The sequence below is a fragment of the Miniopterus schreibersii genome, assembly GCF_964146895.1.
Source record: "Miniopterus schreibersii genome assembly, chromosome: 17".
NCBI classification, from domain to species: Eukaryota; Metazoa; Chordata; class Mammalia; order Chiroptera; family Miniopteridae; genus Miniopterus; species Miniopterus schreibersii.
Genome location: NC_138117.1, coordinates 6,323,059 through 6,466,266, shown reverse-complemented (window position 1 = coordinate 6,466,266; position 143,208 = coordinate 6,323,059). Strand labels below are relative to the sequence as shown.

General features: G+C 43.3%; 3 protein-coding genes and 1 pseudogene across 10 annotated transcripts; 3 read left to right on the top strand and 1 right to left on the bottom strand.

Moving 5' to 3' along the window:
* The first annotated feature begins 40,732 nt into the window (after positions 1 to 40,732).
* PABPC1 (poly(A) binding protein cytoplasmic 1) lies at positions 40,733 to 58,863 on the top strand. 2 transcript variants are annotated; one of them, XM_081116605.1, is made up of 15 exons: positions 40,733 to 41,426; positions 44,790 to 44,983; positions 45,510 to 45,625; positions 48,276 to 48,406; positions 49,998 to 50,092; positions 50,413 to 50,550; positions 50,749 to 50,844; positions 53,898 to 54,170; positions 54,390 to 54,480; positions 55,346 to 55,456; positions 55,546 to 55,700; positions 56,032 to 56,116; positions 56,659 to 56,789; positions 57,440 to 57,533; positions 58,400 to 58,863. In XM_081116605.1, exons 1-14 carry the CDS (start codon positions 41,234 to 41,236, stop codon positions 57,530 to 57,532), a joined length of 1,902 nt encoding a protein of 633 aa, XP_080972731.1. In that variant the 5' UTR covers positions 40,733 to 41,233; the 3' UTR covers position 57,533; positions 58,400 to 58,863. The 2 variants fall into 2 exon arrangements, with proteins under 2 accessions (XP_080972731.1, XP_080972730.1); XM_081116604.1 differs by having other exon boundaries at positions 48,276 to 48,415.
* A 6,963-nt stretch (positions 58,864 to 65,826) lies between these two features.
* LOC308546830 (malignant T-cell-amplified sequence 1 pseudogene) lies at positions 65,827 to 66,364 on the bottom strand (annotated as a pseudogene). The gene has a single exon. The product of its transcript is annotated as a malignant T-cell-amplified sequence 1 pseudogene (transcript).
* Positions 66,365 to 72,317: 5,953 nt separating this feature from the next.
* Positions 72,318 to 95,936, top strand: SNX31 (sorting nexin 31). Of its 3 annotated transcripts, XR_013997494.1 has the most exons (15): positions 72,318 to 72,391; positions 72,499 to 72,573; positions 76,309 to 76,423; positions 78,372 to 78,436; positions 80,016 to 80,126; positions 81,139 to 81,229; positions 81,674 to 81,761; positions 84,110 to 84,179; positions 85,344 to 85,436; positions 85,983 to 86,186; positions 88,064 to 88,177; positions 90,226 to 90,303; positions 91,170 to 91,885; positions 93,034 to 93,090; positions 94,784 to 95,927. XR_013997494.1 is itself a non-coding variant. In XM_081117362.1 (14 exons), the coding sequence occupies exons 1-14, from the start codon at positions 72,326 to 72,328 to the stop codon at positions 94,877 to 94,879; spliced, it is 1,323 nt and encodes a 440-aa protein (XP_080973488.1). In that variant the 5' UTR covers positions 72,318 to 72,325; the 3' UTR covers positions 94,880 to 95,936. The 3 variants fall into 3 exon arrangements, 2 of the variants coding, with proteins under 2 accessions (XP_080973488.1, XP_080973489.1); XM_081117362.1 differs by lacking the exon at positions 91,170 to 91,885 and having other exon boundaries at positions 94,784 to 95,936; XM_081117363.1 differs by lacking the exons at positions 72,318 to 72,391; positions 91,170 to 91,885 and having other exon boundaries at positions 72,444 to 72,573; positions 78,372 to 78,941; positions 94,784 to 95,936.
* Positions 95,937 to 97,762: 1,826 nt separating this feature from the next.
* Positions 97,763 to 116,485, top strand: ANKRD46 (ankyrin repeat domain 46). Of its 4 annotated transcripts, none has more exons than XM_081116329.1 (6): positions 97,781 to 97,891; positions 100,908 to 101,056; positions 108,639 to 108,737; positions 110,708 to 111,038; positions 112,169 to 112,327; positions 114,502 to 116,485. In XM_081116329.1, the coding sequence occupies exons 4-6, from the start codon at positions 110,728 to 110,730 to the stop codon at positions 114,716 to 114,718; spliced, it is 687 nt and encodes a 228-aa protein (XP_080972455.1). In that variant the 5' UTR covers positions 97,781 to 97,891; positions 100,908 to 101,056; positions 108,639 to 108,737; positions 110,708 to 110,727; the 3' UTR covers positions 114,719 to 116,485. The 4 variants fall into 4 exon arrangements, with proteins under 4 accessions (XP_080972458.1, XP_080972455.1, XP_080972457.1 ...); XM_081116331.1 differs by lacking the exon at positions 97,781 to 97,891 and adding an exon at positions 98,514 to 98,743; XM_081116330.1 differs by lacking the exon at positions 97,781 to 97,891 and adding an exon at positions 99,839 to 99,933.
* Positions 116,486 to 143,208: the final 26,723 nt, after the last annotated feature.

Here is a 143,208-nt window from a genome sequence, read left to right as displayed (position 1 = left end):
CAGAGAGAGCCCAGGTGGGAGGGATTCTGGTAGGTTGATTTCATTCTGGCTTAGCTGGTTTCTGTTTATTTAAACAGAGTAGGGCTAGAGTCCCAATTGATCTCCAAATGGCAGTGAATGCACGCTGTCATCCCAAAGTCATAGCAGATTTTAATACAGGATATTCCCACATCTTCTAAAGGCAATAACGATCAGGAAAAGCAGAGGTGGATGCTCAGGTACCTGGAACAGGGCAGGTGAAAGTGAACATCAGAGTTCAGCAGTGTGGTTTTCAAGGCTGAAGGATCCACACTGATCTGACCTATGTGGCTGCAGCACAGAGTGTTGGGTAAAGCACAACAACAAAGAAACAGGAATTTCTCAGATAATTGCAAACCCTGTGCCACTCAGGGCTATTAGGTTGCTAACAACAGAAATGAGCTCTAGATAACCGAAGACCAAAAAAAAGTATATTAGAATAACCTAGAGAATCACAGGAAAAGGCCTCAGCAGGGACTTGGCGGCTCCAGAGATCCAGGGAGCAGGAAGCGGTGGGCAGCTCTGTCCTTTGGGGTGAATTTGTTTTGCCATTTTGGGTCCTTGTGTCATGTGACTCAAGATCTAATTTCGACAGGGCAAAATTCCCATTTGCTTAGTTTGAATCATGTGGTGCCTTTAGTGACTACACCCAGCTTGCATGCAATGGATAGTAGGCAGTGTCTCGATGGAAAATGTGTGGAGAAGTGGGTGCTGTGCAAGGGATTCCACATGTAGATTTACTCACCTGAGCTTTCCCTAGAGAGAGACAGGTAGGCTCCCACTGGAGTGAATTTTATGCAGGATTGGTCATTAGAGTTGAGATTGAAAATATTAGAAACAGAAATTACTCAGGAGGCAAGGTCAGAAAGCAACCTGGAGGTATGTGTGAGAGAAGGGGAAGTTGCTTCTGTACCTAGTCACTGCCCTTCAGAGTTTTCATGTACAGTTTGGGAAAGATGCCCCAGTTAGCTATGCCCAATGGAAGGCACTGGTGCTAACCACAAATAAAAGATAAATACGGAAGAAATAAATGGAAAAAGTCAAACTTTGAGCCAGAGTGTAAGAGCTAGCTTATGTTTAGTTGTCTAAAGAAAAAAGAATTCTTCAATCATGTATAGCCCCTTTATTCCTATGCATATGTATATTTAAATATGTCTTTATTGACTTCAGAGAGAGGAAGGGAGAGGGAGAGAGAGAGAGAAACATCAATGATGAGAGAGTCATTGATTGGCTGCAGCCCGCAACCCGGGCATGTACCCTGACCAGGGATCGAACCCTGATCTCCTGGATCCTAGGTGGATGCTCAACCACTGAGCCACGCCCAGCTGGGCCTTATGCATATTTTTAAAGTACACAGTTCATGTAAGGAGAAAATAAAATCAAAGCTTCTAATAAAGACTTACTCAAAAAATAAGATCATATTACTGATAAAATATTTAGAAAAATCACACACACATATATATGATGAATTAATTAACAAGTCAGGAAGAAATTAATAACATATTCACAGGGGATGATTGCAGTGCTGAGGGACAGACCTATAGACATGTCTAGTCTAGAAGACTAAAAGGCTGAACTGAGAAAAAAAATATGAAATCAAGACCAAAGATCTACAGTGCAACAGAGGCAAATATGTCTTTGAATAGAAGAAGGCTGAGGGCCTCTCCTGATTCATTCACTCAACACATAGGTACTGAGCTCCAGCCCTGTTCAACATCTTGAACAGACATCTCGAGGAGGTATCACCACTGATTCAGGGGATCTGTATTGACTACCACTTTACCCTCTCATATTGAAATTCCTTAAAGACCTAGCAAAAAAATATGGCAGCGTAATGTTCACCAAGTTAAAATTTTTTTTTCTGTGTAGCTATTTGAATCCATCACGGGAAAAACACAAAAGTTGGAAATACAGTATGGAACTTCCAATTTCATATCAGTTTATTTATTTATTTTTAATCCTCACCCCAGGATGTTTTTTCCATTGCTTCATTGCTTTTCAGAGAGAGTAGAAGGGGGGGTGGAGAAACATCAATGTGAGAGAGACACAACGATTGGCTGCCTCCTGCACGTGCCCCGACTGGGCCGGGGATCAGGCCTGCTATTGAGGTAAGTGTCCTTGGCCAGAACCAAACAAACCCTTTAGTCCGCAGGTGCTCTAACCACTGAGCAAAAACGGCTAGGGCTCATACCAGTTTTTAAAAATTTTCTAGTTAAAAATCTCTTGAATCTTACCAACTCAGTTTTTTATTCTTTCAAAAGCAAATATAGAATCTGCATTTAAAAGGCCATGTTTCTATCATGGTAATAAAACAGTTTTTTAATAAATTATTTTACATATTACTCGGTAAAACAATAAAACATGAGGCAGGTTCAGAATTTAGAATGATCTAGGCTTAGTCTTGGGGGTTGCTTTTGGAGAGCAGGAATAGGGTAAGGAATTTTCTGGATTTTGTCCAGGTCAGATCCAGTTTAAACTTCAAAGAGAGAACAATATTGTTATTTGAGTTCAGTTTCAATTCAAATTAAAATATCAGTTTCCTACTTTGGGTTTAGTTCAACTCCCTGCTGAGAGCTGAGAATGTCATTTAGTGGGAGAAAAGATGCCAGAGCAATTATGTTTTACCTCATTTTGTGACTCCCTACCCCCCCTGTAAATTGAGTACAGCCGATGGTTTTCAGGTTCACAGAGCACTGAAACACTGTGGAAGTCCTCCAGGCCACCAAGTCCCTGGGGCCCCGAACTTGTGTGGCCAGAGAGCCATTGTAGCTTGTACCTACTTCTACAAGAGGCAGGAGGGACACGAGGGTCTTACGAGGCCCTTGTGTGTGAGTTGGCCAAGGGTGAGAAAGCTTAGGAAGTGGGAAGCTGACAGCATGGAGGACACCAGAGGCATGATGTGGACACAGTCCTACACCAGGAGAGAGATTGGCACAGGCATGAAGCTGCCTGTCTTCTCTTCACCCATTCCTAGAGACCCTGACAAAGAAACTCTGTCCGGAGGGCAACTGACTCATGGGGAAAGAGGATACAAAGAAGTGACACTCAAAGAGCAGACATGAGAAACACCTGTTTTTTTTCTCCTTCCCCTGCCCCACTCCTTAATGTATCCATTGCAACCTTGCTTAGAGGGGGGTGGCCTGGAGCTGCTGTCCACCTACCCACTCCCACGACTGTTTTTGCCATCAGCTCCCACACCTATCCCTGTCCTGCCCAGCTCTGGTCACCTTGCTTTTTTACAGAGGCAGCTCAAACACCACTCAAGATGACAACCACGTAAGCCCTTTCTCCACCCCCATCTCCACCTTTAAAGAAGCAATTTCAAAGACTTCTTGGCAGTCTTTAAACAAAAATGGTAAAGGGATTTACGTTAGCATACTAGATGCCACGGTTAAATCTATGCCCTGCTAAACCTGAGCATTTGCCATCGGTGCACTGTTTATGATCCTTTGCAGGATTAAGAAAAGACAAACAAACAAAAGTGTTGCTCAGGTGTTGAGAGGATTAAATGAGATGACATACAGAAAGGTGCCTTAAAACGGCAAAAATCACTGTGCAAATGCAAGACCACATTAAATATTCTGAGCCTGTTGCAGTCTTCCAACAGCCTAGAGTTATAAATACTATATAAATAATGTATCCCTTGTTTTTAAACTATTTTGTCTTTTACTGATAATTCTAATCACACCATTACTATTACTACCACTACTAGTAGCATTTCTTAAGTCAGACACTTTGCCTAACACTTTACACACACCAATCAGTCCTAAGAATCCTATGAAGTCACTACCCCCTATTTACACAGAGGAAACTGAGAAGCTCTATTTTTATTTAATAGTCCATCCTCTTACCCATTGATTTAAAATGCCACCTTGCCCTGGGCAGTTTTGTTCAGTGGTTAGAGCGTCTGCCCATGGACTGAAGGGTCTGTGGTTCTGTTCCTGCCAAGGGCGGATACCTTGGTCGCAGGCTCGATCCGTGTGGGAGGCAACCAGTCAGTCTGTCTGTCTCACATCGATGTCTCTCCCCCCACCCCACTCTCTCTGAAAAGCAATGGAAAAAATATCCTTGGGTGAGGATTAAAAAGAAATAAATAAAATGCCACCTTTATCACAGAGCAAACTGTCCTGTATACATGACTTTTTAACTGTCTATTCTGCCTTACTGACTCTGCTCAACTATTTCTATCTCAATACCAAAGCCTTTTATTATGGCTTTATTTATTGTATATTTTCCTATTTGATATCATTATACCTCCCGCCCCCCCAAAAAAATCTTGTGGGTTTTTTTAAAAAATAGATTTTTTTCACGTGAAGCCTATATTTTAATTTTAGTTTGTTGTCTAGGGAACACACATGATACTATATACGAAAGACACAGGAGGGTCAACAGTGAGTAAAGAAGTTGCCCTCCCCTATCATCCAACATTCCCTCAGAGGCAACTGATGATACCAGCTTCCTCCATTCTAGAAATAGTTCACACACATGAACTTTAAAATAAGTTTATAAAGTTCTCAAAAAATTCAATCAAAACTTTGATTAAGATTGAATTGAATTTATAGATTAATTTGAGGGAAAATTCACGTTTAAATTACAAACCTCATTTGGCAGCTAGGATGTCTCTCCACTTCTTTTGGTCTTCTTTTATGTCCTTCAATAAACTTTGAAAATTTTATTCATATCTTACATGTTTCTGATAATATTTATGCCTAAGTATTTTAGTATTTTTGAGTATGTGGCAGTAATGAATGGAATTTCAGTGTGTTGATTTTGTATCATTCTTTTGAGTCCAGTAATTTCTCATTTGACTTTCTTGAATTTTCTATCTGGATGATGATATTGTTTACAAATAATGATAATCCTTTCTTTCAATCCTTATACTACTTTTCTTGTACCAATCTTATTGACTTAGTAAGACTTTTAATAGACTCCAGATAATAGCAAAGGTAGAAGATAACACTGGCTTTTCCCTGTCTTTGTGGGAATACTACTTTATACCACTAATTATCATGTCTGCTGTGTGTTCCAGTAGCTAAGTTTCCGTCTCTTGCACTTACTAGGAGTTTTAATAGCAATGGCCGTTGAATTTAATCAAAAGCTTTTCAATATCTACTGAGATTCTCCAACAGTTTTCTTCCTTTAATCTATAAACATTGAATTATATTAATAGAGTTCCTGATGGTGAATCGCTTTTACCTCTCTGAAATTGAACTTACTTGGTCATAGTGCATTATTTAAAAAATATTTAGTATTTAGTTCATAAATGAGATTAGAATCTTAATTTTGAAGGCCCTTTATTGCCAGCTTAAGAAGTCTGACTTCTTTGTTGAGGAAGGCTGGGAACAAAGAAGGTTTGATTAATTGTTTTACGACGTTTGAAAATGTCATCACGGGCAGTCCAGTGATAGGAATTTATCTTCGGTCAGTTGTCTGGGTTTCTTCTCTGCTCTTTATCACGGAATGTTTTTGACTTTGTCTTATCCCAAACAGCGTTGTTTAATGACTATTGAGATATGTCTGCAAATGTTTTCCATTTCTCTCTGTATTGGAAAGGAAGCATTCTATATTGACTTGTAAAATTTTTAATTGGGAAGCAACTATTGTTTCTCTTGTGCTTTCATGCCCTGTGTTTTTGCACATGAGTAGCTTTTGAAGGAATGTGAAGCTACATGGATACTAACTCTATTGGGAAAGAAGATTCCCAAAGGCCCCTTCATTGGACTGTTACAGGAGTAGAACATGGGCAGGGTGACCATATGTGCAAGTTTTTTGGGGTATTCGCTTTTATTGTCAAACCACATGTCAGCATTGATATCCTTTGTTTTTCTAAAAACAAGGTCACTGCAGGCAGAGGAAAACCACCTGAAATTCATCAAGTGTTGCCGAAAGCCTAAGATATGCTAAGAATTTAAACCCTCAAACAACCTTGGTGAGAAACATGTTCGTTGGCCCTCGTGGACGCTGATACTAGCCCTCCAGAGGCCACAGTGTCAAAGGCCATGCAGTGCATTTAGGATGACGCTAGGCAAAGTGGTGGAGACAGCAGTAGATGTTCAGAGAACTCTCTGACTCCCAGCTATCACTTTGGGTTCCTGACTCCTGAACTTTGGGTTTTTAGTTCTGCTTGGGAATGGTTTCTTAATACCTGTGCCTGACTGTTAGTTGTCCCTCTATCCATTCTCCCCTTTTTTTCACAATAACAGGGTTTGTCTGAGTATGTAGCTGCCCAGGCAAAGACTACATTACCCAGTGTCCCATGCAGCTAAGTGGCCACATGACTAAATTCCTTCCATGAGCCCATGAACAGAAGTTATGTGTGCCACTTCCAGATGTCTCCCTTAAAACAATTCGGTACACACTCAATCGGTACATTTTCTACTTCCCTAAGAGTAGAATCTAGAGGGAAAGACCACAGGTCATTCCTCTGGCTCTCTCTCTCCTGCCATAAAGATACTAAATTATATATCTCTTCAGAGCTTGTCTAACTATAGGGGACAGTCATGCTTGGCAGGTGAAAACTGGGGACCAAGCACTTTAACCCCCACTATGTTTGGGGGCATACTCACTGTGTGAGCATTGGTGGGGGACAGGCCCCACTTCCCACCAGAGAAGCCCTAAAAACCTATTATTCCTCACAGATGCCCCTACTGGCTCTGAAGCAGGAGAAGCTGGGGCAGTTTAACATCATTTTGAGGAATGAATAATAATTGTCCAGTAGTTAAACATGTATTAGTTCAAAACAAAGAAAAGCCAAGAAATTAATTAGTATTGTATAGCAGATATAATCGAACATAATGAAATAAAGTTAAGGGGGGAAAAATCTAAATTATAAACACGAGGGCAAATTCTAATATCAAGCTGACTAGAGTATTACAAAACATTTTAAGAATTCCAGTGTTCCTGCTTCTCTGCAAGGCAGATTAAACAACACATTTTTAATGTTAATTATAGCAATGTTAGGTAAAGCTTAAAAGGTAGACTCCCTGAGTTGGCACGTTAACAAAAACTTCCGAGGAGAAATTACATTCAGATGCAAAAGTTGAAAAATGTAAATAAAATATAGTTACAAATCAATGAAACATAATTTTTTTAAAAGGTTCTAGAACAACTGGACATCCACATGAAAAAATGAATCTAGACACAGACTTTACACCCTTCACAAAATTAACTCAAAATGGATCATACTCTAAATATAAAATGCAAAACTATTACATTTCTAAAAGATAGCATAGGAAGAAACCTAGATGATCTTTGGTCTGGTGATGTGTTTATAGATACAACAACAAATGCATTATCCGTGAAAATATTTGATAAGTTGGACTTCATTAAAATTGAGAACTTCTGCTCTGTGAAAGACTCTGTCAAGAGACTAGTAATTAGAGCAGCCACAGACTGGGTGAAAATAACTACAAAAGAATAGTTGGTAAAGGACTTACCAAAATATGCAAAGAATTCTTAAAACTCAACAATAAGAAAACACAACCTGTATGAAAAAATTATTTATAAGATCATTTCCTTTTTTTGCACAAATCTTAGGTTTTTGGTGTATATTTTATGGTCATAAAATCAGTTGCACTAGCCACACTTCAGGTGCTCAGTAGCCACCAAGTGGCAGGTGGCTTCCTAATGGACAGTGCAGACTAGAGCAAGGAAGTAGAGGAAACACTTCCTCCAGTGATTAAAAATGTCATCTCCCACCCCCATGTTGGCATCTCCAGTATCTAACACTTGGCTCAGAAGATAGTAGTATGGCCCCGGGAAGGAGGCGGAAGGGTGGTGAGGGGATGAATGGCGCGGGTGGAGTGTGGAGGGAATTGGCCGTGCTTTGCACTTTAGCCTTTTGCTTTGACTCCATCTAAGATACTTGCCCCACACAGTGTCTGGCAGGCCCCTTGGAATCTGCCAGTTCCCTGGAAGGAGGAGCTTCCAGTTGACCCCTTGCAAGCTTCTTTGTCCATTGACTCCCCCTTCGAGGGAACTGGAGATGGGCTAGGAGTGCTGTGGAGGGTTAGGTGCGCAAAGTCCTCTCTCATTCCCATCTCTAGGTTTCCTGCAGGCTTCCCCTGTGCCTCTAGGTGCTGTAACATTACTGCTGAACACAAACACCTAGTGCTATGTTTTGTCTGTGTTCCCAAAAGGTGCCTTTGCAGCATTTTGGCACCAATCAGCCTAAAGCATAATTGCACTCTTATGAAGCTGGGCCTTGTTTAGAACCTGCCATCAAAGGTCTCCAAGGCTCCCTATGAGGCACTTGTGAGCTTCTTCCCCCTTTTTACTGGAGGGGAAGCGGCCAGAGAAGCCAGTGGTTGCCTGTAAACACACAGTGAGTCAGGGAGGAAGCCAGCGCCTTGCCCATGTCTTTAGCATGACAGGAAGGAGGTGAAGTAGCCCTCTTTTCCTTGTTGGGCAAGGTCACATTCCACTGTAGGGAATGTTTCAGATGTTTGAGCTCACCATTGGAAGCACCTTTTGATAGAAGACCTCAAAGGGATTACACATGGAGGAAGATGACCATACATGACCTAACTTTTTCTTAATGAATCATGCTGATGGTTATGGCTAATACGTCTTAAATTATGCTTTAACATAATTGTTTTATCTCTCCCTTAGCTATCGCTCCTAGCTGTCACTTCTGTTATCTGATCCCTGCTTGCTCCAATCTCCATTTTTCAAATGTTCCATTTCCAATTGGCTGAGGTCTGAAAAGCCAGATAACTGTGTCTTGTAGAGGTGTGTGTAAACGAAGAGTCAATAAGCCCCAAAGAATGATGGGAAAGCCTTTCTCTTAATTGGATGCTTAAATGCTTGGGCTTTGTCACAACTATTTTAGGTGCTCGGAGATTTTTCTGAATATGATTTTCTCTGAAGGTTCATTTATCTGCAGATAATTGAGTTGTCCCTTTATTTGTTTGTAAACATTACTTTTGTAGGTTATACCGAATTTTTCTATCTTTTATTTTCTGCACCTTAGGATCTAAGCTTAGGGAACTTCCGGGGGAACACACAAAGCTGGTTTTATTTGCTGTATCAAATGTTCTCATTTTTCACTAACCTCTGGGCACATTTACAAATATTTTTAAAGAAAGCATTCATAGCTTATTATCTACCAAAGGAAAAATGGAAACCAAACCTGCCTTCACTCACACCTACCTTTTAAAAACATATCCATACAGTTTCTTACTGTGAAGATGGAAAGGAATGATTGCCAGTTGGCAACAGGAGCTGTTGGTTTGGAGTCTAATGTAATGGTTACTGTGATGGAATCAGAAGTCCCTCTGTTTTTTTATCCTGGGGATCATTTCTCTTTTGCCCCTATCTCTATAAAACCCTTAATTCTGTGAGATCTGGACAAGTATTAGGTCTCATTCTTGGTAGAGGGAGGAGTGTCATTGCTTCAAATTCTCCCTTCATGCAAGGGCACAATGAGAGCCCCGCTGTGAGAAAGAATCAAGACGTGTAACTAGTGGCAGCATGGAAAGTGGAGGGGCAGGAAGTTTACCGAAGCTTATCTTCATGGAAATGGGATAATACGACAGCAGGTGAAACACATGACTCCACCATCCCAAATAGTTTTCTGCGACAAACTCGGGTAGGAGATGGGTGGGGAAAGGGATGTGACATTGCGGGGCTCTCTAAGCAACAATTCACCAGTGAACTATGTTGCAACAAGTCACAATAATAGAAAGAGGCTGGATTCTGAGGACTGCAAATTAACCTGTACAGGGAAACCAATGTTGACCAAGGGGCCCTTTGAATCCCCTTTGAATCGTACAAAGCTTAATTCCTTCTCAGAGATACAACCTCTTCCGACAGGGGGAAGCATTGAAAGCTCATAGCAATGTTTACTCAACAGATAAGCCATAAAGAAGCTATACCTTCCCAGGAAATCTGTGACGGCAGGGGTTCAGCCACAAGTGAGAAAGCAGGTCTAACCAAGTACAGCCCTGCTTCACTGCTGACTCACCTTCTGACTGTTCTTCAGGCTTAACTAAGCCTCAGCTTCTCCACCTGTCAAATGGGAGGAGGGGGTGGAGTTGTTTGTTAACATCCCTGAAATCTTTTGTTGAAAGGACCTTCAAAAGGGCAAGAGAGTTTAATTATCTCTTAGCTTTTAGACATGGGGTTGCTATAAATAGGATCTGAAATAGGGTCAAGATGTAATATACCTGTTTACAATAGTAAATGGGGCATATAATGATCCAAGGAAAGATTGTCAGAATTCTTTGGTAGAACATGCATTCAAGAAAGCTGAGACAGTCCTCCCAAGGACCAAATAGCCCCTGTGAATACACTTCCAGCACAGATAGTCCTTCATCCTAGAGCAGTTTCTCAAGGTGGCCTGCCATGGCAGCTGCGGATTAGGGTGTGTTCCGGGTGATCTAGGAGACTGGCTCCAAGTGTAATTCATACTGAAATGGCAAATACACGTGTGCATGTGAGGTGTGTGCATGTGCGGGCCCATTCCTGCAGAATCTAAATATGCCTTAAAAATACAAAAAGTAAGTCTAAAAATGTAGCCTAGTCAAACCTAATGATTTTGTAACCTTCAGATTGTTATTCCAGGACTTTATCTCAAGATTCATTAGCATCATAGAATTTCCAGCTGGAAGGCACCTGAGAGATTCTCTAGATGGTTCTGAATTTCACATGAGTGAACGAGGACTGTGTCAGCACTAAATTAGAAAAAAAATTCAAGAAGGAAAGGTTTAGGTTTATGCTTGTTCTCTAAAGACAGTCTGAGTATTGTTCATTCACTCAACTGAAATGTATTGAACACCTTCCATGTACAGGCATGTTGCTAGGTGTCAAAGGTATTAGGGAGAGACATGGCCCCTACCTTTAAGAAATTGAGTTTTTTAGGGGGGTACCATAATGTTTTCAGCATATTTAACCCTCACAGATATACCATAAGGTAGGTATTACTATGCCCATTTTGTACTTGAGGAAGTTGAGGCCTGAAGGAGGTAGTGCAGTGAGAAAGGAGGCCGCCCCACACGAAGACAGTGGGGTGGGGTGGAGAAGGAGAATGGCTCCCAAAGCTGAAGGGAAGCTGAGTTGACAGAACAGCATGGCTGACTACATACTAGAGATGGAGGCGTCATAGAGGATGACTTGAGGGTGCCTCTGGCTTAGAAGGTGGGTAAATGGTTGGCTCGTTGGTTGAGCTGGAAGAAGGAATGGGTTTGAGGAAGAGGAGGAGGGGTTGCAGTGATGGCAGAAAGATGGGTGACAAGTCCACTTGGGGCATCTTGAGTTTGAGGTGCCTGTGGAATATCCCAGCAGAATTCAAGAGCAGGCAGTCGAGTTCTTAGCTCTGGAGCTCAGCAGGACTGGATATACATCCGGGCCTCCAGCTCCTAGGTGAGCAGTCAAGTCATGACAATGGATAGCCACAGAGGGACAGTGTACAGAGTAAGAAAACAGGGAAACCGAGAAGAAAACGATGGGTCATCAAATCTGCAAAAATGTCAAGGGCAGACAACATGAGCTGGAATCAAAGGTGAGAGGAGAGGCTCTGAGGGAGGTGTGAGTATGGGGATACTAGTTCCCTCAGAACTTAAACGAAGAAGAAATAAGGGGCTGCCTCACTGTCAGGAGAAATCATGCCCACCAACACCCTTGTTGGATTTTACAGGCTCGAGCTGTAAAAAAGACAGGGAGGGCAAGACTCACCATACCACCTGTGACTTAAACATGAAGTTTAGTAAATGAGCTAGTAGGACAGATTGTCAGATCTCTTTGCTGGGTTAGGAAATGCCTGTTTTCACAGAGGTCTGTCCTTTTGAAGGAAAACAGAGCTTTGAGTTTAAATGCTTTATTGTCCGTTGGCCTCTGAGATTTGACTCAAATGTTCACCAGCCCTAATGGAAATCAGTAGCGTCCGTCACTTTCCGTGGTTTGTTTTCTCAGAACTTGAAGAACAAAAGAGTGTCTTTCATAAGAACCTCAGGGGTAACAGGATTTCACAAGGAGAGAGACCTCTGTGGAAAAACAAAATTTTAAAAGGGGACAGATCCACTTTCTATTCAGTTTTTGGGGCGTTTTCCCCCTCATGCTTGTACTCCACCAAATAACCTGAACAAATACCAGCAAATGTTCTGCTCTGCCAAAGTTTGGATATGCTTCAAATATATCCAAAGAAGGACAATATACTATATTGAAAAAATATAAAGACAGAGTTAACCAAGTGTGTGTCAATTTGTCACAATCTCACACTGCATCATCCAGAGCTGGTGGCCAGTGACAGTAATTTAATCATAGCCCAGCCCAGCTGAAATAGCAGAGATTCAAGTGCCAGAAGTCACTCTCTCCCTGTTTTTTGCTCAGATCCCTGGAATCTGGTATCTTGCTGAGCAGCTGGCCAGGTATGCACATTCTTGGTGACTTGGAGGAGGAAGGAGCCTTGGCAAAGCAGCAACAACACAGACAAATTTCTGAGTTCTAGAATGAGGCTGAAGATGTTTACATGAAATTATCCTGCTTCTCTGCTACTCAGTTAGCTGGTGGCTCTTGCACTGGGTTCAGTGCAGTCAGTGGGTGACAGAGGATTGGTGAGAACCTTGAACATGGGGCCAATGGCATGGTAAAGAGACAGGACTAAAGAGAGGAAGAGGCTGAAAAGAACAGCAGGCCTGGGAGAAGCCTACAGTGGGAACCGCCAGCAGCTCCGGGAGCCCATGTGAGCAGAAAGCAGAGGCCCTTAGTCCATTAGTCAAAGCAGAAGTGGAACAACAGAGGAAAGCACATGAGTTGGAAAGAATAGAAAAGTACAAGGTCTTTGCTTAGTGAGAATGAGGTCACACACCCTCATCTCCCTCCCCAACATGACTGGGGTTTTGTTAATCTCCTTGAGAAGGTGTCTCAATATGAAAAACTTCTCTAGCCTTCAGTTCATAAGAAAATCTATTAATCACTTTCAGTGTAAATGTATTTGACTGTCAACAGTAAATGGTTTTTCATGGAAATGAACTAGATCAATCTGAGTACTTTTACCTCCTGCCTGTGGTTTGGAGTGAAAGCAGAGGTTAAAATGTGTAATGGTATGAATACAATCAAATTGGCTCAAATCCTGGCCCCACCACTTACAGTCTGACTTTAGATAGGTTCTTAACCTCTCTAAACCTCAGTTTTCTCATCTGTACTATGGGAACAATAATATTCCAGATCCATAATCCTATACAGCAGTTCTGAAACCCAAAGAGCTCTGAAAAACGAATGTTTTTAAGCTTGCAGGAAATTCATCTGATGGCAAAACCTGACTTGAACTCATGTGAGACTTTATACAGTTTTATTTACCTCATTAAGCCTGATTACCCATATGTTTGCCTCAGAAATATCAATATGTTTGATGATGGACGCTGTCCCAGACCTTGCAGGGGGGGTTATGAATAATACATATGTGCACAGATTTGTCTCTCAGAGTGTGTGCAGTTCTGAAGTCTACCCAGGATCTGGATGACATCTGGACAAGGGATTGGAACTGTTCCTTTGGGGTGCTCAACAAGAGACAGGCAGACAGACACACATACGCACCATTATGCTGAGGGACTACCAATATAGTTCTGCCTTGCCCTAAATCGACCGGGGCTCCCCAGAGGGAAGGGTAAAGCTCATTCACACCCTGAATGCAGGTTTTGGCTGGATTTCTCAGTCCTGTTTTGACTCTAACCCTTATAAAAGGATTTTAAAGTACTTGGGAGGAGAGATGTTTGATGTCATTCAAAGTGAATCTTTTCATGAAGGAGACCTTTCACCCAATTATCATCTTGTCCTCATATGCCCAGATCAGTATTACAACGGAGAGTAAACAGGTATTCGTTACAGAGAGGGGGCTTGAGATTACCTCTCGTCAATGCCTGCTTTGTACAGTTGGAGACTGATCTACATAATCACATTTTCTTCAGACCAGAGTCATAAGACTTGAGAAATTGCCAGGTGTAAGACATTATCAACCTTCTGGCTTTCCTTAAGCACTGCTCCCTTCCGCTTCCTGCCCACTTTGACTGGAGGTGAGGCTCTTCCCCTTTACCACCCTCCTCTGGACCTCAGGAGTTCAGCCCCTCCTTCCAGGTGGGTCCCAGCAGCAGAGAACACACCTCCACAGTGCCTGACCCCAGTATGGAGAGGCTTCCAGGATCACCTTGGAATGGTGGTTCTCCATGAACTCACTCCCATCTCTTCAGAGCAGGATGGCTCAACAGTTAGACAAACCATGTGCTCAGGACACCAACAAAACTGGGGCAACAAAGAAGAGATGGAGAATGAACATGGGAGAGAGAAAGGGAATTTTTTAGATATAAGTTGACATTTGATTGATTTCTTAAAGCATCAATGTTTAAAATATCAATGAGTCTATCCTGATATAAATAAATAACTGAATAAATGAGTGTAAGAGAAAGGACAGTCCTTCCTTACAAAAAGAATCCCACTTAATAAATGTAGAAAGAATGAAGAAAATAGGAAATCGCCATTAGAACCCCACAGTAATAATCATTGCAGGCATGATCCACACATTAATGGATGCTAAAATTAGCAGGAAAAGTTTGAGGAGAAACAGTCTCAAAGTATTTCTCCTATCATACTAGTTCATTACAAAGAGAAAAATTGTAAACTTAGAGAAATCAAGCAGACACCACCTTAACCAAGTGATGAAGGTTCATATCACCAGTATTAAGACACATTGACATACGTACCCCTGATATTTTGCACTAAGGAGGGTAATCTTGCCAAAAATGTATAACTTCAACTTAACCATGAGGAAGCATTGAACAACCACAAATTAAGAAGCATCCTTGAGAACAGCTGACCTATACTCTTCAAGATGTCAAGGTTGTGATAGGCAAGGACAGACGGAGGGACTGTCATAGATTGGAATCAACTAATGAGACATGACAACTAAATGCAGCCTGGGATGCTGGATTGGATATGAGAACAGAAAAAGCAGTGAAAAAACTGGTGAAATATGAACATATTAACATGGTTTAGTTAATAGTATTGCACTTGTGTTAATTTCTGAATTTTGATTATCACTGTTGTTATGCTAGGTGTTAACATTAGGGAAAGCTGCATGAAGTGTCTAGGGGCAGTCTCTGTACTGTTTGTGCAACTTTTATGTAAGCTTAAAATTAGGTCAAAATAAAAATGTTTTTTAAAATCACAAAGTAATGGGATAACTGTAGGACCTCCTTGTGTTATTGAATGACTTGGTGTTGATTCTGTTGTGAATTCCATATTGGTGGTGGGGAAGGGAAGATATGGTGCTAGAATTATTTCAGCGCACAGGGCCTCTAAATGCTACTCTGGGCTCATCGACTTTGTTCCTGGAAAGTGTCCAGGCGGCTCTGTTCCTCACACAAGCCCATTCATTCCCTTCTTGGAGGTTAAAAGAACTTAGAAACACCTGCTGCTGTATCACCACACCCTCTTCCAGGATGGTGCTAAGGGCTTGGGCCCCTGACCCCCAGGATTTACGGCCATACTTTATGGTGTCAATAAGTCAATCCCACAAGAATAGAGCATTCAACCTTAATTCCAGAGACAGAGCATGTAATCCTTGGGGGCAGGATCATTTCCTTAGAGTAATAATAAAACCTACTTTGCAGGTGCTATATGCTACAACATGGGTGGACCTTGAATATATTATGCTACACGTAGCCAGATACAAAGGAGAAACAGTGTATGATCCCACTGGTACAAGGTGCCTAAAACAGGCAAATTCAAAGCTCAGAAAGTAGATAGAGGCTGCCAGGGGCTGGGAGGGAGGAAGGAGGAGGTACCGTTTAGTGGGTCCGGAGCTGCTCCTGGGGTGATGAGAAAGCTCTGGATCGATAGTGGTGGTGGCTGCACATTATGAATGTACTTAACGCCAATGAATTGTACCCTAAGAGGTTAAAGTAAATTTTAAATTACATATGTCATACCACATTTAAGCAATTACTAAAACTATGTGAAAGAATGAGATGAGGTGATAAAAAGCTGCTGTAAAGCCCCAGCCCACAGCGGACACTCAGATACCATTAGCTTCCTCCTTCACTGAGGTTTTAGGAAAGAGGATTATTATATGGTTGTTCAGTGTGATTTGGGGCCGTGGCAGCCACATATAATTTTATAATTAACCACATTCTTAACCACACCGTGGCCTAGTTTTCAGCACTTACGTTTTACACTATATCATAGTTAAGACTGAATGATGAATTTAAAAAAAATATATTAGGCTCAAATGTCCTCTCGGAGTATTTTTGTTTAAAATAACAGATAAAACTGAAACTGTCTACATGATTTACGGTACTGCTATGAGGAAATTTGGCCATGGCTCTAGATGCAACATTACAGATACGCTTGCAACTATACCCCAGTTCCATTGATTAATGGAATGTGTTCCTCCCCAATCACTTCTAACTTTTTCCCCACTGCCACAGCCACTGCCACTGCCATTGCCACCATCACTCCCACCACCTCCAACCCAGGACACCTAGCCATGTGGGGAGGTAATTTCACATCTAGACTCAGCCTGATTTTGGCATTGCTGTATGGCCACTGTAGCTGAACTTGAAAATTACTCTTAGGGTTAGTGTTGTTATGACATCTTACTGCCACTGATCATGTGGCCAAACTCTGCTTACATGCTGACACGGCTGGCATTTCATGGTCCTTATCACTCAGCCCTGGTTGTGTGATGAGTCTCCGCACTGCCTGGTGACACTTTAATGTTCAGTCTTTTTGTTAAATGAGACTTACATACAGGGCCATAGCCTTGGACATAAGGGTGAGACACTGTCTTGCGGAACGCTTCTGTTTCATGGTTTTCTGTAATGAAACATTGTATTGTTCTGCATTTTAGCTTTGGTTTTGTAATCACTGATTACATAATGAATTTTGATTCTGTGCCTGCAAAATCGGCCTGCACTTTAAAACCACAGGAGAGAGCACAGCTGCTTTAGAATACACAGTGATGTAGACTCCGTGTGCATACCTCCCACGCCCTTCACCACCATTCCTGCTGATTGTGTGGAAGACCAGTCTCCATCGTACCGCACTTTGTGGGGATGGCAGTGGCACAGCAGGATACCGCCTTTGCTTCTGCACGAAAGTAGCAGATCCTAGAATGACTAGCAAAAATTTTATTGAGCTAATATTGTCGTATAACATTATCTTAGTTTCAGGTATACAACATAATTCAGTGCATGTGCCCTGACCAAGAATTGAACCACAATCTCCGTGATCCTAGGTCGATGCTCAACCGCTGAGCCACACCCAGCGGGGCAAGAGGTGGCATTTTTAGATAGGTATTGTGCTAAGTGCCTTATCTCATTTACTTTCTATGACAACTTTATAGAAGAAGACACTACTATTAGCTCCATTTTCTAGATTAGGAAACCAAGAGTTTAAGTAACTTGCCCAAGTCCACATAGCAAATAAGCGGTAGAGCCCACACATGACTTTTGTTCCTCAGATTCTTTCCAGTCTCAATTATGTGGGGGTGTTAATGAGCAGAGAAGAGGTCAAATGTCAGGAGGCATTAGGCAGCACAGTAAGGAGCAGGGATATTCTACAGATTAGGTAATATGTTTCTCAGTTAGTGGACACTCATTCTAAGTAAGCATAGTTGCTTTTACACACTAATAATTTCAAAATCTGAAGTCTTTGGAGGTCTTTTTTCTGGTTCTCATTCTCAATGGTTTATGTCATTGTAGACTTCGGTTTTTTTACTGTATGCTGCTCACTGTTCTTTTTTTCAAACTATAAGAGAAAGGTTATTTAGAAAGTCACAGAGGTAGAAGAAGTGAGCTGTAGAAGAAATGGGCTCAGGAAACAAGTTACAGCGGCAAAAAACACAAGGGCCCTTGGAGTTTAGGAGAGAGAAGGGAAGGGTAATGGCCTGGGGGAAGAGAAGGGGGCGGGGCGGGGCGTGCTCCTGGGAGAGAGAGCACTGCTGCTGTGGTTCTTGAAATTTTATTTAGGGGAATCCTTTGAAGCCTAGGATGACACTAATTTCCTCCAGAAAGAACTTTCCTTTGCCCTTGCTAGGCTCACAGGGGCACTTCAAACTAAATTCACAACTTGAGAGGTTTTTATGGTTTTATAGTTTTGTTGTTATTTATTTGACCACCAAAGCAATATAGATTTGGAAGCTGTGAAAGTACCAATTCGCAGTTGTAACTTTGCAGAGCAGTCTCCTGCCATTACCACCTCTCCTGCTCTGCTCATTATAGGGGCAACTCTTTCCGTAGTCTCCTGGGGCTGAGGGTAGAGGCACATTTACTTAGTTTCACCCTTGCCCTGAGGGTTTGACCCACGTTGGTGATGAGAGAGGTGGGTCCTGAGAAGCCCTCAGAACCAAAAGCCAGGTTTGCCCAAATTGGCAAATGTCTTTAGTTCAAAAACAGCTTCAGGATGCCACTTACCTTTCAAAGATCCTGTTTTCCCTTTGATTTTGGACTTCCGTTTTTTACTATCCTGCCAGGTCTTTGATGCTTTTAAGAAGTTAAAAACTTTTTAGTGAGAGGTGGGTCGGATCCTTATCCTGCCTTATTCCTGGAAACGGAGGTTCTTCTCTGACCTTCCTGGGTTTGGTAAACTGCTCACTTAGAGACTAAAAACCCATCATGACCTGTTTGCTCTGAGCAGATTATATGGAAAAGCAAGCATATGTTTTTAAAGTCTCCAGGAAGAGGGTTATTGCAAGGTTCCCTGAAAATACTATAGAAATTGAATTGCAGAAAACTCTTCAGGAATATACCTGAATTTTCCTAGGAAATATTTTACAAAAAATTTTAATTTTCTAACTACTACTAAATTATTTTAAAATTGCAGCACATTATCCAGAAATTACTTTTCCAACAAACTCAGCTACCCAAGAATCCAAGAGTTAAGTATAAAATGACTCTACGTAATCTAATTAGATGGCAAAAGGTTCCTCACTTAATTTAATGTACTTTATCAGGAAGCCCCCAAAGCCTCATTCAGAGCTTATTTATATTATTTCATACACAATCCAAAGAAGCCTCATTCTGTAGAAACAATGCTGGAAAGAAGGGACGCATGTTGAGAGGCAGCTTCATTTTAACAGCCAGGAGTGGCGTCTGACAGCTCCACAAGGAGAGAATAGACAGGACTGTAAAAATCTCCTAAAAACTCCAGAAGAGGCACATTGGAGACATTTAGCACCACATACAACAGCTCGGGGGAGGCTCATGCTCTTCTCCACAGCGCAGTGAAAAAAGAGCTGTGCTCTTGGTGCTGCCCTTGATGCAGCTTCAGACCAGTGAGGCTGTAAGTTCCACTAGCAATGTCTGCCCAGCACAGGAGAGGGAGTGCCGCAGGCCGGTCAAATATTTGTTATCCTGGGCTAAGTGCAACAGATATTTATTGAAATCCTGTTACATGCCAGGTAGTGTGTAACATGCAGGCTTTATGCTTGTTTGTGATTTCTTAAAGGCATCCTAAAAAGTGGCCCATATAGCTCTACTCTGTCTTCCACAGCCTTCATCTCATTACCAATGAGTCTTGGCTGAATGCCACAGAGTATAGGTCACTGTCCTGTGGGCATCTGAAGGAGCCAAGGTAGGGCTGCACAGTGAGCACCCCATGGGCTCACACATACTGACAAGGACAGGAATGCCCATAACCAAGAGCAATTATTTTTAAAAGGCATAAGCTTTGTGAGTAGTGTCAGGAAGGTCAAAATCCAGAATTATCTGAGGTTTGTGGAATGCTCAACAAAAGGGTTTTTTACAAGCTATATTTGGACCAAAAAGACCAATGAAGTAGGACTAGGATACATTTCTTGGGAGAGACATGTAATACAAACAGATTATAAGAAAATAATAACCCTGGCTGGTTTGGCTCAGCGGTTAGAGTTTCGGCCCACAGACTGAAGGGCCCCAGGTTCAATTCTGGCCAAGAGCACGTGCTGTGGTTGCAGGCTCCATCCTGGCCCTGGTCAGGGTGTGTGCAGGAGGCAGCCAGTTGACGTGTCTCTCACACACTGATGTCTCTCTCTCTCTCTCCCCCCCACTCTCTCTGAAAAGCAATAGAAAACATACCCTCAGAAGAGGATTAAAAAGTAAGTAAATTAAAAAAAAAAAATTACCAAATTATTTCCCATTATTTTCCTCTATTTAAGGTGCTTCTCACAGGGCGGTACGTCAGAATCACCTAGAGTGTTTGTTAACATGTATATTCCCAGGCCCATCTCAAATTTACTGAGCCTAAATCTCTGAGAGAAGGCTGGGAATGTGCATTTTTCACAGGCTCTGCCTCCTGCAAGAGATACTAATAAATATTAAGGGGAAAAAATAAGTTAAAGTATTTCCCAAACTTCTTATTCAGAGTTCAGTCTTATAAATGTGTTTCACTTCAGAATTTGGTATACATGCTGTGTTTTTCCAAACGCAGTAATCCTCCAGGAATGTCAATTATGCAATTATTTCTTTAAACACTTCTCTCAACAATTTTCTTTCAAACCAGTGACTCCATTCCCCTCCTCCACCCACAAGTTCTAATGCAGGTCCCTTCCTACCTTTTCTGGTCTCAAAGAGGGTTTCAGAAAAACAACCAAGATTATATTACCTCCTGAAATGGTCCTTAGATTATTTGCTGAATGAAAAATTGATGGGTTGCCATTGTCCACCGTGCCATCAGAAATATAAAGCAAGTTGGCACATGTGCAGGCAGCCACTGCTACATCTTGTCTGTCAAATGGCCAATGGCAATTATAAGGCACCATTAATTAAAGCAAGCATCCTAATTTCAGAGATGTTAAATGTGAAAAGATACTTGTCTAAGGATCCAAAAATTCAGTAATTATGCTCTACTTGCATGTTGAATGGGATCTATGCTGTCCCATGATAAGGGAAGTTCAAAACACTGTTATAGTCAAGGATTTAATAGTCACAGCCCTGTCTACTCTGGTGTAACTTAATCTACACATCCAGAATTTTGCCAAGAGAAGAATTGGAATCCTCAGTTTTCAGGGCAGGGGTATGAGTCAGTTACTGAGCTGGAGAGTGGCTTTGGTTGACTGACATCCAGTGACTCCACCTCAATGCGTCATCCAGTTCTTCCCACCTCATGGTGTGGGTGGTAGTCATCATCCTCAACAGCCATCTTTCCTGAAATGTGTGGTCACCTAAGTTGGGGATTTCCAAACAACCCGGGCTGCACCTCTGCTAAATATTCCAGTGGAGAGCATGGGAACTGAACTCAGGCTGAAGGAGTTTCCATTATGACACTTACAGATGTACGATCTCGGCTGAGTTTGCCATGCTAAGCTTTGACGTCCTCATCAGTAAAATAGTGGTTGTCATAATTATTACTATTAAATAAGATAATCTATGTAAAATGCTGAACATCATGCCTGGCATATACAGTAAATGAGCAATACGTGGTACACCAGAATGAATTTCAGATGGACCAAAGCTTTAAATGTAAGAAGTGAAATAATAAAAATAGTTGAAGATGACATGGGAGGTTATTTTTATAATACCAGAATGGAGATGACTTTCCCAAATATGATACATATATGAAGGAGGAGGAGGGAAAAAGCTCAAAGCAAAAAGATTGATACATTTGACTACTTAAAAAATAAAATTTTTCTCCATAGAAAAAAAATAAACAGAATGGACAGGCAAGTGACAAACTTGGAAAAAAAGTAGTTGTATCATACAACACAAAGGGTTACTTTCCTTAATATATAAAGATTTTCTAGAAATCAACAAGGAAGAGAACCTGAAATGAATTGAAAGTTTTGCAAAGGATATGTAAAAGAAATATAAATTGCTCTTAAACATATGAAAAGATGTTTAACCTCTTCCGTAAGAAACAAAGTAAAGTAGACAAGTCAAAACTACACTCAGCTATTTGGCTTCTGTACCCTTTCTCAAACTGTGCCTGACCCACCTGCCAGTACCTCCGTCACTGACAAGTGCAGGATGTTTCTTGTGCTGCCTCTCCTTACCTTGGTCTCCCTCTGTTGCCTTCTAGAAACCCCCACTGAATGTAAGCACATAGAGGAAAGAAAAGCTTGCCCCTCCACTGACCCCAGGCCTTCCCCCTAGCTTCCAGGTTCTGAAGATTCTAGACTGGCTCCCTGCAGTGAGGACTGAGCTCTGATTAGGAAGAGTTTTAAAACATGTGGTTGGTTTTTTAAAATATATATATGATATTGAGTCCATATCTAGGGAGCAATAATCTGGAATATTCTGCACCAGTCAAGCCACTGTAGAGTAGAATGTTCTGTTCTTAGATAAAAGGCAGTGTACTGAAAGGAGGGCAGCCAGCAGGGTGACAGGTATTGAAACCATGTCATTCAGGAAACAACTGAAGGAACTCAGGATGTTAGGGTTTGGGGGAAACTTACTAGAAGGAAACATAGTTGTCCTCAAACAGGTGAAGGGCTGTTTGTTTTAGAAGAGTGGGTCAGGCTTGCTAGGGGCAGCCGCCGAAAGCAGAACTTGGGAGGAAAGACACAAATCACTGGGAGAAGATCTGATAAGCTTCAGAACAACTAGCTGGTTAAAAACGGAGTGAGTGCCTTTAAGGGAATGACTTTTCCATAGCTGGACATATTCAAGCAAACAGCAGATGATGGACTTTGAGGGAGAAATCCTTAGGGTCAACCTAAGGTATCCTCCCCCCCTCCCTCCTTCCCTCCCTCCCTCCCTCCCTCTCTCTCTTTTTCTCTCTCTTTCACACACCCCCCATATATCTACAGCTAACAGCCTATATATTTTACTTGTTTATTTTATTGTCAGCCTCCATCTACTGAATGGAACCCCGTAGAGATGGAAGACTGTGCCTGCTCTACCTGTTGCTATATCTGTGGCTTAGGACCTGCTTGCCACATAGCACACATTCACTGCTGAATGAATGAACGATCCAGGATCATTGTAGAAGGAAACCCTGCCTGGAGCAGTTAATGGGTCTGGTTATCCCTGGGTGCCTTCCAGCTCAAGATTTTAAGATTTTAAAAGCCCTACAAAGTGTGCCCCATGGTTCCTGACATTTGGAGCTACCCTTGGCTGGGGAGGCATGTGACTGAGAGGACCATCCAGACCGTGTGTGCTAATTCCTAAATTGGTGAGAATGCATGTGGCCAATGAAGAGCAGGGACTGATGGGTGGCTATTGGGGGAGGCAGGAAGAGGAAGACTTCAGTGAGGAGGAGGGATATGAGACATGAGCTACAGGGGAAGGCATAGGTTTGGGGTGGGAATCTCAGTCTGAGCAAGTTACTTAATGTCTCTGAGACTCAATTTCCTCACTTATAAAAACCTTGCATAATTGTTGTGAAAATGAAATGTGAATCACTATGCCCAGGGCCAGTCACAGAAGGTTGTTGTTCAGAAAGTACTTGCTCCCCTCCTGGTGACTGCTATTGTGCTATTTAACCTGAGTTTCTACTGAGTGAGATTTTACCAGTAGAGATATGTTAAAGGACTTGCAAAGCAGAGGGCAGGGCCTCTACAAAGGCTTACATGCAGGGAAACAAAAATTATACCAGAGCATAGAGCTCCAGAGCAGGGCATCTAGACTCAACTGCTTCCCTTCAGATCCTGGCTCTCGCTAACTGGGTGACCTCGGGCAAATTACTTAACGCCTCTGTGCCTCAATATTTTCATCTGTAAAATGGGGCTAATAATACCTATGTTATAGGTTGTTGTGAGGATTAAATGAGTTACCATTGTAAAGCACTTAGAACAGTGACCGGCACAATATGACACTCTGTGCACGTTAGCTATTAGGATTATTATTTATTCTCAAGAAAGTCTGCCACAGATCTATTTGGTTAAAGGGGAGGAGGGAGATGTGGGAAGGCAGTGTGAAACCAGATGTGTCATTACAGTGTGAGTTCTGCCAGACGTGGGCTTTTTATATGTGTAAGTCCAGCCCACGGTCAAGATCCAGCCCATCTCCCTCATCTGCCTCCCATAGAAAGCCTCTCCCAACTGCCCCGCCCTCTAGGTTCCCAGGTCACCCTGGATTGCTGCTTTAATATACTGCCTTATATTATCAGTTACAATTTTATACTGTGCTTCTTCAATTCAAGTGTGAACTCAATGAGGAAGCAAAGAGAATGCCTGTCATAGGCCACAGCGAATCCAGTCCCTTTCCACTTTGCTTACTGGGCTGTGAGTGTGAGGGGGACATGTAGGTGGATAAGAACAGCCTTGGAATCAGGTGGTCCTGTGTTTTAATCCCCTGTCTCCTACTTTCTGGGTATATGACCTGGGCAAGTTGCTTGACCTTACTAAATCTCATCATCTATAAAATGGGGACAACACTATCACCTACCCCACAGGGCTGTTGTAAAGATTGAGATAATGCATGAAACATATTTAGCACAGAGCCTGTGCTAATACTAAACATTTGGTAAGTAGTAGCTTTGATCATGCTCAATGCAAAAAAGAACACTGCTAAGGAGTAATCCTACCAGAAGCACAGTTTGTGGTTTTCGGCAGATCGGAGTAGGGAGAGCAGGGTGAGGCACTCGGTGCAATAGTCCCACACTGCAGTGGGAAGGACTTTTGACCTGCACTCTTTGCTCTTCCCACTCTCACCCAGGGTGGAAACACCAATCCCATGAAGAGGACAGTCCTAGTTTGGGGAAGAAAATACTGAGTACCAACTATGCATTGTATCATTATCAGTTTTCTGGCTGTGAGAATGCAAGATGTTACCATTGAGGGAAACGGGTGAAGGGCATATGGGATCTCTATATTATTTCTATATAATTTACAATTATCTCAAAAATAATTTAAAAGCAAGTACCTAAATTAATTCATGTTTAATGGAGCCTTTTTTATGACCTTCCTTCTCTCTAACTCCCTTTCCACAGGTCTTGCTTGCTCTGTGACCTGCACATAACAGCATTTACGTTAAATAATACCAATGGCTCACCCAAAATCTGGTAAGAATAATATACATATATGTATATGTAAAATAATTCCTTTAATCTTCACATGACCCTTAAGATTTTTATAATCTTCATTGTATAAATGAGAAAAATCAGGCTTTGAGAAATTAAATAACTTGTTCAAGTCACACAGCACAGCCAAGACTCCAAATTTGCAGGGCTCCAAAGTTCCTTGGCCACTATTGTTTGTAGAGCTCAAAATCTGAGAGCTCAATTATTAAAAACAGCATTTTAAGTGTATTTTTAATTTTTATTTTAGAGAGGGAGGAAGGGAGAAAGAGGGAGAGAGAAACATTGATGTGAGAGAGATATTGATCATTTGCCTCCCGCACACGCCCCCAACCGGGGATGGAACCCGCAACCTTCCGGTGCATAGGTCGACACTCCAACCAAGAGCCACACCGGCCAGGGCTTAAGTGTATTTTTTGATAACCACTGGGGATGAAAGCCTGATTAGACTGGGTGTAAAAGAGAAAGGGCTAAGTGCAATGTGGTGTCCTGGATTGGATTAAACAGAAAAGATACATGAGTAGAAAACTGGTGAAACCCTAATTAAGTCTGGTGTTCAATGAATGGTACTAATGTACCAATGTTAGTTTCTTGGTTTTGACAAATATGCCACAGTAACATAAAATGTTAACATTAAGAATAAACAGGTAGCCTGGCTGGGCGTGGCTCAGCGGTTGAGCATTGACCTAGGAACCAGGAGATCAGGGTTCGATTCCTGGTCAGGGCACATGCCCGGGTTGCAGGCTTGGAAGCCGATCAGTGACCCTCTCATCATTGATGTTTCTATCTCTCTCTCTCCCTCTCCTTTCCTCTCTCTGAAATCAATAAAGATATATTAAAAAAGAATAAACAGGTAAAGATATATGGGAGCTCTGTTTATCTTTGCAACTTTTCTGTAAATCTAAAATTATTCCAAAACAAAGAGGAGAGAGGGAGGGAGGCAGGAAGGGAAGGAGAGAGAGAATAGTTTGTCTGTGGATGACTTTTGGGCTCTGCTGAAATTCTACCAGTAAAACTTTCATCTCTTTGGAAAGATATTTTTTCCCTGCTCTAAAGCAAATACTCCTGTAGAAGATAATTCATTAATCCTTTTAGTCATTTATACCTTAGTACTATAAAAAAATTCATCAGCTACTTTTCTGAGAGCAAGCGGGGCAAGAAGGAAGTAAGTCAGGGTTGCTTTCTTCATAATGTAGTCTAGTACCAGACTTCTTGAGTGAGGTGCTTTATGCCTGTTTAGTTTTGCTTTCAGTCTTTACATTACACTGGTGTTAACTCATATCATTTGTAGGCCTCTTTCTGTCTGTCTGTCTCTCTCTCTCCCTCTCTCTCTTTTAATGATTGCTTACAAAATGAGCAAAAATTGGGGCAGAAACTTGTTTTTTCCCTTGATTACAAGTGCTTTTAGAAAGTTGCACTTTTACAACTACTCTGCTCCTGGCAGTAACCCAAGGGTAATCTGCTACAGAAAACCATATCAGAAGCCCCCAGGCAGCATTGCCTAGCCAGAGGATGGTGGTAGGAATGGCAGTAGCTCTGAGAATTACATGTTCTTGCCTTATCTTTGTCTTGCAGATTCTTGAACTTTTTGCTATTCCTGTTATTTAGAATGAGAGCATTGGATTCCTGGGAGTAGGAGAGAGACCCAAACCAGGGTGAGACCTTATATTTAAAGAAGCTGTTCTGTGCCTGTTTTTTTTCTGAGTCAAATACCTTATGTGGAACTTTATAACCCAATTTTTATAAATGTCTTATGAATGAAAGTAATAAATATATTTTGAACTAACTGTATTTTAAGTAAAAAACTCACAGTGTTACAACACAACAAAACTTTGACTTTTCAAGGATGAAATTATACTTAAATAATTTTGTTTTAGTTCATCAAAGCAGAAACTTTAACTTCCAAAGGCAGAGGGAAATATAAGCTAGCCAATTAGTAACTGCAATTTCTACTAAACTTTAAAATGCAATTGAGTTTAATATTACATATAAAATCCTTAGCTTCATAAAATGTACATTGTTGTTTTTATTATTTTAAAAAATCCAGCCATTATATTCTTTTCAAACTGATAATACTGTAATGGTTCCTTTTTGATCTTTACATACCAAAGTTCTTGGCTTACAAGGCCTGTCATTGCCTTCAAGGCCAATTTATTGAAAAATGAGAACCTGTCCAAGACCTCATTAAAAAGAAACACAAAACCTTCTATGTTGATTGGATGTTCAGCCTTAAAAACACAGTGCTAGTGGAACCAAGAATCCTTATTTCATCTGTAATTTCAAATGCCACAATTTTTCCTGGAAAGAAAAGTGAGTCCTTAGCTCGCCTTCACACACTGGTTTGGGTAGTTAGAAAACCCCTTTCTAGGAAAGTGACACTTAAGCTGAGCCTGAGGCCAGGGCCAACCAAGTTCATGGGGGTATGACCTGTGTGGTCAGACAGGGCCCCACACTCAGAAGGGCAGTTTAATACTCTTCTGTTGTCATCTTGAAATTCTTAATAATTTTTGAGTAAGAGGTCCTGATTTTCATTTTACCTGGAGTCCTACGAATTAGGCAGGCAGTTCTGCCTGGCCCGGAGTAGTGCTTTGTGAAATAGAGTAGTGCTTCTTGTGGATAACATGAAGCAGGTGTGCACAGAGCCCGCAGGTGGATGTACCAGGCAGAAGGATCAGCAAGTGGGGACGAGCCTGGCATGTGTGAGCTTGGCTGCCATGCTGCACAATTCTGGGGTCATCGTTCACCCCAAAGCCTACCGAATGCCCTTCCTGGAGAGATGCAGCACACAGCCTGCACACTTGCACATGGTGCCCTGCCTGCGAGAAACAGAAAGGCAGTGTGAACAGATCATTACAAGGGAAGGAGAGCCAGTGTAGACAGATTACGACAAGGCAAGCAGAGCAGAATGATGTGAAATGGGAGAGGCAGGCAGGGGCCAGGCCACATAGGGTCTCTATGACCATGAGGATGAGTTTGGATTTTATTGTGAAATGAGATAGACGCAGATGACTTAAGCAGATGAGTGACATGATCCAATTTACTTACAAGGTGACTTCAGCTTCCGTGTCAAAAATGGATGGAGGTGGTCAGAATGAGAGCAGGTATACTGGTTAGTAATCCAGGTTAGCGATAGTGTCATGATGGGTGGACTTTGGTGGGAGTGGCAGTAAGTGAAGTGGGAGCCTATTCCATATATATTTTAGAACAGTAGTAGTATTTATTAGTGGTATTTACATCTGTTTCTGCTGGCAATTACTAACTGGGTTTATTCTACGTCATAGGAAGTCTCTAAATTCTCAAGGTCATCCAGTGTGTCAGAGCTGACGGAGTCCTGTCTGACTCACCTGTTTTGAGTACACAGCTTCATAGCAGATCTGGGTTTATTCAATTTAGACTATGAAGTCATGCTCATATGTGAAACAGAGAACCTGGAATTTGTGGATATATTTATTTTTGGTTATCAAGAGTCTCTGTCATATCAATAGGAAATGAAACCATAAAAATAAAGCTATCAAAAGTACTTAAGACAAGAACTGCTGCATCATAATGACTGTGTTCCCATAGTGATCTCACAAGATATGCAAAAACCTGGGGTCACTTTGCAGTCAGCACTTGGCTGTGGATTTACAATGAGTTCGTTGATGGATGGTGGGAGTCTGCCTGTAGCTGGCGAGTCCTTCTAACAGGCAAAAACACTCACCAGTAGCAGGAGGCTGAAATCTGTCATAGAATTCAGCTACCTTAAAAGCACCCTGATGCAAACTGTCAAAGATTTAGGAATATAGAATAAAAATCAAATTGATCACTTCGAAGGTAAGCAACTTTGTATGATGCCAAGCCCAAGATGAACCTCCTGACCAGCAGGCAGCCTAGAGAATAAGGTCACATTAGTGGGATTTGTCCTTGACCCAGGTGCCCAGCATCTTCAGCAAATCAAGCTGTCTGCACTTCAAAAAGCGTAGAAGGTTGCATCAACAGTGCCATGTATTCGAACTTGAGTCACGCTTTTTATTCATCAGGCTCTTCTTTCTAGCACTGGCATGGTGGGTAGAGAGGTGTGACACCTACTTTGCATTGCTCTGAGGCTGGTATGAAGAGCAAGGCTCACCACAAGGACAAGAGGCAGTATGACTGCGGAATGCTTGGGAGGAAAGGGAAGCCCATAAACCAACCTGGTGTGTTCCAATTATACCCAGGGTGGGTCAGCTCAAGCACACAGGAGGCAGAAAGAACCACGATCATTTTGGAAAACAGTCCTACAGATGGGCAGAGAGCCACAAACCAGAAGACAGTTTTTATCCCCCAGCCTGGTGTGGGAGAGAATGCAAAGGCTTCCTGCACAGACATAGCATTAGGAGGAGAGAGACAGTGGCCGCCTGGAAGGCCAGAGCTAGACAACATGTTTGTTCTGGCTCTGCCGCTCACTAGCTGTAGAATATTGGGCATGTCCAGCAAGTTGTCTGAGTCTCAGTTTTTCTCATTTGTCACCAAAGACCAGTTCTGAGTATTTGTCATATGTGCCCCTGCTGCAGCATCTGACAGTGGTACCCACTCTGACCTGAAGGCGCCTTCCGTCTTCTGTTTACTTTCTTCACCACCTGTCTGGTGCGCTTCTTCCACTCTGGTCACTTTCATTGGTCCCTCTCCTAGTGCTCACCTCTTAAGTGCCTGCTCCCTGGTACTGATCCCTCTTCCAATATCACACTCTGTACAGTCCTGCTCACATCCAAGCCCTGACTACCACAGTGTTTTCCATCTCTCTGTCTCCAGTACCAGCCAATCTCAGGGTCTTGGACAAGTATTTTCAACTGCCTAGAGGATTGGCCATTTCTGCCTCGATATTCTTCAGTCAGCTCAAACTCATTATGGTCTTCTCTCCTTTCTCTTCCCCTAGAATCTCTACCACAGTTAATACCATCAGCATCCACTTACCTTTAGAAACCTAGGAGTTCTCCAATTCTCCTTCCTCTTTCATCATAACATCAAAACAGTCAGCAGATCTATTTCTCAAATACGTATTTTGCTCTCCAGTACATACCCACTACTTAAGCTCTGCCCCTCACTGTTGCCTTTCTTATTGTGTGAGGGAAAGAGGCTGTTAAGTTTCTGCCAGTATTCATTCCTTGAGTTTTCTTTTAGTATAGAACTCCAAGTTTTAGCTGGGTACAGCCCTGCCCAGGGTATGTACAGGAGGCGACTGATTGATGCATCTCTCTCACATCGGTGTTTCTCTATCTTCCCCCTTCCTTCCTCTCTAAAATCAATTTAAAAAAAAATTATACCTATTTTTTTTGCCATATCGGCAAAAAATATACTTTTTGGTGTGATGCAGAATTTTAGTAATTAGTTTATGTGTGCCATGAGATGAAAATGGTTGAAAACTGCTGAACTAGACAGAAGGCAAGAACTGAAGACCCAGAGGCCAAGAGACACTTTGGCCATAGGAAACCTCCTAGCTAAGAAGGTAAAAACCCAAGCATTTCCTGTTAAGGTGTTCCTAGATTTGCTTGGGATGACATAATTGTCTTCTTAGTGAGTATGCATCTCCTAATCCTGGGAAGATTTAGAATTAATAGAGATATAGTGGAGGAAATCCATCCTTATGGTATTATATTTTTATATTAAGGGATCTACATATTTGTGTGTTTTTTATATTTGGTATTTTAAATGCTTCTGTTTGATGTTTTAAATACTTCTAATGTTTAATAGAAGTATTAAACATTATTGCTTTACAGTATTTAACCTGGCAATGCTGCTTTACGGCATGTAACTGACTAATTGATTTAGACTTGATTTTAAGTTAAAAATCTTTTAAAAGTTTATACACTGTGTTGTAATTTTTTTTAATTTTTTTTTTAAAAAATATATCTTTATTGATTTCAGAGAGAGGAAGGGAGAGGGAGAGAGACAGAAACATCAATGATGAGAGAGTCATTGATCGGCTGCCTCCTGCATGCCTCCCACTGGGGGTCAAACCTGAAACTCAGGCATGTGCCCTGGCCCGGAATCGAACCTCCATCTCCTGGGTCATAGACCGATACTCAACCACTGAGCCATACTGCCCTGGCTGTATTGTAACTTTTAAGAGAACTTACCACTTAATTTTATGATAATTACTTAAGAATTTGGGAGGGTTTGTTAATCAGAAATTTGGTGTTTTAAAAAAATTTAAATTACTAAATAAATGCAGTTTAAAATGATTAACCAAGTGAATCAGACATCAATATGCTAGATTTATAAATGGAATTTAAAAATATATATATATTTAATATAAAAGCTTAAACACAAATTTTGAATTTGAAAGTAATATTAATTTTTAAAAACCAAAGTAGCTTCTAAATAATCATTTCAGGGTGAAAAGTCTTAATGCATTTTTAAATCATTTCCTGTTGTTTTTCTTTTTTTATACTTCCACAGAGAAACTTCACAAGGTAAATCCAAATCTATAGCTGTGAATTCTTCTCAGTAGTGAATTGCCACAAAAGAGCATCTGAGGCTATGTGAGTAGGCAGCGAATGTGCAGTTTGGGGAAGATTCAGAGGTTTAAAAAAAATGACACAATATAAACTGAGTTTTCACCTTCTCTCCAGACTTGTTCCTCTGGTGGCCCACTGGCCTGCAGCTGAACACCCTGTGCCACCTTCCCCTTGCCTTTCAGAAGCTCAGCTCTCACCTGTCCATCCCACCTCTATCCTGAGCCTCAGCCCAAAGGCTTCCCTTCAGAATTAACATGTCTATTGCGCCACGGCCAGCCCACTTGCACCCTCTTTCCTTTCTCCCCTACCCTAATCTGTCATCCAGTCCCGACAAGCCTTTTTCTGAAAAGCCCACTTTCCTTGGTCACCACAGTCTGTGACTGTCACCTTACACCAGGATTACTGCACAAGCCTTTGGTCAGGTTTTCCTGCTGTGATTCATTCTACATGTAGCTGCGTCAAACTTTGCTTTCATCTCTTTTATTTGCATAAGCTTTTAACAACTCCCTAATGTCGGTCCCATAAAATCCAACTCCCCTTGATAGCTAAGGTCTTCTACCAACTAGAAATACTTTAGCATCCTCAGCTTTCATTATTTCTTGATGAAGCCCCTTTAGTTTTGACAAGCTGATTTGCTGGCCATGTTCTCCCATGACACTGTGCCTACGTGCACATACTATATCTTTGCATACCCATTGCCTGTATGTGGAAGGCAGGACCCCTCATTTCTGACACCTTGAATCTGGTTTCTTCCTCTCCTTCCAAATCCTGTTAGCACTCACCTCTTCCCAGGCTTTATCCTAGATCTCCTTTGGCTATATACAATGCTATATACCATACACAGTCTCCTTAGCATCTGTGTGCATTTCCCTATTAATTTTCATATGTTTATATTACTCTGTAACGATGTCTTCAGTTTTGCATATGTATTGTTTCCTTAAAGAGACTATGGAAATTCTACAGGGGAGGAATTTTACCAGCCTTGTTAACCACAAGGGTAGTTTATGTGGAAGTACGTTGTAAACTACCAAGTTTTTATTCAAATACTGTGTTGGAATAGCTGTGGTGTGGTTGAAAAAGCCAAGGATTTGGACTTAGAAGTTTGACTTGGAAGAGTTAAGTTCCTTTACTAACTCCATCTTTTACCAGTTATGATTTTTGAAGCAAAACTTAATCTTTTCTGAGTTCCAGTAACCTCACCAGTAAAATGGCAGGGCCTTACAGGGTAGAGGGGGTTTTGAAGATCAAATAAATTGACATAAATAAAAAACTTTTTACAGACTTCAAAGCAGCATATAAGTGTATATTTTTCAGTCATGATGAGGTAAACACTTGGCTAATAAATGTTGACCAATACATACTGACCAATACATATTGACTTAGTGACTCAAAAAAATTATAAGGTGAAGAGCACATATCATTACGGCATAAGTAGCATCATTTCATAGATGGCATATCATAGCAATGCGAGCGGCCCTCGTGATTCAAATGAATGTCTCTTACTTACAGAAGTAAACAGGACTCTGGGTAGATGTGAATAAAGTAGAAAACCTCATATAAAAACAGCATTTCTTTTAGAGTAATTTACTATGCTTATTTAATTATGAGGGACTTTTTGAAAGGGCAAGCACTGGAGATACACTGGTAAAGGCAGTTCGAGTCCTTGTTGTTAGGGATCTTACATTCCAATGGTGGATAGCATATACATAAGCAAAATGACTATAGATTATAATAAATGCTATGAAAATAGTAGTGATGTGGACTGGGGTGAGCGAGCACTATAGACAGCACATTCAGGAAAGACATCAAGCAGATGAGGTTTGAGCTGAGGATGGAAGATGAAGTAGAGAGCCACAGAAAGAGCCCAGGAAAGAGGCTGCAGCCTGAGAGAGGCGTGAGGGCATAGGTCCTGAGGCAGGAAAGGGCTGCCTGTGATAGGAGGCCTGTGTGGTTGGAGCCTAGTGATTAAAGAAAAGTCTGGAGCCAGATCAAGCAAAGCCTGGCAGGCCTTGGTGAGAAGTTTGGATTTTATTCTATGTGCAATGGGGCTAAAGGGGCTTACATATTATTGAAATTACAATGATACTTTTTTAAAAATCACAGTGTTACCATAATATAATATCTTGGGTCACTTCACAAAGCTTAGCCTGATTTGGTTCAAAATATAAGTTTAAAAGAAGAGAACTGGGCATTTTTAAATCTGGGTGTCCTCCACATGGGTGGGGCGCATGAGCAGGAGCATGCATGGGTTCCACCTGCTGTTATCCTTACCTTGCTTGTGAAATTTGTGTTCACATTCCCAGTGCAAGCTCTCATCAGTTGTCAGGAGGGCAGACAGGCCACCTTCGGGTCTCCTTTAGAATAGATTCTCAACACGTAAGGAAGGAGACTACTGATGTACTGATATGAAGTGATCCCTAAAATAAGCTAAGAGGAAAACCGCACAATGGAGGCTTGCTATCATTACTTACATACGCATAAAGCATCTCTGGGACACATAAGAAACTTGTAACATGGGCCACACCTATGAGTAGCTGGGGAATAGAGAGGGAAAGAATTCTTACTATCTACTTTTTAATGGTTTTTTAAAATATTTTAAACAATGTAAGTGTATTACCTATTTTAAAAAATTAAAATCCTAATTTTTTTAGTGTCCTTATCTTAAAGAAAATAGACAATATTCCAGAATTGGTGAGAAGGAATTTGTATCGCTGGGTAAACCTGAAGTTATTGCATATAATTAAAAGGAGGTTTAAGATTAAGACCTATGCTGTTCAATACAGTAGTCATGAACCATGTGTCTATTTAACTTTAAATTAATTTATATAAATCAAATTTAAAATTCAGTTCTAGCCACATTTCAAGTGCTCAATAGCCATTAGCTGCATGTGACTAATGGCTGTCCTATTGGACAGTACAGATATAGAACATTTCCCCATCACGGAAGGTTCTCTCAGACAGCCTGCTATAGTCTTCTGCTGGACACACCAGGGTCATGAACTAGCTTTAAAACTTAGCTGATCAACCCAGCTCACATGGCTCAGCAGTTCGATTCCCAGTCAGGGCACAATCCCCAGTATGGGCTGTGCAGGAGGCAGCCGATCAGTGACTCTGTCATCATTGATGTTTCTATCTCTCTCCCTCTCTCTTCCCCGAAATCAATAAGACATATTTAAAAAAAAACACACACACAAAAACTTAGCTGATCAATACATGGAGACTTGGGAGTACAAAAATTCAAATATATTCCAAAACTAATTTTCCCAGGATGACTCACTAGAGTGGCACCAGGAGGCGCAATCAAAACTCCAAGCATTAGATTTCTAAGGCAGTTAAGGATGTGATTTTGTCACTACAAGAAAATCAGTTTGCACGAGTATAGACACTGGCAGTAATAGACTAAGAGTTAAGAATTCTTCTGAATGTAAACTTAGATTAAGTAAAACTAACATACTTGATATTTACTGAATTTGATATTCTGCACCAATTCAGTGAGTCAAATAGTATTTACATAAGTGTAAGTAATGAGATTCAGTTATATTCGACTTCTTTAGTACAATGTCAAGTTTTCTCATTTTTGCTGTCATTATGAACTCAGCTTTTTACAGATTAACACATTTCAACTAACCATAGTCATCATCATTCCTTTCCATACTTCAGTTGACAGAATTTAGCCAATGTGCCCCTTAACCCGGCCTCTGTGTCCTTCCGTGCAACACCATTTCTTTTGAAAACATCCTTGCTTTATGGCCTAGTTCCCGGATTCACCTGTACCTTCCTAGACCCAGACACGAGTCAGCCATTTTTCTACAGTATGTTGTTTCCTTTAAGTGAAAAATAGTATTCGGCCCCAGAATTTAGGCATTAGGAGTGCATCTCATCAGGCTCACGGTGACGGCGTAATATTGTTTCTTGGCCACTTCATTGAACAGGGCTAGAAAAGACATATCTTAATAAATGATATTAGTTTATATTATTTCCAACTTAGTTCTCACATTACAGTATGGTACTTCAATTTTTTAATTCTTTATCCAAATAATATTTCCCTTTTTTTATAATTCAATGAAACACTCAATTATCACACTAAATAAAAACATTGGATTCTTAACAAAGCTAGCATAATCTCTCATTTCTTTTATCTGATAATAAAAGGATAAAATACTAATACAAATACTAATACTAATAGTGAAATTGCTTTTTTCTCTTAGAATGCATCTCACTAAGGATGTCCAGCCAATTAATTTGCCACTCACAATAAGTCTTCATTTTGCTGGTTTGTCTAACACTTATAAGCATACGGTTCGATCCTCTTGTCTTCATCCATGTGAGGCATCAGCAGACAGACAACTGGCACTTCTGAGTTCTTAGATGTAGATCTTTCAGCTTCTCGCTTTTACCTTTTGAGAAACCAGGATTTTGTTTTTCAAATGCAAATTACCTCATAGATAGTTAAATGGCAGATAGGCTAACTTCACATTATCTTTTAAAAATAGATTTTTATATGGAAAGAAATGGACAATGTTCCAAGATTATTAGTGAAGAGAAAATGGTATCATAAAAAATTCCTTTCTTTGTTCTTGCAGTATGAGGAAAATATGTAATATGTATGGAAGAAAACATAAAATCTGAAAGGGACCCTTATTATAAGAAATCCTTCTGATCATGGGCATGACAATTTACAAACCTGTATCGGTGTTGTGTTCCTCACCAACCCTCAAATCTAATGAAGCAAAAAGCTAATCTTAAGCATTGTACAGTTTGGGTCTTATCATGGACACTGTTTAATATTTTTCTATGTTAAGGATCTACATAAAGTATATCCCTTCAGTTGGGAGGGGACTGCTCTTTGCTCTTTCTTTTCATCTCAAATATCTCTCTCAGTATTACCTAAAGATCTCATAAGCCCAGTCAACTTTGTCATCATTAAGTGAAACATTATAGTCTGGATATATTCTGAATATATCCTGAAAATTATTTATAAATCTCTAGTGAAGTTCAAGTGAACAAGTTCTCTAGAGAATTCTACCTTTTATTTGCCAAAACAAGGTAATTGAATGGTGTTGATGTCATTAGACATTCTTAGGCACCCACAGTGAGATGCTGCACATATAAAGACATTATTTAGAACGCCTACAGCTTGGCATTCTAAAATTAGATATACACAGGCAAGCCAGAGAAACATAGACAGCACATTTTTTAAGACCAAAAAGAAATGATGAGGGAGAAAAATGAGAGTAGTGAATCAAAAAGCCAAAGGGAATAGACAAATATTATATCTTCTGACTTTTATTTGTAGTCTTTTTAACTGCCTCTATCAGAAGCTATCATACTGCTAAAGTCAAAGAGGGAGGCTGTCTGATAGCCCCTGAAGGGTGACAGAACATTAATGGGATTGCCATTGTATAGTGTCCTCAGCTTTGGAGGTCACTCCCTTCATGCAGCAGTCCTTGTTTGTCCCTCCTTGCCTGACTCTGGGTACTAGAAGTCTACTACCTCCAAGCTTAGCACTGGAAATGAGCGCCCAGCCAGTATGTTAGGAAATACTCCCTCCAATGGCCTGTGGAGTTTAGGCTGCCATGCGGTCTGAACTTGAACCTGGCCCTATGTGCCCCTGTGAACTTCAGGTTGAGATCTCCCGATTAAGCCCTATCTATGTGTGGTCAGTCCACAAGCTTGACTGGCCTTCTCCCTGAGGTTAAATTTTAAAAACAAACAAACAAACTTCATGCTCCGTAGTAGGAATACTGATAAATAGAATATTGGTTCTATTTTAGAGGTTACAAGTTATTTTGGGAGACAGTTTATAAGTAGACTATTTTAAAATATTGTGGTAAATGTAGTGGCAGAGGAGTGGTCAGGGTAAAGCCTAAAGAAAGAGTACCCAGCCCAATCTAGTGGTCAGGCAGGGTGACAAGGAGGCTGGGAATAGTCTGAGAGCTGGGCAGGACCAGGAGACTTGCAGCCCAGAAGCCAAGACTGTGTATTAAAAAAAGAGAGAGAGAAAAACAGGGTCAGATTCTGCAGATGTTGAACAAAATTAACCTGAAGAAAGCCCATTGGATTTGTCAAACAGAAGGGGAATCATTGACAGCTATTGACAGGACACACTGAGTGGAGGTGGGAGAAATCATGTCATAGATGGCTTGAGGAATTAAGGGGAGACAAGACGTGGAAATCAAAAGTTTGGCTGTGAAAAAGAGTAAATTAGGGAAGAATATGTGATAAGGGAGAGTATATTTTATTTTGATTTTTGATCAGAAATGTTTCTGAGAGAAATGAGCTGGTTGGAGCTAAAGACAAAGGTGATTTGATTGATGGACCAAGGAAACGGGTTCTTGGTTCCAGATCCCACTTCAGATCCCCCTCTTATTTCCTCCTGAGATGGGCTCTGACTACCTCTCCCAATTCAACAAGGTCCCTCTCCTCAGGGATAGACTTTGCTGCTAAGTCTTCCTTGTACATACTCAACTGTACTTCCCTAAAATATGACAATGACATGTCCTGAATGTCAAGAACCACAGCTGTTGCCCGGCCAGGCGTGGCTCAGCGGTTGAGCGACGGCCTAGGATCCAGGAGATCGTGGTTCGATTCCCGGCCGGGGCACATGCCCAGGTTGCAGGCTCGATCCCCTGTCGGGGGTGTGCAGGAGGCAGCCGATCAATGACTCTCATCATTGATGTTTCTCTCTCTCCCTCCCCCTCTCCCTTCCTCTCTCTGAAACCAGTAAAGATATATTTTTTAAAAAAAGAAGAACCACAGCTGTATCTTCTGATGACCGGTTTCCTTCCCAAAGTGTTTATTAATCTACAAAGAACTGATATAACTTTACAGTGACTAGAACATCTGTCTACCATTCAGGACATCCATTTCCTGTATCAAGGTGCCCTGGAAGCTCAGCTATTAATTGGACTTATCAATTGGGAAGTTGCTTGTTCAAAATGGATTCAGAACAAAGAAGTCTTTTCAGAGTTATTTAATCCAAGCTCTAGTGAAACCTGACTAGTAAACCCTTTCTGGTGACTGGAGCTCTCGAACCAACCCTAGAAAGCGCTTGCCCAACTCTTGTTCTCTGATGGAATTTTCTAGACGCCAAGCAGACTTTTTTTCACCTTTGTTCTTTACAATCATATTTCAGTGAGGCCCACCAGAAACTGTACCTTCATCTTCCTCTATCAGAAGTATATGCAAAATCCCCTGCATAGATAATCCTAGTAATTATGCACGGTTTGGATAGTTTTAACTTGGTGTAATTTAACTTACAACTTATTGGGGGTGATCTCCCTTCACCCCTTTATTGAGCACAACTCTTCTTTTATCCCTGTTTGGTTTTATATATTGTCTCTGTTCAGTAATTTAATTAAAATACTAAAATGAAGTCATGTTTTATTTTAAAGTTACGATAACAATCTTTACCCTCTTATTTTTTTAAAGAAAACAAATTTAGAATCTAATAGAAAACTGTCATAGATAAAATGCTGGGATTGGGTGTTTATTGTGCTGATGTCAGTGCTTTTATTTATGACCAGCGGAGGAACTCATCACAAGCCTCTTGAGGACAGGAATTTGCTGTCCGTCATCCATCTTCTTTACTTATGAATACAGTACTCTCCACTTGATAGGCACTCTGTAAATATATTGATGGATTGATTTTATCCAGAGTTTCTAATAGATTGAATGACTTATCATTTAGTAATAGATGCGTCTTCTTACAGCACAGTCCTAAGTGTTTTGCTCTTTTGCCTAATAAAGCACATGAGGCAACATGTTTTTCAGAAATATCTTCTTCCTACCAAAATAGGGGTGAAAGAGCACTTACGTGGGACTCTGCTGGTTTAAATTTTAATTGAATGAGAATACAGTACCCGGTGCATACCTGCCAATATATTCGGCATGCACTGAAGTTTGCGGAAATGAAGAGTGCACCGGGCAATCACTTGAGACCATTCCCTTAACAGTAAAATAAAATTATTACTACTCCCTGCATGTCCCACACAGGATTTCTGTAGGGAGCATATGGTAGAATGTTTATGCAAGTCCTTTGCAAACTATTAAGTACATTATTACTTTAAAGTGGGAACTGGTATGTTGATATAGCCATTCCTATTAACTGGCATTTTCTATGGCTAATAACTCATAAAATTTACATTCCTAGTAAAGGCCACAACTAATGTACAAAATTGTTTTAAACACGGTAATGCTGCGTCTTAGACTAAATTCGCCTGGTTGCAGGTGTGGTGCCGTGAAACACTGATAGACTCGTACTTTAGGGAAAAACACTCCTTTTTCTCAAGTCCTGTTTTCTGCCTCAGGGGACTTCAGGCAGAAACAGCAGGGATCAGTGACTCCAGCCTCGCGTCTTAAACTGACAGTGACCCCCACGCTTTAAAAAGGGAAGCGGACAAGGACCCCAAAACAGCTTTCCCAAATTAAAGCCACTGACCAGCGACAGAGTCCAGTGAAGAGACTGAGTCTACGGCTCGGAAACCCAAGGACAAGGCGCCCAAGGGCCCCTCCCCCCTCCGCAGGACTCCCCGCGGGGTGGCGGCCGGGGTTCCCCGCCCGGACGGTTGGGGCCGCCGGGGCCCGCGGCCGGTTGGGGTCAGCGGGCGCCGCGGCCGTTGAGGACTCCAGCTCCCAGCAGGCACCGCTCCTGCGGCCGATGCGCGGGGCGGCGGTGCCCGCCGGGACTCGTAGTGCGGTCCGGTAGGAACGGGGAAGCCGGCTGCGGCTCCTTTCACGCACGTCTCATAAACTGGGTCTGGAAGGGACCACGCCGGGCCACTCGTGCCCGACGTCCCTCGGGGACCGGGGCGAACGAAGCTGGGCTGGCGGCGGCGGGAAGAGGCCGGGGCAGCCGCGCACGTGGGGGTGGTTAGTGCCGAGGAACCCGGAAGCCCCGCGCACCGCTCACCGCTGCGGCGACGGGTTAACGCTCCTCCGGGTGGAGGCGGGGGCGGGGAGTGTGGGAGGAGGGGCGGTGCCACCCGACGACTCCCGGAGCCGCCCAGGAGCCGGCCCTCCCCTCCCCCACGCGCCCTACGCAGCGCGGGCCCCGCCCCCGGCCGCGGGCGCCTGCGCAGAATCCCCGCCCCTGCCCCAGCCCCACCCCTATACCCGCAGCCGCCGCCGCCGCCGCCGCCTCCCTTCCTCTCTGCTCTCTCCTCCTCCTGTTTTCTCTGCCCTCCTCCCTCTCGCCCTCTCTTCTCCTCCTCCTCCTCCGGCGCCGACGCTCACGTAGGGTCCTGGCGTCAGGCGCGCTGGGGCGGGGCGAGTGCCCCGTGCGGTATAAGTAGAGGGTGCAGGAGGCGGTGCTTCCCCTTCTCCCCGGCGGTTAGTGCTGAGAGTGCGGAGTGTGTGCTCCGGCTCGGAACACACATTTATTATTAAAAAAACCCAAAAAAATCTTAAAAAATCTCTTAAAAAACCCAAAAAAAAATTTACAAAAAGTCCGCGTCTCCCCCGCCGGAGACTTTTATTTTTTTTCTTCCTTTTTATAAAATAACCCGGTGAAGCAGCCGAGACCGACCCGCCCGCGGCCCCGCAGCTGCTCCAAGAAGGAACCAAGAGACCGAGGCCTTCTCGCTGCCCGGACCCGACACCGCCACCCTCGCTCCCCAGCCGGCAGCCAGCGGCCAGCGGCAGCGGATCGACCCCGTTCCTGCGGCTGTTGAGTAGTTTTCGATTCCGGTTGATTTTTGTCCCTCTGCGCTTGCCCCCGCTCCCCTCCCCCCGGCGCCGGCCCCCGGCCCCAGCACTCGCTCTCCTCCTCTCACGGAAAGGTCGCGGCCTGTGGCCCTGCGGGCAGCCGTGCCGAGATGAACCCCAGCGCCCCCAGCTACCCTATGGCCTCGCTCTACGTGGGGGACCTACACCCCGACGTGACCGAGGCGATGCTCTACGAGAAGTTCAGCCCGGCCGGGCCCATCCTCTCCATCCGGGTCTGCAGGGACATGATCACCCGCCGCTCCCTGGGCTACGCGTATGTGAACTTCCAGCAGCCGGCGGACGGTGAGAGCCGGGCCGGGCGGGCGGGCGGGCGGCCATGAGGCTCAGGCGGCGGCGGGCGGGCGGGTAGGCCGGCGGGCCCGGGGCGGGGGCGGGAGGGCATGTCACACCCCTCCCTCCCTGAGGGCCGGCGGGGAGGCTCGGGCGCCGAGACCCCCGGCTGCCGGTGCCGGCGGGAACACGCGCCGCCGGCCGCCGCACGCCCCTCGCACGCCTGCTCACTTCCTCCTTTGCAACCATTTTCTCGGCCTCAGCCGCTCTCAAACTTTAGGGTGATGACGCGCGGGGAGGGTTGGTGAGATGGGGTTCTTCCGCGGCGCTTCCGGGATTGCGGGGCGCCGAGCCCCCTTTTACGGCAGTAGGTAGAGGCGCTCCTACCACGCGAGCCTGGCGGGCGCCGCGGCCGGGAGGAAGTGCGGCTCGGGGCTCGGGCACTACCACGTGTTGAACCCTGTTACCTCCCAGGCCCGAGGCCTGTGTCTGCCTCTGGCCCCATCTCCTGGGGGAGCTACAGGGTCTTAGGATAAAGTTAATGCGGCGATGTGGTGGTGGTCCTCAGGTTTCTAATTGCATTCCTAATAGCTTGTCAGTGACTGGTGGCTCTAGAAACGTGAATTAGCCACGAGCCATGCATTTGGGGTTTTTTCCCCTAGTTCAAGCACTTTTCACTCCTAACACTAACTGCAGGGTTGGAGGAGGGGATGTGAAGGATGACCCCTTTGAAGGCCATCGTTTTCTCAGGGCATTTAGATCATTTAAAACTTTAAATCAGGTTAATTTCGTAGTACTGGCAACTTGTTCAGAATGTTGTCTTTTCTGAAATAGCCCTTATGATTTTGAGGGGTTTTACTAAAAAAAGTGTATTCGCCAATTTTGGCTGTAAAGTGTTACTTGTGAACGAAGTGTGGGATGGATCATTATTACTTATGTGGCATTGAAGTAGTTCAAGTTTCTTTATTTTTTAAAAAGTGATCCAGAATAACTGGAAGTCATGAAGAATCATGAGTACTGAGTAACAGGCTCTCATTAGCTTGAAACTTATGGGGAAGTATATTGCTAATCTTGTATTTTTATTTTGACATTCACAAAAACAAAATTTGGTAGATATGTGGCCTGATGTGTATTGCCAGGATTTTTTCTTTATATCTGAATCAATTTAATTCCAAGGCAGCTTCAGTTGATTTTATGGCCCAATTTTGCTTCTTTTCCCGCAGGCTGCTTAAATACATGTCAGGTATTCTGAAATATAAGAAATTTGTTTTTATTTTTGTAGAAAAGGCCTTAAGGGTGGAATTTAAATCTTTATTTTATTAAATTCATTTAGTAGAACTCAAGTTACTTAATTATCAGCTTTCCACTAGGTAAAGTTAATATTGGGATTTGGGGTAGGCAGACTATTGAGTGACACTGAGCCAGAAGTTGTAAAATTGCACTGCTGGTTCCTGGCCCTTTTGCTCTAAGCAGTACCTCCAAGTATCACTCCACGATAGTTCTTCCCAACTCGGGCACAGTTGATCACTGAATAGAAGATAAAGTAATATTAGGGAACATAAGTTTGGGTCAGGTAATCACAGTCTAAAGAGTTGTTAGAGAAAACTTGAGCACATCCTAGAGATCAGAAATGGTAACTTTTGAAAAGTGGCTTTTATTTTCGTTTTAAGCTTAACCACTTTAAATCCAAAGAAACAACTTTTTTAATTTTGGGGGATTTGAAAAAAGATGAACTATGGGTTACCATTGTTATAATATACCCTATGTATTTTTAGTCTATATTAATAGAACAGTGCTATGCTCAAAAGAAAATAGCAGTTTTCCATCTTCCATTTATTTGTTTTTTATATGTACAAATTACTATTCTTCCAAATAGTTTTTTTCAGTGGTTTTCTTTTTTCTTTTTTTAAATTTATTGCTACATGGATGGACTTGTAGAATAGCTTCCGAAAGTGACCAGTTAGTTTCCAATTTAACAGGAAGAAGTGACTCATTCAAAAGTTGCTTAAGCAAAATCAGCTAAAAAAACTAGGGGAGCTGAGTAGGTGTGGTCAATTGATAATGAGCTGACAGCTTATCTTTCTTCACTCTCTTCTAGAAAAGGAAACTTTCATTTATAAAAAGAAGTGGCCAGAAAATTGGCTCTCTCAATAACTTTAGTTACATTGGCATGGAATTTGTGAAACTTGGTGTAGAACTTAAAATGGACTGTTTTTCTCCTCTTAAGGGACTAGTCTTTTTCACTTAAATATTTTTTATTTTTTTTTTTACTTAGTCTCAACTTCTCTAGTAAGTATTTCTGAAATGGTATGGGTGCACATAATTCTTCATAGATCCTGAAATCATAGGGTAGATTTTGAAATTTTCTAGCACTATCCAGATTGATTAAATGATCAGTTATTAAGTACAAAAGTTACCTAAGATAAAATTGGTTTTATATGTCAAGAAAATGTTAATAGTGAATTGTGAATATTATAGACCTGGTATTTCAAAAATTTTGTATTATACAGCTGAGTATGCTCAACTTCACATTAGTTTTGTGTGTTGTTTTAAATATATCTTTACTGATTTCAGAGAGAGGAAGGGAGAGAGAAAGATAAAAACATCAATGATGAGAGTTATCATTGATCGGCTGCCTCCTGCATGCCCCAGACTGGGGATCAAGCCTGCAATCCAGGCATTTGCCCTGACCTGGAATCAACCAAGATCTGGATCCTAGGCCAATGCTCAACCGCTGAGCCATGCCCGGGTGGGCCCTGATTCAAATCTTGATCTGAATAGGTATAGCCTTTCCTTTTTTTGTTAAAATGTTAATAGGAAGTTGTGCCATGAATCTCTGAAATCCCCCCAATAATTCAGGGACTTTTATTTTTTAAGAAAATGGACTAATTTTTGTGTAACATTGGCAGTAATAAGCTGCCAATGAAAGGACCAATTTAGCAAGCAATGGGGAAAAAGTAAAATGCTCAAAAATTTATTAACTATGCTTAGCCTGTGGATAATCTTCAATTGCCTAGCGTTTTTTATATTGCTCATTAAGCAGGTTTTATGTGAAAATCTTAATTTTATGTTGACTAGGAGCAAAAAGGTGCTTTTAAATACAATGGCAATGAAAAGGAAAGCTTGTTTTAGAAATACATTATTAGTGATATGTCATTCATTAACAGGTGGGAAATTTGGGGTTTCTGATATGTCTTTCTATGTGTTACACGATTTAAATCTCAACTAGTGTAAGGTAAGGTCCAGCCGTCTTGAAGTTCGAAGAAATAGACTGTGGGCCCAACCACGGCTCCCACACACAGTAGTTCATAAAATTTTAAGTGGCCTGTAAAATTTTTGAAGTAACAATTCGCTATGAAAATGTCCTTCCTGCAGCGGAGCGTGCTTTGGACACCATGAATTTTGATGTTATAAAGGGCAAGCCAGTTCGCATCATGTGGTCTCAGCGTGATCCATCACTGCGCAAAAGTGGAGTCGGCAACATATTCATTAAAAATTTGGACAAATCCATTGATAATAAAGCACTGTATGATACATTTTCTGCTTTTGGTAACATCCTTTCATGTAAGGTAAGCAAAAATGTGACAGGTAAACATATTTACAGTATTTTAGCTACTTGTAGTTTATTCCTTAAAATAGCAGCCATATCTCTATTACTGGATATCTTTATTTCCCAAATACCCAAGCTAGGTGACTGACAGTTACATTGACCCTTGAACAACACACATTTGAACTGTGTCCACTTAAATGCAGATTTTTTTTTTCTCAACATATACCTGTATTGTTTTCTGTCTCGTTGGGAATCTGTGGATGTAAAGGCCGACTGCGTTGTTCTACACCGTTTTATACAGGGGACTTGAACATCCACAGATGTTGGTATCCTTTGGGATCCTGGAACCAATCCCCCATGGAGACAGAGGGACAGCTTTTAAGTATTTGGGGAGTCAAAGTTATATGTGGGTTTGGACTGTGCTGGGGTGTCAGCTCCTCTAGGCCTCCCTCCACCTGATCAGTGTTGGTCAGATGTATTTCTGAACATTGGGAAAAGCTAAATGGATAGTAAGTAATGAAAAACTGCTCTACATTTTTCCCTAGGTGGTTTGTGATGAAAATGGTTCCAAGGGTTATGGATTTGTACATTTTGAGACACAGGAAGCAGCTGAAAGAGCTATTGAAAAAATGAATGGGATGCTTCTAAATGATCGCAAAGTGTAAGTATTGAAATTTAGTTAATCTTACTTTGGATCTCTATAATAGTTTAAATCAGTACATTAATATTTTAAGTTAATGTATTTGTGTTCGTAAAGAGATAACAGTGAAAATAAACCTCTATCTTGGGGTAGATTTTATAATTGTCTTGGCACTCAACGTAACATACAACAAATAATAGTAAATAATAAAATTCAAACCAAAATGAAAAAGGGGAAAATGGGTATACTGGGAGATAGAGCTTTTTCAAAACAAGTTCATAGTTGAACAACTAGGAATCCAGATAGAAATGTAATTTTAACTCCTGAGGTAGTTATTAGCCCATTTTATATTTGAGGAAACTGGCTAAAATAATTTGCCTGTAATTAAATGCTGGCATGACAGATGGACTAGGATACAAACCATAGTGGTCTAAATTCTGAGCCTGGTGTAACTCGGTTCTGCTGCTCTAGTTTATTGATTGAGTTTAAAGTTGTTTTTTAACCTTTTGAACTCCCCTTACCCCTTTAAAGAAAAAGCTGAATTAAACCAGAAGTCTTTATGATTAATCTTTCTAAAATAAACTTGTTCTTAAAAGTTGCATACTTTTAAAATAATAATGCTGATGGCCTGGCTGGTTTTGCTCAGTTGGTTGAACATAGTCCTGTGCACCAAAAGGTTGCTGATTGGATTCCCAGTCAGGGCACATGCCTAGGTTGTGGGCTTGATCCCTGGTAGGGGTTCACAGGAGGAAGCTGATTGATGCTTCTCTTTCACATCGATTCCCACCCCTTCTCTCTAAAATCAATAAAAATGTTTTTAAAATTAGTTATTGATGCTGATAAAACTTGTGTAAGATTATTTCCGCAACAGGTTGTAAGAATACAGATTTTATGAGCCCAAAGAAATGACAAACCTTAAATGTGTTAATCTCCAATGTCAGTGAATCTGGGTAAATTCCCCTGTGAGGTCATATTGTAAATGATCTGTGAGTTTATGTTGCTGTGTAACGATGGCATACAAATTGGGTTTGATGATAAGTCAGCTGCATCACTCTTAAGGTGTGGTTCTCATAAACTAGGGCATCAAGTGGTGTAATCAGTCTGGACATGAAGGAGTCATGTATATGGTGTTACCTGTTTGGATTCTCTGTCAATTACATGGTGAAGGAAAGATTTTGTAATATGTGAAGAATCCAAGTCTAAGAACCAGCAACTGGTTTACAAAGGGAAATTCTTAAGTACATTTAAAGGAGAAATATTCAGCATCAGTATTCACAGATGAAAACAGTTTGCTTGTCAGCAGTGCTTCAAGGAGGGGAAAGTGCCCATCACTAGGGCGGAGGGGGTGTGTGTGTCTAGATTAGGTAAAGACTTGGTTTATTGATGTTTTGAATATAAAATGAAACTTTTCCTTTTGGAAAAGTTTGTACGTATAGACTTAAGATCACTTATATACTCTTTTGAACTGTGGTTTCTGCATCTCTGTCATAAGAGCAAATAAAGTCATAAAGTTGTAGCATTACTTACCAAGGCAGAGAGTTTTTGCAAACAGTGATGGCCACAGTGGGTTGTTATGCTATCATTGAGAACATTTATAAAGATAACATGGAGAAGCACCACCATATGGGTGGGTGGGGGGTGATACAAGGAAATAAAATCATAGCTATCCTTCAGTGTTCTTAACCACAGGAAACATGAAAAGTCAGTCATGATTTGAGTGGGATTATAGAAAATGTTCTTACTTTGACATATATTAAATGTTCTTCAATGACGCATGTACTACTTTTATATTAGGGTAAAACTAAATTCTTAAACACATTTGATAATGTAAAGAAAATTATGTGGGGCTCTTGTGTGTTAAGTACAGAATTAAGATACATTTTAAGTTAGGAGATTGCAAATGAAGTGCAAGCGCATTTTGAAATAGCAGCTGTGAAAGTTTTTGTCCTTTTTTCTTTTTCTTTTTTAATTCCTCACCCGAGGATGTGTTTTTGAGAGAGGAAGAGGGAAACACTGAAATATAGATTGGTTGCCTCCTGTGCGCACCTGGACCTGAGATCTAACCCGCTACCCAGGTATGTGCCCTGACGGAGAATCTCAGCCTGCAACCTTTCGGCGTACAGAGCGATGCTCCCGCCAACTGCGTCACCTGGTCAGGGCACATTGGCACCCACCCATCTGCAGGTGTGATCTCTTTAAACCTGGGTTAGCTGGACAGAAGGGAGAGAAGTGTGGGTTAAGAAGAATGTTATTTGCCCTGGCACGGTAGGTAGCTAAGTAGAGTATTGTCCCAGTATGCCACGGTTGCAGGTTCGATCCCTGGTCAGGGCACATGTAAGAACCAATGAAGGCGTAAATAAGTGGAACAACAAATTGATGGCTTGCTCTCTCCCCCCACCCCCCTTTCCCTCCCCTTCCCCTTTTTCCTCCCCTCCCCCCAAAAAAAAATTGAAGACGAAAAAATGTTTTTCTAGTGACTACAGTTACGAAGTTTGTTTTTTGTTTTATGTTTTCATTTTTTCAGTTGAGGCTCTATTTCTGTTTTACAGTGTACTCTTTATTAGAGATTCTGAAATTATCAGTAACATTTACAAAATCAACCCATCAGGCTTAATTAATCTGAACTTCATAAAATGGAACCTAATTTTATAGTCCTTACATATTTTTTTAGATTTGTTGGGCGATTTAAGTCTCGTAAAGAACGAGAAGCAGAACTTGGAGCTAGAGCAAAAGAGTTCACCAATGTTTACATCAAGAATTTTGGAGAAGACATGGATGATGAGCGCCTTAAGGATCTCTTTGGCAAGTTTGGTAATGTGTCTGAATTAAATTTTTACACTCAAAAGTTTTGAGTAATTGCTCAATATTAGTTTTGGCTAATTTTACTAAAAATATATGAAAATATTTACATGGTACAGTACTTAAAATATTTATAGTTTTTTGGATTAAGCTACTGATAGTCTTATTATACTACAGAGTAGTATATAAATAGAATTCTATCCACTTTAAAGATTAATAGCATTGTATTAGCACTGTAAGGTGTGACTGTAATTGGACCAGATTTAAAAGGTTTTGCTGTGTTAAATGGTGGTGGACTTAACCACTTACAAATCCCATCTCACCAGAGGCACGCATATGACACAGCCAACTTAGGTTGGAGTGCAGTGTTTAATTATGGGACAGGAAAGCTGGCCAGCTTTAGGCTCTTTGGTCATTATCAATAGCATGTTTGAACAATTTAAAAAACTGACTTTTAAAGAAGGCCAAAGATCCAGATTTTCCAGGGATATCTCCTTGGGATGGCCTCCTGATATCTCCTTGGAATCTTAAGTACTATTCCCTTGCATTTCAAATTAATTTCATTAAACTTCAAGTGTATGAAGTATAACCAGCTTTACTTTAGATAGTGTGTGTGTGAGCAGAAGATGAACTTGTATACTTTTGCATATGATTTGCTTGCTCCATACTCTTTGTTTTCCTTGTGTTGAACTTTGGTGGCTTTTTTTTAAAGCACTTGAAATGATAAAGAATTAGGAAATCTAATATGTTTCTATTGCCAAGCTAACATTCCACATTGAACGTCTCTACTTCTTTAAGCAAAAAAAAAAAAAATGGTTATTTTGCACAAAGATGAATTGTGTAAGATGAGGAAAATGTCATTATTTCTAAAATTGGGTTGGATATTGTTAACCACTTATTTCAAATGAGTAATGCTGTCAGTTGACCACCAATATGTAAGTTTGTCAATTATATTCTTTTTATGGCTTTGCATAGCAGAGATTGAAAGTACAACCTTAGTACCGAGGCACATTCAGAAATAACAATCTACCTATGCTCATACATCTTGCAAATTCTCTACAATCAAATGTGATTTTTAGCCTTTTTTGCCCCACCTACCTGAGATAATACCCACCTCAGTTAAGTGTCTTTTTCACTTGAGGGGGTGTGGAGGGGGCATGTGAATTCAGAAACATGCCACCTCCAGGTGATTCTTGGTCTTCCCAAATGTCAGACCCTGTATTCCCTCAACTGACTGTTGAAATCAAGTGGGCTTAAGAAATTCTTATTTGTCAATTCTGATGTTAAGGAAACCAAATTGTTGGGTTAAAAAAAACAACCCCACAAATCTGTTTTGTACTATTGCTAAGAATAAAACTTCATTTTTTTACAGACTTCATTTTTTTACAGTTGTCTAAAACATACCTCCATAAATGGAAGTAGGAATGTTTCAGGGAACAGAGTATTTACTTAGCTTCTTAGTAGAAATAAAGGGTCTTTGAAGAGACTATTTAATGCCTATGCATGGCTTTGTTTTTGTGTGTTGAAATTTGAAATGTATAAACTAAATGTTGTATGGAATATCTTTGAGTCATTAAAAAAAATTTTCTTTTAGGACCTGCCTTAAGTGTGAAAGTAATGACCGATGAAAGTGGAAAATCCAAAGGTTTTGGATTCGTAAGCTTCGAAAGGCATGAAGATGCACAGAAAGTAAGACTTAAATATACTAATTAAAGGCACTGGGTTTTCTATAATTTATAGTAAAGGAATATAAAACTTGGTCGTTCTTATGTTGAATTTACATGCATACCAATGGCTGTTTTATGTGTTCATCTTTGCATGCATTGTTTTGAATTACTTGGATTTTATATATTTTGAGGGTATAAATTGGAAACCTATATTTTCCCAAAACATTAAAGTTTAGTTTTTGTGATGGGCCTATCTTTAGCTTTCATAACCTAACTTTAAAGTTAAATAAATGAACTTCCACATTTCAAGTTAATAATTAAAGTTTTTGTTATTTCTATAAGGCTGTGGATGAGATGAATGGAAAGGAGCTCAATGGAAAACAAATTTACGTTGGCCGAGCTCAGAAAAAAGTGGAACGGCAGACGGAACTTAAGCGCAAATTTGAACAGATGAAGCAGGACAGGATCACCAGATACCAGGTTCATTTTCAGTTGAACAAGCAAAATAAGACAGGGATGAGGAAACCTATTTTATGTTTATTTTATTTGCTGCCAGAGTAATGGGGAGATTTGAGAGGAGGAAAGGAGAAGAAACATGGGGTAAAACAGTAGGAAGTGTGCTTAAGTACCACCATGGTTTTCTTCCTTTTTCTACAGTTTTCTTTTTTCTTTTTTTAGGGTGTTAACCTTTATGTGAAAAATCTTGATGATGGTATTGATGATGAACGTCTCCGGAAAGAGTTTTCTCCATTTGGTACAATCACTAGTGCAAAGGTAAGCATATGATGTCTTTTTTTTTTTTAAGATTGTGGAAAAATCCATGAATGTATTTAAATTTCACATCAATTTAGTTTGTTCTTTTTTTTTTTACTCTGTAAATGATTAGTCAAGTAGGTCCCCACCCCCAAAAATCAATCTTTTCCTGGAAATCAAGTTTTTGCTTCATTATTTAAAAAAACATTCATATTTGATGTGGCTGTTGTAGACCAATGGGTTATTTTTGCAGATGGAGAGTTCTGAATTCTTTCTGGAGGAAGGCTGCAGTTGATGACCGTAGTTACTGATTGATCCTCAATGATATGCACTCTTCTACACTTTGTTAAACTAGTGTTTTTACTGGTTAAAGTAGGCAGTTTATTATGGAACTATACCTGTTAACTGTTGGGCTAATCTATATTCACTTACTCATTCTGGGGAGTCAAATTTTAAGCCCCGTTATAGCAATAACGAGATCATTTTTCCTTTTACTTGAAATCAGAAATTGAGAAATACAAGAGGATTCTATTCTAAATTCTGGAATTTTGATTTAAGATCCTCTGCTCTAGGTGTTTTATGTGGTGGTTTGGGGTCCAAAAATCTCTGTATGTAGTTTGAGCGCATGTACTTTGGAGGTGGGGAGGTGGGAGTAGTGTCTAAAACTTAAGTCAGGTTCTCAAAGAGTATAGGAAAAGTTAAAACTGAGTGCTCTTGAATGACCTGTGGCTCATCTTTCTACTCAACTTTTCCTGGCAAACCTTTGACCGAGGAAGCTTCTCTGAGAAAATGAGGAAATGTTAGGGGCACAGTAGATGAATACAAATAAAAAAGCAAGTGATGTGGTTTGCTTTGTGTTTCAGCCTGTGCTTTTGTAAAGAGTACCTGGAGTGCAGTAGAATTTACTCCTGAGTGTCTTTATCCTCAGTATGTTCCCTGAAAGTTGTTTAAACTGAACATTATGCATCAGTTTATTTTGATTGTACGATGCATGCATGTTTTACAAAGGATAGCCCTTGTTAAATCTTTTTTTTTTTTTTTTTAAGTCCTTTGTGGATTATAATATCACGGTTTGCAAGGAGGTGAAAAGTTTGGCAAGAATTTATTTTGGAGGAGGAGGTCACTATGTTGATTTCATAATGCTTGCTGAAAAAAAAACATAACGCAGAAGGACAAAAAGTGAAAGGTGACTCCTGTGTCCATTTTTAGTCTCCAAAAAGGATGGCATTCCCAGATAATTTTTCATACTTGTCCAAAAGATATATATATTTATATAAATAGTTTTTAGAAAACACGATTATGCCATACATATTCTGCAATTTGCTGTTTTATTTAACAGTGTATCTAAATACATATTTCAGGCATTGCCCCCCCCCTTTTTTTTTTTTTTTGCTAAGATCTAAATATTTATGGTATGAATACAACATAAATTATCTTACTGTACCTGTATTGATAAGTATTTGGGTTGCTTTGCATGTTTCCACTGTTAAATCCACCTTTTGAAACATTTTTACCCATATGTATAGCTCTGCATACATGCCAGTGTTTCTAAAGTACTAGAATTGAAATTGCTGGTTTGTGGATATGTATATTTAAAATAGGTACAAAGTTGTCCAAAAGGGCTGAACAAATTTCTACTAGTAGAAAGCAGTATATATCTTTTCAAATGGTGACATGGTTTTCATGTGTTAACCTTTTTTGCCTTTCTTTGCATATTTTTATATTGCATTAGTTGTTTTTATTAACTTAGGGATAATTTTATGTCAGCCTTTTGTTTTATATTGCAAATATTTTCTTGCAATCTTTCACTTTGGACTTCAGTATCTTGTGTCAGCTTACATTTTCCCCTATATTTTTGCATTTTATATTTGGATTGAGAATCTATCTGGCAATTTACTTTTTAATGTAATGTGCAGAAGAGATCTAAATTCTTTTCAGTTATCCCAATGGGCCATGTACTAAATATTAGTTCATTCAAAGTCTATCCTTCCCCACTATTTTTTAGAAGTCCAATGCACTATCCATTGCGCTACAGAGCCACCCTTTCCCCACTATTTTTTAAATGCTAACTTTAACGTACTAAATTCCCATAATTGCATGGGTATGTTTCTGGACTCTTTATTAGGTATAATTGTCGTATAACATTAGTTTCAGGTCTATAACAGTGGTTCAGTATTTATATATATTGTGAAGGGATCACTATACAGTCACAGAAAATATTTTTCTTGCAATGAAAACTTTTAAGATCTCTCCCAGTAACCTTCAAGTATACAATACAGCATTGTTAACTAAAGTCCCCATACTGTACATTACATTTACATCATTTATTTTGTAGCCGGAAGTTTATACTGAACCGCCTTTACACAGTTTCCTTGTCCCCCAACCCTCTTTCACCTACCAGTCTGTTTTCTATATCCATGAGCTCGGGAAGTTTTTCTTTTTTTGATTCATGTGAGATTATTGGAGTCTATCTTACTGTTATTTCATTTACTCCTGTGTCACCAACATACTGTTTAATGTAGCTAAATAACGTGCTTGTGTATATTTCCAGGCTAATGAGTTCTTTGCAGCCAATGGAAGCTTCCTCCTGAATATTGATAATACCCCACTACTCATGGCCTTTCTGGTCTTTAGTGTGATATTTTTTTACCTTAAACTATGTGTAAGATTCAACTGCTTTCCCTCCCTCCTTTCTCTCTAAAGAGTAGTAAAGCATTTTTTCAGCTTGAATTGCTGGAAGAGTCACACTTTAATTGGGTATTTCCAGTGGTGCTGAGTCAAATTCAGTAGGCCTTGAATGTATTTAGATATTTGAATCTTAATATCTAACTGAATATCTAAAAAAGTTGCTGTTGTGCCTCTACCCCTTTACTTCCTCCTTTGCGTGGCTCGGATAATTGATGCATGTGTGTAGCTTGCCCTTAATATTTGGGGACTAAGGACGAATTGTGGGAAAAAGGGTGAAAATATTAACAGGGTTTAGTTATTTTGAGTCAGCTATATGTAATGCTCTCCTTTTTGTGCCTCCTCCTGCCACTGCATTAACCTTGTTTAATATTTTCTTCTTTCAATAGGTTATGATGGAGGGTGGTCGCAGCAAAGGGTTTGGTTTTGTATGTTTCTCCTCCCCAGAAGAAGCCACTAAAGCAGTTACAGAAATGAATGGTAGAATTGTGGCTACCAAGCCATTGTATGTAGCTTTAGCTCAGCGCAAAGAAGAGCGCCAGGCTCACCTCACTAACCAGTATATGCAGAGAATGGCAAGTGTGAGAGCTGTGCCCAACCCCGTAATCAACCCCTACCAGCCAGCACCTCCTTCAGGTTACTTCATGGCAGCTATCCCACAGGTACGGTTTTCTATTTGGTCGTTTTTTGTTTTGTGCCAAAAGTAATAATGATAAAGCATTAAGAGGAAAATATAGGAGACGTGAATGATAGAATTTTTAAAAATGCTTAGAGTGTGAGAACCTGCATTTAGTATATAGCCAGGTATATACTTAGAGTATATAGCTAGTTGCAGCATTTGCTTTTTTTCTTTCGCTCATGTATTTTCTTGCTTTCTACAGACTCAGAACCGTGCTGCATACTATCCTCCTAGCCAAATTGCTCAACTAAGACCAAGTCCTCGCTGGACTGCTCAGGGTGCCAGACCTCATCGTAAGCCTTCCATTTTTCTCTTAAGGGGATGAATTATTTGGAATAAAAATATACATGAGGCCAGTTAGCGGTTCTATTTCAGTGGTATATTAACTTGCTTTTCATAATTTATGGTTATCAGTGTTCATATTGGGGATTCTAGCATATTTTCTTACTAAAGTTGTAAAATGCCTCACCACTTTTGTCTTACTGAAACAGTGATTGCTGTGCTGGTTTGACTTTTTTTTCTCCCCTTTAGGGTAAGTTTGGAGATGGATACAACTCTTTTTTTTCTTTTCTTTTTTTCCTTTTTTACTTTATTTGTTTTAATATGTTTTTATTGATTTTTTTTTTGAAGAGAAGAAAGAGAGAGAGAGAGACATCTATGTGTGAGAAACATTGATTGGCTGCCTCTCTCATGCACCCTGACCAGGGATTGAACTGGAAACCTGGATTTGTGTCCTGACTGGGAATCAAACTGATGACCTTTTGTTGCATAGAATGATGCTCAACCACCTGAGCCACACTGGCCGGGACACAAGCCAACTCTTAATTTCATATTTGGTTGGGCAGTAGTTTTAAAAGATCTTGTTTCATGTATGAGGACCAGGGTCCTGGCATTCTCAGCCTTACTCTGTCTGTAGAATAGTGCTGTATTGCAGGAGCATTTGGAATGAGGTTCACGTTCAGATATTCATAAGTACTTGTATGAATGAATGTTTATTTACTGATGCTCTGATAAGTCTGGGGAAACTGCAGGTGTGAGACTAAGGGTTAAATCGCGTTTACTTTTAGCCTTTTGTGGAAACCTCAGCTCTAAAAAAGCAGCATGAACACTTTCAGTGAGTTTTGCCACGTTAATGTGTGTTCATATCTTTAAACGCAGCATTCCAAAATATGCCCGGTGCTATCCGCCCAGCCGCTCCTAGACCACCATTTAGTACTATGAGACCAGCTTCTTCACAGGTTCCACGAGTCATGTCGACACAGCGTGTTGGTGAGTCTTAACCCTGCCTGTAAAAATTGATCTTCAATTTGAAGTAGCAAGGTAAATGTACAAAAATATGTTTCTGTTTTCTTTTGTAGCTAACACATCAACACAGACAATGGGTCCACGTCCTGCAGCGGCTGCTGCTGCAGCTACTCCTGCTGTCCGCACTGTTCCACAGTATAAATATGCTGCAGGAGTTCGCAATCCTCAACAACATCTTAATGCACAGCCACAAGTTACCATGCAGCAGGTAGGGACTTAGTGAATTCTTCATAAACGTGACAGAAGTCTGGTTGCAATCAAAGAAATTGAAGACAACTGTATGATGAGAGCTTATGCTGTCTTGCCCCATTAATTGATACTATGTAGAAGTGCCTTGTCTGCCTTGTACTATAGGAAACAGACAAGCGTTCCACATTTCCTATTCTTAAAAGCTCTTAGGTTGTATTTCTGATTCACTCAGCTTCTATTATGTTTAGATTGCAGTCTATCACTTCATTGATCTTCCAGTGATGACTGTCCCTTGTACTTGCTATTACTTCTGTACTTTAAACTTAGGAATTTTCCTATTTTACATCTAGCCTGCTGTTCATGTACAAGGTCAGGAGCCTTTGACTGCTTCCATGTTGGCATCTGCCCCTCCTCAAGAGCAAAAGCAAATGTTGGGTAAGTACTTGTGTCTTGCCTAGTCAGAGACTAGAAAATAGACACATTGACCTCCTTTGCATCTAATAACTATAGCTAGGGTAGCGAGATTGATCTGAATTGGCATGGATGATTATGATGGCACAGTTTGCCTGCCTCACTAATTTGATTAGCCCAGAAAGCTATCAGTATGTTGCGTTTGATGGATAAGGTAATAGGGCATTGTACTCCTACTTGCCATACATCCCCACCACATTGTTGGAAGAGGAAATTTGAACTAAATGAGGAAAGAACTTTGACTTTGCCTGAGCACAGATTTAACACTTTAATATAGTAACATAGCTTAATCTCTTTTTTTTCCCAAACTGAGAATGCCAAGAATTAATTGCCTTAGGATCTTAATCTGTTTTATAACAGTTTTCCTATAAAAGATGTATTGAAATGGTGGATCATGGGTTAGAATATATTTGCTATACACAAAAGGTTCTTACGTCCCAGTTTTAATATGGTAGATGCCTTTTAAGATTTTTTTGATTGATGTTTTTGAAATGTTTTGTCTCTAGGTGAACGGCTGTTTCCTCTCATTCAAGCCATGCACCCTACTCTTGCTGGTAAAATCACTGGCATGCTGTTGGAGATCGATAATTCAGAACTACTTCATATGCTTGAGTCTCCAGAGTCTCTCCGCTCTAAAGTAATTTAAATTTATCACTTATCTAACAACGTCTTAGACTACATATATTTTAGGGCTTTTTGTAGGAACTTCATTTCATTGGACATTTTGAAGTGCTACCTACTGGGTGGGTCAGAAGTAGGTTTACAGTTAGTTGTGAGCACATGAAACAGTTCATTCTTGGATTATTATTTAATCTTTTTTTTTATACAAACAACTGTAAACCTTTTGCCCTACCTTGTACAAACCACGCAGAGTTCTAAGAGCTTTATAAATACTCAAGTTCTGATAATATGGTACTGAAATGGGGAAACAAGCACAGAGAGGTTGAATAATTGCCCAGTGCTCACGAAACTAGACAGTGGCAGGGCTTGGCTTCAGATCAGTCTGTTTAACTCTGTGCTCTCCATGCTCTCCTAATGGCTACTACTTTGTTAGAAAAAGAGTTGGAGGATTTTTGGTGGGAGAGAGTAAGAAGTAAAAGAGGGTTCATAATTCTAAAATGGTGGTGGAGTGGAGCCCACCCAAAAAGGTACAGATACAGTTGGAATGTTTTTTGGGTTAATAGTTCTTTCTTCTTTACCTGTGATAGACATTTTTTGTATAGTCAAGTTGAGATTCTTCTAGTTAACCCTTTTCAGAGCCATTTTGTTCTTTTTTTTTTTTTTTAGGTTGATGAAGCTGTAGCTGTACTACAAGCCCACCAAGCTAAAGAGGCTGCCCAGAAAGCAGTTAACAGTGCCACTGGTGTTCCAACTGTTTAAAGTGAGCTTTCCCTCATGTTTATTGTTTTAAGCTTGTTTCCTTAATCTTTTATAACAGTTTGAGCATATTTTGAAACATAGAAAAAATTTATTTTACCATTAAATCCAAAACATATTGCTAATTTTTCAGAGAAGTAGAACTGTAAAAGAATTATATTTTACCTGTTACCCTGGTATTGACTTGAATTTTCAAAATCAAAGCTTGATTAAATATTTGTGTAGTAAGTTTTATTAAATGGCCTGTAACAGGGATTGGCCCTTTGTGTACCTTACTCTTAGAGAGGGCTTTCCTAGCTAATACTTTTTCTTGGGTGGCAGCAATGACAGTTGTCCTTGGGCCTCTACTATTGCCCTTCAGTACTCCCAAGAAACAGGGTAATGTGCCCGTTTAGCCAGGACAGAGATTGGCAAAGCTTTTCTGTAAGGGACCAGATAGGAAATATTTTGGGCTTTGTAGGCTTGTCTTTGTTGGCAATAACTCGACTCTCACTGTGTTACAGTGTGAAAATAGCTTATAGACAGTATGGAAACAAGTGCGGTTGTTTTCTAGTAGAACTTGGGAGAAAGGCTGCAGACTGAATTTAGCCCAAGACTTTAATTTGCTACTGACAAGTACTAGTATTGGTCTTCTTACCTATCTTGTTTTGTTGGTTTTGGTTTTATTGAAGTATATTTGATACAGAACGGGCAAGTTTAAGGTGCACCATGTTAATTTGACATATTTCTGTATTGTGATATGGTTGCTATTGTAGCAATGCTTATAGCACCTCTGTGTAATGATCCTTTCTTTTTAGTGGTTGGAATAATTAAGATCTAGTCTCAGAGCAAGTTTTATGATTATAATCTTTTTTCCCCCCACATTTACAGATTGATCAGGGACCACGAAAAGAAACTCGTGCTTCACCGAAGAAAAATATCTAAACATCGAAAAACTTAAATATTACAGGAAAAAAAAAACATTGCAAAATATAAAATAAATAAAAAAAGGAAAGGAAACTTTGGACCTTATGTACCGAGCAAATGCCAGGTCTAGCAAACATAATGCTAGTCCTAGATTACTTATTGATTTAAAAACAAAAACAAAAAACAAAAAACCACAAAAAAATAGTAAAATATAAAAACAAATTAATGTTTTATAGATCCTGGAAAAAAGAATTTTCAGCAAAGTACAAAAATTTAAAGCATTCCTTTCTTTAATTTTGTAATTCTTTACTGTGGAATAGCTCAGAATGTCACTTCTGTTTTAAATAACAGAATTGGTAACTGAGCAAGGAAACGTAATTTGGATTATAAAATTCTTGCTTTAATAAAAATTCCTTAAACAGTGCAAAGTGATGTTATGCTATTTTATTTCACTTGGCTTGTGTAACTAGGTAATAGGCTGGAATTAGCATAAGAACCTCTTCAGGGGCAAAGGTATGCCTGTGTTTGTTAAATGATCTTAACATTTTTTTTGAAATGATGCCAGTTTATGACTATATTTTAAGGTTTCTAGCCTGGGAGATAATTAGCTTAAGCCTTCATTTTTATAGAAGACAGTAACAACAGTTACTCTGTATAGAGGAGAGTGTCTTGGGAATAATTTTTATATTGATTAAATGTCAAAAAGTTAGGATTCATTTTAAGCCTTATTTTTGAAAGGTCTTAGATAACGATTATGACTTCATCTCAGTAATACCTTATCCCCAAAGTACTTCTGAAAAATGAAGATTTGAGAATTGATTTTAGAAGATCAGGGCCAAGGCCCAGGACTGCCTGAAACAAATCCCTGGCAATTTAAATGCACTTTTGAGAATGGTTTCAATACCAGCTCTATTACCTTTGAGAGCAAATAAATAAATACAAATGAAATCATTCCTATGACACTGTCAGCCCTTTCTGCATGATGAAGCCTTAAAATGTTCTGTACCTAGGATGCTTTTCACTTTGGTTGGCTTCCTGTTTTGAAACAAAACCCACCTCTGTCCCATAGTTTAAAACAGTGTACCCCCTTCCCCCGCCATAGGCATTCTAATGATTTTTTATTTTGCCTAACCACAGACTCAGCCTCTAAGGGGCTTGACAGTGCTTTAAGATAAAAACAATTTCTCAGTCACCATGAAAGTTTTTCCTCAATGCTTTAGGAAGGTAGAGAAGTATATGCCCTATTTTTCAAAATCCAGTACAAAACAGTTCAAGCTTTGAGGTTTTAAAGGAACAGACTTTAGTTTGAGACACCTTAGAAGTTGTATCTATAAACTTCCCACAGTTTAAAACTCTTCTAAAATCTAGAGTTTCAGATAAGAGTTTGCAGACAGTAGCTTGCTTTATATGATTTTATGTGATGCAGATAAATCTGTTCTGCAAATACTTCTGACTGGATGGGAAGTGGTGACCTCTCCCATGAAGGAAGTGAAAAGCAAAAGTGGTAAGTGACTGCCTGGCTACTACAGTTGTATGAAACCAAACTGGTTACCCCCAATACCCCAGGTGCCAAACCCACACTTCCCCCCCATTCATATGTCAGCTCCTTGCAAGTACTCCTGAGTGCATCCCAAGAGCCAGATCCAGTAGACATAGTTATTATGCCCAGATCATAGGTAGGCCAGGCTCAATGGGCAAAGGAAAAACCACAAACGAGCTATAGTGTCACAATCTGGACTATAAGAGGTGTTTAATAGTCTGTTGAATTGTAAGAACAAAAGAGGACATAAAACCTTGGTTCAAAAAGTGTCTGTTACTTCAAATACAAAAGCAGAAATGCATACCTACAAACACTTATTCAAGGAAATACGGTATCACAGAATTCTCCAAAAACTAAATGCAAAGGCATATGATCTGAGAAAAATTAAAATAGTTCTATGAAGAAATTCAGTGAGCTACAAGAAAACTTAGTTCGATGAACTCAGAAATAAGGCGTGGCTCAGCAGTTGAGCATTGACCTGTGCTCCAGAAGATTGAGGTTTGATTCCCAGTCAGGGCACATGCCTGGGGTTTCAAGCTCCTTCCCCGGGGGCGGGGGGGGGAGGGGGTGCAGGAGGCAGCCAATCAACGACTCATCATTGATGTTTCTTCCTCTCCCTCTCTCCGAAATTAATAAAGACATTTTAAAAAATGCAGTTGCTTTTTTAAATCGTGTGTGTAAAGATCCTTGTAGTTCAAGGGTCAACTCTACTACAAAGCTACAGTAATTAAAACTGTGTGGTCTTGGCATAAAAATAGACACATAGACCAATGGAACAGAGTAGAGAGCCCAGAATAAATCCCCTGCATATACAGTCAACTAATATTTAACAAGGGAGCGAAGAACACCCATGAAAGAATCTCTTCAAGTGGTCCTGGGAAAAATGGCTAAGTGCATGCCAAAAAATGAAATTGGACCTCATCCTACACCGTACATAAAAATTAGATCAGAGACTTAAACAGTAAGATGTGATACCAGAAAACTAGAAGGAAACGATCCCCTTGACATTGGCCTTGGCAGTGCTTTTTAAAAAAAGACACCAAAAGCACAATCAAAAGTGTAAAAGTCAACAAATAGAACTACATCAAACTTAAAAGCTTTTGTACAGCAAAAGAAACAAGTGAAAAGGTAACCTATAGAATGGGAGAAAAAAATTTTCAAACCATATATTGAATAGGGTTAACATTAAAAATATATATGGTACTCCTATAACAACAACAAAACAAATTAATCCAATTTAAAAATTGGCAGAGAAACAATAGGAATTTTTCTAAAGATATTCATATGACCAACAGTTGTATTAACAGATGCTCAACATCAGTAATCATCAAGAAATGCAAATCAAACCTCAATGAGATACCCCTTCTGGTTAGAATGGCTATTATAAAAGATAACAGTGTTAGGATGTGGAGAAAAGGGAACCCTTTTACACTGTTGGTGGGAATAAAATTGTTTAAGCCACTGTGGGAAATAATATGGAGGTTTGTCAAAAATTAAAAAATAGATTTACCATATGACCCAGCAATTCTAGGCATATACCCAAAGGAAATGGAAACAGGATACCTGAAAGATACATGCACTCCCATGTTAATAGCCGTTTTATGGGAACTGCCTAGGTACCCACCAACAGGTGAATGTAAAGAAAATGCGATTATATACACACACAATGGAATATTTAGCCACGAGGAAAAAGGACATCCTGCCATTCAAGGCAACAAGGATGGACCTTGAGGACATTATGCTAAGTGAGATAAGTCAGAGACAAACACTGCCTGATCTCGTGTGTAATCTACAAAAACCAAACTTGTGGAGTTCCGGCTTAAGGTGATATAGGAAGATCCTGAACTAACCTCCTCCCATGGACACAACTAATCTACAGCCACGTATGGAACACTTTCCCCTGAAAAAAACCCAACACTAGCTGAGTGACTCCTACACATTTGGCAAATGAAAACAAACCATCGAAGCAGGCAGGAGAGACTAACACACAATCTCACTATAATCCCCACCCCTGGTGTAGAAGCCCTGAATCTGGAGGAAACTCACAATTCAGAGCTTCTCCCTGAAGAGTTAAGGGTTTGAAACTCACATCAGGCACCCTAACTTTTAAGACCTGAAAGATGAGCCCTTAAAACATCTAACTTTGAAAACCAATGTGGCTTGCATCATTGATAACCATGAGGAATAGTGAACTGAAAAGTGACTCATAAGAGAGTTGTGTGCTTGGACTCACCCAACCCAGGGACCAGCAAAGAGGCAGTTGATTGAGGAGCACCCAGACTTCCTGTTAAAAAGGCTTATTTGCTTATCTTAAAGCATTAGCCTATGGGGCAGACATCTAAAATAATAGACATCTGGGGGGCTGCTGGGGTACATTCCAGAGATGGAGGTTGGTGGGCACCATTTTTGCACTCTCCCTTTGCCTCACCCCAGCTTGCTGGCATCTCTGGGAAAGGAGTTTGTATCCTCCTCTAATACTTTAACTTTTGTCCCTGACACCAGGGGACACCTCTAGACTGCCTGGTTTTGGTGGCCAGTGGGACTTATGCTCACAGGTCCCACAGGGCTGTAACCAATGGAGAAAGCATTCTTCACTGTCTGCCATCCCCGGGGCACAACAAAAGGCAACAGACTGAGGCATCCAGCCTTACTGTGAAAACAGGCCTATTAGCTTATCTTCATAGCTGCAGCCTGAGGGGCAGGCTTCTAATTAAACACACATATAAGGGTTCACTGAAATTCTCAAAGACCCCAAAGGAAGGCACTGTCTTTGCACTCTCCCTCTGCCGTGCTCTAGAGTACCAGTATCTCCCAGATACTGCACATGTGTCTGGTGCCCTGGTTTTTATGGCTGTTACCCAGGGGACACCACCCGATCACCTAGCTCTGGTGGCCAGTGGGGTTTGTGTTCCTTGTCCCATGGGACAGGAACAAATAGACAGTTTATACCAGGGCACTGCAAACAGCAGAATGAAACACACCCCACACTTTCTGTGAAAAAGGCCTATTTGCTTGTTCTGGAGTTTTGCCCTATGAGACAGGCTTCTGGTTTGGCACACGTCTAGGAGCCTACTGAGGTGCACTGCAGGGACAGAAGTCAGTGATTGATCTTTCTACTTTCCCTCTACCTCACCAAGTTGCTGGTGTCTCCCAGAAAGGAGCCTGTACACTCAATCTGACATCTCAATTTTTATAACTTTACCCAGGGAACATTTCTACATCACCTGACTCTGGTGGCCAGGACTTATGCTTACAGTCCTACAGAATTGTATATATTTGCATACTTTAAAATCTGCTGCCTGGCTTCCAGTCAGCTCGAATCTAGCTATGGACTGGGATCCTCCCATTTGAAACACTGACAGGTCTTGGCACACCCTCAACTATGGGGAGCTTCTAAAAATAAAATAGGCTGCTTGGACAATCACAAAGATTTGAAAGACAAGAGCTAGGGTAGGATTGTAAATAAGTTTCATTTTCTACACAAAGCCACTCCTTCAAGACAGGGAGAGGTAGCTTTTTATCTATACATAAACACCCAACATAGAGAAAGAAAATTAAGAAACAGAAGAATATGTTCCAAAAGAAAGAACAAGATAAAACCTAAGAGAAAGTCCTTAATGAACTGAGAATAAGTGATTTACCTAATAAAGAGTTTAAAATAATGGTCATAAAGATGCTCACTGAATTTGGAAAAAGAATGGATAAATACAGAACATCAACAAAGAGATGAAATTTTAAAAAGTACCAAATAGAAGTCACCGGACTGAAGAATACAGTAGTTAAACTGGGAAACACACTCGAGGGGTTCAACAACAGACTTGATGAAAAAGAAGAAAGGATCAGTGAGATCAAAGACCAGGCAGTGGAACTTACACAATTAGAGAAAAAAGAAGTTAAGATAGCTTAAGGGACTTACGGGATAACATCAAGCAGGTAAACATTTGCAGTATAGGGGTATCAGAAGAAGAAAAAGAGAAAGGGGCAGAATTCTTATTTGAAGAAATTATAGCTAAAAACTTTCCACACCCAAGAGAGGAAGCAGACATCTAGATCCAGCAAGCCTACAGAGTTACAAAATGATGAACCCAAAGAGACCAACACCAAAGCACATTATAATTAAAGTGTCAAAATTAAAGACAAGGAGAGAATCTTAAAATCAGCAAGAGAAAAACAACTGCTTACATGCAAGATAAATTCCATAAGACTCAGCAGATTTTTCAGCAGAAACTTTGTGGGCCAGAAAAGAGTGGGATAATCTATTCAAGTGCTAGAAAAAAACACTGCCAACCAAGAATATTCTACCTGGCAAAGTTGTTACTCAGAACTGAAGGAAAGAGTTCTCTAGAAAAGCAAAAACTAAAGGAATTCATCCTTACTAGGCAAGCCTTACAAGAAATATTAAAGGAACTTTTTTGTTGATTATTTTCCCATTGATTTTTAGAGAGAGTGAAAGGAAGGAAAAGAGGGAAAGAGAAAGAAACATCCATGTGAGAGAGATACATCGATAGGTTGCCTCCCGCGGGTGCCCTGACCAGGACTGGGAATCGAATCCAGGTATGTGCCCTTGACTGGAATTGAACTCACAAACCTTCAGTGTGCTGGCCGATGCTCTATCCACTGAGCCACTCTGGCCAGGGCTAAAGGAACTTTTTAAAGATAAAAGGGTACTAATTAGTACAGGAAAATATATAAAGGTGTAAATCTCACTGGTAACAGTAAATATATAGTAAAATTCAAAATAATCTAATGTAAAGGTGGTAGTTTAATCATTTATAAAGTTAGTATAAACGTTAAAAGAGAAAAGTAGTAAAAATATAACTACAATAATTTAACTTAGTACTTAACAATAGCTAAGGTATGAAAACAACTTGTGTCTATTGATAGGTGAATGGATTAAAAAAAAAAGTATATTACACACTGGAATATTACTCAGCCAAAGAAAAGAAATCTCACCATTTGTAACAACATAGATGGACCTTGAGGGCCTTATGCCAAGTGAAATAAGTCAAAGAAAGAAAAATACCAAATGACCTCACATGTGGAATTTTAAAACAAAAACACCTGAGCTCATAGATACAGCGAGCATATTGGTGCTTGCTAGAGTTGGGGAGATGGGGTGGGTAAAATGGATGAAGAGATCAAAGGTACAATCTTCCAATTATAAAATAAATAAGTCAAGGGAATACAATGTACAGCATGGTAACTATAGTTAATAATACTGTAATGCATATTTGAAAGTTGCTAAGAGAATAGATCTTAAAAGTTCTCATCATAAGAAAAAAATTTGTAACTATGTATGGTGGTGGATGTTAACTAGATTTATTGAATGATTAACTGTCCATCTGAAACTAACATAATGCTATGTGCCAATTATACATCGATATAAAAATAAATAATATTTTTTAAAAGCCAATCTCATAAAAACAGAGTAAAATGATGATCACCAGATGCTGGGGGTTAGGACAGATATTGCTTAAGGGTACAAATTTGCAACCAGTCATAAACAAATTCTAATGATCTAATGCACAGTATGGTGAATATAGACTATAATATTGCATTGTAACCATCAAACTTGCTAAGAGACCAGAACTTAATTATTCCAACCTTTAGTAACTATTGATTATGTAATGTGAACAAACAAGCTTGTGTCCAGGCCCTGCATCACAGAGAAGGTGGCAAGTGGGACATCACAGGCTGCAGTGACAATTGCTCTGCCTTTTCTGTTTATTTTAGCATCTGTTGAATTTATTCAGCATAACCACAGAGGTATTGTCTTCATATTATCACTCAGACACAAACACAGATACAGCGTAATCTCCATGTTTTAGCCCAAGTGCATTCCTTCTGAGGCTCATTTATATGTCTTCATAAGCCACAGCCCATCATTTAAATAATGGGTATTTTCAATGCCAGTCCCTTTGTTGACTTTCTCGGTATCTCCTGCAGACATCTTCACGACTCCGACACACAGAGCATGCTGCTTTCCTTCTGCCGGGATGGCACAATCGTATCTACTGCAGCAGGGTAAAGTTTAGCTCCAGGAGAAGTTAAGCCCGGACACATGATATTTGCTCCACGGAGTAAATTTGATGGCTCCTTTTCAGCCTGCTCGTGTGGCAGGATAAAAGGATATTTGTGAAATAATCTTAGGGTTGGACAAAAAGGCCCCTCTGTCTGAAAAAATAGTAACTCTCGATCTACGGTGAGGATTTCTATATGTTCATGGCATCGCACTATTTTGACAGGATCTTTCTTAGGCATGACTTGATTAAGCCATGGTTCAGTGCCTGGAAATTGCTCTATCAGTTGGTTCTTAATGCCCTTTATAACTGAGGGTTTCAACTGATGCAATTGGACACATTGTCTTTTTCATCAAATTTCTTGAACATGATCCAAGGTGAAGGGGGGGATGATAGGGAAGGGCCTGGAATGGGGGAAAAATTGAATTAGGAAGGGCCTGGGAGGTCCCCTTACACAGGGAAGGCCAGCTCTGGCGGTTGGAGGTACTGTTCTTCTCAAATAGCCTTTAGGAGCCAAGATTTGGGTGTCAGGTGTACTCATTTATTAAGAGGGTTACTGCACCTAAGTTCTCTCAGTGAAAAGAGCTAGGGAATATACCCAAGAGTTACTGACTCAGAGTTTGCATTTTTATCAAAACCCCAGGTGATTCGGATGCACATTAAAGTTGAGAAGCATTCCCACCTAAAGTAAATTACCTTAGTGTCCAAGCCAGCTGTTGGGCACCAGCCCTTACAGCTGCATCTAGGCTTTAGGAAGGAGGAAGGAGACACAAGGACTCACCTCCCTGTTGAGTCAGCTTCCTTTAATCCCAGAAGACTCTGCAACAGTTCTGCAAAATCTCATCGCTTAGGACTTAGTCACGTGGCTGAGTGCAAGGGAAGCAGGGAAATCTAGTCTTTTAGTTGGGCCCATTGTCAGCTGGAAGAAAATTTGCATTCTGTTTCTAAGGACAGAAGAGAATGATGGATATTGGGTAGGTTACCTGAGTCTCTGCTCCTCTGGGCTTCCTTGGTGATCCCTGTATCCTCTCTGGATGCTGGAAAGTTGTTGGCAACAGAGCCAGCCCTGGGCACAGCTCCCAATCACCCTCATGTGGACAGCAGGGAGGTCACCGTGGTCAACCCAGAACTGAAGCACAACCGTAAAATCCGCCTTTTATGTAGCCTCTGTTAGCATCGTGCCCACCCACCCTACCTTCTGCCTGGCCCCAGACTGGAGCAAGGACCAGAATTCAAGGAGCCACAAGGTGGAAGAGAAAGTGTGGAAGGCAGTGAAAAACCAGAGCTCAGCTGGCAGACTCAAGACACAAAGTTCCCGAGTTTCAACCCCAGTGCCAGCGCTTACTAGCTCTGGCCTTTCGGTTAGTTATGGCCACTTTAACAAACTTTCAGTAAGTTAACCCACTGATGAAAGGCCTCATGTTAGAATGGAGATGAGTACAGGGCTACCTCACAGGCTGCTGTGAAGATGTAATGGAAACAACACAGGAACAGCTCTCAGAGCACCCAGCCCATCAAGAGCTCTCCATGGACAGTAGTTCCTATTACTGAGCAGAACTGCCAAGAGCAAAGATAAAACCTCCCTGGAGATGGCCGCCAATCCCGACAGTGGACTTGGGCCTAGAGGCCTGTTTCACAAGAAGCACAGAAACTACCAACTTGGAAGGGTCGTCAATTTACTTAATACTTTCAGCCCAATATTCCCACCAGTTTAGAGATGGCAACTGGCTCTGTTTACTGTTTAACACCCTTGTGACAGATCCCAGGACACTTGTCTGTTTGTTGTTTTATGACACAATGTCTTTTCTGCCCCCGAGTTTGATTTCCCTTCTTGACCACTTCCAACAATATTTTTTAAAAACAATACTTAAAAAAAGGAAAACAAACCAAAAAACCCCAATGTGCTAGATTTAGCATCTGACTTTGCACGCTTCCTCTCCATGATGAAACCTGCAGCCACCACTGTGCCTTTACGAGGCCTTAGCAAACCCTGGCAAGTCCACATCCGTCACTGGATACGCAGAAAGCCACACTATCATTTTCTTAGACAAACATCCTGGGCAATTTGGCTTCTTTTACTTGGTCATTAATACCGGTTCTGCCGAGTACCTTAGGGGACCTTGAAAGACTAGTTCTTGTTACGTTAGCCTCCTCACTGGCTTAGCATTTTGGTTTTTAATTCTAACATATTTGCCAAAGGCTCCCAGGTACCACTGAAAGAAATACCTAAAGTAAACAAAGGACATTTTTTCCCCCTTAAGATCCATGTCTCCCTGACATGATGGGCAAGGTTTGAGGAATGCCAGGAGCACGTGAGTATGTGCGTCACTGTGCGTGTTTATGCGAAACTAGGACTAAATGTTTCCGGCTGCAACACTCCTTGAGCTCCTTCTGCCACTTCCCAGTTTGGCTGAAGCTGTTGGAACGAATCCCTCTGCCCTTTAAACCTCTGATTTAAGCTAAAATGACACCTGGTTGGCTACTTCAGGGACCAGGGGAGTGAGAAGAGTAACAGTGCCCCCTACAGGTGTGTGCCTATGACAGTGAATTTGACAATCTCAGGGGCCTCCTGAGCAGCAGGACCGTGTCCCCTGGTTTCTGGCCTGATGGCATATGCAAGCTGGCGATTAATGGCGAATAAACGCCTGATGCTTATTGCTGGTATCTCATGAAGGCCAGAGACTGGACCCTCTGTGTTATCTCTGCAGCGAGCTGTGGGAGTTACAGCTGGGTCTCTTCAGCTGGTTTTCCCATTTCTCTTTTCCTGGTACCAGTACCCCTTTCCTTTCAGGAAATTTCTCCCCAGCTCCAGGTGAATCTAGTGGGTTTGACAAGCCACGGTGTTGGATCCTGTCTTTGGGGGTGAGATTATAATCCAACCAGGCCAATTTTAGGCCTGCATCCTTGCCAAGTAAGCTGGAAAGCTGGAGGTCATCCCTGACACCAACCTCTCCCTCACCTGCCTCATCCAGGCTGTCCAGGGCTCCCAGTGCACTCCTAGATTTCCTTCCTGTCCATCTCTCCCATCACCCTAATCCCTGCTGTTATCACCTCTCTCCTGAACAGCTGTGTAGCCTCCAAAATGATGTTCCCCTGAAGAACTAATATGATTGTGTCGCCTCACCCATCCCTCATTTGTACAGAGATCTGAATGAAGAGAGGGATGGATCCATCAGATATCTGGGGATGAGAGAACAGCGAAACCAAGGCTGTGAGGGTGGTGGACTTACAGGAATAAAGTGGGACGACTTGGTCTAATGCTGCACAAAGGTAACAGGGATTGTGAGTTCCAGCTATGAAAGCTTGGGTGTGCCCTGGCTGGTATTGCTCAGTGGTTAGAGCATCTGCCTGCGGACTGAAGGGTCTCAGGTTCGATTCCAGTCAAGGGCACGTACCTCTGTTGCAGGCTCGATCCCCCGCCCCAGTTGGGGCAAGTGCGGGAGGCAACCAAGCGATGTGTCTCACATCGATGTTTCTCTCTCTGCCCCCCTTCTACTCTCTCTGAAAAGCAATGGAAAAAATATCCTCAAGTGAGGATTAAATGAAAGAACAAACAAAAAACTTGGGCACGTTGGTTGACTTCTCAGAGCCTCCTTTCCCTCATTAGCAGAATGGGTCTCCTCTGGCCCCACCTTGCCCCCTGCTCCTCCGCTCCAGTTCAGTGGCCCTGTTTCTGTTTCTCCAAGAGAGCTGGAAGCTTTCTCACACTTGCTGTTTATCTGCCTTAAGCACTCCTCTTTCCAGCCCTCCACACAGGCCCCGCATGTGGCTCAGCCCTACGCACACTGCAGGTCTCAGTTAATGTCCCTGGTCCACATGAGCCTTCCTTGTGCCCCCGACTCAGGGTGGCTTCCCAACCCGTACCCCCAACCCAGCACGTGCTTTGTGCTCTGTGCTCCAGGCTTGTCCTCCACAGAGTGGCTCACACTTGGGGTCTGTTCCAGTTGTGCTCTTTCTCGCGGAATATCTGGCTTCCCCATAAGACTGTATGAGCACAGGGACACCTGGCACGTCCACCGCAGTGCCCAGAGCCCAGGCGCAGGGCCAGACACGCAGTAGATGGCCACTAAACACTCTCTCCCCTCTTGGCTGAATACCAGTCCACCCTGCTGGACGAGCTCACTGCTCAACCTTGTTCCTGCAGCTCCCTGACTAGAGATGCAGAGAAGCTGGTTGTCCTCAAGTTCATGTTGATTTACTGAAATCAAAGTCTGATAGCTGAATAGTAAGACAGGCTCAGCAGGTGGGATGAACCCAAGCAGGCATGTTATTTACGGTGTGTGCTGGCAGGCCCTTCCTTCGTCCCAGCCATGGAGCCGTGGAGCTCATTTCTGTTGAAGAAACAAAGTCTTTCTATACACCCTCACACAATAGGGTTACAAGTGGCAGAGAGAGCCCTGCTCTGTTTCAAAGCTGTGGGGTGCGGCTATAATTCACATAGTATCCCCACAATTGAGGAAGAGGAGCCCGAAAGAATAAAAATCGAACAGAACCACCTTTCTGAAACGGCATTCCTCCAAAGCCCTGTGCGCTCAGAAAAGGCTGGTGGAGTCATTTCTAGTTGTACTGTTGAGAATAGAGCTGTTTCTCTTTTAAAACTCTCAAATACAAAGATACTACTTAGTGACAATCATAGGTTCCTAACTTACAGTGATTTATTTTCAAAAGTAAAAAATATTTTTTAAAGAGCTGGATACTAGATGCCTCTTAAAGCACTTTCTTCTCTTGTGTTATCTGTATTTTCTAAATTTTCTACAATGAGTGGCTATTGTTTTTGTAATAAGAAAACAAAAACAAAACAACAACTAAGCACCAAAACCAAAGTATTTCTGGTTTGGAATTTCTACCTTTGTTCAAAAAAGCAAGAAACATTCTTGTTACCTCTAACCAACAAAGATAATCATCAACTGCAAACAGAGAAATAAAATGCCTCAGGCTCTATATGCTCTGCCAGCTCAGACTTCTGTCTCTGAGAACTGTGCCACGGGGTAGTTTCAGGAAGGCCCTGCTGTGCCCCTTGTCACACAAATGAAAGGACAGTGATGTATCCCAACCCTCTTTATGTCCTTTATTGCTAGATCTTGCTCTGTGATCTGTACATGAATAGAAATTGTTAAATCGACATGTTTTCTGCTTGTCCCCACTCAGCTCGAAAGCAACTGTGCCTCTGTTTCTTCTAATGTCAGATGCCCTTAAACCATCAGGGTCTGAAGATGTCCTGAGTTAGTACAGTGTATTCAAGTAGAGAGTGCTTGGCACTGAGAAACCCCTACAGGGTTAGCTGTGTTTATTATTATCATCATCAGTGTAATTATTGGGCAGCAATGGTTATTCATATTTTTCTACAACCTGGGTGATATTTTCCTCAATAATATTCCCATCACCTTTGAAGGGCAACAAGCTCCTTTCCATTATATCTTTTGGGGTAGCATTGGGTGGTCCTTTGAACCCTGATGTTTATGTTGCGTGTTTATGTTACAGCCACGATTGCCATCTATATGACCTGTAACAGAAGCATGTCCTGGAGCTACTGCAGGTTCAGTCCAGACCCCTTCAACACCGTGAGTATCACAATAAAGCCAGACACATGAATTTCTGGTTCCCCAGTGCATATAAAAGTTATAGTTACACTATAGACTACTAAGTGTGCAATAACATTATGTCTATAAGATCAATGTATATACCTTAATTAAAAAATACTTTCTTGCCCTGCCGGGCGTGGCTCAGCGGTTGAGCATGGGCCTAGGATCCAGGCGATCGGGGTTCGAATTCCGGTCAGGGCACATGCCCGGGGTTGCGGGCTCGATCAGTGACTCTCTCATCATTGATGTTTCTCTCTCTCTCTCCCTCTCCTTTCCTCTCTCTGAAATCAATAAAGATATATTTTAAATACAAAAAAAACTCAAAAACTTTCTTATTAAAAATAAATGCTAACCTCACCCGAGCCTTCAGCGAATCATTTCTAGGATCCCTCTCCACCCTGAATGCCCCCCCAGGCCCTGCCCAGCACTGGGAGGCCTGCCTCCTGCGCAGGCCGCCTGTCGGGGGGCGTGGGGTGCTGTGCGAGGCTCTCGGTCACAGACACGCTCCACCCTCCACCCTCCACCCTCCACCGCCCACCCTCCACCCTCCACCCGCCACCCGCCACCTGCGCAGGGACCCGAGCCGCGCGGCCAGAGCGCGCAGGGACCCGGGGAGGCGCCGCCGGCCCCACGCGCGGCCGCCGCGGGCGAGGGGGCAGCGGGAGCAGGGCCCGCCCGCCGCGCCCAGCGCTCGGGGCCAGAGCCCGCGTCCCGGACCCGCGGGCCGAGCCCCGCCGCCGCGGGAGCCATGAAGAGGCACTTCTGCATCCCCGCGTCCCAGCAGCGGCCCGACGCGCTCGGCGGCCGCTTCACGGTGCGCGGGCGGGGCGGCGGGCACGGGCGGGGCGCCGGGCGGGGCGCCGGGCGCCGGGCGGGGCGCAGCTGCTCGCGGGCTGACCGGCCCCGCGTGTCCGCTTGCAGCTGTACTCCGTGTACCTGGACGGGCTCCTCTTCTGCAGGGTGCGCTACAGCCAGCTGCGCCGTTGGCACGAGCAGGTGAGCGGGCCCGGCGGGCAGCGGCCGTGCCCCCGGCGCGGGTGAGGAGCGCGCGGGCGCCCCGGGCCGCCGGGCGCGGGCCTGGCCGGACACTGGCCCTCAGGGGCTGCAGGCTCCTGCGCTGCGGGACCGCGTCGTGGGGGGATCCGCGGTGAGTCCTCAGGGCTCAGTGAGTCCACGCGCCGCTTCTCCCCTACGCGAGGGGATGGGGACCCCGGTGCAGGCGACTCCCAGCCCGGTGCACCCAGCGGCCTCCTGGCAGAGGGCCCCGCGGTGGGGGCTCCCCCGGGACAGTGTCCGCATTCAGAAGGAGCGCATCGAGGCTGGACCAAGGCACAGCCTTAGGGATCCTGTGCACGGGTTGAGCACGGGCCTATGCGCCAAAAGGTGGCCAGTGCCACCCCTGGTCGGGGCACGTGCCGGGTGCCGGCTCCATCCCTGGGCACGTAGGCGGCGCCGGTGGGCGTCCCAGCCTCACCGCGATGTCTCTCTATCCCTCTCTCTCAAAAGCAATTTAAAAAACCTTTAAAGAACCAGCAACCAAGAAACAGATGACAAAATATCAAGACAGGATTTCCCACTACAGTTGCTCACGTCAGTGTCCGGATGTGTTTACCTGCGCGTAGAGCTTTTGTGTTTTGTTTGTTTGCTTGTTTTATTGTTTTGTCCTAATAAGGAAGTGTTGCAAATCTTCAAAAGGGAGAGGGGAGTAAGGTTTAGAAATCAGCTTCACCCCCCCCCCCCCCCCCATGCACAGGGGTTTCTTTTGTTTGTTAGGTTTTGTATTTGGAGGGAGGGAGGGAGGGAGGGAAGGAAGGAGGGAGGATCTTGCCCAGGTAACCAGCTATTAACATTTGGGGGAGAGTCCTTTCAGACAGTCTCTGGGTTCCTAGCGGGTGGATACAGCGCGTTTCCTTTAACCAGCCTCTGTTGGGGGGCAGCTCAGCTCCGTTTTCCCGCGGAAAGCCTCGCTGCAGCCAGCCGTCTTGACTATGCGTCACAGTGCATTAGAAAGCCGGAGTGTTCAGCGTGCAGCATTTTGCTAAATGTACGCCGTTACCACCACCATCATTAAGATAGAGAACAGGCCCCACATTCTAAAAGTTCTCTCGTCTCCTTTGCCCTTGATCCCTCCCTCCACCTCTGGCCCCAGGCAACCAAGGTCTGCTTTCTGTCACCAGAGTTCCAGGCAAAGGATTTCATTCCAGCTGCTCAGCAAGCCCCGGTAAGGTTGGCTTTGCCTTCATCGTCATTACTCCCAACTTGCAGATAGTAAGGTTGGCAGATTAGCAAATAAAAACATAGGCCTCCCAGTCAATTTCAGATAAACAACAAACCCGTTTTCAGTATAAGGGTCTAAGACGTCTTAGAATGTCTAAGGCATCTCAGCCCTGTCCCCAAGCGAGGCAGCTTGCCCGCTCTGCTGATGAGTGATGCCCATCCCTCTGCCATGTGAACTGCCTGGCCTGGCATCTTCTGTGTCTTTGATGAATAAAGCCAGTGTGATTTATGCCTCTGCCTTGCCTGTACTACCCCCATAAATGAAACCTGTGAAGGAAACACGTAACTGGCTCGCTTTGGCCAAGTGTTAGGCCATCTGCTAAGTGATACTGAACTCTATGAAACGATGCTTGCTTCTTTGCAAACGTTCTGCCAGCGTCAGGTATGGCAACGGGGACAAACCGTGGACGCTTGCGAAGGACCCTTCAGTGGAGAGGAGGGCTGTGCGAGACGACATGCACTGGTTCAGTCTTCCTGCCTGCCTGGTGCTGAGCCAGCCTGGCTCCTTCCCCTCTCACCCGATCTCCCCTCTTCCCCATTCTTACCCTCTATTCACATCGGGGTGGCCCATTCATCTCCCGCCTGGCTCACTTCCCCCTCCCGAGAAGACCTCTGCTTCTGTCCCACTAGTCAGGGACCAGCCCTTTCTCAAGGCCCACCTCAAGCCTCACCTCCTCTGGGAAGCCCCCCTTGATGGCATGATACGGCTTTCTCTGATTCCTGTGCCACTTCATGTTTAGACCTTACCATGTTCCTCTTTTTGTGTGTTTTCTCTCCCCTCATTATTTAGTTGCAAACCCCAAATATTTAAATAAAGGGATGAGTGAAGGCTGCGGGCATGTATACCCCCCCCGAATCCTACTTTAGTAGCTTCTCAGGGATTTGGGAGAGAAGGAAAATGGGGGGAGAAGGAAACAGTAGTGAAACACCAGTCCCAGCCCTGTGGCTAATCAGCTTGCAGGGCCTTGGCTAAACCACTTCATCTCCCTAAGTCTCAGGTTGCTCCTCTTGTCAAGTAACCTTGTCAAGGCGGAGGAATTGTCAGGTGCCCTGGTCACAGTGGAAGGATGGCCATGTTAATGGTGGTGAGGATCATGTACCTCATGGGCCAGTTTTGAAGACTAAACAGGCTGATATGCAAGCTTCAGGCTGATGTTCTTTGGTATCAGATGCCACAGCCCAGATTGCTTTGAGCTTTGGCTCTTTATCCTAAGAATCTGGGAGTTTGATTATAATGGGCCTCGGAGAAGCGGGATGGATAAGTCAGCATTAGAAACAGAGCCTGTAGAAAGGCCACTCTGTGTAATTTCCCTTGTCCGGGTCACTGCGCTGGGGTAGGTATGGGGCTGCGAGTACAGAGAGGGGGAGCCAGGTGATATTTTACAACTGGCCAGTTACGTCTGCTCCCTGTAAAAGGCAGAGCTGCACAGGTACAGGAGATGGTGCTGGGATAGAAAATATATATTATCTGAACACTGTCTTAAAAAAATGACCAACCAAACAAAACACTTCACAATAAAAGAACAGAAGGAGTATGTTTTCCTTATGATCTCTTGAAATAATTTTTTGAAAGAGTGGACTACACGGTAATACCAGGTAATTCTTTCTCTGTATGCTACTGGTTTTAATACCTAAACTATGAGCTGTCTGAGACCAGTGGAAAAGGCAATTATTTCGATGGAGTTGAAGAACTTGTGGAGTCGATGAGTGACTTTTGGCAGACTTACCTTCAGCTTACTGTGTGTTTATCTTCCCCCTTCCCGCAGTGTTAGAGAAGGGAGGGGGAAGATTCTTTGAGAAGTCAGCTCGGACTGTAAAACCTGCTGGGAGAGTTTTTGGTCTGTGACAGGTATTGGAACCTGAATTCTTGTTGACTTTCTCCCCAGATCTTGGCCTTAGGGTAGAGGCTTCTGCAAGATGCTCTCCTGCAGATGCCTAACCCAGGCAAACCTGCTGTGATTCCAACCAATTTGGGAGCAGCTGTGACATTTATGAGCACATGCCGAGGAAGGCAATTGCCTTTTAAAGATCACTTAATCAGTTAATAAAAAAAATAATTGCATGCAAGGAAGATAGGATTCTGCTTCTACTTAATGGAATTAGCAGAGATGGGGGGGGGGGTATAAATCCCAGGTGTACAATTCTATAATACATCATCTGTATATTGTATTGTGTGTTCACCACCCCAAGTCAAGTTTCCTTCCATCACCATTTATCACTCCTTTACAGTCTCCTACCTCCCCCCATCTCCCTTTCCCTCTTGTAATCACCTTACTGTTATCTGTCTCTGAGGGGTTTTTTGTTTGTTTGGTTTTGGTTTTTTTGCTTAATCAGGAAGGGTCAATTTAAAATAAGATGCTAGAGTGATATGTGCCCTAAGAGGAGTCTTTGGTATCTCACCAACCTTGAATTGGAGGCTCTTTGCCATAAATGTGTGCTTTCTGGATCTTTCAGCTGAGACGGGTCTTTGGAAATTGCCTGCCCCCCTTTCCGCCAAAGTACTATCTTGCGATGACCACATCTATGGCTAATGAGAGGAGGGACCAGTTGGAACATTATTTGCAAAATGGTAGGTATTTGGATTTTTTTATGGACTTTATGAGATATAGGTTGCACACTATAAAGTCCACTCATTTAAAGTGCATATTAGTATATTAGTATATTAGTATATTTATAGGATTGTGCAACTATCACCGTGATCTAATTTGAGAACACTTTTTATCACTCCTAAAAGAAACCTCATACCTATCATGTCACTTCCTATTCCTCTCCCCGACTAGCCCCTGTCACCCATTTCTGTCCTCATAGCTTTGCTTGTTCTGGACATTTCAGGTAAATGGAATCTTGCACTATGTGGCCTTTGTATTTGGTTTTTAAAATACTTTTCTCTAGTTTATAGTAAGAATACAGTATATAATACATATTACATACAAAATACATGTTAATCAACTGTTTATTTATCAGTAAGGCTTCTGGCCATCACTTGGCTATTAGTAGTTAAGTTCTGAGGGAGTCAGAAGCTATACTGTGATATTTGACAGCATGGGGGTCGGCATGCCTAACCCCTGCATCGTTCAAGGGTCAGCTGTATACAAGGAAAGGTGTGTTCCCTTCCACCCCAGGCCCCCAAGCTTCTAGAAGTATACACTATTACAAGCAGCTGTGTATCCCTCAGAAACCATCTGTGTGTACACTAGGGTGTATATACATCCCTGTTTGTCCAACACTAATTGAAACTTATTCTACACAGTTTTCTGTATCTGATTTTTAAAAACTTTTTATTCTGATGTATTCTCTGAGTTACAGAAAAGTTGCAAAAAGTAATGCAAAAATGTCTGTGTACTTCTTTTTTTTTAAAAAAAAAAAATGTTTTTATTGATTTTAGAGAGGGAGGGAGAGAGAAACACTGATGTGGGAGAGAGAAACATCCATTGGCTGCCTCCCACTCACCCCGCACCAGGGATCAAGCCTAAAACCTGGGCATGTGCCGTGGCTGGGACTCGAACTGGCCACGGATGATGCTCAACCAACTGAGCCACACTGGCCAGGGCTGTCTGCCTACCCTTTACCCAGGCTCCCCAAACGCTAACGTTGCACAATTGGTTTGTCTTTGTCTCTCCCTCTCCCCAGCGTGTGTCTGCGTAGTCATACATATATTATACAGAAGTTACTGAGATACTTGTGTTGCGCACACAAGCCACTTCACCCTTAAATAGCTCTGGGTGTGTTTCCTAAGATAAGGACATTCCCTTTTATCACCACAGGATAGTTAGTTATCGAAATCAGGCAGTTAACAGTGATACGGTCATGTTATCCAGAGACCTTATTCAAACTTCACCGACTACCCCGCTGATGTCCTTCACAGCGAAAGAAAAAAAGTGTTTTCTTCCGTATGCTGGGCTTTTCTCTTAAAATATGTATCTCACAGATTGTTCTAGGTCAGCAGTTACAGATTTACTTCATTATTTCTCACGGTTGCTCATTTTTTTAAGCACAGTAAGTGAAAATTCCGGGAGTTTCCCATTCGTCTTTTGTAGTGCAGAATATACCTCTTTCAGACCTGTTAAATAAGCCCTTTCAAGGTCAACATGTAATAATTTTTGAATTTTCACTCTCTCTTGGTTTGTTTTCTCACGTCTTACAGACATACTCCTTTAACCACAGGCCTTTTCGCAAAAGATCGCAGTGCTTCAGGGGTCAGTTCCAGGCCTGGCCTTTATCCGTATCATCAGCGTGGCTCGCGCATCCTCTCCTGCAGGTGGAGATTGAGCCACTGGGGGATGTACCAGTAAAGTGAGATTTCTGGAAACACCACCTGGGATTGTTGTGATGGGTTCGTGTTGTCAGGGCTGCCTGGAGGAAGCAAGCTTTGCAGATTTTCATGTATTCGAGAGGCCACGAGCTCTACTGCCTCCAAGGAGGCAGCAAGGCCTGGAGGGTACCCTGATGGTCAGAGCAGTTTAATGGGGAAGTGAGCCCACCCCATGCTAACCTGGCTTGCTGTCCATGTTTTGCAGTAACCGTGGACCCAAACATGTTGAGAAGTGATGTCTTCGTTGATTTTTTAAAGCAGGTACAGCTGGTAAGCTCTCTCTTCTTCGCTAAGGTCGTTATTTCGCTGCAGAACAGGTCTCTACGTTAGCCACGTGTGTTTCTGGCCATCACAGGGCCTGGACTCAGGTAAAATACATTCATTTGGAGGACATTGGAGGATGGTTCCTATTTTGTTCTTTTGTACACCTCAAAACTGGCCATGAAGAAGAGAACTTTTATCATGAAGGGCCCCCTGACAATGCAGGGACGCCACTCTGTAGCTGAGATTTCCAAGTGTGCCATGGTGAAGCCAGCCGGGCCGCGGTGACAGTCTTGCCTCCATCACCTGCACATTCTCTGCGCCTAACTGTACTGTCGTAAGTGGGTCACAGAGAAAACCCAACCTGCACAGAAGGACATACAGCAACTCGCTTTCCTGTGTTGGTCTGAACCGCTGCCCTCTTGTCCACTCGAGGCTGGAACTTTCCCAAGTACATCTGTTTAGCACATCACTCCTTCTAGTTGTATAGATGGGAACATTTTTACACCTGAAGGTATGTTCTTGACTGAATGGAAAAGCTTCGAAAGGGTTGGCTGTATTGAACTGGGTCCCTAGCTTCGGGAAGAATGATATCTGGATCAGGTTTGTAAAAAGTGGAAGCAGATTTTATTTATTCAGTCATTCAACTGTGTTGATATACTTACTGGTCCACTCACCCTGAGAAATGACCCTAGAGCCTTCTACAGTATTGTGAAGTCATTTGTATTTTCACATATATTTGATGGTTTAAAGGACACACACAGCCCTGGCTGGGTGACTCAGTTGTTCGGAGCATTGTCCCATACACCAAAAGGCTACAGGTTCGATTCTCAATCAGGACACACCTAGGTTGTGGGCTGGATCCCCAGTCCAGCAGTGTGCAGGAAGCAGCCAATCGATGTTTCTCACATCAATGTTTCTCTCTCTCTCTCTCTCTCTGGAAACTGAGCAGCAATCAGTCTCAGCTTCGAACTTTCCTAAATTCTGATGACCTTCCAGCGTCTCTCGTGTGTCCGTGACATTTTAGAGCACTCCCCCAGGAACTGCACGGTCCCTAGGACTGCACACATCCCGAGCATCGCGTGTCTTCACCAACGATGAGCACACACAGAGCCACGCTGAGCTGGGGGCGTTGCCCTCAGCTGGTGCCCAAGCACACGCAGCAACTGGCTTCCATAGACAGGCTTCAGTTTACACACTTCAGATTTTTGCTGTAGCAGAATCATAAATGACTGCATTTTATGGACTTTTAGGGATGCCTGGAAATATTAAAAATGAGAATTAAAACCTGAAACCACCTAGGGTCATGTGGATGATTTTTTTTTTTTTTTCTAAAATGGATGCTTTGTTGTTTATTTGGAAAATTACTCAAGCTACATGTCATTGCATTGCCTTGGCCCCTCTCCCTCCCCCTCCCAACCCCTACCTTGCCCCCCAAAGCTCCATTCCCCAATTCTCTGCCCTGGGCTCTCCAGGCTGCTGGGTACTGTAACCCTCAGGGCTGGGGAGAGGATGCTGCTGACTGTCCCCCTGGGAGGGGCCCCGCTGAAGGCACTGCGGGCTTACTGTGCCTTCCCTTTGCTCACAGGACACCTTTAATATCACTACCAAGAAAGCCGCTCTGGACATATTTCTGCCTGATGGAAGGAGCATTCAAGTCGAAATCCTGACATCAGACACTGCCGAAAGAGTCCTAGAGGTAAACTTCATCTAAACTCCAGCCCCAGGACTGACTGCAGGAAGCACTGTTCAAAGGCAGGGACTAGGATACGGCTACCTTCTGGAAGCTTCCTGCCTACCATTTCACCCTGGATGACTTCCCTGTAGACATGCTGGGATTTTCTGGGAGGCTGGCTGAGGAACCTGAGCTATAGTCAGTGCCTTGGGCCTCCTTGGTTAGGAAGGAGAGTGGAGCCCAGACGAGCCTGAAACTGGCCGACCCAGATGGGCTGGCGACAGGCTCTGGGGGAGAGTGACATAGATTTCTCAAAGGCTGAGAGTCGACCCTTCTCCCTCACAGCGAAAGCCCCTGGAGCCAGCACCTCAGCAGGTCTGATCCTGTGCCAGGCCTGAGTCTTAGTCGGTCCTCTGAGGGCTCCAAGGGCGAGACCCTGAAAGCATCCTCTCCTTCAGATGGGGTCGCACCCAGCTCTGCCCCGGGGCCTGTCCTCCCTCTGAGCTGGGCTGTGGAGGGGACATCGTCTTCTCACACCCACGCGCTGTTCCCAGGCCCTCTTTCTTTGGAGGGTTTTAGTTCTAATCCTCCAGAGAAACACAGAATATAAAGTTATAAACAGGAGGAAGTGGGAAAGTTTCTGGGACTTGCCGAGGACAGTAAAATCTTGTGCCGGGGTCATGGTATCTGACGCCTTCTGGGTCTGAAATGGACAGAAGTGCTCCCTGTGCGGGTCTAGCTCTCGTCACCTTTACCTAAGACTGTGTGTGTGTGTGTATGTGCACGATTCTCTGCATCGTGACTCTTTCTAGCCAATTAATGTCCATTGTGGTGGGACAGACTTTTTTTCTTCACTCAAAAAATTTCCTAAAGCAAGTATGTACCATTTTAGATTCAGAAAGCATTTGTTGTAATGTCTGCTAGCCCATTAGAGCGCTTTTTACTGTGTTTACAGGCAGTGTCAAATTCTGTACATCCCAGGAAACATGGCAGACATTTCTAACCCCCCCCCCCCCTTTCTTGTCTTTGGTTAAAGGTGGTGTCACACAAAATTGGACTGTGTCGGGAGCTCTTGGGCTACTTCGGCCTGTTTCTCATGCGGTTTTGCAAGGAGGACCATGTCTCTGGTAGGAAGGACAGAGGGGATGCCGTGTGTGCAGGTGCTCAGCCTAGAGATGCAGGAGCACAGCTGAGGGGCTGCTCGGCCCCCAGGGGAAGCCCCCAGTGTGCAGTGTCCTCCCCTCCTGGGTGGAAAGTTTGGGGGTGGCTTGGCCACTGGATCTGTGGTGTCCCGGCAGAGGCGCTGGCCCTCTCTGGGCCTTAGTTTCTTCGTCTGTATCACATGTAAAATACTGCTCACTCAAGGTTCTGGTCTTTCATGAACATAAAATGTTAGTTATTTTTTGAATAAACTTCAGAAAGCTAAAACTTACATACAAATGCGAGAGAATATTACTGTTATATTTTATTCTTTCCAATGGTAAGACTTCATGTTTTTGTTTTAAAGCACTGGATGTAAAATAAACTACCTGTGCTCTTTCACCCAGCGAGACCCCCCCTCCTCTCTCTAGTCCTGAAAAAACTGGCCGACTTTGAACTCCCTCCTGTGAGTCTCCGGAGCGCCGCGGTGGAGGGCTGCAGGGTCGGCCTCAGGAGGTGGTGAGTGAGGTTGCCGCAGGCACTGTGGCCCTCTCGCCCTTGCCGCGGGCACTGGCCGCTCTCGCCCCTGCGGCTCTCAGCCCCACAGCCAGCGAGAGACCAGGGAGGAGCCTGGGGACAACAAGGAGGGAAGCAGAGGAGACAGAGAGGGTGGTGACGAGGCTATTTGTCCTAAAGGGTAGGCTACGGGGATCAAGTGTATACTCAAGGGGGACCATGGAGGATGGTGGCCATGAAGGTAAGGCTTGAAAAACAAGGGCTGCTGGGGTTGGGCTGAAGCAGGTGATGTGAGGACCTGTGGGCCGTGGGCTGGCTTCGGAGTGCTTGCCGCCTGTGCTCATCGGAGGAATTTGCTGAGGGTCACAAGCAGGTCGAATCAGCAGTTGAACTGTGGTGGTCCCCAAAGGCAGAGTGCGGACTCAGCCCACGTGCAGTGCATTTGAACTCTAAGCAGTCAGCTTACCTTCCGAGGAGATTTCAACAGTAACTGTGTATATGCCAGGACCAGCCATATTCCTAGATCAAGAGGGCACCTTGCAGAAAATACTACCATCTCCCCCAGAAACAGAGGGCCCTACGGAGAGCAAATAGACAGAAAATAGCAAGAAGCAGGACACTGCCCTAACCCACCCCACACATAACCTGTAACGTGCAGTTATTACCGCGGCGGTATTGGAGGCATGTTTGGTTCACTCTCTCCCAGCTCAGTTATTCTGTAATCTGAGCATAGGAGCTGGAAAGAAAGGCATTTTGAAATCTAGGAATAGTAGTTATTTTGACCCCTGCTAGAGCTCTGGTCTGTGGTTTTTAATTTTGGAAGGATATTCCCAGCAAGGCTAGAAGTTCAGTTACTGTTATTCAGAAGTATTCTGAGAAACGGTCAACATCTGTGGCATGGAACCCTGAGAAGGGAAAGAGAAACCCTTAGCAGTTCCCTCTCATGGTTTGCAGAGTAGCTGTTCTTCTGGAAGCCGCTTAGTGTAATGAGTGGCCGAGCACAGTTATTCCTGGGGTCAGAGTATGTGACTCTAAGTCTCAGCTCTCTCAGGATTTAGCTGAATAACCTTAGCCAAGTTATTTAAGCTCTCTAGGACTCAGTTTCTCTATCTGTAAAATGGAAATAATAATATAGAGTCTACCTCAGGATTATTGTGAGGGTTAAATAAGGCGGCCCCATATGCTCAGTAAGTTTTGGTCTTGTTTGTTATGTTATCTTAAGGAGGACAATGATGATAATAGTAACAACAGCAACAAAAATCCCAGGGGCTTAGACTTGTTGCCCATGAGCTCTCCAGAGAGCACGAGATCAAAGGAGAGGTGAGGATTCTGTTCCTCACCATGAAGCTTGAATCGAAAGTTGGGCTTTGCCTGTGTCTTCATTAAACAGGTGAATGCTAGATCCTGAGCTCAAGATAAAAGGACCTACCTGCAAGCCAGCGTCTCACATCCAGGCAGATTGCCTCTGCTCCTGGGAACTGGGAGGAAAGGAGGTCTCGCTTCCTGTTAGAGGCAGGATCAGGTCACGGGGAGGGGAGAGCCTGGAGCAGGGTCCTGCAGGTGCCTGGGCCACTGCCAGGGTGGCAACTCTGAATAGGACCCAGGCTCTGGGCTAGGGGTCCTCACACTTGGTATCAAGATCAACTTGATCAGAGCAGTGATCAGGATAAACTCAGGGTGCTGAGAAAGCACGGAGTGGGGGACGTGAGGAGGAGCTTGCCAGGAGAAGCAGACAGGTCAGGGACGGAGGCTCCCGAGGCCAGTGGTCTCCCGGCAGAGGGAGGGGAGAGAAAATGTGGTCCGAATGTGAAGTGTTGGGAGGGGAGTGGGGTAAGAGATGGAGCTGGAAATGAAAGGAGGGTGTCCTGTGAAGGGCCTTGGATGTGAGCAGGATAGAGGACCCAGCTGCTGGGCTCTGAGTCTGAAGGCTACTCGGGGAAGACCTCTCCTGTTAGAATGTGGAGCGTGAGACTGAGGGAACATGGCAGGGGCAGGAAGCCTGGTGAGGAGGGGACCAGAGCAGCTCAGGACGCGAGGAGGGTGGTCTGGGACAGGGTGGTGGGCGGGCGTGGGTACAGGCCAGTGAGAGTGCCAGGCACTGTGTTGGGGAGAGCTCACGCAGGGCCCGGCGACTCAGAGCGGGGCCGCGTGTGAGCGGGGATTCCGCGAAGCTTTATTTTTTGCATTTTCGCTCTCAGAACAGAAGAGGTGGAGGGACAAACCGAAGGCTAGGCGAGCCGAGGGGTGGGGCTTTGTTCAAAAGGAAGCGGCCACCGCTTCCGAGCGCCGCGCTGCCAGGTGTCCCCATTCGCCGTGTCCTGTGAATCACCCCGTGCTCCTGAATCACGCAGGTACATGGACCCGACCCTCGACTCCCTGCTGATGGACTGCAGAGCAGCTGTCAATCTGCTCTATCTGCAGGTGAGGGTGACCAAGAGCCATCAGAACCCCACATGTTACAGGCCATGGGGTGTAAACCATTAGAAAACAATCGTAGTTAAGAATTCTCCCTCCAGGCCTAGAATGGGCCAAGTCACAGAGGCGGGAAGCAGAACAGAGGCAGCCAGGGCTGGGGGAGGGGAGGCGTTGTTGCTTGATGGGCGCGGGGTTTTGGTAGGAGTGACGACAGGACTTTCGTATAGAGTGGTGGCGACAGCGCTGTGAATGTAGTGCCACTGGGCTGTACACTTACAAATCGTTAAAGTGAAAAAATAAAACTATAGAGGAGTTTGGAGGGAAAACAAAGAATTCTACCTCCATTTTCACAATCACTGTCTGACTCTGCAGCTGACACGCCACCATCTAGACTGATTTTCGGGAGCCTGGAAAGACAGCCCTGATCGTTTACGGTCGCACGTGGTTCCTACGTCTCCCTTTACTGTCATTTCTTTTCCCTGAGCCAACAAGCAGCACTTGTGGCCTGTGCAGCTACGCTGGGCATGCGCTCAGGGGGCCTCGTGCTCGCTTAATGCTCTGGTGTCGCATCGTGAAATTCGTAATAATTTTTTTTCCTCTTAATAATTTTTGAACAAGGGACCCCGCATTTTCATTTTGCACTAGGCCCTACAAATTATGAAGTTGGTCCCTCTTGCCTGCTTCTCAGCCCCCCGGAGAGTAAAGCAGAGTTTGACCTCTGGTTTGCCATTTACTTGTTGGCTTTGTTTTGGGGGGTTTTATGTGTAGAAGTTTTGTATTTTCATGTATTGCATATATTCCTTCAGATTTTGTTCTTTGTATCTTAAAAAGATATTCCCTACCTCAAGATCAGATAAAAATATTTACCTTTATTTTCTTCTGGTTCTTTTATGGCTTTTACACTTAGATCTTCCATGTATCTGGATTTATTTGATTGGGTGGTGTGGGGAAAGAGCTAATTTTCTTTTCCAAGTGTTGCCAGTTGTCCCCGAACCATTGAACAATCTCTTTCTACTAATTTAAAAAGTAACTTTTATAACATGCTGGGTTCTTATATATACATATGGCCACTTGGGTCTGTTTTTATAGCCTTTCATACATGAGTGCGTTTTTGTCAGATTAATTCATTTCTGCTCAGTTTGCTAAGTTTGCAATTTATGTTGTTTTAAGGCAATCCAGGACATTCAAAAAGAATGGGCCCAACCCACCCAGGCACAGAGGCAGAAATTAGAGGCTCTCCAGAAAGAAGACAACCAAATAAAGGTGAGTCAAATATTGCTCCAAAATAAATAAATATTGCGTCCTGGAAGGAAGTTAAAGAAACATATCAGAATTGGGCTGTTTCCCTAATTTATAAACCCTCCAAGCACTAAAAATAGGACTCTTACAAAATGAGAACACTCTTATTGATTTTTCTGATTATAAAATTAATAAAGGCTTTTTGTTCAAAGATTCTAAAATATACAGGCAATATATCGTGAGTCTTTTATCAAGTTAATTAATATAGACCCACAACTTTTTAATGGCCACACAGTATTCCATTTAATGGTTATGTTATTGTTTAGCAAACCAATATCCTATTGTTGGAAGTCAGAAACGGCCCCTGCCCTGGCAGGACACCTGTGCCCCCGGGCCTGGCTGTTGGCACAGGGCATTCATTGCCTGCCTCCCTTCGCGTGCAGGAGAGGGGCTCCCTGCTCTCGGCGCAGGTGTCCTGCCAGAATGGCAGGGGCTTCTCACATGGGGTTTCCATCTGTTTCAAATGGTCCTTTGCTTCCCCCTCCATCCCCACACCTCCCTCTGGAGCAGTTTCTGGAGCTGTCCCGGGAGCTAAGGCACTACGGATACGTACAGCTGGACCCTTGTACCTGTGACTACCCCGAACCGGGCTGTGGGGCCCTTCTTGCCGTTGGCAATAATGAGATCAGCTGCCGGGTCACCCTGCCTGACAGCCAGACCCGGGACATCACCTTCCAGATGAGCCGAGTGAAGTGCTGGCAGGTCACTTTCCTTGTGAGTATCTCGGCACAGCCTCGCCCGTGAGTTCAAGTTTCCACTCATGGTTTAAAATCTTACTGTTTTTGGATGACACAGTTGACCCGGGAGACAGGTCTGCCATTTGAATCGCTACCTCGGGTGAAGGAGCACCTAAGCCACGGTAGGCATCACCCAGACAATAAATATGGTTAGCCATTCACCCAATAAAAGGGATTGGTCGTTTCCAGTTCTTAGATGTTTTGAATAAAGTTTCTATAAATATTCATGTACAGGATTTTGTCTGAGCACGGGTCTTTATTTCTCTGGAACAAATGCCCAGGAGTGCAATCGCTGGGTCATAGGGAAGGTGCCTGTTTAGTTTCTTTAAGAAAGTGCCAACTTGTTTTCAGGAGAGGCTGCACCAGCAATGTAGGAGTAGTTTCTCTGCATTCTCATCAACATTTGGCATTGTCACTGGTTTTTAGTTTAGTCATTCTGATAAGGGTATAATGGTGTTTCATTGTGGTCTTAATTTGCATTTCCCTCTAGGTTAATGATGTTGAACATCTCTTCATGTGGTTATTTGTATCTTCTTCTCATATCTTTTGCCCATTTTATAATTGGATTGTTTGTTTACTGTTGAGTTTTGGGAGTACTTAATACATTCTAGATACTAGTCCTTTGTTGGATTTGGGGTATACAAATACTTTCTCTCTAGTGTTTCCTGTCCCCTTAACAGGTCTTTTGTGGAGCAAAAGTTTTTAATTTTGATGAAGTCTAGTTCATCAGTTTTTTCTTTTTAGATTGTATTTTCAGTGTCAAGTCTAAGAACTCTTTGCCAAACTCTAGATCCTGAAGTTTTTTTCCCCTAGAGTTTATTCCTAAAAGTTCTGTAGTTATGGATTGTACATTTACACCTGTGATCCATTGTGAATAATTTTTGCATAGGGTGTGAAACTTAGAACAAGTTTCTGTTTTTTTGCCAATAGAAGTCCAATTGCTCCAGGACCATTTGTTGAGAAGGCTGTCTTTTCTAAATTGAATTGCTTTTGTACCTTTGTCAAAAAGTAATTGGGCAGCCCTGGCTGGTGTTGCTCAGTGGTGAGAGCATCAGCCCAACCTCCTCTAGGCAGTAAGCTGAGTAACTGTAGGGCTACCTGATTAGTTATTATTCCCCCTGGGATAACAGTTCTGTGTTACCTGTCATTCACTGTCAGAAAACAGCTGTTTCCCAGTTCAGTTTTTACATTGATGCTGTCAGGCCAATATTTCCAAAATATAAATATAATTGTATTATTATATAGCTTTTAAAATCTTTTAATAAATGCCTATTGCCCTCAAGATAAAGTCTAGACTCCTTAATTTAGCTTATAAAACCTGTAACAGTTAGGGCTCTTTGGTGGCAAGCAACAGAAACTAACACCGTGGCTCTAGTGAAAAAGGAATTTATTGGAGAGAGATGGGGCAACCCATTGATTTAAAGGAAAGGTTGAAACAGAGGCTTAGGAACCAAAGGAGCTCAAGGTTTTGGGGCATTCTTTACCAGCACCTCCTCCTTGAGTCTCTCTGCTCTGGAATCAAATAAGGGGCACAGAGAGTATTTGTTCAATTGGTCTGAGTTTGGGTCATGTGACACCCTTCAGGAAGGCCGCATTCCCTGACAGTCCTACCTACATAGTCGTAGTGGATGAGAGATGGTTTTCCCATGGGAATATGAGACTCCATCACTAGGAGAAAGAGAGATGGATGCTGTAGAGCAGAAATCACAGGTGCTTTGTACCAGGCTTTCAGTATCTGGCTCTAGCCTGCCTCTCTAAGCCTCTTCTCTCACCCCCCCCCCCCCCCCCGCATGCCTTGCAGCTTGTGCCACTTAAACTTCTATTGAATATCAAATAATACCTTTTCCTCCATAGGGGACCCTGCTGGATATGGATGGGCCCCAGAGAACTCTCAACCAGAACCTGGAGCTCCGATTTCAGTACAGCGAAGATAGTCGCTGGCAGTGGTTTGTCATTTACACCAAACAGGTGAGTTCTCAGGTGAAAGCATGAAAACCTGTGTGGATATGCTCTCTTGCTTGCTGGGGTGGACACAGCACATTACCTCAACCCTTGCTAGTTACTAGAGTATGCTACACACTCTCTTCCTGGGCTGTAATACTCTTTTTTGGTTTTGTTTTATTTTCCTAGTCACCACAGCCTTCATATCAATTAGAAATGAATTTAGTTACCATATAACAGAAGACCACTCACAGTGGCTTAAACCAAGGGTCAGTAAGCTTTTCCTCAAAGGGCCAGATGATAAATATTTTAGGTTTTGAGATCCATTTGGTCTCTGTTGCATCTACTCAGTAACATGAAACATTCTTACAAAGAGGATAGGATGTTTGCTGAGGCAAGATTTGCAGTCACTTGGAGAGACATAGAGAGCTTTTGGTAGGGAAACCACCCTCCCTCCCCTAGAATGCTAAGTGCAATCGTTAAATAGTTTTACAGTCTTTTAATCTAGTCTGTAGCGAATGAGTTTAAACTGCTATAGAGATGTATAATAAACATTCTTCTAAAGGGTTCCTAGTGAGGTCTCATTTCCTTTGTAGTGTGGGTTTGTTGATGTGCATTCATGGACTACTTTTGCAAAAGGCAGAAAAGTGGCTTATGTGCCTTGCAAATACGTACAAATGACAGCTTGGGCCCAAATCTTTTCTAGGCCCTTTAAACAAAAGCTCATTCCCTTTATATTTAATAAACCTTACCTGGTTTAGAGCAGAGTCCTAAGCTACATATCTGTGTACACTGTATAGTAATATGGAATCTGTCTGAACCCCGTGGGACACCATTAAACACCCTTCCTAGCTGCATCAGCCCGGGGCGTGCTGGTGAACTATTCCACCCCCTGGTTTCGTGCAGGTTACACATATGCACAGATACACAGGGCGAGTCCTTATCAAAACCCCGGGGGTTAACATTTGTGGTATAAAAACCTCACATCTGTCACTCTTTTCCTTATCAGTGGCAGTGCCTTTCTTCCCTCTTCCCACGTTTCTCTCCCCTTAAAATTAAATGAATTCCTACCATGCTCTACAGTCCTGCAACACTTCGGGTTGTTCCCTCTACGTAGCCCACTCTCCCTCTGATTATTTCTATGAACTATCCTCCAAGAGTTTTCTACATGGGCTACTACCCACACCTGCGTTTTCTCTCTCTTTTCTTCTCTCCATCACCCCTCTCCCAAGTAAAGCGGCCACCCTTGAGCACAAACTTATACTAAGGTCCTATAACCTCGGACTTTGGGCTTCGTTTGTCTCAAACCTTGGTGGGGCCCAAAGAAAAGAGAGCAAGCCGAGAATTGAGAGCAGGACAAAAGAGAGAAAGGATTAGTGGGAAAGGAGCAAATGGGAAAATCACAGGGAACCTTAGATTTGGCAACTAGGGCTGAAGACCCTGCAACGGGGGAGCCCCAGCTTTTGTGTAGCACAATGTATAACGTGTGTCTTGGATGAGTAAAGCTACAGGTGATACTGGGGACAGCTGTCAGTCCTGAAAGTGAATGATGAAGGATACCCAAAAAATAAGGAAGTGAAGAAAAACAATTACATTTTTTTTTAGTTCAGTAAAAGTCATAAGGTGCTAATATATTCTTTCAAACAGACACGTTGCTGTTTATGCCTCATACTAGGTCTCTCAGTTATTATGCATACAGTTCACTATAAGATTGACCAACATCAGCTCATTTGATTACAGCGATAATCAGTTTTAATTATTTGTTGTTTATAAAACATGAGATGCTTACAAAGTGACGGAAAAAATGGGATGTGAGGGGGAAGTTTTAAGAGTGAAAAAGATTAGTAATGAGATCCTGGCCATTTTTACCCGTCTTTTTAAAATTTACTGTAACTATATCCACATTATGAGGAAATGTTCCTTACTTGTTAATTACATCATATGCAAATTTATGGAAGTTAGAAAAGAATTACTATTGGAGGGCAGAGCTCAAGTCTGCCGAGTAGTGAGGGCAGGGAAGGAAGCGAATGCAGCTCTCTTGAACTCAGAGACTTCTTCATTTCTGGATTTCTTAGGCGTTTTTGCTGAGTAGCTGCTTGAAAAAAATGATCTCAGAAAAGATGGTAAAACTAGCTGCAGAGAACCCAGAAATGGTAAGTGCTCTTCTCTGTGTGTATTTCTCACTTTAAGTTCCCACCATCAGCTGATGCTAAACTACACTCATCCACTCCCTGGGCCTCGAGGGAGGAATAGAGCAGTGAGCTCCTCTGCCCTCCGGGAGCTCAGTCTGTATAATTCAAGCCATTTTTCCAATGGCAATCATCCCTGGATGGCTGAGAACTCTCTAACCCTCTGCACTGTATCCTTGTATTTCTGCCTTCCCCCAAAAGGGAGAATCTGGATTTACCATAAACGCTGCATTATAAAGGCAGGGTCTTGAGAGGTCTTTAATGCAGCAGCGAAGATCTGAAAGGAGCTCTACAGTTTTGTCTCTAGAAAGAACCCCAGCCTGGCGATACTTCCACTGTGCCAAATTAAAAGGCCTGTAGTGGCTGGGAGAAGCCATTAAGTAAAAGAAGCTCTCGAGCCTATAATATTTCTCAATATAAAATTAAACTTTGTTTTTCTAGCTTAATGAAGGCCTAATAACTCATTCAAAGGGTTGTTGGCAGGCTGTAAAAAGACTTACTGAGGTACAGTTACTTTCCTACTTGCTTTGTCATCATTATGATATAAGGATGTCCCTAATAAGACAGTATAGTTTGATTTTTTTTTTAGTGATTACAAATACTATTGCCTGGTTGACATTTATAAACATAATTCTTTTGCAGAATATTACCCTGATCTTTAAAAATACAACAGAAAACACTTGGAATTTGGAAATGAAAATTAAATTTTCATTTAAATTTAGTTCTTTATAAGAGAATGGATGACGTCTTTAGTTTAACATTGCTCTTTCTTGACTTTGCAGCTTTTTTTCTAAGAAAATAGTTTTATTTTATCTTTATTTCTCTTTCAGAACTGGAAATATTTCCTAGGGAAAAGACAAATGTACTGCCTCTTGGTGTTTAAACGATTCAAAATGTACTAGAGTAGCAAAGCAAAGCAATAAAAGAATCAGGGTGCTCTTTTAAAAAGAGTAATAAAATCTAACCTCTTAGGCAGGATGTACCCCCTTAGGCTCCAATGATTATATATGTAAAAAGGAGAAGACAGAGAAAAGTAACTAACTGAAGTAGTCCCATTAAAAGGGAGAAGTGCCCTCAAATGTGTTTGAATAAAATGTCAGCTACTCAATGCAAGGAAATACTTGTACAATGACTAGCTAAAGAGTTCGCTCAATAATAGGAGAAGGTAGTTGACCTGTTTCAAGTTTTCAAGAAAAGCAGCCACACTAACTACATTCCTTAGAGCTGCACACAAGCTGAAATGCAAGTTTATCCCTATGGCTGATGGCAAATTCAGCCTATTAGTATTTATGTTGCTTTATCCAAATACTCAACAAGTTTTATTTCCTCAGACATTTTCAAATTTCTCATCTTTGTTCTTAAAAAGACAAGTTAGGACCCTTTGTCTTGAACGCTAGGCTTTCAGGAGGATGTTATAGGGACAGTCCACGTTTCAATCTGGAATTTCATCTACAAATCCTTGGGCAGAATGGGACCCTGGCAGGGGAAAAAAAGATCAGCTGTTTGAACTTCAGCTGATTCTGGGCTTCCTGTCAAAGTGCAACTGGTGAGAACAAGATGTACTTTGTGTAGCTTAAAGGAGCCATATACATGTGTGACTGTTGGGGTGGGGCGTGGGTGGGGTGGAGGGGGGAAAACAGGAGTGGGGGGATATCTGTAATACTGTCAACAATATAAAATAAATTTAAAAAGGAAATGTATGACTGTGACATTCACTTCCACATAAAATTTGAACTGATACATACCACCCATAGAAGGCTCATACAGACTAGGGTACAGAGGTCTCTATTTTTGCAAGGCAGAATAGATTCCAAAAATTATTTTAAAATTCTCACCTGAGGATATGTTTTTATTGATTTCAGAGAGAGAGAGAGAGACACACACTGACATCAATGTGAGAGAGAAACATCGATCGGTTGCCTCCTGTACGCACCCTGCCCGGGGACCAAACCTGAAACAGGTATATGCCTTGACCGGGAATCGAACCTGCAGCCTTTTTGGTGTACTCTGGGATGTACACCACCTGAGCCTCCCGGCCAAGGCGATTCCAAGATTTTGATAATCATGAAGAGTCTGGGGAGGGAGAGAGAAACTGAGGAGACTGTAACCAAATGAGGCCCTAGTCCCTGGGACCCCAACCTCCCTTCACTGATTCACTGGAATGCCCCCCACACCTCCATTAAATAGTTCCTTTTAAAAACTCTCCTCAGTCACCCCAAGAGGGCGCCACCTGTTTTCGGCTGGGACCCTGACTGTTCCTTTGAGTTCACCTCACATAGGTGAGGTAGATTCAAGTGTCTTGAACTTGGGTTTGAGTCTCCCTTGACTGATGGTGCTCTTTGATTAAGCAAGGCCCCGTTTGGCTTTGATTCAGCGTGTGGACTGGAGCTCCGAGGGTTATTTCAGGGTTTAGAAGTTCACTTTACTTTGCCTGAAGCCCCTTTGGACTCTGTTAAGTCACCGTATCCATAGGCAACTACCAAGGTTACACATGAAGCTTCACTTTACTTTTGGCAGCTCAGTGCCGGTATCATTTAGACACTTGCAAGTGAAGGGGGCACATGCAGATGACAAGTAGGGGGGCTGCTGACCGGCAGCCTTCCGGGCCCCTGAGAGGATTACGGTGCTGGTTAAACAGGTTATTCGCGTGCTTGCTGCCGGCTGCGCTCACTGACACTTTCCTAATCTCTTCAGCAGATTGAAGTTCCCGAAGGAGGCCGGAGTAAAAAATACCACATTCAACAAAGCCAGGTCTGTGAGTAAAATTCTGTAATTGGTGCATTATCATTTTGATAAATCTGCCCATTTTCCCCCTTTAAGTAACTGAAGTCATTCTACTTTTAATAATAAGCCAGAGTCCTCCTTTTCAGAAGCTCTTCCACATAGGCTAGGCCAACTGCAGGGCCATCGGAGTATAGCATGTTGATTGTAGCACCTAGTAGGGCTAGGAGAAATACTTCTCTGAGTTTTTTACATTAAAAAATTTTAAGAACACAGAAGTCTTTAATGATTACCTCCTACACCCCATGCATTTTTTAGAAAATACTTTCTAGTTTGCGTATTTTAGTTTCATGGATTTTCTACAGTGTACTCTGTACAAAACAGCTTTTCAGTTTATAAAATACTTTTTTGAGCATGTAGGTCTGCTGTGCAGATAACAATAACAGTAAAAATCATAATAAAAAGCATTAATCGGGTCTCATGATTGCCAGGCACTGTTTTAAGGGCTTTTATATGAATTAACTCATCCTCACCACCATCTTGTAAATCAGAGAGGTTAAATGACTTGCCCCAGGTTGCACAGCAATCGATGGTGGAAGGAAGCAGGCAATCTGACTCCAGAACTGTGCCCTTCACTACCTTTGCTAACTATTTCTTTCTAGGTTCAAATCCTAGAGTAGGCGAATGAAATAAAGGTGACCTCTTAGTAGCATTTGAATGGAAGTGATTATTGGGTTCAGTTCCCGTCACAGGGTCTGCTGTGTATATAAAAATACTTAGTATATAGGGATATTATTTATAAGTATATAAGGTCCTTTCTTGAGTGAATTAGCTCAGAACAAAATTTAAAACAGGTGAAATGCAAAGCTCCCTCTCTTTTATAAAACATTTCTGGCTGCGTAGATCAGAGAGACTGAGATGAGAACTCCACCACTTACTGTGTGTCTCCAGGCAAAAAAAGGAAATGTGTATGGGGCTCCAGAGGTACTTATTAAAGTGCAGACTGCTGGGCCTCACCCCAAAAGATTGATGCAGTAGACCCGGGGTAAGGGCCCTGCAGCAGAGTGTAGAGCAAGTGCCTCAGTGGGAAACGCTGCAGCAGGCTTCAGTCCCTTTAGCTATAAAATGTATGGGGTAATCCATTTCATCAGCACAGTAAGGATGCAGAGCTGTGGTTCTCAACCTTGGCTACACAAGGGAATCACCTGGGGATATGTAAAAACGAATGATGGCTGGCTGGGGCCTGGCAACAGAATTTTTAAAAGTTTGCAGGCGGTCTAATGGGCAGCCAGGACTGGAACCATTGTTCTGGAACAGTGGTTCTCAAAGTGTGGTTCCTAGACCAGCGGCATCAGCATCCCTTGGGAATTTACTTCAGATTCTCAGGCCCCAAAACTACTGGACCAGGAACTCTGGGCCTGGGGACCAGGAACCTGTGTTTAGCAAACCCTGCAATTCAGTCAGATGCATGTTCAGATTTGAGGGCCACTGTCCTGGAACAACAGGCAACACTACACGCAGCACAACTGCGACCAACATTGATGCCAATTCAGTTGGCCTCTCGGATGAGCAGCAAAGAGCATAAAACCTTTGAGAATAACCATTGCTTATACAAATGTAACTTTCTGCTGCCTTTTTAATATTAAAATCCTTGACTTTGTTTTGTTATGGAAATTATTTCCTTCCATATATATTTCTGACCTCTCTGTTTACTTTGCCACAGAAAGACCGTTCTAGTTTCCTACCGGGAGCAAGCAAGATTAAGATAGCTGCAGCTGACTGCGTTTCGGGGACCATAAAGGAAGAAGAAGGTCTTTGAGGAGAAAGTCTCACTTTTTAACATGTCTCTAAGCCTGTCCATACAGTGCTTAAGGATTAAAAGTGAGCTCCCTACCATCAAGAAAAGAAATTTGACCCCTTCCTATTTTTGTGACGTCAAGATGGACACGCGTCATCAAGACTACTTCAGAACTTTGTTACACTCAAGATGAAAAAGAAATGCAAGCCGAAGTTTTACTGTTTGTTTTTTAATGACTCATGAATGACAAGTGGCAAATCCAAATCCACTGGAATGAAAATGGAAGCTTATCTACTATTTAGCCAACTTAAGAATAGTTGAAGCTCACTCTTTCCTCCGTTCCCCTAAAATAGATGTTTACCTGGCTCCATGAAGTCTTTTATATGTTCTGATACTAAACAAATGAAGGGCTCAGAATAAACCACTATCAATGCATTTGGGGTCAAGTTCTGAAGACGTGACTCATCAGCTGAGGAAACTGCGGCTCCGTGTAAGAAATGGAATCACTGAAAAAGAAATCTGGACTTCACGGATGAGTCCACAGCACCAGAGCAAGGAGGGGAGGAAATTGTGATGTTTCCTTCGAAGTTCTGAGCCTACCAGTATGGATGTACTCAAAGTAACAGGCTGCCCTGTTCTGCTTCTCCACTCTTGTAATGGTTTCTGTCCTTAGAATACTAAATTCAGTTCGGTAGTCATCACACTATTTTGAATATTTTTATTTTGGAAAGCAATGGGTATCAGTATCAGATACCTTGTAAGTCTCTTAGCTTTATAAATATGTGTACTTTTTCCACTAGATTTTTTTTCTTATCTAGTTTCAGTTTATCATGACAATTAATGTACTTACATACAGAATTAAGACCACAGTAAGAGAGGACAGAAGAATCTATATAATGTAGATAGATGAAGTGTAACATTCGAATGTTCTTTTCTAACTGGGTTGCGTAACTAATTATGTAATAACTATGAAATATATTCCAGCGAACATAGAATTTACTGATGGAAATTCTGTGAATGATCTTTTTGAAGTGTAGAATCTATTAAAGCTCCATAGTATTTATAAAGCAATGCCTCTAGCCATGACTTCTAGTACCATAAAGTTTTATATTTATGTTTTAGACTGTAGCAGGAAATGTTGGCAGGGGGAATCATAAACATCCCAAATCACCCATGGTAAGTATATTAATGGGTTAAGGTGCATTTTTAGATGAAAATGGAAGCTTATCTACTATTTAGCCAACTTAAGAATAGTTGAAGTCTTTTTCTTTTTAATAGAAAACACCTACTGTGTGTAAGGGACCTAGGAATGCAAAGAAAATTTGCATTGGGGGTGAGAAGACACATATATTAGGTTGAACTATATGCACTTGCTGTTATGTAGGTCAAAAATAGTTGAATGTGGTCCCATGCAGTGCTAAGTTATTGCTGGAGTGTGGGAGTGGCTTCCATGAATGCTCCTGACACCCACTGTGCTGAAGTCCCCAGGTGTGGTGACATGGAGGAGTCACAGAATATGTATGTGTAGCATACAGTTCACTCCCTTAACGTCATCAGAAAAAAAAGCTGTCTGCCTAGTCCTCACATTTTTCAGGTCAAACAAAAGCAGTAAGCCCTAGGTGGTTTTGCTCAGTGGTTAGAGTGCTGGCCGGTGGACTAAAGGGTGTAGGGTTCGATTTCGGCCAAGGGCACATACCTCAGTTGCAGGCTTGATCCCCCGCCCCAGGAGGGGCACATGCTGGAGGCAACCAATTGATGTGTCTCTCACATCCACGTGTGCGTCTCTCTCAAAAAAAGCAGTAATTCATGAAGAAAGAGAGGAGAGATACATTTAAATAGACGTAATGAATAGGCTCTCAGGTTGTTTGATACACCAATGGATGAAGAACAGTAAATTGTTTGAACACCTTGGGAAAAGGTTGAATTTCTTGGCTGTTTTGACATAATTAACCAGCATCAATGAAAATATTATAAACTTAACACACAACCACAAGGAGGACATCCATGACAAATTGGTTAGTAAATGTCATCAATTTGAAGAGTATTTAATATATGCGATTAGTCACTGCACAGGAAAATTGTGAAATGCCCTGAAATCTTATAATTCTTACATGAAAGAAATTTGATAGAGGTTTCTTAAATTTGACAATAATCCTAAAGAGTTACATGACATTTTCAAGAACAAACTGTTAGGCTGAGTCACAGCCCCTGAATGGGTGGGCAGGAGGGTGGCTTGGTTGGGCAAATGCACAGAATTCAAGGGAGGGGTGGGCACTGTGCGGAGGGAAGTCTTCTCGGCTGTACATTTGCGACATGGATGTTGAATATGCAAACTCTAAAAATCATAATAAGGCTAAGAGATTTGGGACACCGTAATATACAACTGATTTCCACGAAATTGGCATGAAAACAAATGTTTTCGGTAAATGAACTCCCACCGCCCACATTTTTAGTTTTGGTTGGACACATGGATGTTGCATTTCGTCTGGGAATCCTAAAAAGTGGGATGGAACTACTCAAACCGTTTTTGAAAAACTAAAAACTCAGGGTCGTATTTTAGAGCTGGAGCACCCGGCCACTAATGTATCTAATTACTAATGTATCTATTCGGGTTGTGGAGGTGACCTGCCCAGCGGCCACTGGTGGCTGCCTAGCTCTGCATCAAACGGCCCTCGCGTCCGAAGCCTTCGCTTAGCCGAGGGGTGGGGTGGATATTCAGGAAAGCTCGGGAGAACTGCCAACTACTCCCGGGCTCAGATGGGGCAACGCTCCAGGCCGTCTTCCCCTCCTCCGTGCCCGCAGTTTGGTACTTCGCCCGACTCGGGGAGGCGGACCCTGGGTTTCTGACCCAGGGGGGCCGAGCCGCCGTGCGGGCCTCCCGCCTCCAGGGGGCGCGCGGCCGCCGCAGCGGGAGGCCGCTCTGCCCGGACGGGGCTCCGCTGGTCTCTGTGGCCGCCTCTCCGCTCCGCCCGTCGCCGCCTTCGCCGCCGGGAGGCCTGCGGCAGCTGTCATCTCCGCTCGGCCGATTCGAAGGTACGTGGGAGGGGGCCCCGCGGACAGCCGCAGGGTGGAAACCGCTGCCACCTCCCGGCCCGGCCCCGAAGCCCCGGAGCGACGCGGCCCGGGGCCTGGCCGAGGGGCCCGAGGGCCGAGGCCGCCCGGGCGCCCCGCCCCTGCGCGGCGGCCGAGGGAGCGGGACGCGGCCCCGCGGGCCCCGGGGCGCGGGCGGCCGTGCTGCTCGCTAGGCCCCACGGGCTGCGGGGCCGTGGGGGCTTGTGCGCGTCTGCGGGCGAGGGCCGAGGTTGTCCGCGGCGGGGGCCGGCCTGCGTCTGCCGGCCGGCGGGGCGCGCGCGCGGCACCGGGGGCCCGAGGCCCGAGCCGCAGCCCCGGGCGGCCTCTGGGCGTCAGGCCCGGGCCACACGTGGGCTTCGGCCGCGTTAGGCGGGCGGTGCGTGGTCGGCTCTGAGGAACCCGCAGCGTCGGCCTGAGCGGGAGCTGCGGCGGTGGAAGGGAATTGCGCAGAACGGCCCCGGCCCGCTTGTCCTTCCGCCGCCCGCAGCGCCGAGAGGCGCGCCGTTCGCTCCCCAGGTGGCGCCGCGCAGCGCTCTGCCTCGGGACACGGCGACGTGAGTTCTGTACAGCGGCCCACGTGTTCAGAATGGGAACGGGTCGAGGTAGAAAATAGACCATTGAACGGTAACACTCCTCGTTCCTTAAAAACTGACGGTGGTGCCGAGGAGCTGCCACATCAGCGGGGCAGGAATTGGAGTGCAGGCGCAGCACCCCCCGTGCTTGCTCTGTGCCGGCTCTGTGCCCAGTGCCTTCCAGTACCTGGTAACTTCAGTTCTTGGAGCGATCCTGGGAAGTACCATTTCCATTTTACAGGTAAGGAAACTGAGGCACAGAGAGTCTACATGAATTTGTTCAAGGTTAGGTAGCTAGCAAAGCGGGGGGGGGGGCTGGACTTCGACCCTCCTCTCCCTCACTCCAGTGCCCCCTGCTTTTGTGACCTATCCAAACATGTTCTATAAGACTTTTGTTGTTAATTTGATTTGTAGCTTGAACTGACTTCTCTCAGGCTTAATTTTCTCGGCCACATGGAAGAGCCCTGTACAAACTCCTTTTTAGTTTAAAAGGAGTGCAATGAGAAAAATGTTTGCTCATTAAGGATTAGAGTGACGATGGGTTTAACTTGGGCCGGAGCACTCACCCTCCGATATAAAATACCACTTTTAGTGAGTTCACTTTGCCTTTGCAGTATTTTGACAGTAATGCTGAAATGAGGTTTTTGGGATACCAGTAAGTGAATATTTTAGAGGACGTGGGAAAAGGCATTGGGGAGAGGCTGAGGAAAGGAGGAATGAAGAGATTTTTGGCATGTTATTTGAAGCAAACTGAGGTTGTTACTGTGGAAGATAAAATTTTCAGTTCCTATCAGTGTCAGAGGAGAAGTCCTATTTCCCATTGTGGAAAGAGGTTGTATATTATGGTGTCCCAAATCTCTTAGCCTTATTACGATTTAAGGGTTTGCATATTCAACATCCATATAGCAAATGTCTGTTGAGTGCTTTTCTCTGCCAGATATTCTGTGTTCTGGGGGTGCAAAAGTAAACAACACAAAACAAAATCTTGTCCCCGTGCAGCTAACATTCCACTGGAGGGAGGTGGGGGTGAAGACAGAAAACAATTACTTTTATCTATCTATCTATCTATCTATCTATCTATCTATCTATCTATCTATCTATTTATTAAATATATATTTATTGATTTCAGAGAGAGGAAAGGAGGGGGAGAGAGAGAGATAGAAACATCAGTGATGAGAGAGTCATTGATCTAGCCCGCAACCTGGGCATGTGTCCCAACCAGGAATCGAACCCCAATCGCCTGGATCCTAGGTCGATGCTCAACAGCTGAGCCACACCTGGCCGGGCAACTCCTCACCTGAGGATATGTGTTCATTGATATATATTTTTTTTTTAGAGAGAGAGCGGGGAGAGAGAGAAACATCCATATGAGAAACATTGATCAGTTGTGTCCCATATGCACCCGGACCTGGGATGGAACCCGAAACCTAGGTATGTGCCCTGACTGGGGACTGAACCCGCAACCTTTTGATTTCCAGACAGTGCTCCAACTAACTGAGCCACCCGGTCAGGTCACAAAAAACAATTTTTAAAAATTAATATATCCAGTCAGATGGTAAGAGTTGCTAAGAAGACAAATAAAGCAGTGAACGGGGTTAGGGAGCACCAGGGAAGGAGCAAATGCAGTTTTGAAATAAGGAACATTGTCATGGAGAAGACTCTTGAGCAAAACCTGGAGTGCAGGACAGCCGTGCAGCTCTCTTGGGGAAGAGCACACTGGGCAAGTGCAAAAGTCCAGAAACCACTGGTCTTAGTGGAGGACGAGCAATGAGGCCAGCGAGTTTGAGCAGAGTAAGGGATGGAGGGTGGCTTCAGAGACCTAACTGGTCCTGGTGAAGACTGTCTTTTTCTCTCACTGGGGAAGAAGGTGGGTGAACGGTTTTGAGCAGAGGAATTAGGGGATTCTACTTAAAGTTTTTAAATGTTCACTCATGCTTTAGAATCAACTGCAAGGATAGAAGCAGGAAGACCCGTTAGGAGGTTTCAGTAATCCAAGTGGGGGCTTAGACCTGGTGGTAGCAATAGAGTAGGAAGAAGCCGTCATCAGCCTTCAAGATTTGCTGATGGATTAGATGTGGAGTGTGCCAGTAGAGTGAAGCACAGCTCCAAGGCCTTTGGCCTGAGCTGCTGGGAGAATGGAGCTGCTGTTTATTGGGGAAGGCTTGAGGGTGGAGGCAGATGGGGATGTGGGTGGAGCGAGAAATAAGAATTTAGTTTTAGACATGTCAGGTTTGAGATCCCTGTTCACATGGGGTCATTGTGAGGCTGGTGTTCAAGGGACAGGTCCCAACTCTCAATAGAAATTTGGGATTCATTAGCAAATAGATAGTATTTAAACCATGAGATTGTATGAAATCTTGTCTAAAGAAATGAAGAGTCACCTTTGGTGCTTCCCATTTTTATAGGTTGGAGAGATTAAGAAGCACATAGGAGACGGAGGAGGAGAAGCCTTTAAGGTGGGAGCGTGGAGTGCTGGAATCAAGTGAACAGAGAGCGACAAGTAGAGAAGGAAATCAGTTGTGTCTCCTCCTACTGATCTGACAAGTCTAGTAAGGTGCGGACTGAATACAAAATAATCTACAAGGTGTATAGTATATTTACACCATCCTGATTGTGGATAGAGACTCTTTTCGTGGTCTTTGTCATATATTTTTTCTATAGCAGATACAGCCATTGATTGCATTGTAAGGATTTAAAGTGATTAAATAAAATATTTTGAAGTTTAGGGTTTTATCTATTGATTTTTTAATATCCCTTTTTTATCTGGAAGATGAAAAGTCCTTCAGTCTGTAGATGGAAATCTTTTTATCAGCTGAAGAAATTGTTTAGTTGGTACCTTTTGTTTTCTTCTTTTTTCCCTCTAGGAATTTTTCATGGTTTGTCTCTGCTCTCTGCTTCTCATAATCATCTCCCACATTCTTTTTAACTTGTATCTTTTGCATAGCTTCTGAAGTTAGGCCTCTCTATCACCGATCTGATTTTCAGAGATGTTTGTTCTGTTCCTTACTGCTTACAATTTGGATGATTTAAAATTCTTTTTATGTTTTTATTTAACATAGTCTATTTTTAGTAATACAATTTTTCCCCTCAGTCTGAGTTCTTAATTTTTTGTATATTCCCAAGAGTAGTTTTTTTTCTGGATTTAAAACAATTTTTATTGTAAATAATTTTTCATGGTGTGTTTTTTTCTCTGTGTAGAGCTAATGAACCTCTTCTCTTGTCTGGTGCAGAATTTTTTCATTGACTCCATGTTGACTTTCTTTTGTTATTCATCTCTCTTTTTTTTTTTACTATATCTTTATTGATGTCAGAGAGAGGAAGGGAGAGAGAGAAAGAAACATCAATGATGAGAGAGTCATTGATCAGCTGCCTCCTGCACGCCCCCTCCTGGGGATCAAGCCCGAAACCCAGGCATGTGCCCAGACTGGGAATCAAACCTCCATCTCCTGGATCATAGGTCAATGCTCAACCGCTGAGCCACGCCGCCTGGGCTGTTATTCATCTTTTAAAAATGAAAGAACTTTTGAGATTGTCACTAAACAATTGACCCTTGAAAAACGGGTTTGAACTGTGTAGGTCTACTTATATGCAGATTTCGCATTTGGAAAACAGTATTTTCATATTCCCAACTAGGGTTTCCCAACAGCAATACTGTTTTCCATCTGTGTTTGGTTGAAACAGCCGATGTGAAAGGCTGACTATAGTTAAGTGTTTGGGGAGTCAAAAGTTATACATGAGTTTTTGACTTCGTGGCACCCCTAACCTGCGTTGTTCAGGGGTCAACTGTATACTATTGAATTTGTTATACCAAATTTGCTCAGTACCTTTCTACTAAAGACTTTTTCTAGATTTCATACAAGGAAAATAATTAAAGAGTTGTATTTTGTGTAGGCATTCAGTAAAGGACTCTGTTGTGGTGGTTTTAAAAGATTTACCTATTTAAAATAATTTTCATTATTAGAACTTAAGTTTTCGGTTATACCTTTGTAATAAAGTTCTTGTTTTCCAAACCAGTAAACAAACATAAGAATGATCAACTTAACTTAAATTTTATATAAAAATAAAGTCAGTGACAAAGGAATAGCTAATTTCCAAATTCAATAGATGCTTGTTCCTTTTTCTTTTTTCCAGCTTTATTGAGGTATTATTAACAGATAAAAATTGTATATATAGGGTGTCCTCAAAAAAATGTATACACACACTTTGAATAATTATAAAGGCAGTGTTTATTAAAATACATTTCATTTTCAAAATTGAGCTATCAGCTGTTAAAGTGTGTATACATTTAGATTCTATAACACGAGTTTTTAAAAACATGTATAACATGATAGATTGTGAAATGATTACCACAATCAAGTTAATTAACACACCCAACACATCACATAGTTACCTTTGTGTGGGGGTGGGGTGGATGAGAATCTTTATCTACTCAGAAAATTTTAAATATGCAATAGAGTATTATTAATTACAATATTGTGCTGTACATTAGATCCTCAAAGTTTATTCATTTTATAATTGAAAGTTTATATACTTTGACCAACATCTGCCCATTTCTCTTACCCCTCAGTCCCTGGCAACCACCATTCTACTTTCTGGTTCTTTGAGTTAGGCTTTTTAGACTCCACATATAAGCGAGGTCATGCAGTATTTGCCTTTCTGTGTTTGGCTTATTTCACTTAGCATAATATCCTCCAGGTTCATCCATGTTGCAAATGACAGGATTTTCTTTTTTTTTATGGTTGAATATTATTTCATTGTGTGTGTGGGTATATATATTCTTTATTATTTATAATATTATTTATTAAACAACACTTAGGTTGTTTCCATATCTTGACTAGTATTGTGAATAATACTGCAACGAACATGCAGAAATCTCTGAGGAAGTAATATATACTTTAGTTGCACTTGAAGCCCAGGTAGACCACAAGGTGGCACCATTAGGCCATACAAATAAATGTGTTGCTGTATTGAGTAAAAACTTATTTTCTTAAAAAAAAATCAAATAACTTTTTACAAAAGTACTATATGTGCATGAAAGACTTTAGATTGACCTCCCAGTGCTGAATTTAATGTCTTTATTGTATAATTGCAAGTTATAAACTGGAAATTTCCAGTGGGAGGAAGTCCCTTGCTAAGAATTTTAAACATGGTAAAATTACACAGTAAAGATTTTGGAAAATACTGAAAGATATTAGAGTAAAATAAAATATCCAAGATGACCAGTATTCCCTTTGTGAACAATTTTGATTTGTTTTAAGCCAGTGTCTTTCTAAAACTTGAATTGTAACTAAATTTTAATAATGCAAACAAATAATAAAGTAATATAAGTATTGCAGAAAATACATATCAGAAATCCTTTTTTGGTGCTTTCTGCTTTCCTGATGGAGAAAGACAATTTTAGGCAAGTGTTTTCTTGCTAATTCAATGAGTAAGAAATACTTGAGAATAATGAGTCCAGGAATTTAGTAACTTCCTGTAAAGTAGAAAACATTTCCAAATATTTTATTACTGTTTTCTCATGCTTTCAAAAATTTACTTCCGCCCGGCCGGGCGTGGCTCAGCGGTTAAGCGTCGACCTAGGATCCAGGCGATCAGGGTTCGATTCCCGGTCAGGGCACATGCCCGGGTTGTGGGCTGCAGCCGATCAATGACTCTCTCATCAATGATGTTTCTCTCTCTCTCTCCCTCTCCTTTCCTCTCTCTGAAATCAATAAAGATATATTTAAAAAAAAAAAAAATTTACTTCCTGTGAGATGATTACAGAGAGTTAATTCAGAATATATGAGCTGAACTGATGTTTTCTGTAAAGTAAGAAACAATTGCAGATATTTATTGTTTTTCCACAATTTAAAAAGAAGTTTATTTTCAATAAAATAATTATAAGGAGTTAATTCAGAGTTTGTGGACCAGAACTAATGTTTCCCTTTATGTAATCTTTGATGGGAAGGTTTGCTAAGCTGATTTATTATATAAAAAAGAATCTTATAAAAACAAACTTAGTGACTTAATTTTTTTACACATAAAATGAGGATAATAATAGTTTTTACCTTACAGAGTTTTTATGAAGATTAAACCAGTGATTACAGGAAAAACACTTAAATAGTGCCTGAAGTATTATAAGAAGACTAAAGAAATACATTATTAATGTTTTCGAAAGGATTAAAATTGTTAAAATTCTTACTTGATCAGAGCTAGATTTCTCATAGATAGGGTTTGTCCTTGCCAGTATCTGTGGATCTGCACAGTGCTCAGGTTTTAAGAGCAGTAATTTTAAAGTGCGAGCAGTTAGGATTTAATGACTTCATTGGAAGTTCTTGTTTTATGGTTCTTTGAGGTTATTTTATATTTTAAAGTAACCGTATCCTTTTAAAAGAATAAGAATTAACCAAGTGAGGTATAGAGAATCCAGATTTTGGGGTACCATTTACTGTAGTATATCATTTTCAGTTTTAGTACTTTTCTTTGACATTAGAAAATGTAGGTAATAGGTGTGATAACGTCTCTCTCCAGATATGCCATATTTCCTTGCCTTTTGCTGAAATGTCTGGTGTTCTGATCTCTGATTAAAGTTGCTATGTTGGCATAACGTAGTCAGTCCATTTGAACCAGGAATGTAGTACTTAGTCTTGCCTTTCCCAGTGACCTTTCAAAATGAAAAATAAATCAATACATTATATATAGTTGGTGATATTGGATATAGAAGGCCAATTTAAAGTTACAGTATAATAAATATATGTTAAAATAGAACATGTGTTCTCCATTAGTTCTTAACCATCAAGATTACTATCTTTAAGTTGTGCAGATTGACCTAAGATTAGCATAAAAGAAAAATATAAAGAAAAAGAATATTAACAAGAACTTGCCATTAAATCAGTGACTCACAAGCTTCCACCAAAATCTCCTTATTGTTATTTGGATTGAGACAAGCATTATTTAGTGTTAGGAGTTCTTGTAACAGTTCTGGGTGACTGCCTTGTCCCAAAGGATGAGTGACTCCATTCTCATGAAGATTCTTAGGCAGTGCCACAGAGCATGGGGTTAGGAGTTTTAAATGCTGGGCTGAGCCAGCCTCCTAAGACCTGACCACCACAGTGCCTGCTTTTAACAATCCCAGCGAGTCAGCCTTTGAAACAGTCAGTGGAAACTGTCCCTTAGGAACCAGGCCATAGTGAACAAGCAGAAGGCTTTCTGGGGCGTGCTGATTCCTACTATTCCTACTATTGACTGTTCTTGTGGTTTTTCTTCTGCTAGGAACCAGTTTTCTTCCCTGGACATCTTTACTGACCAGTAGAGGTCACCCATTGTTAAAAGCTGCTGTGTTACCAGTGGATCAATGTTCTATGCAAGCTGTGTTCAGTACAGTAGATCACTGGTCTCCATGAGCTGTGTCCAGTCTTGGGAGGGTAGTAATTGTTATTTTGGGGGTGCTTAAATCATACAATTAGTAAGTAGCTGAAGTGGGTTTCAAACCCAGGTCCTTCAGCTCTAGATACATTCTGAGTGGAGTAGCCATACTCTCTTAACAGTCTCTGACTGTAGAACAACTACCTCTATAGAGTACTGTACACTTAAAAGTAGCCCTTCTCAGAAGAGTCAGACTATCACATCTCTTACCCTTCTGCATTCCCCACCTCTAAAAGCAGCCTTCGGTATACTTAGCTTTCACATCCATTTCCAGGGGAATAGAATCCCCTCTGTGAATCTTGAAAGATACTAGTTCGCTGTTCACACTCTCACATTAGTGACTCTAACTCTACTTGTGGATTGGTTCTTATTACTCACTTCCTTTGGTAAATACCAGGGCATCCACCTGAGCCCTTCCAAATGCTTGGTCCTGTGAGCTCTTCCATAAATAACCTCTCTAACTCCTGGTTCCCCGAGGCATCCAGACAGATAATTTCAAAGAAGACCTTACAATCTTCTTCTTTTTTTTTTATTGGGGAAGGTGGGCACCTTCATACTCAACAATCTTTGTCAAAATCTTTAGGCCTCTGTAAACCCAGCAATTGCACTTAACGGTTATTTGACCCAGAGAAATGGAAGACTTATGTTCACATAAAAATATGTACCTTGATGCTTGAAAGCTTTAGCCTAACAACCAAAAACTGGAGACAACCACCTGCCCTTCAATAGGTGAACAGTTAAACTGTAGTACATCTTCACTGTGGAATACTACTCAGCAATAAAAAAGAAACAAACTATTGATGCAAACAAACTGCATCAATCTCAAGAGAATTATGTTGAGTGAAAAAATAAAAAGCATCACCCAAAGTTACATACTGAATGGTTCCATTGATGTAATATTTTTGAAATGACAGTATTATAAAAGTGGAACACGGCGTAGTGGTTTCCAGGGGATAAAGTGCGGTGGAGGTAGGAGGGAAATATGAGAGACCTTTGTGGTGATAGAAATGTTCCATATCTTGACTATATCAGTGTGAATAGATAAGTGGTTGTGACATTGTTGTGACATAGTTTTGCAAGGTGTCACTGTTGGGGGAAACTGGGTAAAAAGTACACAGGACCTCTATTACAACTGCATGCGAATCTATATCTCAGAATAAAAGGCTTAATTTGAAAAATCTGTAGACCTCTTCATCTCTTAGACAAAAGTTAGTATGTATTCTGATTTTTACTCACTTCCATAACTTCTTGAAGAAGCTATGAATAGATTTCTAGTGATTAAGATCTAATTGGGGTCTTAGACATTTTCTTGGCAGGTGTCTAGGAATTAGATCTAATGCATTTGTATAATATTGTTTGAAATCACATAAATCTGCAATTTGATCAAGTTTATTTTCTTATGGGGCCTTGTATACTAAAAGAAAATGGCAGAAGTAATGTCTTTCTGTGGATTTAAGGCAACATTAAGATTATTGGAGGCGCGGGAAGTAAACTTGATAATCTGTAATTCTGTCTCCAAATGAGAAACAAAACTTGTCCTTTTCATAATGTGAACCCTACTATCTTCAGAGTAACCGCCCTGCACCATTTTAGCATTGAAAATTAAAGCCAGATTATATATTAGAGAGAGGTGTTAGTCATGGAGACTTAGCTCCAGGGGTCAGGACAAGAAAGGAGACTACTTAGGTTTCAGGTGAATCAGAAAATCAATTAAGTAGCTCTGTGATATGAAGCTTGACTAAGTTGGTATTATGCAGGTAACTAGGAAACAGTTGAGGAGGGCAGATGTTTGGTGTGTTTTCAGTCGTCATGTTATTTGCTGACACTATTGTGGGAATTGTCTTCACATACAGTTTGTCAGTCCTAGTCTTCACTTCCAACCCCGCACTGATTGCCCTTATGATACAGCTGACTTACATACTGTAAGTGGAGCTTCATAAAGTACCATTAATTATTTCTCTGCATATATTTATTTAAAGGGATTTTCTAACAGTGAACATGAATGACCAGTGAAAGGTTGACCTGAATTTCAGCCAGAGCTATAAATTTGGGGTTTTGAGTTTATACCCCACCACTTAGCATGGTACCAGCACTTTTCAGGCACACAGTACATGTTTGTTTAACAAATTAATATTGATTTTTTTATGGTCCATACTGCCTGTCCATGACTCCCTCTGCCACGGTCCGTCAAGAGAAGAATGCGGTGGGACAGGCGGTACTCTGGAAATACCTCTCAGTGCACAGAGGGGGACGCCTCCCTGGGTCCTAGTGAAAGTGTGCAGGTGGATCAGCACCACAGTGCAGGAGGCGCAGGGTCAGCCATGTGGAAAAGACTGCAGATAGATTTAAGCCAGTTTTTCTTTCACACTGAAAAGAAAAGGGGGGATAATCTTAGGGGGAGACCTAGCCACCATGCACATGAAAAATACGCATTCTGAATTCCAGTGACTTAAGCGAATTTTCAGAGCCCAGTTTTTTCTCTGCTGCTGACACATAATTTGATTGTTTTTCTATCTTTCTGATTGTTCTTTGTGGGCAACAGAGGCACTCTTTATTATGCCCTTTTTTCTCCCTTTTCAATACTTTATTACTCGTCAGTTACTTTACTAGCCTTACCCATAGATTTTCTGGGGAATATCCACAGGTTGCAGTAGCTTGTCTGTGTTAAATAGAACAACAAGTCCTTTTTCACACCATACCTTTGTTATAACTGAATTTTCTATTTACTTTAGAACCTTGCCGGTACATTTCTGGATATCCTGTTGAACCATCTTAAGAACTCAGAGAACTGCCAGGTGACCACTGAAAAAAGATCTAATCTTAAGGCTTACGTGAGTATTTTCTATTGTGGCCTGCTTTGAGACAGATTCAGTTCTGTGATCAAAATGAAAAGCTTATCTAACATTGAGCTTATTAAATTTGGGGGTGAGGTTAGCAGTTTCTCAAAGGCACAAGGGAACTCACAAAATACACCACTCTTACTCTTTCTTAAAAAATAGACAAGAAAGGCTTTTTTTTTTTTTTTTTTAACTCAGCCAACACTCAAAAGAATCCCAGTCTGTAAACCACAAGAATTCTTACTGTGTTTGAATCAAAAACACCAAGTAAATTGTTTTTCAGAATCTATTCATACACAATTTAACCAAAGCACGTTACATCTTGAAAAGCACTTATGTTGTATTTTATTTTTTTTAGAAGTTTGTGATAGCTATGTCTTTTTTAATGATCCAATTCAATGAATGCTGTAGAGGAAAATAAGGAGTTTACCCTCAAAAGAAAATTCTTGACAATTTTACTGAGTAATTTCTTCTCAGTGGGTTAATTTCTTTAAAAAGCATCATATAATGTCATAATCTGAAGTTTATTTTATCTTGATCTCTGTAATTCTTAATCATAAGCAGGTTTTCCCTTTATTTAGAATTCTCCTTAACAGCTCCTTCTCACTCTTTATATCTAACAGGTCATTAAGTTGTACTAATTTTATCTTATATATTCCTCTCCAGTATGCCCCCTTCTGTCTGCCACTGCCTTAGACCAAGCTCTCATCATTTGGATTTCTACAATGATTTACTGGGAGAGTGACACAGAGAGATACACATACACACTCTCTCTCCCTCTTCCTCCCTCTTTCTCTCTCTCTCTCTCTCTCACTGAGAGACCACTGGGGCAGGGAAGTGTCAGTGAAAGATGTGGACAAACTGGCGAAGCTACCCTACTTGGGTGGATGAAATATTAGCGAGGACACAGTTGGGATTGCTGCCTTTGTCCCACCTCTCTATTCCCGGACAGGCCTGGTTTTCCTCATCTCTCAATCTTCAGACAATGGGAGTTTGGTAAAGTCAGATATTTATTTATTTATTAAAGATTTTTTACTGATTTTAGAGAGGAAGGAGAGAGAGAGAAATATTAATGTGAGAGCATAACATTGATTGGCTGCCTGCTGTATGCCCCCTATGGGGAATCGAGCCCAAAATCTGGGCATGTGCCCTGACCAGGAGTCAAACCAGCAGCCTTTTGGCACACAGGGTAACGCCTAGCCAACTGAGCCCCGGGCCAGGGCTGAGGTCAGATGTTTAGATAACCATAGAACAGAGGAGAAAATGATCAGTACTGGAAAAAAGATGGACAATCTGAATTGATTCGTGATATTTCCAATTTTTAAATTGAGTTTATTGCTTTTCTTAGCTTTTCTCTTTCTATTAAAATTTGAAGTTTGTACTATGAACACAATAGTTAGCAGGACCTTACTGAGTGTTGATTTTGCTGTTTTTTTAATGCTGGTTTAGTTAACTTTTGAGCACGAGTTCTGTTTACCATGTAGAATATCTCAAACACAATGAGAAGCAAGTATGTGAAGGAATTACTTTGCTTTAAGTGAGGGTGTCAGCAGTAGTGTGTGTGTGTGTGTGTGTGTGTGTGTGTGTGTGTGTGTGTGTAGGTGTGTAGGTAGGTAGTTCTTTGAAGTCTAAGCATCGTGTAGTTACATTTTCTGTCAGTGCAATAAAGTTAAGCAGTTACATCTTGCTTAACTTTAAAAATATCTTACTCTTTTTACATGATGAAAATCAAAATAGAGCAGTATAGTAATTTAATTGCAATTTTGACCCAGCAGATATGAAGGAAATAAGACATTTTAATGGAAAATAAAATATAATTGATAACTTTCTTGCTGTTTCTGCTTGGTGAGGTAATTTCCTAGAGGCAGGAGGCCAAGAAGGGTAACAAAAAGGGCTTTTCTAAATGACTTCCTTGTCTTGATTTAGTTTGGCTTCACCGAGTCTCACCTCATATTTCATTACAGGCACCCACCACATCAGAACAATGTCCTACGTTTTTGTAAATGATTCTTCTCAGACTAATGTGCCCTTGCTGCAAGCCTGTATTGATGGAGACTTTAACTATTCCAAGCGGCTTTTGGAAAGTGGCTTTGACCCAAATATTCGTGACAGCAGGGGCAGAACAGGCCTTCACCTTGCAGCAGCTCGCGGGAATGTAGACATCTGCCAGTTGCTGCACAAATTTGGTGCTGATCTTCTGGCCACAGATTATCAAGGGAACACAGCTCTTCATCTCTGTGGTCATGTGGATACTATTCAATTCTTAGTTTCCAATGGACTCAAAATTGATATTTGGTAAGTTCTCTGTGGTTTTTGAAGTCTGGTCATTTCTTCCCATTAGTCTCCAACCAGAGGGCTAGTCTTGGAGTCTGTTGACTCTGTTTCCTCATTGATCAACTGTAGTGACATGTTCAGAAGGGCACTGAGAACAATGGAACCTTGTTAGGAGAGTGAAGGAACAAGGGGCTGACTTCTGGATTTATGCTGAAGCAGTATAAGTTCTTCTGTGAAAATAGTGGCTGGTTCTGCTATTAATTGTGTGTTGTAATACAAGGGGAAAAGAAGAACTAAAATTTGTTAAATCTATTACAGGCTGGGCACTGTGTTTACTTACGTTAGCTCAAAATGAATAACTTGCAGTAGGTGTTACCTTCGTTTTACAGATAAAATAGTTGTGACAAGAAAGGTTAAATGACTTAACAAAGGTCACATAGCTAGAATTTGAACCTAGTTCCCCCAGATTCCAAAGCTTGTTTGCTTTCCATCACACAATATTCTATGCTCACTTCATAATCTCTGTGGGGCTCAGGGTCCTTTTTATACTGAACATTTTGAAGAAGTGGTTCCCTTTATTTGTTTTAGAGATACTTGCTCGCTTAAGTGGGAAAGATGTCAGGCCACCTTTAAAGCTGAGCTTGACCTTTAAACTGCAGTTACATGTTGCTCTAATGTATTGGTGCTTTAATGTCCCTAAATCTGAGTAAGACAATAAGTGGTTCTACTGTAAAGGTGGTATGTAGTGGGAATTCACTGTAGGATTCAGTGTAAGTTGGGCTCTGTCCTGTTTGGTTGCATTTGTGATTTTTTTTAAGTTATTAGACTTCTAAAAATAAACATTCCATAAGATGTAAATGTCAAATGAAAATGAATCCAGAATTAGACTTTGCATTTAAGTTCTGGGAAGATGCCCTCATTTTCTTTTTCATTCTTACTCACTCACTCTTTGGCCTGTACATTCCTTTTCCTTTTTCCCTAGAAGGGAAAGAAGATGATTAACTCAGAATTCAGGTTTTAGCTTGGCCAGTGGTTCTGCTCTGGGTTTCATTTTGACTGAATTGGGCCTATATGTTCTTCACTGTCTACATAAGTAGGTACTAACAGTGGAGCGCAGCTACTATGATGACCTCTTTATGACCTTTTTTTAGCAATCATCAAGGTGCTACACCCTTAGTTCTGGCAAAGCGCAGGGGAGTGAATAAAGATGTCATCCGATTGCTGGAATCTTTGGAAGAGCAGGAGGTGAAAGGATTTAACAGAGGAACCCACTCAAAACTGGAGACCATGCAGACAGCTGAGAGTGAAAGGTACTTAAGATATAATTTTTTAATGGGCAAGTCACTTTAAGTCCTTGGATCTTTTATGAAAACTTTTTGAGTTTTATATTTATTTGCTTTCAAGTGCAGAGCTTGGATACTTTCTTTGAACTTTATATAGGTCCCTATGGCTCCAGATTACAATTGAGAAGCTGTTCACAGAAAGTACTGTGTGCCCACATGCACGTAATGTTCTGTGCAAGGAAACCTGTGCATCGGCAGCACAGGGGAGAAGAGGTGGTTGAGAACTGATTATGAGGGAAGGAAGCAGAAGTTTGAGAATTTTATTTTATTTTTATTATTTTTTTAAATATATCTTTATTGAGTTCAGAGAGAGGAAAGGAGAGGGAGAGAGAGGGATAGAAACATCAACAACGAGAGTCAGTGATCAGCTGCAGCCCGCAACCCGGGCATATGCCCTGACTGGGAATTAAACCCTGATCACCTGGATCCTAGGTCGACGCTCAACCGCTGAGCCACACTTGGCTGGGCAGGAGTTTGAGAATTTTAGTACAGGTCACAAAAGGAATGGAATGTCAGAAACGCAGAGAGAAAGATAAGTAAGGGTAGGAACTTGGACAGTATTAGAAAACACCAAGAAGGTAGTTTCAAGGATAGGGAAGTGGACTGCTGAGGAAAAATAAAACAGTAGGAGAGAAAGTAAGACAAAACTTAACACGTACACAATTCAGTAATGTGAAAGTGACTTTTACTTGAGTTGGAACAAATGAAATTTGGGCTCCTGTGAATAATTGAAGCTAAGATACAGTGACTGACTGGGTCTTAAATCGCTCATCATTTCTCATCTAGAAGCAGTTCAGAACTCAGTTCAGGGAGCTCTGAAAAGGCAACAAATCATTTTTCTCCTAGTCTTACTGGCTCAGCAGATAAAGTCAGTAGGCCAGACTTGGTTGTGCTAGCATGTAGTTTCATTGACTGCATGGAGTTTAAGCCTTCCAGATTATACTAGGTAAAAGGGACCACGACTTTATAGTCTCCTCCCAAAATTTTCAGTGGAATATATTTCAGGGGCCCTCATCAGCTGTTGACCCAGTAGCTGATTGGTCAGGTTTGGATTTAGGATCATATAGATCACCTAGACCATCAGGCTCATTATTTGAGTCTAAATGAAATCCTCTCTATTTTTCATAGTTCACCCTGCAATTCCTTTGTACCCATGATTGCTTTCCTCCCTCTTCACGTGCTGGCTGGTATATTCATTGGGGACCATTAATTCCAGTCTGAAGCTTAGGACTGTTTTGTTTAGATACTTCAAATATTCATTACTTTCCAAATAAAGAGTTTTACTTCTAGAACAGGGCATGCTTCTCATGAATTATCACTGAAAGCTGGTAAGTAGGTAAAATAAGCAGGAAGTCAAGATGCATTTGCAGCCCTTTCCTCTCACCTGTGTACTTTGGATGACTCAGAATGCCATAAGCAATTTAATAACGTTATCTATTATTTGTTACAGACTATGTTCTTCCAAAATAACTTGACATTTATTTTTATCTTTCTAAAAAATAGTAGTAAATTACTTTAAGCTTTTTTACCATGAGAAATTTCTAAGGATATGTTTTTGGTTTTGCTAGGTAAATTTTTGAGGCCTTGCTTGGTATATTTTGTTAATAGCTAGTTTTCTTGGTACCTTTTTATTACAATTGAGAAGCTATTTTTAACTCAGTGTGAAATAGTCCCCTTTTAACTTTAAGGTTCACATACTGTATTAAATGATTTTTTAGATTTGCCCATTTTTGCTTATTTTCATTAGCACAAATTCTCAAATTAAGAATCTTCATTTTAAATTCTTCTAAATTTAAAATTACCAAATGTGTTTTGGTTTAGTATCTGATGGAGACAACTCATTTGACCTACTTTAAGACTCCTGCTTGGGACTTTTTTGTTAGAAAAGGACTTTTAACTTTGACTTTGCTAGATACAAAACCAAGAAGCATAATCATGGTTTAGCAATTTACAGTTTAAGGTAGTTGTCCAGATACATACATCGGTACATAAGTGTGTGAGATATATATGTGCATATATCAGTTTTCTTTCTTTATGTGTTATAAAGTTGCTCTTTTCCAAATAACATAGTTTATGTTGTTTTTGAAATGGGTGAAATGTGTTGTTGCATGCCCATTTATTTTTTTTGGGGTCTTCCACAGCGCCATGGAAAGCCATTCTCTCCTCAATCCCAACCTACAGCAAGGCGAAGGAGTTCTCTCCAGCTTCCGAACCACATGGCAGGAGTTTGTAGAGGATCTGGGCTTCTGGAGAGTTTTGCTCTTAATCTTTGTCATTGCTTTGCTGTCTCTTGGCATTGCCTACTATGTGAGTGGGGTGCTACCCTTTGTGGAAAACCAGCCTGAACTGGTGCATTAAAGGAGCTCATGGAAGATGGGGCACGTGCCCGTTTCCTGGCTTCCAGTGTTTCGCAGTTTCTCAAAATTATTCTCTTAGTGTAAGGCAGTGAGAGCTGTACATGTTTTTCTTTTTGCATTTTTGCATATCGTAATCCTTTTAGAATGACGTGTTCATTTGAACTAACTACGTACTGTAGTCAAGTATACTGCATCCTAAAGCTACCTCTGACTCAACCTGACTTCTTAGGAACGCACAGCCTTGTTTAATAAAATGTGGAAATGACGAAAGAAAGAAAGAAAGAAAGAAAGATAAGGGAAGTTCTTGCCGTAGAAACCTAATCCTAATGCAGGACCATCTGAAGTGAAGTGTTCAGAAAGAAGAGGGTTTCCTTGTATGAGTAGTTTTGGTTGGTGGTTTTTGTTTGTTTATTTTTGCAAGAGCCCTTTTTCTCTATTTACAGTCTGGAAACAGAGGAAACAATGAAATATTCAGCTTAAAACTTGAAGGGCTTTTTTCAAACCCTTCCTGGTAAGTCAGTATTATTGGAATCTGATTTTTTTTAATACTTTCAAATCTAGTCCCAAACAAAATAGAACTTTTGAAAGTGAGCTATATTTTCTTCAAAAGTGATTGATTTGATCTTATATTTATTTGTTTTTAAGATAATTTTGTTCTTTTGTAAACTGCTTTGCTTGTTGTTAATAGCTGTGAAATGTGAACTTGAGGAGTTCATTTTGTTCACTTTTCAATTTTCCCTAGTGTTTATTTCAAAGGTGGTCTAGTCATCAGTAATATAGTCAGAAAACTTTTTCTATTCAATAGTTAGGGGAAAATAATGCTGATGTTTAATGGTCACTAATTTTGTAGTGCTATTACTATAGTGAAAATTTCAGTGCTGTAAGCTTGCCATGTTGTTACAGTTGTGTCATAGTGTGTAATTATTTCATTTTATGCACACTCCTGTTTAGAAGCCCTATAGAATTGTCATGACAATTTCATCCATGTCAATAATTCTCTGATGGCAAGAATGGATGAAGTATTTCTGAGTTAACAGCGCTGAACACGATTGTGCTGGGTGTTATAAATGCTTTATGAATTGTAATATTATGTAAATTGGAATCTGGCTCCCAGACTGTATTGCAGCATTCAGCAGTATGTTTGAGGGCCTCTTTTGTTAATGATTCTATTATGTATAAATCACATTCTTGGGTTATTAAAAAAGAATATGAAGACTTGATAATTATTCATTGAGTATAGTCAGAAAACTAATGAAAGAACTAATGGTTTTACTTTTTACAACAAAGACATCTAAGCTACTGCTAATTGAATTGTTGCTAGAATTAGAACTTACCGTTTAGAATAGAAGTGGTATCCCTGTGGTTGTTTGCTGCTGGTCCTCCCTCTCGTATTTGCATGTCCAGGATTGAGGAGGCTTTATCCCCTCTAAAGAGCTGCTTTAAAGTTCCTGGTTCACCTGGCTGCTGCAGTACCGGCTCGAAGTCTTGCTTTTTGATTAGATACAAGCAAAACATCTTAGTGTAAATACCGTAAAAACAGTGTATTTTAGAATGGAGAACACTAGAAGTCAATGTATATTCATAATGAATGCTGTGGAATTAGCTTTACATTTGTATGTAAATCTAAACAGATATGCAGAATTGGTTAAATATATATGTATATATGTTGCCTTTTTTATGTTTCCTTTAAGTTCTGATTGCTTTGTATGCTATTCTCTGCATTCAGAATTCAGTAACACTACCAATAAATGTATTTATAATCTCGTAATCACAGTACATTTGTGTAGTGTATCATAGTTTTTCTTTTAATTTAAGGTTTTTTCCAAAAAATGGGTTGCAATTGGCTGTTTAAAAAACAAAGAGTTTTTTTTCAAACCTGGTTAAATAGGTATGTCCAGTTTATATAGGTTTGCTTTAGAATTGCTCTGAAACGAATTTTGGTGAATTGCTTGTAGATTGATTGATTGATTTATTAAATATATCTTTATTGATTTCAGAGAGAGGAAAGGAGAGGGGGAGAGAGAAATAGAAACATCAATGATGAGAGAGTCATTGATCGAGCCCGCAACCCGGGCATGTGCCCTGACCGGGAATCGAACCCTGATCGCCTGGATCCTAGGTCGACGCTCAACCGCTGAGCCACGCCCGGCCGGGCGAATTGCTTGTAGATTTAAAAGTGATAATAACTGCGATGATTAATCACCTCCCAATGATATAAGTCACTTTACATGCCTCATTTTGTTTCATCCTTATGCTCCACCCTATCCCCACTGTGTTTCCCGTTTTTATAAGATGAGGGAACTGACACAGGGATAAGTAGCTTGTCCAAGGTCAAAGCTAGGACACATAGTGGAACAGGTTTTCCAGATTTTTTTTTAGTACATTTTACTGATTTCAGAGAGAGGAAGGGAGAGGGAGAGAAACATCAATGTGCAATTGGTTACCTCCTACACGCCCCCCGACTGGGGCCGGGGACAAGCCTACAACTGAGGTCCATGCCCTTTGGCCGGAATCGAACATGGGACCCTTCAATCCGAAGGCCGACGCTCTAACCACTGAGCCAAACTGGCTAGGGCTCTGTGTGCTTTAATAGTTAACCAAGGCACTGACCTGTTCCTTAAGCTGACACTGTCGTAAACCCTGATCTCTTCTTGTTGATGACCAGGAGAATCACTACAACCTATCTTCTTCCCTTGATAAGCATTTTAAGTGAGAAATCTTTTCACTTCTCAAGGAAAAGTCTGCATGGAATAACGCACTGTCCCTAGGAAGCACCTTACACCACGGGGCGCTGCGAGGGAGCCAAGCAGAAGGTTCCCCGGTCTCCCTAGCAGGCGCTGTGCTACCGCGTTTCCTCTGGCCGGTCGCTACTTTTTCCTATTAGAACAACTATTTCTTCAACCCCAGTGTCTGCTGCGTACTTTCGGTTCAAGTGAGGCGGTTAGTGGCTACAGGATCCTTTGTAAACTGAAGCCCGGGGTTAACAACTGCCCTGCTTGATGGTGTTTACAAGGCCCTTCTCCGCCTGCTGCTCTGGGGTGCCAGAGGCGTCTGCGCTGTCCACTGAGCTCTTCAGTGTTTCCTGCGTGTCCCTTCCCACATCGCTGGGAGCATTTCTAGAAAGGAAATGAGAAATGTGTGAAAACAGGATAACCCACAGCCGGGGTGACTACGCTCACTATTTCTGCTCAGGAATCACTCCTTTAGGAGCGTGACGTGGGCTCTCCTCCCCTTTCCCCCCAAAAGTTTTGTTTTCATTTATTATTTTTCCATGTCCAGATGAGTCTAAGGATCAGTTTAAGAATAAACTCTGACCCACAGTAATTCCAACTAGAAATATGCAGTAGTAAATCTACTCCTGAGATTTTTTTTAAGTGGATAAATTTTTTATTTGCTGAAACCATTACAAATAAATGTGTGCACATTTTATTTTATGAGTAAATATATTTCAGCAAATTTAAATAGTTTTGTCTTTTTTTTTTTTTTTTTACAGTGCCCATGTATGTGCTTTTAAAATTGTATGGTATGCAATGTTAGCTCTACAGAATGCTTCTGTGTCTTTGCATGTTGTCCACAAACCAAATTCCTTTTGGAAGTTCAAGAATAATCGCGAACCTAATTCTCTTGAATTTCATGATGTACGTTGCAAGTACTGAGGTGTGGCACTGCAGAGTCAGTTATTTCTTCCTATAATTGGGCTATGAGAAGGTTATTCTCTGTCACAATCAAAATTAATATTCCCTTTCTTTGGGGATTAATTTCTAAATTCGAAGACTCTGGGTCAGAGTTGGCTGGACTGTTTCACTGAAATTTCAGCCCCTAAGAAACAAAAATAGGTTTTGAAATAGTTTCTAGGTCACTGGCACAGAAAGCTGGCAAAAAGCTGTAACTGACTTTGGATAGTTCTAGTTAGGACAGTCCATCAGCACAGGCTGTTCTTTTGGCCTTTGATTCAAGTTTAGGAGAAAATAAAATGTGGGGATCCCCAAATTTACTCTATAGTTTTAGGTTTGGGTGACTCTCCTTTATTTTAGTAGATCGTCTGACCTGGGGGAGGGAAAACACATTGAATCAGATAGAAGTTCTGTATTTCACCTCACTGAGCTGTCCACATTTATTATATTTATTTAAATTCCATTTTTGGATCAGCCAGTTTAGGCTGTGGTTATACTGAAAAACATGCAGACTTGGAGCTCATAGCTTCATGCTCTACTTAATATGGACTGACCGTGGTAAATAATTAAAGCTTTCTGAACCTCTGTCTTTGTCTGTAAAACAGAAATAATACCCACCTCATAGACTTAAGGAATGAAAATTACTAATCTGAGCGCTGTGTGTGTGTGTGTGTGTATGCATATGCGTGCCGGGCCCTACAGGGCTTATCCTATTGTTACCCCCATTAAGAAAACAAGGCTTAAAAAGTTCAGTCTGTCTCCTGAGGTCATGGAGTAGACAGAACAAGAGTCTGCCTAACGAGGTGTTGTGGGGAGATGTTGTGGGGAGCCGTTAGGACATGGCGCTTTCTCCTGTTGAGTCAGCATATCTGACTGCCTGGCACTTTTAGGTGCTCAGGATAAGTACTCCCTCCTTTGTCTTGGCAGAGTAAATTGCGTGATTTATTGACTTAAGTCTAGCATTTAATGTGTGAATGATTTACACATCACACAATTTCTGATTTGCTAAGGAAGCTGTAATAACTGCTTTCTTTTTAAAAAATATATTAAAATTTTTTTTTCCAGCACCCCAAGGGAAGCACACAAGCACACAACTTGGTCTTCCTACCTCGCCATTTACCGGGTTCATATGAAAACAAAATAAGCCAGGCAGGCCTTCTCACAGACACCCTCCGTGACTGGGAGGCAGAACGGCCAGGTGGCTAAACACGGGCCTTGGAGGCAGGCAGACCCGGCTTGGATCCGAAGCCTACAGTCATGGTGAGGTGGCCTTGGGAGGTTCCACCACCTCGCCCCTATTCTCAGGTTTCTCGTCTGTTAAATGAGAACAGTAACACTCAGTAGAGGCTCCAATGAAATAATGTGTGTAAAATGCTTAATGCAGGGCCTGGTAACTCTCAGTTACTAGTATAATGGTAGGGTCACTTCCCCTTTAGGCCAACCACTGTCTTGAAGTGTGACAGCCCCCAAAGACAGGGCAGCTCCCGTTCTCTTGTAATCGGTCAGGCTGCAGGCACTGGCTGGTTGGCTTCCAGCCAGGAAGACTGGATGGCTTCCGCTCTTTGAGTTTTCATTAAGTAACACCTTAATTATTAGCTTAAAGGACATTGACCACAGTCCCTGCCAGTCTCCCGGAAGCCTCCCCGCGGGAGACGGAAATCATTGGAGGGGCTCCCGAACACTGAGGACAGAAGCGGGCTCCGCTGCCTTGGTGCACGCACTCTTACTGGCCCAGTGCATCTCCAGGTAACAGCGGGGTTTCTACCCTCACGTTTGCAGAGGAGGAAGTGAGGCTCGGCAGCCTTGCAGGCCTGGCAGAAGCTGAGTCCATGCCACCTGACCTCCAGTCGGTGCTCTCGGCACTGCTACCATCTCTCGCCTGAGCATCGGAGGCCAAGAGAGGAGGGACACAGACACCAGTGTCCCTGACAGGTGGGGCTGTCCTGGTCACAACTGTGTCGAGGACCCGCATTTTGGAGCTCTGAGGGAGAGGAAGCGCAGAGACCTCCCCACCAGCACCCTCGGGTCCAGTCCCGCCCTCAGGCCACCCAGCACGCCTGCGCCCCGCCCCCCCCAGCTCCTGCATGGAGCTCAGAGGACCACCCCTCCTCTGCCAGGGCAGGGTGACCGCCACAAGGCAAATCACACCCCTTCGCTCTTGAGCAAAAGGCTGTGAAGGCGTCTGAAATGACAACTCCCTGGCGGTGGCGTCACGCTGCTTTGTCTCCATGGACTATGGGGATCCAATTTCAGTTGTGAAGAAAATGGGCTGGGGAAAAAGTTACTTCATTCGGAAAATTCCGAGAAGCCATAAACAGCCTGCAGCTGGTGAAGGCAGACAATGGCTTCGGTGGAAGAAGCCCTCCAGGGAGAGGGCAGAGGGGGGAGAGGGCAGAGGAGAGGCCGGCCCCAGGCCCCTCGGCCCGCCCCTCCGGCCTGCTCGCGGCCCCCCACAGCCCGTACCCAGTGGCCAGCTGGCTGGGGACCTGTTTTCCCTGGTTTTCATCCTACACGGCCTCCGGCAGCCCATCCCTGGAGCATCCGGCACCTCCCTCTCGTAGATGGTTGGTTGACCTGTGATTCTGAGTTGCTGTTAAAGAAAAAGAGAAATAACATCTTGTTTTTTCATTCCTTTCTCACTTTCTAGCTTGCAATCTCTCCTAAACCCTTTTAGTTTTGTGCTCTTTTCTTTTTTCCCTCCAGTCGGCACAGTGAGAAAGGGAGAAAACAGGATGAAATTCTATTTTATTTTTCATGAGAAACTCGAGTATAATTCCCAGTCCAGATCTTCAGCGAGTCGGGAAGGAGTGACCACTGCCAGGAAAGACCAGGGCACGGAGCAGGTCCGGGGGCAGGTTTCCAGATGTCGCATCCCTCTGCCCGCCTCGCTCTCTCCCTCTCTCTCATAATAAGAAAGCAATATGGCAAGATTACAGACCTTTGGAAGACAGGAGAAAGTCTCCTTACCCCAGCCCCTCCTCCCACCCTGTGTCTTCCTAGCACCAGGTTCCTCGGACACAGCTCCTCACTCTGTCTTCCCTGTCCCCCCAATCTCCAGCTTTGCTGGGGAGCCCCCCCCATGTTCCTCTACAAGTCTGGCCTCCACGGAGTCCCAGCTTCATGGTGTTCCCAGGCTCTGGGAGCTGGTCTTTCCTGAAACTCACCCACAGCCTTGTATTTCCATCCCCAATCAGTCCCCAGGCCAGCGGGCCCCTAGGAAGCGAGCTGTCTCCCCCTGGCTGCCAACCTGCAGGCCTGAGCTGGACCGTCGGTGCGAGGACACTGCCTGCCCCAGTCACAGGGTCAGGGTGTGTGCCCTGGGATGGGGATCAGAGCCGGCCCTCCTTTACCTTCCAAGCTCCCACTCCACCTCTAGATGGTGGGACTTCAATGAATGTCTGAGGAACCTACAGAGGAGACCTTGTGTTCAGATGACAGAAGAACATCAGCTCCTCAGCGCAGAGGAGCCCAGTGCAGGACAGGGAATTCTAGTGCAGGGGAAGAGCTGTGTTTCCCTCGGGTCAGGAAAGAGCAGGACATTGGGCATGGGAAGCGGGGGCAGCTGGGCCTCTAGAGGGGACTATGGGGGTGGGTTCTGGGGAAGGAAGCAGCAGATGGAGCTCCTTGGCACCAACTCAAAATCCAGAACAGTGGGCTCTGTGTTTTTTGTGCTCCCCCATTGGGCGGATGGGGCTCTGAGGACAGCGGCCGAGAGGCAAGTCTGAGTCCCCAGGCAGGGAGATGAGATGCAAAAGACCTCAGAGGTCCAGGTTAGAAACTCAGTGGTGGGACAGACAGCCCGGGAGAGAGGCCCAGGACAGGCTCTGGGAGGGACTTGGGCCACTGCCAGCCAGTTTACCACCCTTACTCCCACCCCCCTCTGTACCCCAATCCCTACACACAGAAACCTGTCATCTGGCCTCCAGCTGGGGAACTCCAGGCTGGCACTCCTGGGCCCGCAGGGTGTGGGGGTGGTGGAGAGAGTGGATGTGATAAAGGTGACATATCCTGGGCGGCAGAAATGATCTCCAGGCAAGTATTTTGCAGAGGCAGGCAGTGTGCTGTCTACAGAGATGTACGTATCTGTAGATGAATCAGTCCACACCCTGCCGTGCCACCAGAAGAGCTGTCACCATTGAAAGGAAAGTGGTAAATTCCCTCTCATTCAGAGAATGCGTCTCTTCTCAACAAGCTGCCCACGGGTTTCTCATCAATGTAGCACTGCATTGTCAGGGAAGGGAACTTACCGTGTGGAAATTCCCACTCCCTCCCGAGAACAGTGCGCGCTGTTACCCTTGGTGAGTAAGAATCCCCCTGTTCTCCCCGCCTCCAGCGGCAGCTTTCCTCTTCGGAAGCCTGCTAAGGTCTTATCCAAACTCTCCGGGCCAGCGTGAAAAAGGCCCAGGGCAGACCTAGGGGTGAGTGTCGCAAGCACCAGCGACTTGATTGATTGGAGCAGATGTCCCAGCGCTTTCCCAGCCCGGCATCTCCTTCTGATGGCAGCATTTTGGTTTGCCTTTGGGCAGCAGCTCTCCTCCACCCTCTGTTCCTGTGCTTCCACTGGGGCAGGGGCACCTGGCCCAGTCCTGGCCGAGCACAGCACTCCTCTCCGGCTGCAGGGATGGACACACACCCCAAGCTGGGCTAGTTGGAGTCAACTGTGGCGGGCACTGCTGGACTCGAGTCTAGGGCACAGCCTACCTGGGAAGAGGGCAGCTAAGAGCTGGGCAGAGTCGGGAAGGCATCCCTGTGGCTTCTGGCTCCAGCTGGTCTTTTCAGTTACAGAACCAAGCAAATTCCCTTCCTGCCTTCTGCCCTTTCTCCCCTCTAGGTGATTTATTTTGCTCTCTATTGGATCATTTCCATTAACATACAAATATGCTACTATCTTCCTGTCTTTCAAAAAGAAAGTTTTCTCTGATAGTAAATGACCCCCCTTCCTCCCTGCCTCCCTCCGACTTCTCCTTCCTTCTCTCATCTTTTCTACTGATTTTGGCTCAGTCCAGTTTGAGTTTGGTTTTTGTCTCTTGGACTAAAATTGTCCTAGCAAATGCCCCAATGATATTGCCCCCTCATATGCCTGCCCAACCCCCTACCCTTCAACGCTGCTTGAGAAAGGCTTAAGCTCTGTTTGGGGTTTATTTCAGGTGTCATGAGGCTACTGAACCATCCAAACCCACACTCCTTTTCCCCTCTACAGTGTAAAATAAAAACATGTTAAAAACTGAATACCTGTATCTTTCTATTATATAATTAATACTAAATTTATATTTTAATTACAGAAGAGGGAAAATTACTCATAATCCAGCTATGAGCATTTTGGCCTATTTCCTTACAGATGTTCCCCCACACACATTTACACGGCGATAGTCCAGTGCACACAAAATGCATGTTGCTACCTACCATCAGCAGCACACAGCTGCCGTTAGCCTTTCTCTCCTTCTGTGGCTTTTCAAAGTCCCCATTTTCAATGGCTCCCCTTCGGTGGCGGCAGAGCTGTAGCTGTTGCTGTAACTAACCATTCTTTTATTGTTTCCAGGAACCTAGCTTTCATCACCTGGAGTTTGATGCTGATGCCCGAGCCCCACCCCTGGAGATTCGGATTTGGTAGATCTGGGGCGGGTTCCAAGAATTCCAGTTTCTAAGCAGTGGCCAGGTGATCCCAATGCTGCGGCCTCAGCATGTAGAACTCACCTGGGGGCTAAAACGTGTTTGCTGTTCAGGTGATTCCTAAGCATCTTCAGGCGTGAGAAGCCCAGATATAGATGAGTTGTTTACTTGCCACTTACCAAACACTAATTGGGCACCTGTGGCTTTTTAGAAGCCTGTATTTGTCTTGAGGGCCAAGTTTCCAAGGGCGGGGTATGCCCTACAGCTTCATGCCTGAAGCCCCCAGGAACCCCCAATTCCACATAATCTAAAAAGGGAAAACATTGCTGGAGGGTTTCTTTCACTATTCTCTTATAACTTCCATTCATTTGGTCAGAGACTAAGGGGCAGATTTCGGGGGGATCTGAGCCCTCAGTGATGCTGATTCACTATGTCCGGACGCTGTGATGAGTAAAACCTGGTCCTCTCCTCTAGAGCTGGCAGCCAATAGAAAGATGAACGCAAAATAAATAAATGAGACACAGCCTGGGGAAGAATGAGGGTAGAGGAAGCATGGGGAAGGGGCACTTGGCATCTGGAGAAGGGCCGCTTGGCTGGCCTTGGAGATCGGGGAGACTGAGCTGAGTCAGAGTCAGCAGCTGGCTGGGTGAAGGACCGTGGGAAGGGCAGCCGTGGCCCATGGAACAACACGGGCAGAGGCAAGGAGCTGTGGGCTGTCCTGGGCTGCTGGGGTGGGGTGGTGAGAAGTGGAGCTGGAGGGCGAGGTGGGCAGGTGCAGGGACAGCTTGGAAACTCTCATCTCTGGTCCCTGAGCCCAACGGGGACCCAGGGTAGGACCATTTGGGGATTTTCAAGCAGCTCCTAAGTGAACTGACGTGCTTTCTCCAGCTGCTCACGATTTCACCTCCAAGGAACACATTTGGTCAGTCATTCCCTGCTCCTGGTCCAGGCCTGCACATACCTGGCGGCCACACAACCCAGCAATAGTCCTGCAGCTGGAACCACACACCACAGCCGGCCCGAGGCAGACATGCTCAGGGCCAGGTCCCCTGTCCAGGGTAACACTATGACTGGATGTCTTAGCAAATGTTACCTGTAAGGGAGGGCAGACCAGATGGAGGCGAACGCCGTCTTTGGTAAAGAAGCAGCTGTCACTCATCCTAGCCAGTAGGGGGCTATGTTTAGTATTTGGGTTGTTTTGTCTTTACTTGGATAACGTCATGAAGTGGTCTGTTCAGACTCACTTCACGTTGCAGAGTGACCTTGTCGGATGTTAGTGTCCTTCGAGATTGTTTATGTTCAACAGGAGACCAGCTAGGCCAGTGTCTAGGAAGACTAAGGCCTCGCTCAGCATAAAGGCAGTTTCCAGAGGTCAGGGCTGCTTTTTCCTTCTTACCATTAAAGATTGAGAATCAGTGTTTTAGTTTGTGGGTCACTTTTTTTTTTTTTAATACGTCTTTATTGATTTCAGAGAGAGGGAGAGGGAGAGAGAGATAGAAACATCAATGATGAGAGTCATTGATCGGCTGCCTCCTACAGACCCCCGACTGGGGATCGAGCCCGCAACACGGGCCTGTGCCCTGACCCGAAATTGAACCCTGACCTCCTGGATCCTAGGTCAGTGCTCAACCGCTGAGCCACACCGGCCGGGCTGAGGGTCACTTTTTAAAGTTGCCTCATAGTCCAATACGTGCTCGAGGGGCAGAACAGGGGAGAGCAGGGCAGAGCTCCCTTTCAAGTTCTTAGGAAACCCCACCTAAGCCAACTCTTCGAATTCATACCTCATTGGCTGTCCCTAGTTTTAAGAGAACTGGGGAATCTTTCTGCTGGGGCATGTCGCTGGGTAAGGCAGAAAGGAACAGTCTCTCTCTGGGGAAGCCTGGGCTCAGGAACCGGGAAATTCTAGGCCCTGAAGGGTGTCAAGATCTTATCTTCTCCTTATCAGTATTGAACATTCCTGCAACCAGAGTTGGCCAGAACCTTTACCGTAAAGAATGAGCCTGTCTCCTGGGTTATTCCTGTAAGGAAGAATTTGCTTCCCCTGTTTTCCTACCACCTGCTCAGAGAGCTGAGTGGCAGGAATACCGTCAGAACTGCCCACGGCCACAGGGAGAGGTGCCGGGACCGGACCGGAGAGGAGAGGCCTCTGAGCTGGGCCGGTCTGCGCTGCTAGAAGGTCTGTCCCACCCTTAGGGAAGATAAACAGTGGGAGGACCTCGTGAAACAAGGCATCAGAGCTCACGAGAAGGAAGCCTCCTCGCCTTCCCTTTTATTCTGTAAACCAGCAGCACGGGTGGGAAGCCCAGAGGCCTCCAGCTGGGACAGACAGTAGGTCCCACTAATGCCCAATTGACACTAATGCCCATCCCCACCCCCACCTCACACGTGACTGCCACCTGGAGTAGAACTCCACTCCCTTCAGAGTGCCGCCCAGTCATTTTCCCGAGGCCCCCAAAGGGACCCCTCACAGGTACCCCGTTACAGGATGCCAGGTGCCAGGTTCATTTCCTCATTAACACAAATGTACTGAGCACCTTTGAGACGCCAGGTTTTGTGCTAAATGACAAATGATTCAGGTGTCAATGAGAAACACATCACTGGATGTATAGAGCAGACAGTTTATTGGGGGAAGGCACACGGTTATTGAATAAATATACATTGCCCGGCAAGGGGTTCTGGGTGGGGACAAGAAGAGACTAAAGAATGAAAAAAAATTTTTTTTAAATTTATAGATAACCAGAATCTCTCTTGCTGTAATTTATATTTCCACTTCCCCTGATTCAGGCAACTCTGAGCATGAGAAAAGCACTTGGTTGTTGGAGTACTATTTAATGTGTTACAGAGAACAAGTTTTTTGAATCTATGAGAATTTTCTGGAAGTCACATGTCATTTTCACTTTCACCTATTAAAATCGAAGCTTACACTCAGCAGTGCGGAGGTGGCAGCCAGCCGTACACAGGCTGGGTCTCAGGCCTGAGCCCAAGGCTGTCGCTCTCAGGAAGCAGAGACCAGCTCAGCAAGCTGCAGTCCTGGGTTCAAACGAACTGATTTTGAAAGAAAGACTTGTGAAAACTGGTTGCTGTGAACTAACAGAAAATACTCAACGTCTGTGATTAATCTCAACTCACTGTGGTCTTGGGGGTGGGACGCAGCACATTTTGAGAGGCAGTGAGGAGAGAGAGAGCCGGAGGAAATGGGGTTCCTGGGCTGGGGTGGAGCCTGAGGCTGGACGAGACCCCTTCACACATCTGCTTCCTCATAAGGGACCCCTCGCTGCCAGCTCTGCAGGGTGGAAGCTAAACGGGCCCTGGCCAGGAGCCCGAGCCAGGACTCACCTGGGAGGGACATCAGCTAAGCTCTTCCAAGCAAATGCCGAAGCTGCTATTGCAATGATCATAAATTCGTACAGATTCCCCCAGTACCCTGGCCACCGTGTCTGTGGAGTCACTTTTCCGTTTACTGGATGCAGAGGAGACCCAGCCGTCTGGGCTGCGGGGGGGGGGGGGGGGGGGGGGGGGGTGTACCTGTGAGTGTGCATGTGTGCGTGTGGGGACGCCTACGTTTTTCAGGAGTCAGGATATTTGCATAACATATCTTTGCAGATACCAGGCAAACAGGAAGTTTCAGAACCTATGCCATTTCCTTTCACTGTGAATCAGCAGCCTCTGTTTCTCACGTAGAAATGATGAAGATCGCACGGTGAGGCGCTGGGAGGCGAAGCACAGCAGGAGCACAAAGGCCCACAGTCACCTTCTCGGTGGCGACTTCCTGGACACCCACCTCCACCTGCACTCCTAGGTCATCTCTCTACCCAGCCGGCCTCCTAGAGCGCTTCAGGAGAAGTTTGGAGGCCAGCCCTAAACGGATTGAAAAACCAGCCTCCAGCCAGTTACACCGAGGCTGAGAATGAGGCCCAGCGGGAGGTGGGGGGGGGAGCCCGCCGCCTAGCTCCCGCCCCAGGGTTGCATCGCAGGGGCACCTCCAGCAAACAAGCTCGCCCCGCACTGGGCACCAGGATACCTGGGATCAGACTCCCTGCTCTGCCAGAGAGACCTGGGGAAGCTGCCTTCCCCCTGAGCCTCGGTTTCCCCATCAGCTAATTCGGGCTGATAATGGTTCCCTGAAGGTTTGGGGATAAAAACGCACAGGAAAGGTGAGGCACTGAGGCAGCAAATAAAAAGCACAGGCTTTGGAGTCAAATATCTGAGTTCAAAACCCAGCTCCATTGTATCCTGGCCATGAGACTTTGGGCAATTTACCGGACTTTCCTCAGTCTTAATTTGCCCATCTGTAAAATGGAAATAATAAGAACATCTACCTGCCAGTCTATCTAGAGGGCTAAATAATAGAATCACTTAGCACCAAGCACAGTGTCCGGCTCACACAAAGCTCTCAACAAAATGAAGCAGTTTTCCCACTGCCGCCCCCCCCCCCAGTACTGCGAGATCTGTGAGGTGGGGACAGATGCTGATCTTTGTCAATGAGTGCCCAGCACCTGGCTTGGCTGTAATAAGACTTAATAAATCTGCTGAACAAATGAATGTATGTTCCTGGTTCATAGCAGGTGCTGAGGAAATGTATCCACATAAAATAAATTTATATAAAAGCCACAGCCCAAATCATGCTTTCTCTGTTTTTGAAATTCCTAAAAGGCGCGCAGTGTAGAATTATGATTACAAACGTCAGATCCATGTGTCCTTTAACTGCTCCCTGCCTCACTGTCCTGATCTATACAATGGGCACAATAGTAGTCGCCCATCCACACTGGGTTAAATGAGATATGCATGCAAAACACTTAACAAAGCACCATGCACATACTAAATATGTGGAGGACCATGTCAGAGAAGTCCCAGCTCCATGCCCCTGGGAGAAGATGGCTTGAAGACAACTTTTTTCTGAGACGACAAGCCTGGGGACTGGCATGCCTCTCGCCTCATTTCTCTTGGTTCCCGCCTTCCCACCAGTATCCCTCTCCCTCGTCAGGCCCAGTGGTCTTTTCTTGTTGAGGAGTTGGTGCTTTGGAAGCGGGGCTCTCCCCACCCCTGTGGGATCCTGCAGAGGACAGTGAGCCACACCCAGTGACCTCAACCATCACCCAGGAGGGCGGGGTACAGGAGGCTCGTCTACGAGGAAGACAGCACAGTCCCCCAGGTATTCACTCTGGGACATGCTGCTTGGCTCTCTCCTCAAGTCATCTGTGCCACAGTTGTGCTCACTGGTCACTCGTCAGAGAGTAAGTCCAGGACCCAGTGGCCACACAGGCTAAGAGCCAAGGTTCATCCAGGCTCTGCACAAGCAGGACGTCTGATCTCAGGCGACTCTGCTCCTGTCTGTTGACCTCAGTTTCCTAACCTGTAAATGAGCACCCAGGAATATATTGAAAACTTTGAACACCCAGCTTTGGCACTAACCTGTGAAACGAAGGCCAGCCAGTACCTGCCACAGGCAAACTTGCTAAATAGTAGTTCTGCTAATTTCTACTACAGAGGTTGTTATGGCTCCCGGCACATTGTAAACACCCCAAGCATTAGCCACCACCGTCACTATGCCTCTGTTTAGCTCATGTCACACAGTTCCTGGCACTGCCTCCAGTGGAGGGACATTCAGAGAAGTGGTGGCTCTGGACAGACCTTGTCTTGGTCTCTCCCAGGTTAACTCGGGCCCTCTTCCCTTTCTGCTCACCAGAAATTCACTGAGGTGCTGGGGATGGGATAGGACCTTTTATCTGCCCAACGTGACTCAGAGTGCCCCCCCTCTGCTACCCATGGGGTGGGAGCTGCAAACACTCCCTGCAAATCTTTACACAAAAGCCAGATTCCTGGTGGCCTAGTCACTGAGTGTATATTTACAGTACAAGCTGAGCTCGTGTGTGGATATCATGTCACACACTGGGGCCCCTGTGCTGCTGGAAGGAACAACCCAGAGATGTTTATTGGGCACTTACCACTGAACGGGCTCTGTGTCAGGGGCCAGAGGCACTTCCCCTCGTGGTGCTCTTTGGACCAGTTTCTTAAAAGGGTTCCCAGGGTATCTGGAGCAGAGAGGCAGCTGTCCATAGCAGCAGGAGCACCAAGGACACCAGGCCCGGCCGCCCAGAGACCGAGGTCGCCTCTGCCCCAGGGAGGCCTGCTGGAGTCCTCATCTGCTAAGAGCCAGGACAGCCGGTCACCCTGCCTGGGCTTGGACTGCCTGCTGGGCCCCCTGTCGTGAGGATTCAACGCAGCCACGTCTCCTGCAGACTGGGCAGCCCATCTGTGTGCTGGCTGCATATTTATGAAGTCCTCTCTGTCACCTCATAAAAGATGCTCCAGTCGGAGCAAGCCTGGAAGTCGTCCAGGGAGGGTGGTGACTGGACCTCGGGGCACTGGCTCTGCGAGTGTAACCTAGGTGACGGCTGCCCACCAAAGCCAGGTGACCAGTGCAAACCCAAATGGGATTTTCTGGGAACTATTTTATCAGAGGACTTTTTTTCAGTACTGCAATCTTCGTGAATGGAACCCAGCAGGAATTCAACCAACCACGGTTTTTCTGAGCATCTGTATCTGTCCCTTTCTATATCATAACTATTCACAATATAGCACAACATTGTAGCCATAAAGCTACCGTTTCTTGTCTGTGAACTATCTCTAGCAGGTATTTATCTATTCTCTCGTTTGATGTATGATTTGTCAAAAACCCCTGAGGAAGGAATTATAATAGCAATAACTTCTATAATAAATATACTTTTAATTATAAATAAAATAAATTTAAATAAATAAAACATTTATTAAATGTTTTCAACATGCTAGGCATGGTGCTCATTGTCTTATAATTAACATCTCATTTGCTCCCTCCAAGAGTCTTGTAAAATAAGTACTATTATTACCCCATTTTACAGATGAGTAAGGGGAGACCTGAAACTCCAGCCCAGATCTGCTGCTCCAGAGCCTGTGAGCTTCCCCACTGCACCATCCAGCCTCCCTTCTCAGCCCTATTTCTTTTCACTGGTCTCCTGCCAGGAGAGGCAAGGGCTGGAGGGGCTGAGGAACCCATGGTCGGTAGGAGTGTGCCAGCTGAATGGCCAAGGTCCAGAATGTGACAGCCCCCCTGGCTCGCGCAGCAGGCCCGAATTCTGGGGCTGGCTGGCTTCCCACTGCCTCCCTGCCCGTCAGTGCAGACCCGTGGTAATTCCCTCGTTAGCACACGAAGTCCTCTGGGTGACTTCTGAGGCTGCACCGACACTCAATTAGATTTGTTTGGGGGCTGATACTAGAGGAAATGGGACCAACGAAGATCAGCAGAAAGTCCCGAGCTCCCAGGTACTTCCTACCGCCCCTCCCCAGTCCCCCTTTCATTAACACCTGAATTTGACGTCGGATGTTTTGTGTTTCAATGTGAGTGCTTAGGTTTTTCTGGGGATTTGCAACCCCCAAGGACCCAGCTCTAGCAGTCCCCCCCTCCCCCTCCCTGCCCCCCCACCTTCCCCAGGTGCACCAGCTCAACCCGCAGGGGGCCTGGCTCACACCTCCAGGGAGAAGTAATTCTCTGGCTTTTAGAACCAGTGAAAACACAGGTCCTGCTGTGTGTAAACAAAGGTCTTACTTATGTCAAGTTAGGCAGTTTAGAATGTCAATAAAATTTGGAAGTAAAATTTTGGAATGATTCTGGAATATAATTGAAAGCATTGTCACACATGAGATTCTTGAATTTTAAAATATTTCCCTTCTTTCTCTTCCCAAATGCTGTTTTTCTTATGAAATTGCTCCTCCCTCTTCTTGGCATAGGTACCTCTACTTTGGAAAATCACACTGTTTTATTCACTCAACAGGGCAGGGTGCAGCCTTATTTGTCTTTGTAACACCCAAGTAAATATTTATTAAATGAATATTCTGGAGAAAAATGTCTTTTTTTCTTCCAGTTTGAACACGTCTTTCCATTGTGTCAATCTTCACTGATATGCTCCCAGGAGCGTCACTGGAATGTCGTTAGCAAATGATTTAACACATATTTAAATGTGCTATTTACTTCTCTGGGTCAGAGTCTTGGAAGAGATCAAGGGCAGGAGTTCAACCTCAAGGGCATAATCCTGGGATTCCAAGCCCCCGCGCCTCAGGCCTTTCTCATGAAGTCTGCAGCGGGTTGCTGCTGCTGTTAGAGTCCTTGTCACACTGTCCCTTGGGGCCTCACATAGGCCAGCTGCTTCTGAGCTCACTGAAGGGGCTCTGCCTTCACCTGTGGTGCCTTTTGGGAACCAATTTCTAGGGGAGCCCCTGGTGCACTGCACCCCTCTGTAAGCTGACAGTTGCTCCGTGGGTTTTCATTTTTAATTTATTTTTTTATTGAGGCAACATTGGTTAATAATATAAATTTCAGGCATGCACCCTTATAATTTGGTATCTGTAGACTCTATTGTGTGTTTACCACCAAAGGCCTAGCTTCCATCGTTTACGATATATTTGACCCCTTCGCCGATTTGGGCCTCCCTATACCTCCCTGCTCATCTGTGACCGCCATTCTGTTGTCTGTATCTACAAGTTTGTTTTTATTTTGTTATGTTTGTTCGTTTGTTAGTTTTTCATTTTATATACCACATAGGAGTGAAATCATACCGGTTTCATCTTTTTCTGTGTGACTTATTTCACTTAACATAATAGTCCCAAGATTCATTTATATTCATATTGTCACGAATGGCAGTATTTCATCTTTTTTATGGCTGAGTAGTATTCCATTTCAGGTATGTACCACATCTGGGTTTTCATTCTTACCAAGCTCCTCAAAGGAAGCCTGTTGTGTTTGGTTTGTTTAGCTGGTTGGTTTGATTAACCTCTTGTTCCTTCCACTGAAGAAATAGACCCTAATCTCCAGAGAGCATTTTGAATGACTGTCACACTCCGAGTCTCTCCTTCTACTGTCCCAGGTGCAGCCCAAGAAGAACCTTGCTCACTGAGACCCTCCTCCCACCTCATGAGAGGGACAACTGACCCCTCCCTGATTATTCAGGGGTCCTACTTCTGGTGTCACAGGTCTTAAACATCAGCTCCAGTGTCCTCTTCACCTTTCTCCAGAAGCCCTAGGAGTGAGCGCTCATGAAATAGGCAAAGTTTCTGTGGCCCTCCCTCCCATTCCAGAATTCCTGCGGTGGGCATGCTGAGTCAGTCCTGCTTTATTAGGGTAGGCTGACCACTGTTAACAACTAGACCCCCAAATGCCTTACTCCAGCGCAATAGAAGGGTATTTCTAGATTATATAACATTCTAGGGTGGAAGTCCCAGGTCAGTAGGTGTCTCTGTGCTTCATGGCAATCCAGTGACCCAGGCTCCTTCCAGCTTTGGCTCCATCCTCCCCAAGTGCCTTGAGACAGTGAAAGGGGAAGCATGCTGCTATCTCAGAAGCTCCCCACACTCCATTGGCTGGAAGTCAGCCTCAGGGCCACTCCTGCCTGCAAGAGGGGCTGGGAAAGACTGCCCACCCTCACCCAGCAAGAAGATGGGTTTTGGTGGAAAATCCACAGCCCCTATGACAGACCCAAGTTCACCCTCCCTTACCTTCCTGCTCTCACCCCATTTGTCACCCTTGCAATGTGACATATTGAAAATTTTATAACTCAGGAACTAATACAATCGGGAGACAGCCACCTACTGCTTCCAAGGAGCAGATGATAGAATCAGGCTCAGCAAGACCGATCCTGGCTGTCGTGGTGATACACGCCATGTCTCAGCGCTGGTCTGCATTAGTGTTCTTTGTGTTTTCATTTTGTTTGTTTTAAAATTTATTGCTGTGCCATTATTCATTATCCCCAGGGCTCACTGATGCAGACCAGTTCCAGGGGAAATAAGAACCAAACATTAGCAGACATCTTCCCTGAGACAAGTACATATCAGAGCTTGGGGCTCAGTATCAGTCTTGTGATATTAATCTTTGGATAAGTTCCATTCAGACACATTTGCCTTAATGACATTGCTAATGGAAAACAGGACCAGACTTGGGATCATAGCCCTTGACACCAGGGTCCTGTGTCCCCACCCCAGCTGAGGCTGGCTCAGCCCATCTAGGAAGGAACAGCAGAAGCCAGGTTGATTTAGGAAAGCATTGGACATTTATTGGGTACCTTGTGGAATAATGTGAACTTTGGTCTTGGAGGTGGGGGAGGGGTACACAAGAAGGGGGGATCCAATGTGGCACCTCCAAAACCTGTGCAGTGGTCCATGGGAAATTGTCCAGCTGAAGGCAGTCTCTGTCTTATGGTGAGAGAGACTCCCCAGTGTTTGGTTACCTCATGGTTCCTTTTTTTCTTCCTAATTGTTCTCACTGAGTGAAACTCGGCCAGGGCCTGCCCTGTGCTGTGTATCCACCAGCTCACCCTAGCTCGTCCTGACACCCTCCCCTCACTGTCTCAGGGCTTACGATCCTGCTGGCACTCTTGGTCTGTGAATTCGGTGAGCCCCCCATTTCCAGGTTCAGCCTTCTCCACCTTGAACGCCCCCCGCCTGTATCTCTGCTTGAAAGCCCCTGTGAGAACCTCCTGCTGTGGGCCCTCCCCCACGCTGGTCATGGGGGGCCCAGTGTCTGGACTCTTCCTGCTTGCTCAGGCTGAGGGTCTGGGCACCTCTAGGTATTGTCCTCCTCCTTGGCACCTCCCTCCATCTGCAGCCTGCAGTGGGGTTAGTTGTTCCATCCCAAGAGCCCATATACTCTCTTCTCCTTGCCCCACAGCTAGGGACCTCCTGTGTGCTACCTGACCGTGGAGCCTGCACCAGTCATGAGGGTCAGTCCCACCTCCAAACCTTCCTTCTGCTTTTTCCCATCCAGGAATGCCCCATCTGTCCCTTTCCACCCAGGCATATCTTGTCCTTGCTCAAGGCCCAGCTCCTTCATGGAGCCTCCTATGACAAGCCCGCAGTGGATTTCTTGAGCTCTACCTAGTTCAGGACACTTGGGTTAGAATAACTATTACCACGCCAGGTGAGTGGGCCTTAAGCAGAGTCCTGGACCACACACCCATGTCCTAGCTGCAAGGTACCCTGGAAAATAGTGTTTGGAAGGTTCTGCTTTTTAGCAGGAGGTGGACACTCATTCATGAGGTGGGGAATTCCCCAACAACAGGAAGGAGGTTCAGCTGCAGGGCAACCAAAACAAATGACAAATGTTCACCACTCCTTCTACATCTAGTATGGGAACAGAAAGTATGAATGTGGAAGAACAGTCACTTCTGTTTTTAAAAAGGAACACAGCAGAACGGAAATTGGGGAGGTTATCAATGTAATAAGATTCTGCTCAGTGGGAATTGGGGAAGTTTAGTGGAAAGGCGGACCTCAAAGGGTTTGGACGATTGAGATAGATGGAGAAGAGGTAGGGAGGGTCCCCAGGCTGGAAAACCACCCAGAGGTCAAAGTTAGCTTGACATGGATGTGGCATCAGGGAGGAGACAGCCCATCACCTCTACTGAGTCAGCTCTGTCCAGATTCGAGGTCCAACATGGGAAGGCCCATCTCATCCAACATCTGTTTTCCGCCAGCTCACCCTAGCTCGCCCTGACACCCTCCCCTCACTGTCTCAGGGCTTACGGTCCTGCTGGCACTGTTGATCTGTGGCTTTGGTGAGCATTAGTCAGAAGAAGTCCTATTTATCAGGAACTGAGAGAGGCATCACCACTATCCTTTTAAGCGGGTGAATGAGGAGGGCCCACTTTTGACATCCAACTACATGACGCGGCATTATACCCGGAATAACAATGAACTGAAATCAGTTGCTACTAATTGCTCAGTGTAAAGCTGTTTTCAAAGGGCAAGGTAACAGGCAAAGAGAGGTTACCAAAAATGAAAATATTGTTTTTTTTTTGTCCCTAGTATCTGTCACAGTTTTCGTTATAGATAAAGCAACAATGGCCTCTTAGACCGATGGTTCCTAACATGGATGGTTAGCAGGAATCACCTGGTGAGCTCTTAAAAAGTATTCCCAGGTCCATCCCAGATCAGTCCTAAATCAAGACTTCTAAGAAGGGAGCTGGGATATCCATACTGTCCGACAGGTCTCTGATCACCTGATCATTTTTTTAGCCTCATTTCTCTCTGTTCATCAGATTGGATAATTCTTATCGACATATCATTGTTTGCTGCCACGTTCTTCTGTCATCTCCAATCTTCTGTTGAGCCTATCAAATTTTTATGTGATATTATATTTTCCAGTTTCAGAATTTCAAGTTTATTTTTTAATAGTTTCTATTTATCTGCTATGATTTTCTATCTTTTCATTCATTGTGAACTTATTTTTCTTTTCACCCTTTAGCATAATTATAACCGATGCTTTAAAGGCCTAGTCTCCTTATTCCAGTATCTGGGTCATCTCCTTGTGTCTCCAGTGATTGCCTTTTCTCTTCAATATGGGTTACATTTTCTGTACTTGAAATGACTTTGAATTTGATCATTGTAAACAATACATTGTACAGACTCTAAGTTCCATTACGTCCTTTGGTAAAGTGTTGGTTTCTATTATCATTGTTGGTTTAGCAGGCAGCCAACTTGGTTGAACTCAAACATCAAACTCTACCTCTGCTCCAGTGGGCAGCAGCTGCATTCGCTGTTTCTTTTGGCCTGAGCTTAAATGCTTGGATTTTGACCCATACCTGTGCAACTCAGAAGTCAGTCAAAGATTTGGGCAGGGTTTACATGCAGAACTTGGGACCCCCTCTTTTTGTCTCTATGCTTTCTAGGGTTTTTCCCTCACTTTATTGCTGCTGTGGCAGCCCCAAATTCAGTTTTCTGATTCTTCAAGCCAGTAGGGTTTTCAGTTTGTTTCCAAATTATAGTTATTCTGCAGACTTGATTGGGGTCTCCCATTAGGTAAAAACCGATAAAAATAAAGATTTTTTTAAAGCGAAGCTTAACCAGGGTCATTTGTGTCAACTCCCCTCGTTCGCGCTTGATTACGCTCATGATCTACTGGCTTCACATGGTGTTTTTTATTCTTTGTCCAGAGTTTATCATTGTTATCTGCATGATATCTGTGCGAGGGTTAGTCCAACATGAACTATTACAACATTTTTGGAAAACAGAACACTATCTCTAATACTTTTACTACTTTTAAACAGTCACTGGGAAATTTGGATTTTTTTCCTAGCAAGGCTGTAAAATGCAGTCATAGTTAAAATCCTGGACTCTGCAGCTAAACTTCTTGGGTTCAAATCCCTTCTCTGACATCGTGTGACTTTGTGCAAAATTCTTGTCTTCACTGTGCCTCATTGCCTTCACCTTTAAAAACGGGGATAAGTCCAAAGTATCTCCTGGATTTGCTGTGCTGTTTAAATAAATTAACATGTAAAGAGTGTGGAGGAGTGCCGGGTTCATGGCAAATAGAGAAGCAGGTTTTGCTGGGGTTTATTGACATTATCTCCCCTCTCATCTCGGTAGATTTTTTTGGTGCCTAGGGTTTGGGGCAAAATTACCACCACCATTCAGATATGCAGACTGAAGATGCCCAACTGTAAACAAAAGTCAAAGATTCTGGCTCCAGGCCTCTTGTTAAATAGGAACATCCTGTTAGGAAGCTGTTCTGTCCTAACAGCTGTTTGAAGAGCTACAACATTTGCATTGTCTAAAAGAAAAAGCCTGATCTCACAAAAGCTTTCCTCCTGGGTCACATCACCCAGCCCTGAGTACATATTCGGAACCAATGACTTCTTCTACCGGGCTTAGTTTATTATTAACAGTTTCCTTTAAAGTCTAGCTAAACCCGAGCTGGTGCAGCTGGACGTGGTAAGGAGTGAGAGCCGGGCTGTTGATTGCTCAGCCCTGAGCACCAGGAAGATTCCGGCACTTGCTCCACTCAGATTTCCTCTCTCCAGCTCCCCCATACCACAAATCAACTTTCCAAAAAGCCAGTGATGGGTTTCCCTTTTAAAAAGACCATCTCCTGATGAAGCTGTGAGAGAAGGCTGGTTTTGAAAAGGGCCTCTTTTCAGCAGGGTTACAAAGATGACCTGAAGGCTTCAGGGGGTATATTTTTTTAAACATTTGAATTCAAATATTTTTAGGCAGGACAGGCACCACCAATCTCTATGATGCATTGACTGGCTCCTGTAGCATTTAGGTTTGTAACCCTTGTGGCAAGTTCTGTTCAGGGGCATCTAGGAAAGTACAAGAAGCCCTGGGTTTGGCCTCGGTCATTGGCATCTGAGTAAAGGGACATGCCCTTGGGAACAAGCACTCGGAGTCCAATTTCAGCACACCTCCACAGTGATCTGTGCCTGGCTCGTTTAGACACTGATTAACTTTTCAGAGAAACACAAGCGTTAGGCAAATTCCATTCACCTGTCGGGAGATATAAACATAAGCAAACATTAACCTAGGCACACGGTTTTACAACCCACAGCAGCCCTTGGACACAGGCAGTGCCCGCTTGCCCCTGGGTCCAGGTAACTGCTTGGTTGAAGGAGTGAAGCTGATAGCAACGTGCTTTCAATTTATGCGAACAGATATGGGCACGTGTCCCCTGGAATGTGGACTTGTCCATCCCACAGTTTCTGTATGGGCAAGAAACACAAACACGTACCCTCCGAAGCTATGCTGTATTATGTCACAGTACTGGCTGACCTGGTTTTAAAGATTTATGCCAAAACATATAAGCCACTGAAAATGTCTTGCAGAATGGGGGTGCAAAGGGACAGAAGCCTTGGTAACCTGAGACCTGGCTATGGCAGGCATCCGGCCCCTGACTCCTGCGCAGCAAGCTGGGGCTGGTCACTGCTGCATTCCTTTGCTGTGTGGTTGAGGTAGAGCCAGCAAGAGAGGCTTTTTTTTGGATGATTAAGGGTGGAAACAAGGCTGGGGCGTCTGGTCAACCCTCAAAAAGCATACACCTCTCTGAGACTGAAAATGCCAGGATAGTGTAGGACTGACCTCCCCCCTCCATGGCATCCACCAGGCCACTTCTGCCATCCCCACCCCCTTAGGTGTCTGGTGCTGGTGGCCGGATGTTCTGGAACCCACAGTCAGAACACTGGTCCTATTGGAAGCATAACATCCCTCAGCTGACGGGCCCTACCTGCAGAGTCCTGGACACTTTCCTGACAGTTCAGAGGACACGCTCTCTCCTTATTTCCCCAAGAAGCAAATCTCCACCCTCAACTCCCCTCCCTCTCTTCCCCTGCTCTGCATCGGTGAACGACTCCTTCACTCTGTTATCCGCTCCATTCGGAGTCCTGGGCTTGCCAGCATCCTGGGCAGGGGAGAAAGGTGACCACAGAGAGGGACCTTGGAATAAATAAGAAATGTGAGTTTGATTCTGACATGTCACACAACTAGTGTTAATTATAAAACTGGGATTTTTTTCTCTATCATCAACCCTGACTTGACAGGCAGTTTGGGGTCATGGTTCAGAGCATGAATTATGGAGTCAGACAGACCCGGTGTAGTGGTGGTTCTGCCATTCATCAGCTGTAGGCCCTTGAGCAAAGTAGTCCACCTACTACTCCTTAGTTTCCCCATCTGTAAAATATAGTTACAGTGATACGTACCTCACAGGGTTGTTATGAAAACTAAATAAAATTGTGCATGTAAAAACCTTGGCAACTCCTGTATACACAGCAAATGATCAATAAACATTAGCTATTGATGGTGATAGGATTGCAGGTAATATAAGAGCAACGAATAGAAAGTAGTTAGAGAATGTTGGCGAATCAACCCCTATGTCATCTCTGCCTCAGTGTCAGGGTAGATGAAGGGACGTGTGGCAGGTGGAAACCTTTCCAAGAGCACATGGCAGGCGAGGTGGTGTAGGACGGAATTCTGAAAGCCCGCCCCGAATAGCCCCTGGGTTTCTAAGCGATGCAGAGTCCTGTCTTCATTCTGCATTGTTTTTGTTGAGAACTGGCCCAAAGAGAAGTGTTTCAACAGTAACTGTCACAAGTAGGTTAAGTGCCAAGGGAAGAATGCTGAGCCATCTCTCATGACGGCTGGGCCTTCAGCGTCGTGAGGAAATGATTCAGGGCCAGCTGCAGCTCGCTGAGCCCGCAGCCCGCTGGGGTCAAGGCGATTCCCCACAGGTGTCAGGGCAGAACCTTTCCAGAAGGAGCTCCTCGGGGCGGAAGTGACCGCAAACAGATCCAACTGGTTTTTGTGGTGGATAATGTTTTTTTAACATTACATCCAGATCTCTAGATTGTGAGACTCATATGCTGGCATCAGAAAGTGTTTATAAAATTCTTAGTTGAACTCCATACTGGGATAAATCAAACTGAAACTAAATTGTAGGCCCCACCCTTGTAAGGAAGGGCTGAAATTGGTCCCAGGTTTCCCAAAAGTGGACAAAACAACAAAAGAAGGGACTCATATGAGCAGGAAGGCCTTGCCCCACATTCTCAGCTGCTTTCCAATTCCAGGAAAAATGCTGCTGTGGACGCGGCAAAGCGATCAGGGGCTTTGTGAGGATCTGGTTTCCTAGGCGGGCCCAGGCCGGGGCGGGGGGGGGGGGGAGCCCCCTCCCACGGGCCACCTGACTCCTCTCCTGTGCTTGTCTGGATGTTTCTTTCCCTCCACCCTCCTCGCTTTCTGCCTCGCAGGAGCTCCTGAGACCCGCTCTGGCAACGCGGAGCCCGGGGGGAGGCGAGGGAGGGCGGCACACGCCCGTGAGGACAGTGGCTGTCGAGCAGGATGAGACGTCTGCCAAAGCAGGTAACCGTTCATGCAGCACACGCCTGAGCTTGTCAGTGTCTAAATTTGTTGCAGCAGCTCAGGTCAAGAATGGAAAGCAGGGTGACATCTGTGGGACAGAGGTAGAAGAAATACAACTAGCTGAGAAAGGGGCTGGAGTTAGCGGTGAAGCTCCTGGGGTGAGGAGGAAGGGGGGGGAGGAGTCCCTCGGCGCCGAGGGTTGCAGTCCGCCCGGCCTGTCCCCTGGAGCGGGCTCAGTCAACAGTAATGACAAAGGGCAGTGTGTGTGGAGTTGATTGTGCGCCAGGTACTTTACACAGAACGTTCCATTTATTCCGCGTACTGACTCTGCAAGGTAACATCCCTCTGCTGCCGAGAGGGAATTTAAGACCCAGAAAGGTTAAACCGTTTGCTGAAGGCTTCACCTGTTAGCGAGGGCTGGCGTTGGGATTTGAACCTGAGCAGTCTGACTGGGACCACAGGCCATTAACTTCTACACATGCTTCACTGTTTCCTCACAAGAAGAGGCTCCGTTTGGAGGGTGGAGAGACAGACACACACACAGAGACTCGCTTAAGGTCGCAGGCACCTGGGCAGGACAGGTGTTTTCTGCATAGAGATAGATAGGAGCTGGGGGAAATCCCACTTATCATAAGACAGGTTGCTGCTCGGGCACTGTCTTAGCGTTGGCCAAGATAAACACCCCCGATGTGTGAACAGCTGAACACACAAAGTTTATTTCCTGCTCACATAACCTCCCATCAGACAGTCCTAGTCAGGCAGCGCTCCTGGGCTTCTCCTCCACACAGTGACTTGGGGACCCAGGCCCCTGCTCCTTGGTGATACAAGGTGGGAAGGGGATGAGGGAAGGCACGCTGGCTGCTTAGCCCCCTCAGCCAGAAAGTGCCCCATCACTCGGGCTCATATTTCACTGGACAGAATTGCTCACCCAGGGTGGGCTAGGGGCCCAGAAATGTAGTCCCTGGCTGGTCAGCTGCTTCTCAACAGTGACTCTACACTCTGGAGGAAGACCATGACTCTTCAGGGACCCACTAGCTATTTCTATCACAAGCATATTTGAGAGAAAGAGCGGGGAGTGGACCACAGCCTGGCAAAAGCTGGTGAACGGCACCTAAACTTCGGCACTGTGTGGGCTGCGTTGGAAGGGGACACTCCAGGGACTTAGAAAGCGTGTTTCTCTTAAGGAGAGGATCCAGGCGGTCAAGCCCCTTCCCCAGGCTTCGTGAACCATGTCACCTAGACTGGGGTCTGCCCTAGCCTGTGGTCCAGTGCCACTGCCTCTGACCCCAAAGGTAGCCTTGCCAGAGAACCAGTTTTGAGAGCAAGACGATCCTTCCTTTGGGTTTAGGTCGAATCAGTTACATCTGGTCACATGACTTACTGAGGTTTTTAATAATGTCCTATCGACAGGCCGCTCTGGGAGTCCAGGCAAGACACTGAATCCCAGGATCAAAACCTGTGGGCTAAAGACAGTTACAGAAAGAATTTGAATAAATGCTGCTGTCAGAAGGGAGAGGGGCCAGAAAAAAAGGGCGGGTAGATTCCCAGCAAAACAAGACAAGACAAAACAAAACCAACAAACGACAAAAACCAAACCACTAAGCTGTTCTCAGAGTCATATTTCAAATTCCAAATTTTATGTCTTTTCTCCCCAAATTTTCATTAATTATGGCCCATGTGTCCCTTGGAAGTTTGCTAATAGTCTTAGTTTTGGAAGGACATTTCTTGTTCCTTTCCATGTGCAACTATTTATTTAGTCAGCTGGTTCTCATTTCTGAGCGTAGGTTCAACGGTCCAGCTAAAAGATAATGGGCCGAAAGTCTCCCATAAAACTTAAATAAATAAGTAACTTTGATCTTTGTTTTTCAGCAGTGGATAAATGCAGTCCTGGATCAGTCAGAACTAGCCTGGCCTCTCTTTAGGAAAATGCCCCTAGATGGAAATAATAGTGGGTTTGAAAGCTTTTGAGTGCTGATTTTCTGAAACAGCAGTATTCTCTATGCACATCTGACGCTTTGAACTTGGAAAATGGTCTATGACAGCTCTTCAAGACACGCTTCACAAGAAACCTGCAGAATTTCCCTTAGTTTCCAGATGAGGAAACAGGCTCTGGAAGCGCAGTCATCTCTCCCAAGGTCACAGACAGAGCAAAGAACTTGGAGATCCCAAGTCCCAATCACTCACCCAGTTGCTCCCTCCTCCAATCAAGTCCACCTTCATGAGGCCACTTTTCTTACCAAAACGGGGCAGACTCACACACCGACCCAGTGAGTCACTATGAGAACTTACAGAACGACTGTAGAAGTTTCCCAGGCAGTCACATGCCTGGGTTTCGGGCTCGATCCCAGTAGGGGTGTGTGCAGGAGGCAGCCGACCAATGATGATGCATCGGTGTTTCTTTCTCTCCCTCTCCTTTCCTCTCTCTCTAAAACATCAATTAAAAAAAGTATTTAAAATAAAATAAAATAAAATAAAATAAAATAAAATAAAATAAAATAAAGACCTCCACAAAGCAAAGTTTTCCTTTACTGGAAACCCTTCCTTACCTACCAGCCTCTCT

Excerpts from the sequence above, each read along its gene's own strand:
- PABPC1 (XM_081116604.1), top strand. The coding sequence starts at position 41,234 with ATGAACCCCAGCGCCCCCAGCTACCCTATGGCCTCGCTCTACGTGGGG. Across the intron at positions 55,457-55,545 it reads CATGTCGACACAGCGTGTTG|CTAACACATCAACACAGACA; the intron begins GTGAGTCTTAAC and ends TTTCTTTTGTAG. Across the intron at positions 56,790-57,439 it reads CAGAGTCTCTCCGCTCTAAA|GTTGATGAAGCTGTAGCTGT; the intron begins GTAATTTAAATT and ends TTTTTTTTTTAG.
- SNX31 (XM_081117362.1), top strand. The coding sequence starts at position 72,326 with ATGAAGAGGCACTTCTGCATCCCCGCGTCCCAGCAGCGGCCCGACGCG. Across the intron at positions 85,437-85,982 it reads AAGAAGACAACCAAATAAAG|TTTCTGGAGCTGTCCCGGGA; the intron begins GTGAGTCAAATA and ends CCTCTGGAGCAG. Across the intron at positions 93,091-94,783 it reads ACCACATTCAACAAAGCCAG|AAAGACCGTTCTAGTTTCCT; the intron begins GTCTGTGAGTAA and ends ACTTTGCCACAG.
- ANKRD46 (XM_081116332.1), top strand. The coding sequence starts at position 110,728 with ATGTCCTACGTTTTTGTAAATGATTCTTCTCAGACTAATGTGCCCTTG. Across the intron at positions 111,039-112,168 it reads GGACTCAAAATTGATATTTG|CAATCATCAAGGTGCTACAC; the intron begins GTAAGTTCTCTG and ends ACCTTTTTTTAG. Across the intron at positions 112,328-114,501 it reads CAGACAGCTGAGAGTGAAAG|CGCCATGGAAAGCCATTCTC; the intron begins GTACTTAAGATA and ends GGTCTTCCACAG.